Source organism: Nerophis ophidion, linkage group LG07, assembly GCF_033978795.1.
Source record: "Nerophis ophidion isolate RoL-2023_Sa linkage group LG07, RoL_Noph_v1.0, whole genome shotgun sequence".
Taxonomy (NCBI): domain Eukaryota; kingdom Metazoa; phylum Chordata; class Actinopteri; order Syngnathiformes; family Syngnathidae; genus Nerophis; species Nerophis ophidion.
The window spans coordinates 7,633,133-7,777,311 of record NC_084617.1 but is presented as its reverse complement, the minus strand read 5'-3'; the positions used below and the strand labels follow the sequence as shown (position 1 = coordinate 7,777,311).

The 144,179-nt window shown below is 41.6% G+C and overlaps 3 protein-coding genes across 3 annotated transcripts in view; 1 reads left to right on the top strand and 2 right to left on the bottom strand.

Annotated features, from left to right (window-relative positions):
• Window positions 1-9,377: 9,377 nt before the first annotated feature.
• On the bottom strand, window positions 9,378-26,351 carry si:dkey-43p13.5 (visual system homeobox 2). Its single transcript, XM_061904981.1, has 4 exons — window positions 26,211-26,351; window positions 20,930-21,383; window positions 12,965-13,122; window positions 9,378-9,896 (listed from the first exon to the last, which is right to left on the bottom strand). The coding sequence occupies exons 2-4, from the start codon at window positions 21,129-21,131 to the stop codon at window positions 9,558-9,560; spliced, it is 699 nt and encodes a 232-aa protein (XP_061760965.1). The 5' UTR covers window positions 21,132-21,383; window positions 26,211-26,351; the 3' UTR covers window positions 9,378-9,557.
• A 30,715-nt stretch (window positions 26,352-57,066) lies between these two features.
• On the bottom strand, window positions 57,067-133,126 carry ints1 (integrator complex subunit 1). The gene is made up of 48 exons (XM_061905278.1): window positions 132,974-133,126; window positions 130,768-130,874; window positions 125,782-126,072; window positions 119,569-119,765; window positions 119,352-119,489; window positions 119,118-119,277; window positions 115,017-115,122; window positions 114,752-114,938; window positions 114,533-114,678; window positions 111,578-111,719; window positions 111,325-111,501; window positions 111,138-111,246; window positions 109,200-109,320; window positions 109,052-109,129; window positions 108,833-108,990; window positions 108,644-108,740; window positions 108,467-108,558; window positions 102,062-102,122; window positions 101,798-101,995; window positions 101,605-101,734; window positions 101,360-101,539; window positions 101,139-101,288; window positions 100,896-101,075; window positions 100,701-100,805; window positions 97,962-98,129; window positions 97,774-97,885; window positions 97,545-97,703; window positions 97,324-97,470; window positions 94,477-94,575; window positions 94,272-94,396; window positions 92,310-92,564; window positions 87,531-87,690; window positions 87,325-87,456; window positions 85,947-86,112; window positions 84,349-84,472; window positions 84,168-84,283; window positions 79,911-79,998; window positions 79,585-79,835; window positions 71,056-71,185; window positions 68,029-68,162; window positions 67,755-67,947; window positions 67,556-67,680; window positions 62,197-62,306; window positions 62,008-62,121; window positions 61,858-61,928; window positions 59,903-59,994; window positions 57,521-57,630; window positions 57,067-57,395 (listed from the first exon to the last, which is right to left on the bottom strand). Exons 2-48 carry the CDS (start codon window positions 130,820-130,822, stop codon window positions 57,283-57,285), a joined length of 6,552 nt encoding a protein of 2,183 aa, XP_061761262.1. The 5' UTR covers window positions 130,823-130,874; window positions 132,974-133,126; the 3' UTR covers window positions 57,067-57,282.
• Window positions 133,127-140,204: 7,078 nt separating this feature from the next.
• The window catches only part of mafk (v-maf avian musculoaponeurotic fibrosarcoma oncogene homolog K), a 46,445-nt gene continuing 42,470 nt past the window's right edge, over window positions 140,205-144,179 (top strand). The window contains exon 1 of the mRNA XM_061905277.1: window positions 140,205-140,459. The gene's annotated coding sequence lies outside the window, so the exon portion shown is untranslated. The remainder of the gene's footprint in view (window positions 140,460-144,179) is intronic.

Sequence of the window (144,179 nt, the reverse complement as noted above, 5' to 3'; positions counted from 1 at the left end):
ACTCACATTCACACACTAGATTAAGGTTAATTTTAGAATTTTGATGACATGTTTTAAATAGGTTAAAATCCAATCTGCATGTTGTTAAAATATATAACAAATTGGACCAAGCTATATTTCTAACAAAGACAAATCATTATTTCTTCTAGATTTTCCAGAATTTTTTTTTTTAAAGAAATTCTAAATAATTGGAAATAAGATTTAAATTTGATTCTAAAGATTTTCTAGATTTGCCAGAATAATTTTTGGGGAATTTTAATCATACTAAGTTTGAAGAAATATTTCGCAAATATTTTTCGTTGAAAAAACAGAAGCTAAAATGAAGAATTAAATTAAAATGTATTTATTATTCTTTACAATAAAAATATAAATTTACTTGAACATTGATTTAAATTGTCAGGAAAGAAGAGGAAGGAATTTAAAAGGTAAAAAGGTATATGTGTTTAAAAATCCTAAAATCATTTTCAAGGTTGTATTTTTTGTCTAAAATTGCTTCTTATAACTTTCAGAAAGACAAAGTAAAAAATTAAATAAATGTATTTAAACAAGTGAAGACCAAGTCTTTAAAATATTTTCCTGGATTTTCAAATTCTATTTGAGTTTTGTCTCTCTTAGAATTAAAAAAATGTCCAGCAAAGCGAGACCAGCTTGATAGTAAATAAATAAAATGTAAAAAATAGAGGCAGCTCACTGGTAAGTGCTGCTATTTGAGCTATTTTTAGAACAGGCCAGCGGGCGACTGATCTGGTCCTTACGGGCTACCTGGTGCCCGCGGGCCCCGAGTTGGTGACCCCTGGTTTTAAGAATAACAAAACATAAAAAAGTTATGATTTTTTTTTTTATATATAATTTAATGATTTTGACTAGCCTCAGTACACCATTACATACCACTTCCTGGTATGTCGAAATATATCTAAATACAGCACTTAACATAACCGGAAATTATGATCATAACTAAAGATAAAAGTCATTTTTTTAAATGTACTTTCCCTAAATATCTAGAAGTATTCATATTGTCTTCATGTCCTAATATGCTCCTTCCAGTGTTTTTAGCTTGTAGAGTTTTTATCCAATCAGAATTCAGCTAGCTTAGACTGACCATATATGGTCAGTATATACGTCCTCTTTTGCAGGACTGTCCGGGCTGTCCGGGTGGAGTTTCTTAAATGCCTCAAATGTCTGGCGTTTTGTGTCATTTTCAATGTTTGTAGAGGGTTGAGAAGGGTTAAAAACAAAAACTGTGAAGGAGGGGCAGTGACAGAGAGAGCGAGAGAGGGAGTTCGGGAATTGATTGTCAATCAGGGCGTACTTGGTCAACAGCCATACAGGTCACACTGAGGGTGGGCCGTTTAAACAACTTTAACACTGTTACAAATATGCGCCACACTGTGAACCCACACCAAACAAGAATGACAAACACATTTCAGGAGAATATCTGCACCATAACACAACATAAACACAATAGAACAAATACCCAGAAGCCCTTTCAGCACTAACTCTTACAGGGTTGGGGGTGCGGGGTTTGATGGTAGCGGGGGTGTATATTGTAGCCCGGAGTTGTTAGTGCTGCAAGGGGTTCTGGGTATTTATTCCATTGTGTTACGTTGCGGATGTTCTCCCGAAAATGTGTTTGTCGTTCTTTTTTGGTGTGGGAGAAACTCGGGAGAATGGTTGCCCCGGGAGATTTTCGGGAGGTGCACTGAATTTCTAGAGACTCCACGGGAAAATCGGGAGGGTTGGCAAGTATGCCAATCAACCCCCTCCCTCACGAATGCTGCTGCGTGTGCACACCTTCACAATTTGTTTTGTTTTTAACCCCTTCTCTACCCTGGACGTGCATTGACTCAAAATGCCGGACATTTGAGGCATTTAAGAAACCCCGCCCGGACAGCCCTGCAAAGGAGGACATATCGGGGGGAAAAGATGACGTACTCTTTTTTTATGAAGCCTCGCTGTTGTAACACGTGGCTTGGCATTGTGTTGCTGAAATAAGCAGGGGCGTCCATGATAACGTTGCTTGGATGACAACATATGTTGCTCCAAAACCTGTATGGACCTTTCAGCATTAATGGTGCCTTCACAGATGTGTAAGTTACCCATGCCTTGGGCACTAATGCACCCCCATACCATCACAGATGCTGGCTTTTCAACTTTCCGCCTATAACAATCCGGAAGGTTCTTTTCCTCTTTGTTCCGGAGGACAACACGTCCACAGTTTCCAAACATAATTTGAAATGTGGACCAGTCAGACCACAGAACACCATTCCACTTTGCATCAGTCCATCATAGATAGATAGATAGTACTTTATTTATTCCTTCAGGAGACTTCCTTCAGGAAAATTAACATTTTCAGCACAACCCCATTCAAGATCAGACAAACATTACAGGGAGACAGAACAGGATCGCTGACGGGTCTGCCGACTTCCGGCGCCCCTTAAAAAAAAAGGTGAGATACAGGTAAACAAGGGGGGCAATGGGAGAAAAAAATAAAATAATAAAATAAAATGATGAGCTCGGGCCCAGCGAAGACGGCGGCGTTTCTGGGTGTTGTTGATAAATGGGTTTTGCTTTGCGTAGTAGAGTTTTAACTTGCACTTACAGATGTAGCGACCAACTGTAGTTACTGACAGTGGTTTTATGAAGTGTTCCTGAGCCCATGTGGTGATATCCTTTAGAGATTGATGTTGGTTTTTGATGCTACCGCCTGAGGGATCAAAGGTCCGTAATATCATCGCTTACGTGCAGCGATTTCTCCAGATTCTCTGAACCTTTTGATGATTTTACAGACCGTAGATGGTAAAATCCCTAAATTCCTTGCAATAGCTCGTTGAGAAATGTTGTTCTAAAACCGTTCGACAATTTGTTTACAAATTGGTGACCCTCGCCCACATCCTTGTTTGTGAATGACTTAGCATTTCATGGAAGCTGTTTTTATACCCAATCATGGTACCCACCTGTTCCCGATTAGCCTGCACACCTGTGGGATGTTCCACATAAGTGTTTGATGAGCATTCCTCAACTTTATCAGTCTTTATTGCCACCTTTCCCAACTTCTTTGTCAGTTATTGCTGGCATCAATTTGTAAAGTTAATGATTATTTGCAACATCAAATACGTTGTCTTTGTAGCATATTCAACTGAATATGGGTTGAAAAGGATTTGCAAATCATTGTATTCTGTTTATATTTACATCGAACACAATTTCCCAACTCATATGGAAACGGGGTTTGTAAAAAAAATAGTCCTGAGTATGTCAACCTCCAGTGTGCACACAAACATGGCGACCCCTTCTTTATCTCCTCGTGCACACAAGTTGTGATGGGCGTGTGTGCACACCTTCTTATCTGCTCTGGACAAACGTGAATTATCTTGTGCAGGAAAGATCATTTAAAATATGAAATAACATGACGAGTTGAGTTTATACCAAAAAGTTCTATTTAGGTTTCATCTGACCACATGACATCCTCCCAATCCTCTGCTGTATCATCCATGTATCCATTTTGCTATAAACTCAACTCCTCGTGTTTGGAGGAAGAAGAATACTGAGTTGCATCCCAAGAACACCATACCTACTGTGAAGCATGGGGGTGGAAACATCATGCTTTGGGGCTGTTTTTCTGCTAAGGGGACAGGACGATTGATCCGTGTTAAAGGGGAACATTATCACTGATCTATGTAAGCGTCAATATATACCTTGATGGTGCAGAAAAAATACCTTTTTTTTTTTTTACCGATTTCCGAACTCTAAATGGGTGAATTTTGGCGAATTAAACGCCTTTCTGTTTATCGCGCTGGAGGCGATGACGTCAGAATGTGACGTCGCCGAAGTAACACACCCGCCATTTTCATTTTCAACACATTACAAACACCGGGTCTCAGCTCTGTTATTTTCCGTTTTTTTGACTATTTTTTGGAACCTTGGAGACATCATGCCTCGACGGTGTGTTGTCGGAGGGTGTAACAACACTAACAGGGAGGGATTCAAGTTGCACCACTGGCAAGAAGTCTGCCGCCAGACCCCCATTGAATGTGCCAGAGTGTCTCCACATTTGACCGGCGGTGCTAAAGCAGACATGGCACAGAGATGTATGGATAACCTGCAGATGCATTTGCAACGATTAAGTCAACGAAATCACAAAGGTGAGTTTTGTTGCTGTTGACTGCCAGCTAATCGATGCTAACATGCTACGCTAATAGACGCTAACATGCTATTTACCGGCGGTGCTAAGGCAGACATGGCACAGAGATGTATGGATAACCTGTAGAAGCATTTGCAACTATATTACGTTACCTTTCACCCACATTTAATGCAAAACAAACACTTACCAATCGACGGATTTAAGTTGCTCCAGTGTCAAAAGATGCGAAAGTCCCAATCGTTTGGTCCGCACATTTTACCGCCGATGCTAACGCAGCTATTCGGCCATGCTATGGCTATGAATAGCGTCAATTCGCTCAATAGCTTCAGTTTCTTCTTCAATATTTTCATACTCCAACCATCTGTTTCAATACATGCGTAATCCGTTGAATCGCTTAAGTCGCTGAAATCCGAGTTTGAATCCGAGCTAATGTCGCTATATCTTGCTGTGGTATTCCCATTGTTTGTTTACATTGGCAGCACTGTGTGACGTCACAGGGAAATAGATAGTGGTTTCGAAGATAGCGAAAATAAGGCACTTTAAAGCTTTATTTAGGGATATTCCGAGACCGGTAAAATTTTGATAAAAACTTTTAAAAAATACAACAAGCCACTGGGAACTGATTTTTATTGTTTTTAACCCTTTTGAAATTGTGATAATGTTCCCCTTTAAGGAAAGAATGAATGGGGCCATGTATCGTGAGATTTGGAGCCAAAACCTCCTTCCATCAGTGAGAGCTTTGAATGGTTGACCAAATACTTATTTTCCACCAAATAAATTCTTTAAAATTCCTACAAAGTGAATTCCTGGATTTTTTTTCACATTCTGTCTCCCACAGTTGAAGTGTACCTATGATGAATATTACAGACCTCTGTCATCATTTTAAGTGGGAGAACTTGCACAATCGGTGGCTGACTAAATACTTTTTTGCCCCACTGTAAGTTGGGAAGGGGTGATATGTCCAGCTTCCATACTCCTTTCCTAAGACTTTTATTTTGTTAGGGCAGGCAGGATGAAGCAGGGCTTATTTTTGTGAAGAAAGGAAGTGTGCGGCGCGAGATTCTGTCGGAATGAAAAGTGTTTTTCTCGCCTTGCTGTCAGGCATTTTTTCTTAATCATGATCTGTCAGCATCTCACAAGATCTTCGGGCGCCATGAATGTCAGTCAAGTGACGTCTTGGAGAAAATTGATGATCGCTCATTTTTAGGGCTATTTTTTTTAATCGACTGACACACCCTCCGCCATCCACGTAATGGCCATCCCTGATTTAGACCTACTACGCTACTGTATTTTAATGTGGGCCACGGATGAAGTGCTGGCTGTCCAGAGTCCGGACCCGAGGTGGACCGCTCGCCTGTGCATCGGTTGGGGACACCTCTGTGCTGCTGACCCATCCCCGCTCGGGATGGTCTTCTGCTGGCACCACTATGGACTGGACTCTCACTATTATGTTAGATCCACTATGGACTGGACTCTCACTATTATGTTAGATCCACTATGGACTAGACTCTCACTATTATGTTAGATCCACTATGGACTAGACTCTCACCATTATGTTAGATCCACTATGGACTGGACTCTCACTATTATGTTAGATTCACTATGGACTGGACTCTCACTATTATGTTAAATCCACTATGGACTGGACTCTATTATGTTGGATCCACTATGCACTAGACTCTCACTATTATATTAGATCCACTATGGACTGGACTCTCACTATTATGTTAGATCCACTATGGACTGGACTCTCACTATTATGTTAGATCCACTATGGACTGGACTCTCACACCATTATGTCAGATCCACTATGGACTGGACTCTCACACTTTTATGTTAGATCCACTATGGATTGGACTCTCACACTATTATGTCAGATCCACTATGGACTGGACTCTCACACTTTTATGTTAGATCCACTATGAACTGGACTCTCACTATTATGTCAGATCCACTATGGACTGGACTCTCACACTTTTATGTTAGACTTACTATATGGACTCTATTATGTTAGATCCACTATGGACTGGACTCTATTATGTCGGATCCACTATGGACTGGACTATCAGTATTAAGTTAGATCCACTATGGACTGGACTCTCACTATTGTGTTGGATCCACTATAGACTGGACTCTCACTTTTATGTTAAATACACAATGGACTGGACTCTATTATGTTCGAGTCCAGTCCATAGTGGATCCAACAAAATAGAGTCCATATAGTAAGTCTAACATAAAAGTGTGAGAGTCCAGTCCATAGTGGATCTGACATAATAGTGTGAGAGTCCAGTCCATAGTGGATCTAGCATAATAGAGTCCAGTCCATAGTGGATTTAACATAAAAGTGAGAGTCCAGTCCATAGTGGATCTAGCATAATAGAGTCCAGTCCATAGTGGATTTAACATAATAATGAGAGTTCAGTCTATAGTGGATCTAACATAATAGTGAGAGTCCAGTCCATAGTGGATCCAACATAATAGAGTCCAGTCCATAGTGGATCCAACAAAATAGAGTCCATATAGTGCGTCTAACATAAAAGTGTGAGAGTCCAGTCCATAGTGGATCTGACATAATAGTGAGAGTCCAGTTCATAGTGGATCTAACATAAAAGTGTGAGAGTCCAGTCAATAGTGGATCTGACATAATAGTGTGAGAGTCCAATCCATAGTGGATCTAACATAAAAGTGTGAGAGTCCAGTCCATAGTGGATCTGACATAATGGTGTGAGAGTCCAGTCCATAGTGGATCTAACATAATACCGTCCAGTCCATAGTGGATCCAACAAAATAGAGTCCAGTCCATAGTGGATCTAACATAGTAGTGAGAGTCCAGTCCATAGTGGATCTAACATAATAGTGAGAGTCCAGTCCATAGTGGATCTAACATAATAGTGAGAGTCCAGTCCAAAGTGGATCTAACATAATAGTGAGAGTCCAGTCCAAAGTGGATCTAACATAATAGTGAGAGTCCAGTCCATAGTGGATCTAACATAATAGTGAGAGTCCAGTCCAAAGTGGATCTAACATAATAGTGAGAGTCCAGTCCATAGTGGATCTAACATAGTAGTGAGAGTCCAGTCCATAGTGGATCCAACATAATAGAGTCCAGTCCATAGTGGATCCAACAAAATAGAGTCCATATAGCGCGTCTAACATAAAAGTGTGAGAGTCCAGTCCATAGTGGATCTGACATAATAGTGAGAGTCCAGTCCATAGTGGATCTGACATAATAGTGAGAGTCCAGTCCATAGTGGATCTAACATAATAGTGAGAGTCCAGTCCGTAGTGGATCTAACATAATAGTGAGAGTCCAGTCCAAAGTGGATCTAACATAATAGTGAGAGTCCAGTCCATAGTGGATCTAACATAATAGTGAGAGTCCAGCCCATAGTGGATCCAACATAATAGAGTCCAGTCCATAGTGGATCCATTATGTTGGATCCACTATGGACTGGACTCTCACTATTATGTTAGATCCACTATGGACTGGACTCTCACTATTATGTTAAATACACTATGGACTGGACTCTCACAGTATTATGTATTTTCTGAGTAGTTTGAGAAGCAGTGTGTTGAATAAAGCAGTATAATCCTGGCCAGTAGAGGGCAGTGTCACACTGCCAACTCCTGAGTGGCAGTATTAGTATTACTATTATTATTATTATTAATTGTAGTACTTTAGCTTGCATTCTGACATGATGTAGTCTCACATTACAGTATAATGGTTCATCATGAAACAAGTACAGACTATGTTGAAGGCATAAATATACTCCATGTAGTTGCCATCATGTGACCTGTGCACACTCACTCAGCACGACTTCCTTTGTTTATTCTCATCCTGCCCGAAGGAAGCCGGCGGGTCAAGATGGCGGCCACGTGAACGCCACCGCCTCGCTCGTCACGTCAGCCTGCGGTCGGAACAAAAGTGAATTAAAGGCCTACTGAAACCCACACAGTCTGATAGTTTATATATCAATGATGAAATATTAACATTGCAACACATGCCAATACGGCCTTTTTAGTTTACTAAATTGCAATTTTAAATTTTTGTTTTGTTCCAGCCCGATCACAGCTATAAGTCGTCTACTTTAATCGCATAATTACACAGTATTCTGGACATCTGTGTTGCTGAAACTTTTGCAATTTTTTCAAATAATAATGGAGACGTCAAAGAAGAAAGATGTAGGTGAGAAGCAGTGTATTGCGGCCGCCTTTAGCAACACAAACACAGCCGGTGTCTCCTTGTTTACATTCCCGAAGGTGAAGCTTTACTATGGAACAGAGCGGTCAAGCGAACATGGTTCTCTACCACATGGTAGTTTTCGGTGAGAAAATTGTGGTAATAAGTTGGCTCTTACCGTCGTTCCTCGTGCACCTGTCAAAGAGGCAGCTGCGGACTCTCTTGCCTCCTCCGACCGGACGCCCCCGAACGTGGGATACTTCCACCGTAGAGGAGGGGGAAAAAAAGCTCAGCCCGGCCCTAACGACTGCTTTCGCTTCGCCTCGTCGAGAAACGTGAAGTGAAGTGAAGTGAGTTATATTTATATAGCGCTTTTCTCAAGTGACTCAAAGCGCTTCACATAGTGAAACCCAATATCTAAGTTACATTTAAACCAGTGTGGGTGGAACTGGGAGCAGGTGGGTAACGTGTCTTGCCCAAGGACACAACGGCAGTAACCAGGATGGCACAAGCGGGAATCGAACCTGCAACCCTCAAGTTGCTGACACGGCCACTCTACCAACCGAGCTAAGCCGCCCGTGGCTTCCTTCAGAGACACTGGCGGTCACTGACTTTCAGGTACGACTATATAATCTCACTAAAACACTACTACACAATAAGCAGATAAGGGATTTTCCGGAATTATCCTAGTAAATGTGTCTAATAACATCTGAATCGCGCCTATTGTACAGTCTTTTTTTTCTAGTCCTTCACTCTCACTTTCCTCATCCACGAATCTTTCACCCTCGCTCAAATTAATGGGGAAATCGTCGCTTTCTCGGTCCGAATCGCTCTCGCTGCTGGTGGCCATGATTATAAACAATTTCAGATGTGAGGAGCTCCACAACCCGTGACGTCACGCGCACATCGTCTGCTACTTCCGGTACAGGCAAGGCTTTTTTATTAGCAACCAAAAGTTGCAAACTTTATCGTGGATGTTCTCTACTAAATCCTTTCAGCAAAAATATGGCAATATGGCGAAAAGATCAAGTATGACACATAGAATGGATAAAGAATGAATAAAGATGGAATTCAACATTTAAAACATTTTCCTGCCACCGTTTAAAGCGCTTGTACAAAAATAATAATGGGCTATTTAGAGCGAGGTGTACCTAATGTAGTGTCCGGGGGAGTTTATACAAAGGCGTTTAAGAGTCTTGATGGCGTCGCCGTGTGCGTAAACAGGAAGCGGGAAACGCATCAATCGTCCGCGTTGGCGGCGCCGTGGATCTCGGCCTCGTGCGCCCTGGCTTTGGCCCTCAGCTTGGCGATGCTGCACGAGCGCAGCTGCTCCGAGCTGGGCCCCTCCCACTTCTCCCACCTCTGACCGGCGGCTTTTGTCCACGGGTAGTCGTCGTCGTCGTCGTCCTCTTCCTGTCCTGCGGTCCAGCGCTCGCTGTCGGAAGCCGCGTGATGTTTTGAACCCCCGGCGTTTTTTTCCGGCGTGTCGGCGTCTTCTCCCTTGGGGTGAAGATCCACACACTGACCTCGGAGCTTCAGCTGGCGCCTCATCTTGGCGCGGCGGTTCTGGAACCAAACCTGGAATCACATTTAGGGTATGCTCCATTTAAAAAAGGCACAAGTGGTAGAAAATGGATGGATGGAACTGCAGTCTCCAAGTCTATAAAAAAAAAAACACGGAAAAAAACAGCTATTGTTTCTATTAGAGTAACAAGTGTGGCTGTAGGCAACCCCCCTGATGACGTTTTCCCCAGAAGATGGCAGTAATATCATCCATCTCTGCGTGCGCTTTAAAATGTCGCCGCTTGGTTTTAAGCTCATTCCTGCGACCTGCTCGGTGGCCTCGTGGTTAGAGTGGCCGCCCTGACGTCGGTAGGTCGTGAGTTCAAACCCCCGGTCGAGTCATACCAAAGACTATTAAAAAAAAAAAATGGAACCCATTATCTCCCTGCTTGGCACTCAAGGGTTGGAATTGGGGGTTAAAACACCGAAAAATGATTCTAAGGGCGCGGCCACCGCTGCTGCTCACTGCTCCCCTCGCCTGATGATGGGTCAAATGCAGAAAATAATTTTGCCACACTTAGTGTGTGTTTGACAATCTTTAACTTAACATGTCTGCTGGGCTGACTCAGCATTTTGCTGCAGTATTGCGCACCAAAGTGATGCAAAATTGGCAAAAAACATAGCCAAACGCCAGAGGTCAGAGCATTACATGAACGTGCGGTAAATGAGTGTCTCCATGGTGATGCAAAATGGCAAAAAACATAGCGAAACGCCAGAGGTCAGAGCATTACATGAACGTGCGGTAAATGAGTGTCTCCATGGTGATGCAAAATGGCAAAAAAACATAGCGAAACGCCAGAGGTCAGAGCATTACATGAACGTGCGGTAAATGAGTGTCTCCATGGTGATGCAAAATGGCAAAAAAAACATAGTGAAACGCCAGATGTCAGAGCATTACATGAACGTGCGGTAAATGAGTGTCTCCATGGTGATGCAAAATGGCAAAAAACATAGCGAAACGCCAGAGGTCAGAGCATGACATGAACGTGCGGTAAATGAGTGTCTCCATGGTGATGCAAAATGGCAAAAAACATAGCCAAACGCCAGAGGTCAGAGCATGACATGAACGTGCGGTAAATGAGTGTCTCCATGGTGATGCAAAATGGCAAAAAACATAGCCAAACGCCAGAGGTCAGAGCATTACATGAACGTGCGGTAAATGAGTGTCTCCATGGTGATGCAAAATGGCAAAAAACATAGCCAAACGCCAGAGGTCAGAGCATTACATGAACGTGCGGTAAATGAGTGTCTCTATGGTGATGCAAAATGGCAAAAAACATAGCCAAACGCCAGAGGTCAGAGCATTACATGAACGTGCGGTAAATGAGTGTCTCCATGGTGATGCAAAATGGCAAAAAAACATAGCGAAACGCCAGAGGTCAGAGCATTACATGAACGTGCGGTAAATGAGTGTCTCCATGGTGATGCAAAATGGCAAAAAAACATAGCGAAACGCCAGAGGTCAGAGCATGACATGAACGTGCGGTAAATGAGCGTCTCCATGGTGATGCAAAATGGCAAAAAACATATGCAAACGGCAGAAGTCAGAGCATTACATGAACGTGCGGTAAATGAGTGTCTCCATGGTGATGCAAAATGGCAAAAAAACATAGCCAAACGCCAGAGGTCAGAGCATTACATGAACGTGTGGTAAATGAGTGTCTCCATGGTGATGCAAAATGGCAAAAAACACCAAAACGCCATAAGGTCAGAGCATTACATGAAAGTGCGGTAAATGAGTGTCTCCATGGTGATGCAAAATGGTAAAAAACAGCGAAACGCCAAAAGGTCAGAGCATTACATGAACGTGCGGTAAATGAGTGTCTCCATGGTGATGCAAAATGGCAAAAAAACATAGCGAAACGCCAGAGGTCAGAGCATTACATGAACGTGCGGTAAATGAGTGTCTCCATGGTGATGCAAAATGGCAAAAAAACATAGCGAAACGCCAGAGGTCAGAGCATTACATGAACGTGCGGTAAATGAGTGTCTCCATGGTGCTGCAAAATGGCAAAAAAACATAGCGAAACGCCAGAGGTCAGAGCATGACATGAACGTGCGGTAAATGAGTGTCTCCATGGTGGTACAAAATGGCAAAAAAAAGCGAAACGCCAAAAGGTCAGAGCATTACATGAACGTGCGGTAAATGAGTGTCTCCATGGTGATGCAAAATGGCAAAAAACATAGCCAAACGCCAGAGGTCAGAGCATTACATGAACATGCGGTAAATGAGCGTCTCCATGGCGATACAAAATGGCAAAAAACATAGCCAAACGCCAGAGGTCAGAGCATTACATGAACGTGCGGTAAATGAGTGTCTCCATGGTGACGCAAAATGGCAAAAAAACATAGCCAAATGCCAGAGGTCAGAGCATTACATGAACGTGCGGTAAATGAGTGTCTCCATGGTGATGCAAAATGGCAAAAAACATAGCAAAACACCAAAAGGTCAGAGCATGACATGAACGTGCGGTAAATGAGTGTCTCCATGGTGATGAAAAATGGCAAAAAACATAGCCAAACGCCAGAGGTCAGAGCATTACATGAACGTGCGGTAAATGAGCGTCTCCATGGCGATACAAAATGGCAAAAAACATAGCCAAACGCCAGAGGTTAGAGCATGACATGAACGTGCGGTAAATGAGTGTCTCCATGGTGATGCAAAATGGCAAAAAACACCAAAACGCCAAAAGGTCAGAGCATTACATGAACGTGCGGTAAATGAGTGTTTCCATGGTGATGCAAAATGGCAAAAAGGCAACACTTTTCAACTGTTAGTAATGTTAAAGTTCCAAAGATTGTCACACACACACTAGGTGTGGCGAGATTATTCTCTGGATTTGACCCATCCCCTTTCTCACCGCCTGGGAGGTGAGGGGAGCAGTGAGCAGCAGCGGCGGCCACGCCCAGGAATATATTTTTAGTGATTTAACCCCCAATTCCAACCCTTGATGCTGAGTGCCAAGCAGGGAGGTAATGGGTCCCATTTTCATAGTCTTTGGTATGACTCGGCCGGGGATTGAACTCGCGACCTCCCGCTCTCAGGGTATAGATTGCAGACTGTGGTGTGTTTGTGTGGTCACCTGCACTCTGGCCTCGATGAGGTCTAGTCTGAGGGCCAGGGCCTCCCTCATGAAGACGTCCGGGTAGTGCGAGGTCTCGAAGGCCTTCTCCAGCTCCTCCAGCTGCCAGCTGCTGTAGTTGGCGCGGGCGCGACGCTGCTTCACCGGCCGCTGCTCGTCTGGGAGGAGGAGGAAGAGGAGGAGGAGGAAGAGTGGGACAAACAAACAAAAAAGCGCAGAGGACCAATTTAGAGCAATCGCCGACGGGTGACAAGGAAGCTAATGGCTCTAGATTGGCTAATTAGCGCGGCGATCATTAGCGGCGCTCGAGCACGGCTTCGTAATTGATTGTTAGTTACGAGCCGTTAGCCTTTTGTAAACATTTACACTGCCTGACTTGTTATTGACGTCCCGGCATAACTTCGAATTAAAAGACTAGGAACCCTTTTCATCCATTATGAGCATCAAGCTGGGTTACGTTGTGGAATTGCTCCAACACACAGGCATCAAACTCAAGGCCCGGGGGCTGGATCTGCATACTTGCTAACCTTGAGACCTCCGATTTCGGGAGATGGGGGGGGGGGTGGTTAAGAGGGGAGGAGTATATTTACAGCTACAATTCACCAAGTCAAATATTTCATATCTATATATAAATAAAAGAAATACTTGAATTTCAGTGTTCAATGTCACAACATTGACTGCTGTTGTTGTGTGTTGTTTTACCCCGCTAATGAAACTGCCTAACAATAAACCCACAATTCACCAAGTCAAATATTTCATATATATATATAAATAAAAGAAATACTTGAATTTCAGTGTTGATTTATTTACACATATACACACTCATTTTTGAGTTAAGGGTTGAATCGTCCATCCTTGTTCTATTCTCTGTCACTGTTTTTCTAACCATATGCATGTACAGTAGATGGCAGTATTGTCCTGTTTAAGAGTGTCACAACATTGACTGCTGTTGTTGTGTGTTGTTTTACCCCGTTAATGAAACTGCCTAACATTAAACCCACATAGGAAACCAAGAACTCGCCCTCGATCATTCTACAATTATAACCTCATTGGGCAGACACAATTCATCAAGTCAAATATTTCATATATATATAAATAAAAGAAATACTTGAATTTCAGTGTTCATTTATTTACACATATACACACTCATTTTTGAGTTAAGGGTTGAATTGTCCATCCTTGTTCTATTCTCTGTCACTGTTTTTCTAAGCATATGCATGTACAGTAGATGGCAGTATTGTCCTGTTTAAGAGTGTCACAACATTGACTGCTGTTGTTGTGTGTTGTTTTACCCCGTTAATGAAACTGCCTAACAATAAACCCACATAGGAAACCAAGAACTCGCCCTCGATCATTCTACAATTATAACCTCATTGGGCAGACACAATTCACCAAGTCAAATATTTCATATATATATAAATAAAAGAAATACTTGAATTTCAGTGTTCATTTATTTACACATATACACACTCATTTTTGAGTTAAGGGTTGAATTTTCCATCCTTGTTCTATTCTCTGTCACTGTTTTTCTAACCATATGCATGTACAGTAGATGGCAGTGTTGTCCTGTTTAAGAGTGTAACAACATTGACTGCTGTTGTTGTGTGTTGTTTTACCCCATTAATGAAACTGCCTAACAATAAACCCACATAGGAAACCAAGAACTCGCCCTCGATCATTCTACAATTATAACCTCATTGGGCAGACACAATTCACCAAGTCAAATATTTCATATATATATATATATATATATATATATATATAAAAGAAATACTTGAATTTCAGTGTTCATTTATTTACACATATACACACTCATTTTTGAGTTAAGGGTTGAATTGTCCATCCTTGTTTTATTCTCTGTCACTGTTTTTCCAACCATATGCATGTACAGTAGATGGCAGTATTGTCCTGTTTAAGAGTGTCACGACATTGACTGCTGTTGTTGTGTGTTGTTTTACCCCGTTAATGAAACTGCCTAACAATAAACCCACATAGGAAACCAAGAACTCGCCCTCGATCATTCTACAATTATAACCTCATTGGGCAGACACAATTCACCAAGTCAAATATTTCATATATATATAAATAAAAGAAATACTTGAATTTCAGTGTTCATTTATTTACACATATACACACTCATTTTTGAGTTAAGGGTTGAATTTTCCATCCTTGTTCTATTCTCTGTCACTGTTTTTCTAACCATATGCATGTACAGTAGATGGCAGTGTTGTCCTGTTTAAGAGTGTCACAACATTGACTGCTGTTGTTGTGTGTTGTTTTACCCCATTAATGAAACTGCCTAACAATAAACCCACATAGGAAACCAAGAACTCGCCCTCGATCATTCTACAATTATAACCTCATTGGGCAGACACAATTCACCAAGTCAAATATTTCATATATATATATATATATATATATATAAAAGAAATACTTGAATTTTAGTGTTCATTTATTTACACATATACACACTCATTTTTGAGTTAAGGGTTGAATTGTCCATCCTTGTTTTATTCTCTGTCACTGTTTTTCCAACCATATGCATGTACAGTAGATGGCAGTATTGTCCTGTTTAAGAGTGTCACGACATTGACTGCTGTTGTTGTGTGTTGTTTTACCCCGTTAATGAAACTGCCTAACAATAAACCCACATAGGAAACCAAGAACTCGCCCTCGATCATTCTACAATTATAACCTCATTGGGCAGACACAATTCACCAAGTCAAATATTTCATATATATATATAAATAAAAGAAATACTTGAATTTCAGTGTTCATTTATTTACACAAATACACACTCATTTTTGAGTTAAGGGTTGAATCGTTCATCCTTGTTCTATTCTCTGTCACTGTTTTTCTAACCATATGCATGTACAGTAGATGGCAGTATTGTCCTGTTTAAGAGTGTCACGACATTGACTGCTGTTGTTGTGTGTTGTTTTACCCCGTTAATGAAACTGCCTAACAATAAACCCACATAGGAAACCAAGAACTCGCCCTCGATCATTCTACAGCAGTGGTGTGAAACTCAAAATTTAAAACTGAACAAATTAACCCTTTAATAGGGACCCAAACAAGTTTTTGCATTGAATATTGACCAAGCAAGGCTTATATAACTTGATAGTGACATGCAAAATCCAGTTTCAAATAATAATAATTAAAAAATATCAATGGCATATCAAAATAAAATAAAAACACAAATTTAATGCCTTTTTTCGGCGGCGGCTTTGAGTTGGGTTGGGTTTTGGTGGTAGCCGGGGGTGTATATTGTAGCATCCCGGAAAGTTAGTGATGCAAAGGGTTCTGGGTATTCGTCCGGTTGTGTTTATGTTGTGTTACGGTGTGGATGTTCTCCCGAAATGGATGAATACACCCGTGGAACTAACACATTATTATGCCTAATTTTGTTGTGATGCCCCGCCGGATGCATTAAACAAAGTAACAAGGTTTTCCAAAATCGATTCAAGTTATGGAAAAAAAAAGCCAATATTTATTATTGAAGTCACAAAGAAGAAAAAGAGTTAGTGCTGCAAGGAATTCTGTGTATTTGTCCTGTTGTGTTTATGTTGTGTTACAGTGCGGATGTTCTCCCGATATTACGATGTGGTCCAACTTTTAATTACCGATTCTGATATCAACCGATACGAGTATTTACAGTCGTGGAATGAACGCATTATTATGCCTAATTTTGTTGTGATGCCCCGCTGGATGCATTAAACAATGAACAAGGTTTTCCCAAAATAAATCAATTCAAGTTATGGAAAAAAAACTGTTGAAGTCACAAAAAAGAAAAATAGTTAGTGCTGCAAGGGGGTCCGGGTGTATTTGTTCTGTTGTGTTACGGTGCGGAAGTTCTCCCGAAAATGTGTTTGTCATTCTTGTTTGCTGTGGGTGCACTAACATCTCCGGGCTACAATATACACCCGCGCTACCACCAAACCCCGCACCCCCAACCCTGTAAGAGTTAGTGCTGAAAGGGCTTCTGGGTATTTGTTCTATGTGTTTATGTTGTGTTATGGTGCGGATGTTCTCCCGAAAATGTGTTTGTCATTCTTGTTTGCTGTGGGTTCACAGTATGGCGCACATTTGTAACAGTGTTAACCTTGTTTATACGGCCACCCTCAGTGTGACCTGTATGGCTGTTGACCAAGTATGCCTTGCATTCACTTGTGTGTGTGTGTATGAGCCGCATATATTATGTGAGTGGGCCGGCACGCTGTTTTTATGGAAGAAAAGCGGACGTGTCGACATGTAGAGAACGCCAGAGGCAGTGCTTTTACGGCCCTCCCCCAATATTATTGTCCGGGTGGAAATCGGCAGAAATTCGGGGTGGTCACTGAACTTTGGGAGTCTCCCGGGAAAATCGGGAGGGTTGACGAGTATGAGTATTAGCGGTGAATGTGGTGGCCAGCTCTAATGTTCATTTGATATTGCCTCAAGGGCCAGAGTTTGACACCCATGTTCTACAGTTATAACGTCATTGGGCAGACTCGTGGAGGGGGCGTGGCCTCCAGCTCCGCCCGAATTTCGGGAGATTTTCCGGAGAAAATTTGTCACCTGGGTTTTTGGGAGAGGCGCTGAATTTCGGGAGCGTTGGCAAGTATGCGGATCCGGCCCGCAAAAACCTGGCAATGATATGTGTCAGTAAAGTACTTTATATTTTCTCACCAAATGTTGATTTTTAATATATATGTACTGCTTGAAATTGCATGCCTTTTACACTTTAAGAGTACCCATTACACTGGGTAACAATATGGCACAACTCGGTGGATTAGTGGTTAGAGCAGGGGTCACCAACCTTTTTTGAAAGCAAGAGCTACTTCTTGGGTACTGATTAATGCGAAGGGCTACCAGTTTGATACACACTTAAATAAATTGCCAGAAATAGCCAATTTGCTCAATTTACCTTTAATAAATAAATCTATATATATCTATAAAAAAATGGGTATTTCTGTCTGTCATTCCGTCGTACATTTTTTTCCTTTTACGGAAGGTTTTTCGTAGAGAATAAATGATGAAAAAAACACTTAATTGAACGGTTAAAAAGAGGAGAAAACAGGAAAAAAAAGAAAATTAAATTTTGAAACAATTTCGACTCTTTAAAATTCAAAATTCAACCGAAAAAAGAAGAAGAGAAAAACTAGGTAATTCCAATCTTTTTGAAAAAAAAAAAAAAAAAAATTTATGGAACATCATTAGTAATTTTTCCTGTTTAATATTAATTTTAGAATTTTGATGACATGTTTTAAATAGGTTCAAATCCAATCTGCACTTTGTTAAAATATATAAAAAATTGGACCAAGCTATATTTTTAACAAAGACAAATCATTATTTCTCCTAAATTTGCCAGAACAAAAATGTTAAAATAAATTCAAAAGACTTAAATTTGATTCTACAGATTTTCTAGATTTGACAGAATATTTTTTTTTAATTTTAATGAAGAAACATTTCACAAATATTCTTCGTCGAAAAAACAGAAGCTAAAATGAAGAATTAAATTAAAATGTATTTATTATTCTTTACAATAAAAACAAAAACAAAATACTTGAACATTGATTTAAATTGTCAGGAAAGAAGAGGAAGGAATTTAAAAGGTAAAAAGGTATATGTGTTTAAAAATCCTAAAATAATTTTTAAGGTTGTATTTTTTCTCTAAAATTGTCTTTCTCAAAGTTATAAGAAGCAAAGTAAAAAAAAATTTAAAAAAAAGAATTTATTTAAACAAGTGAAGACCAAGTCTTTAAAATATTTTCTTGGATTTTCAAATTCTATTTGAGTTTTGTCTCTCTTAGAATTAAAAATGTCCAGCAAAGCGAGACCAGCTTGCTAGTAAATAAATACAATTTAAAGAATAGAAGCAGCTCACTGGTAAGTGCTGCTATTTGAGCTATTTTTAGAACAGGCCAGCGGGCGACTCATCTGGTCCTTACGGGTGACCGCGGGCACCGCGTTGGTGACCCCTGGCTTGGAGTGTCCGCCCTGAGATGGGTAAGTTGTGAGTTCAAATCCCTGGCCGAGTCATACCAAAGACTATAAAAAAATGGGACCCATTGCCACCCTGAGGGTTGGAATTGGGGGTTAAATCATCGAAATAATTATTCCCGGGCGTGGCCACAGCAGCTGCTCACTGCTCCCCTCACCTCCCAGGGGGTGGAACAAGGGGATGGGTCAAATGCAAAGGATCATTTCACCACACTTAGTGTGTGTGTGACAATCATTGGTACTTTAACTTAACAAAGCTTAACCTATTGTTACTATAACAATCTACAAGGTTAATGCAGTTCGCTTCTCCTTCTTCCCCTCCATTCATTTGCTTACTTTTGTATTTCAAGTTATTATTATATATATTTATTCTTGCACAGGTTGATTGGAAACACTAAATTGGCCCTAGTGTGTGATTGTTGTCTGTCTATCTGTATTGGCCCTGCGATGAGGTGGCGACTTGTCCAGGATGTACGCCGCCTTCCGCCCGAATGCAGCTGAGATAGGCTCCAGCAACACCCCGCAACCCCGAAAGGGACAAGCGGTAGGAAATGGATGGATACATACATACATATATAAACACATACATATATATATATATATATATATATATATATATATATATATATATATATATATATACTTACATACATATATATACATATATACATACATGCATACATAAATATACATATATCCAAATACATACATATAGATGTGTATATATACATCTATATGTATATATACATATATAAATGTGTATATATATATTTATATACATTTATACATATACATATATATGCATATATATATATATATATACATACACACATATATAAATACATACATATATGTATACGTACATATATACACACATATATATACACATACATACATATATATACATATAGATGTATATATACATATATATATATACATACATACAAACATATATAAATACATACATATATGTATACGTACATATATAGGGACATATTTAGGGACGGCGTGGCGCAGTGGGAGAGTGGCCGTGCGCAACCCGAGGGTCCCTGGTTCAAATCCCTGATGGGTGCTGGTTGGCGCCTTGCATGGCAGCTCCCTCCATCAGTGTGTGAATGTGTGTGTGAATGGGTAAATGTGGAAGTAGTGTCAAAGCGCTTTGAGTACCTTGAAGGTAGAAAAGCGCTATACAAGTACAACGCATTTATATACATATATACATACATATATATACATATATATACATACATACATACATATATATACATATATATATATACATACATACATACATACATACATATACATATACATACATACATACATACATACATACATATATATATATATATATATATATATATATACATACATATATATATATATATATATATATACATACACATACATATACACACATATACATACATAAATACATACATATACACATATATATATATACATATATGTATGTGTGGGAAAAATCACAAGACTACTTCATCTCTACAGAACTATTTCATGAGGGGTTCCCTCAATCTCCTGACGATTGAGGGAACCCCTCATGAAACAGTTCTGTAGAGATGAAGTAGTCTTGTGATTTTCCCCACACATACATATTGCGCTCTATCACGGTATCGAGCACTATTCTCTGGATAATCTAATTAAGACATACATATATACATACACACATACACACATATATATGCATATATATACATAAATATATATATATATATATATATATACATACATATATATACATATATAAAATAAAAATAAAAAAAAACACTATATTTTACTGTAACATGGACAGTCTACTTAAAACAATTTATATAATTAATAATGAAATCCAGAGGCAATTTCATACATTATTGGCTCTTACAAACGGCCCTCAGACGGCAGCCATAACTGCCATGTGGCCCTCAATGAAAACCAGTCTCACATCCCTGGTCCAAACCACATTTAGCCAAGTGTCGGACTCACCCATGCCCTCGGCCAGCCGACCCATGTTGACCATGGCCTGCGAGGCCAGGAGCAGCACCTCCTTGCAGGGCTCGGGCTGCAGGTAAGTCCTCAGGGTCTCATAGCTGACGAAGGGCCCCGGGATCAGGAAGGGCGGCCGGGGCGGGAAGGCGGGGAAAAACTGGGACGATCGGAAGACGGCGGGCAGGAGAGCGGAGAACATCTCCGAGCTGCTTCTAGTCCCGCGCTGAGGAGAGCATCACAATGTGTGAAAGGCTGCCGGCAGGTAAAGGTAAACACAGGCTCCGCCTCCCTCCTCCAGTCACATGACCTCCACTTCATCAGGATCCTCTCCTCTCTCTCTCCTCGCCGACAAGTCGCAACACCTTTTGCCTTCTGAGGTTTCAATCCGTCCCGAAGGAGCTGACACTCCATCGTGTGTTCAGACACGTACCAGCGATCGGCGGCGGGACACCTGTCCGAAAAAAAAAAAAAAAGGCAACGGCTTTCCAGAATAAACACGCACTAACTGACAAGTTGATGTGACACAAGAAGCCCTTTGGTAGCCCGTAAGGACCAGATGAGTCGCCCGCTGGCCTCTTCTAAAAATAGCTCAAACAGCAGGCCGACAGAGAGGCAGATGGCGGCGAGGAGGCGGGGATGGCGAGCGAGCGGCGAGGAGGCGAGGATGGCGAGCGAGCGGCGAGGAGGCGGGGATGGCGAGCGAGCGGCGAGGAGGCGGGGATGGCGAGCGAGTGGTGAGGAGGCGGGGATGGCGAGCGAGCGGCGAGGAGGCGGGGATGGCGAGCGAGCGGCGAGGCGGGGCTTGCCGGGAGCGACGCCACAAACAAGATCAGGTGTGTGGATCGCGCACCTGTACACGATTAACGTATCTCCTCTCGCTGTATAACAGGGGGAGAAGGAGGAGAGAACGGGACTGGTGATGGTGCGGAGCGAGAAAAACCCTTAGAACGACGGAGACGGAGACAAGAAGTGAAGTGAATTATATTTATATAGCGCTTTTTCTCTAGTGACTCAAAGCGCTTTACATAGTGAAACCCAATATCTAAGTTACATTTATACCAGTGTGGGTGGCACTGGGAGCAGGTGGGTAAAGTGTCTTGCCCAAGGACACAACGGCAATGAATAGGCTGGCGGAAGCGGGAATCGAACCTGCAACTCTCAAGTTGCTGGCACGGCCGCTCTACCAACCGAGCTAAACCGCCCCAAGAAGAGGCGGACTGAAGTACGTGCTGCTGAAAAGCAGATGGCGGAGCAAGTGGCCTACTCAGTGGCCTAGTGGTTGGAGTGTCCGCCCTGAGATCGGTAGGTTGAGAGTTCAAATCCCGGCCGAGTCATACCAAAGACTATAAAAATGGGACTCATTCCTTTCCTGCTTGGCACTCAGCATCAAGGGTTGGAATTGGGGGTTAAATCACCAAAAAATGATTCCCGGGCGCGGCACCGCTGCTGCCCATTGCTCCCCTCACCTCCCAGGGGGTGATCAAGGGTGATGGGTCAAATGCAGAGAATAATTTCACCACACCAAGAGTGTGTGTGACAATCATTGGTACTTTTACGCAGCAGAGGGGAGACGGAAGACGCAGCGGAAAATAAAGCTCGTGTGGGAAAATAAAGCTTGTCCTTCCTTGGTGGTCCATGGAACCCGCAAGACGACAGCTTGAGACCGTCATATATGTGTTATGACTTTCTGACATGATACAATGCATGATATCAATGAAAATATGAAATATGAATGTGACAGCATAGTGAATTGTGAAGTGAATTATATTTATATAGCGCTTTTCTCCAGTGACTCAAAGCGCTTTACATAGTGAAACCCCAATATCTAAGTTACATTTATACCAGTGTGGGTGGCACTGGGAGCAGGTGGGTAAAGTGTCTTGCCCAAGGACACAACGGCAGCGACTAGGATGGCGGAAGCGGGAATCGAACCTGCAACCCTCAAGTTGCTGGCACGGCCGCTCTACCAACCGAGCTAGGCTGATTTCCATCTGCACTAATTCAGCATTATAGCAAGTTTTTTTTTTGTTTTTTTTTTTAGCGGTATTTATCTGACACAAGTGGAAAGCCGGTCCATAAAAATAATACCGGCATTAAAAACGGTCCAAAAAAAAAAGGTTGGGGACCACTGGTTTGGGTGACAGGAGCCAGCTTACTTTCTGTATTCATGAAAATGATTGAAAAATATTTGCAGCTTTTATGGCGACCCCCCAGGCAGGGAGTGTGAGATAGAATTTCAGTGGGTGTGAAAACTTCATCACAGAGGGTGACTTTACACTTCCACTTGTTTTGAAGACTTGTGTGAAAATGACGGCTTTTTCACAAAAAAAGGCAAATTTGGCTGGGGGGCCAACTACTTTGGGCAATATAGTGAACAAACCCTGTTTCCATATGAGTTGGGAAATTGTGTTAGATGTGAATATAAACAGAATACAATGATTTGCAAATAATTTTCAACCCATATTCAGTTGAATATGCTAAAAAGACAACATATTTGATGTTCAAACTCATACACTACATAAAATAATAATTAACTTAGAGTTTCATGGCTGCAACACGTGCCAAAGTAGTTGGGAAAGGGCATGTTCACCACTGTGTTACATCACCTTTTCTTTTAACAACACTCAATAAACGTTTGGGAACTGAGGAAACTAATTGTTGAAGCTTTGAAAGTGGAATTCTTTCCCATTCTTGTTTTATGTAGAGCTTCAGTCGTTCAACAGTCCGGGGTCTCCGCTGTCGTATTTTACGCTTCATAATGCGCCACACATTTTCAATGGGAGACAGGTCTGGACTGTTTTACTAAGCCACGCTGTTGTAACACGTGCTGAATGTGGCTTGGTACTTGCTGAAATAAGCAAGGGCGTCCATGAAAAAGACGGCGCTTAGATGGCAGCACATGTTCCAAAACCTGTATGTACCTTTCAGCATTAATGGTGCCTTCACAGATGTGTAAGTTACCCATGCCTTGGGCACTAATGCACCCCCATACCATCACAGATGCTGGCTTTTGAACTTTGCGTCGATAACCGTCTGGATGCTTCGCTTCCCCTTTGGTCCGAGTGACACGATGTCGAATATTTCCAAAAACTCGTCAGACCACAGAACAATTTTCCACTTTGCATCAGTCCATCTTAGATGATCTCGGGCCCAGAGAAGCCGACGGCGTTTCTGGATGTTGTTGATAAATGGCTTTCGCTTTGCATAGTAGAGCTTTAACTTACACTTACAGATGTAGCGACAAACTGAATGTAGTGACAGTGGTTTTCTGAAGTGTTCCTGAGCCCATGTGGTGATATCCTTTAGAGATTGATGTCGGTTTTTGATACAGTGCTGTCTGGGGGATCGAAGGTCACTGTCTTTCAACGTTGGTTTCCGGCCATGCTGCTTACATGGAGAGATTTCTTCAGATTCTCTGAACCTTTTGATGATATTATGGACCGTAGATGTTGAAATCCCTAAATTTCTTGCAATTGCACTTTGAGAAACGTTGTTCTTAAACTGTTTGACTATTTGCTCACGCAGTTGTGGACAAAGGGGTGTACCTCGCCCCATCCTTTCTTGTGAAAGACAGCATTTTTTTGGGAAGCTGTTTTTATACCCAATCATGGCACCCACCTGTTCCCAATTAGCCTGCACACCTGTGGGATGTTCCAAATGAGTGTTTGATGAGCATTCCTCAACTTTATCAGTATGTATTGCCACCTTTCCCAACTTCTTTGTCACGTGTTGCTGGAATCAAATTCTAAAGTTAATGAGTATTTGCAACAACAATTTTTTTTATCAGTTTGAACATCAAGTATGTTGTCTTTGTAGCATATTCAACTGAATATGGGTTGAAAATTATTTGCAAATCATTGTATTCTGTTTATATTTACATCTAACACAATTTCCCAACTCATATGGAAACGGGGTTTGTATTTACGAATTACACAACGTGCCAAATTCACTGGTTCTGGGTTTTGTAGATCCCTTCAACCTGGTCATTTGAAAAGTAGCTCGCCTGCAGAAAAAGTGTGGGCACACCTGTGTTACATGATTGAAAGGCCTACTGAAATGAGATTTTCTTAATCAAACGGGGATAGCAGGTCCATTCTATGTGTCATACTTGATCATTTCGGGATATTGCCATATTTTTGCTGAAAAGATTTAGTAGAGAACATCGACGATAAAGTTCGCAACTTTGGTCACTGATAAAAAAGCCATTCCTGTACCGGAAGTAGCAGACGATGTGCGCATGACGTCACGGGTTGTGGAGCTCCTCACATCCTCACATTGTTTACAATCATGGCCACCGGCAGCTAGAGCGATTCGGACCGAGAAAACGACGATTTCCCCATTAATTTGAGCGAGGATGAAAGATTTGTGGATGAGGAAAGTTAGAGTGAAGCACTAGAGAGAAAACAAAAAAAGGCGAGGGCAGTGAGAGCGATTCAGATGTTATTAGGGGTTATTGGGGCGGTTTAGCTCGGTTGGTAGAATGACCATGCCAGCAACTTGAGGGTTGCAGGTTCGATTCCCACTTCCGCCATCCTAGTCAGTGCCGTTGTGTCGATGGTCAAGACACTTCACCCACCTGCTTCCAGTGCCACCCACACTGGTTTAAATGTAACTTAGATATTGGGTTTCACTTCGTAATGCGCTTTGAGTCACTTGAGAAAAAAGCCCTATATAAATATCAATCAATCAATCAATGTTTACTTATATAGCCCTAAATCACTAGTGTCTCAAAGGGCTGCACAAACCACTACGACATCCTCGTTAGGCCCACGTAAGGGCAAGGAAAACTAACATCCAGTGGGACGTCGGTGACAATGATGACTATGAGAACCTTGGAGAGGAGGAAAGCAATGGATGTCGAGCGGGTCTAACATGATACTGTGAAAGTTCAATCCATAATGGATCCAACACAGTCGCGAGAGTCCAGTCCAAAGCGGATCCAACACAGTCGCGAGAGTCCCGTTCACAGCGGAGCCAGCAGGAAACCATCCCAAGCGGAGGCGGATCAGCAGCGCAGAGATGTCCCCAGCCGATACACAGGCAAGCAGTACATGGCCACCGGATCGGACCGGACCCCCTCCACAAGGGAGAGTGGGACATAGAAGAAAAAGAAAAGAAACGGCAGATCAACTGGTCTAAAAAGGGAGTCTATTTAAAGGCTAGACAAATATGATTCACTTCACTTCACTAAATTAGACACATTTACTAGGATAATTCTGGAAAACCCCTTATCTGATTATTGTGTTACTAGTGTTTTAGTGAGATTGTAAAGTCATACCTGAAAGTCGGAGGGGTGTGGTGACCGCCAGTGTCTCTGACGGAAGCCATGGAGGAGCCAAGGAAGTCGCAGCTGCCTTTTTGAGGACGCAAGCTCCGCATGTGTCCGGTAAGAGCCGACTTATCACCACAATTTTCTCACCAAAACCTGCCGGTCGACATGTGGTCAGTAACCATGTTCGCTTGACCGCTCTGTTCCATTGTAAAGCTTCACAACAAACGTGTGTTTTGGTTGCTAAAGGCAGCTGCAACCCAACGGCATTCTTCTTTGACGTCTCCATTATTAATTGAACAAATTGCAAAAGATTCAGCGACACAGATGTCCAAAATACCGTGTAATTACGCGATTTAAGCAGACTACTTTTAGCCGTGAGTGGAGCTGGGATAAAATGTCCGCTCCAATCACAAACACGCCTCATTATTTCCGCGACGTTTTCAACAGGAAACTCGGCGGTAAATTTAAAATTGTACTTTAGTAAACTAAAAAGGCCGTATTGGCATGTGTTGCAATGCTAATATTTCATCATTGATATATAAACTATCAGACTGTGTGGTCGGTAAGGCCTTTAACTTTCAGTTTTATCTGGAATTTAAAAAAATCTGCAAAAAAGGTTAGAAAAAATCAGCTCTTGCTTCTTCGTCTCATTTACTAGGATAATTCTGGAAAATCCCTTATCTGATTATTGTGTTACTAGTGTTTTAGTGAGATTATAAAGTCATACCTGAAAGTCGGAGGGGTGTGGTGACCGCCAGTGTCTCTGACGGAAGCCATGGAGGAGCCAAGAAAGTCGCAGCTGCCTTTTTGAGGACGCAAGCTCCGCACGTGTCCGGTAAGAGCCGACTTATTACCACCATTTTCTCACCGAAACCTGCCGGGTGACATTTGGTCGGTAACCATGTTCGCTTGACCGCTCTGTTCCATTGTAAAGCTTCACAACAAACGTGTGTTTTGGTTGCTAAAGGCAGCTGCAACCCAACGGCATTCTTCTTTGACGTCTCCATTATTAATTGAACAAATTGCAAAAGATTCAGCAACACAGATGTCCAAAATACTGTGTAATTACGCGGTTAAAGCAGACTACTTTTAGCCGTGAGCGGAGCTGGGATAAAATGTCCGCTCCAATCACAAACACGCCTCATCATTTCCGCGACGTTTTCAACAGGAAACTCTGCGGTAAATTTAAAATTGTACTTTAGTAAACTAAAAAGGCCGTATTGGCATGTGTTGCAATGTTAATATTTCATCATTGATATATAAACTATCAGACTGCGTGGTCGGTAGGCCTTTAATTTGAAAAAATCTGCAAAAAAGGTTAGAAAAAATCAGCTCTTGCTTCTTCGTCTCATTTACTAGAATAATTCTGGAAAAACCCTTATCTGATTATTGTGTTACTAGTGTTTTAGTGAGATTATAAAGTCATACCTGAAAGTCGGAGGAGGTGTGGTGGCCGCCAGTGTCTCTGACGGAAGCCATGGAGGAGCCAAGAAAGTCGCAGCTGCCTTTTTGAGGACGCAAGTTCCGCACGTGTCCGGTAAGAGCCGACTTATTACCACCATTTTCTCACCGAAACCTGCCGGGTGACATTTGGTCAGTAACCATGTTCGCTTGACCGCTCTGTTCCATTGTAAAGCTTCACAACAAACGTGTGTTTTGGTTGCTAAAGGCAGCTGCAACCCAACGGCATTCTTCTTTGACGTCTCCATTATTAATTGAACAAATTGCAAAAGATTCAGCAACACAGATGTCCAAAATACTGTGTAATTACGCGGTTAAAGCAGACTACTTTTAGCCGTGAGCGGAGCTGGGATAAAATGTCCGCTCCAATCACAAACACGCCTCATCATTTCCGCGACGTTTTCAACAGGAAACTCTGCGGTAAATTTAAAATTGTACTTTAGTAAACTAAAAAGGCCGTATTGGCATGTGTTGCAATGCTAATATTTCATCATTGATATATAAACTATCAGACTGTGTGGTCGGTAGGGCCTTTAACTTTCAGTTTTATCTGGAATTTAAAAAAATCTGCAAAAAAGGTTAGAAAAAATCAGCTCTTGCTTCTTCGTCTCATTTACTAGGATCATTCTGGAAAATCCCTTATCTGATTATTGTGTTACTAGTGTTTTAGTGGGATTATAAAGTCATACCTGAAAGTCGGAGGGGTGTGGTGACCGCCAGTGTCTCTGATGGAAGCCATGGAGGAGCCAAGAAAGTCGCAGCTGCCTTTTTGAGGACGCAAGCTCCGCACGTGTCCGGTAAGAGCCGACTTATTACCACCATTTTCTCACCGAAACCTGCCGGTTGACATGTGGTCGGGAAACAAGTTCGCTTGACCGCTCTGTTCCATTGTAAAGCTTCACAACAAACGTGTGTTTTGGTTGCTAAAGGCAGCTGCAACCCAACGGCATTCTTCTTTGACGTCTCCATTATTAATTGAACAAATTGCAAAAGATTCAGCAACACAGATGTCCAAAATACCGTGTAATTACGCGGTTAAAGCAGACTACTTTTAGCCGTGAGTGGAGCTGGGATAAAATGTCCGCTCCAATCACAAACACGCCTCATCATTTCCGCGACGTTTTCAACAGGAAACTCTGCGGTAAATTTAAAATTGCAATTTAGTAAACTAAAAAGGCCGTATTGGCATGTGTTGCAATGCTAATATTTCATCATTGATATATAAACTATCAGACTGTGTGGTCGGTAAGGCCTTTAACTATCAGTTTTATCTGGAATTTTAAAAAATCTGCAAAAAAGGGTAGAAAAAATCAGCTCTTGCTTCTTCGTCTCATTTACTAGGATAATACTGGAAAACCCCTTATCTGATTATTGTGTTACTAGTGTTTTAGTGAGATTATAAAGTCATACCTGAAAGTCGGAGGGGTGTGGTGACCGCCAGTGTCTCTGACAGAAGCCACGGAGGAGCCAAGAAAGTCGCAGCTGCCTTTTTGAGGACGCAAGCTCCGCACGTGTCCGGTAAGAGCCGACTTATTACCACCATTTTCTCACCGAAACCTGCCGGGTGACATTTGGTCAGTAACCATGTTCGCTTGACCGCTCTGTTCCATTGTAAAGCTTCACAACAAACGTGTGTTTTGGTTGCTAAAGGCAGCTGCAAACCAACGGCATTCTTCTTTGACGTCTCCATTATTAATAAAACTAATTGCAAAAGATTCAGCGACACAGATGTCCAAAATACCGTGTAATTATGCGGTTAAAGCACACTACTTTTAGCCGTGAGTGGAGCTGGGATAAAATGTCCGCTCCAATCACAAACACGCCTCATCATTCCTCGACGTTTTCAACAGGAAACTCGGCGGTAAATTTACAATTGTACTTTAGTAAACTAAAAAGGCCGTATTGGCATGTGTTGCAATGTCAATATTTCATCATTGATATATAAACTATCAGACTGTGTGGTCGGTAGGCCTTTAATTTAAAAAAATCTGCAAAAAAGGTTAGAAAAAATCAGCTCTTGCTTCTTAGTCACTGATAAAGATAGCGAACAATGGCGTTGATGCAAAAAGGCGATGAGAGCATAATTCGGGGTCCTCGGTCTTGCGGAATATAAATAGTTTGGCGTTGCTTGGACGAGAGGAGGATGTTTATTGTTGGAATCCTCTCCACCCGCACACCTGAAGACACCTCGTCGTCATCTAAAGACCGTAAACATCTTCCGATTAAAGCCCATCAACACGTTAAAGAGCGCTCCAGCTGTATCGCCGGCGTTGACGGATGGCTGACGGGGCCCCGTCGCCGCGTGAATTAAACACAGGTGTGCGTCGATTAATCCCCGACATCAGCTAATGTTGCGTGTTGTAAAAACATCGGCCTGTCAGCGCCGCGCTTTGATCCCCCGCGCGTTAAGTCGGCGTCCAGTGAGTCACGTGGTGGTCATTCCTGCGCCCTCACCTGTGGCCCTTTTCATCCACACCTGTTCAAACAGTGATGTAGTGCATGGGTGCAGAGGGTGGGGTTGGGGGGGGGGGGGGGGGATTAAGTCTGGCCTGATTAGGACTGAGTGTCAAACTCATTTTCTTTGAGGGCTGCTTTCAGAGGGCCGATTTTTAAAAATGAATTTACATTATGCATGCGATGAGGTGGCGACTTGTCCAGGGTGTACGCCGCCTTCCGCCCGATTGTAGCTGAGATAGGCACCATCGCCCCCCGCGATCACAAAGGGAATAAGGGGTAGAAAATGGATGGATGGATGGATTTTGAAGTGGGTAAAAACTTGTGATTAATCAGGATTAATCCAAATGCATGCTTTGATTATTAGATATTTTTTATGTATAACTTGCATTAAAATCATAAATAAAAGGTGACAAACAGATCTTTAAATATTTGTTTTTATCTCATAAAAATAGTTTTGCAGTACAGTATATACCATATTTTTCGGCCGATAGGGCGCACGTTATGTGACTTCGGCGTACATATCTGACTGCCATCATATTGCAGTCCACACATATCTCTTCTGTGTGACTGCCATCATATTGCAGTCTACACATATCTCTTCTGTGTGACTGCCATCATATTGCAGTCCACACATATCTCTTCTGTGTGACTGCCATCATATTGCAGTCTACACATATCTCTTATGTGTGACTGCCATCATATTGCAGTCTACACGTATCTCTTATGTGTGACTGCCATCATATTGCAGTCTACATGTGTCTCTTATGTGTGACTGCCATCATATTGCAGTCTACACATGTCTCTTATGTGTGACTGCCATCATATTGCAGTCTACATGTGTCTCTTATGTGTGACTGCCATCATATTGCAGTCTACACGTGTCTCTTATGTGTGACTGCTATCATATTGCAGCCTACACACGTCTCTTATGTATGACTGCTATCATATTGCAGTCTACACGTGTTTGTTATGTGTGACTGCCATCATATTGCAGTCTACACGTGTCTTATGTGTGACTGCCATCATATTGCAGTCTACACGTCTCTTATGTGTGACTGCCATCATATTGCAGTCTACATGTGTCTCTTATGTGTGACTGCCATCATATTGCAGTCCACACATATCTCTTATGTGTGACTGCCATCATATTGCAGTCCACATATATCTCTTATGTGTGACTGCCATCATATGAATGATACATGTGGAGTTATGTACAAAAAAGGTGAAATAACTGTCTGTTATAGTTTCTTCAAAGTAGCCGCCCTTTGCACACTCTTTGCATTCTCTCAATTTTACAGATTTTGTAGATTTGACAGAATATTTTTATTTTATTTTATTAATAATAAGTTTGAAGAAATATTTCACAAATATTCTTTGTGGAAAAAACAGAAGCTAAAATGAAAAATTACATTTAAATGTATTTATTATTCTTTACAATAAAAAAAAAATTACTTGAACATTGATTTAAATTGTCAGAAAAGAAGAGGAAGGAATTTAAAAGGTAAAAAGTGTGTTTAAAAATCCTAAAATCATTTTTAAGGTTGTATTTTTTCTCTAAAATTGTCTTTCTGAAAGTTATAAGAACCAAAGTAAAAAAAATAAATGAATATATTCAAACAAGTGAAGAATATTTTCTTGGATTTTCAAATTCTATTTGAGTTTTGTCTCTCTTAGAATTAAAAATGTCCAGCAAAGCGAGACCAGCTTGCTAGTAAATAAAAAAAATAAAAAAAATAGAGGCAGCTCACTGGTAAGTGCTGCTATTTGAGCTATTTTTAGAACATCTGGTCCTTACGGGCGACCTGGTGCCCACGGGTTGGTTACCCCTGATCTACAAAGTAAATAGTCATGAAAATAAATAAAAAATACATTGAAACAAGAAAGTGTATCCAAACATTAGGTCTGTACTATACATCCCCACATTGTTTTAATTAATTAAAATTACTATTTAATTTTAAAGCAGTAGTTTATAAAGAAAAAACCCTAAAACTCAAAGTTCGATCATTTTTAATCGGACGGCGGCAATATCGTGCAGAGTCGGGACCCAGGATGGACCGCTCGCCTGTGTATCGGTTGGGGACATCTCTACGCTGCTGATCCGCCTCCGCTTGAGATGGTTTCCTGTGGACGGGACTCTCGCTGCTGTCTTGGATCCGCTTTGAACTGAACTCTCGCGGCTGTGTTGGAGCCACTATGGATTGAACTTTCACAGTATCATGTTAGACCCGCTCGACATCCATTGCTTTCGGTCCCCTAGAGGGGGGTGGTTGCCCACATCTGAGGTCCTCTCCAAGGTTTCTCATAGTCAGCATTGTCACTGGCGTCCCACTGGATGTGAATTCTCCCTTCCCCCTGGGTGTGAGTTTTCCTTGCCCTTTTGTGGGTTCTTCCGAGGATGTTGTAGTCGTAATGATTTGTGCAGTCCTTTGAGACATTTGTGATTTGGGGCTATATAAATAAACATTGATTGATTGATTGAAAAGTGGGTTGTGCAGCCCTTTGAGACACTTGTGATTTGGGGCTATATAAAAAAAATGTATTGATTGATTGAGTTTACAACCCCCTGGGATTGTTTTGTACTGTTTTTATTATATTATTTCTTTCACAGTATCATGTTAGACCCGCCTAGCGGGGGGGTGGGGGGGGGGGGGGGGGTTGCCCACATCTGAAGTCCTCTCCAAGGTTTCTCATAGTCAGCATTGTCACTGGCGTCCCACTGGATGTGAATTCTCCCTGCCCACTGGGTGTGAGTTTTCCTTGCCCTTTTGTGGGTTCTTCCCAGGATGTTGTAGTCATAATGATTTGTGCAGCCCTTTGAGACACTTGTGATTTGGGGCTATATAAAAAAAATTGATTGATTGATTGAGTTCACAACCCCCTGGGATTGTTTTGTACTGTTTTTATTATATTATTTCTTTCACAGTATCATGTTAGACCCGCTCGAGTTCCATTGCTTTCGGTCCCCTGGGGGGGGGGGTTGCCCACATCTGAGGTCCTCTCCAAGGTTTCTCATAATCAGCATTGTCACTGGATGTGAATTCTCCCTGCCCACTGGGTGTGAGTTTTCTTTGCCCTTTTGTGGGTTCTTCCCAGGATGTCGTAGTCGTAATGATTTGTGCGGTCCTTTGAGACATTTGTGATTTGGGGCTATATAAATAAACATTGATTGATTGATAATAAACGTATCATTAAATGAATATTAACACCATTTCTTTTTACGTCCGCGGTACAGCAGTTCAGACACATTCCGACTGTCTCATTAGGATTAAAAGTTGTGCAGAGAGCATGTGTGCACTACGCGCTGTTTGCACACTGCTAAAGTGAACATTTGTCTAATGAATTACAGCCAAATGAAGCTAAGACGGACTTTGATGAGTATGAAAATGTGACATGTCATTAACAGCCCCGCGCCTCACTTAGGCTCTCATTAAACCTTGATCTTATCTCTCCTCCGTCGCTCTATCCATCCCGCAAATTACATCACACTGATGACGATAATAATTGATGATTACCATCCGTCAGCGTCTGGCATTTAGCAGAACTCTGCCTTTATGGGCTTAAATTGCCATGGAGACTGAATAGTGGCGGTGGCGAAAAGAGCGATATGTCAGATGCTATCTTGTCACGCTGACTGTCATGACATCGTTAATCTTTCCGGTAAAAACTTTCACAGTATCATGTTAGACCCGCTCGATATCCATTGCTTTCGGTCCCCTAGAGGGGGGGGGGTTGCCCACATCTGAGGTCCTCTCCAAGGTTTCTCATAGTCAGCATTGTCACTGGCGTCCCACTGGATGTGAATTCTCCCTGCCCACTGGGTGTGAGTTTTCCTTGCCCTTTTGTGGGTTCTTCCGAGGATGTTGTAGTCAATCAATCAATCAATGTTTATTTATATAGCCCCAAATCACAAATGTCTCAAAGGACTGCACAAATCATTACGACTACAACATCCTCGGAAGAACCCACAAAAGGGCAAGGAAAACTCACACCCAGTGGGCAGGGAGAATTCACATCCAGTGGGACGCCAGTGACAATGCTGACTATGAGAAACCTTGGAGAGGACCTCAGATGTGGGCAACCCCCCCCCCTCTAGGGGACCGAAAGCAATGGATGTCGAGCGGGTCTAACATGATACTGTGAAAGTTCAATCCATAGTGGCTCCAACACAGCCGCCAGAGTTCAGTTCAAGGCGGATCCAAGACAGCAGCGAGAGTCCCGTCCACAGGAAACCATCTCAAGCGGATCAGCAGCGTAGAGATGTCCCCAACCGATACAGGCGAGCGGTCCATCCTGGGTCCCGACTCAGGACAGCCATGACAGTATGTTCTTTACAATCAATCAATCAATCAATGTTTATTTATATAGCCCCAAATCACAAATGTCTCAAAGGACTGCACAAATCATTACGACTACAATATCCTCGGAAGAACCCACAAAAGGACAAGGAAAACTCACACCCAGTGGGCAGGGAGAATTCACATCCAGTGGGACGCCAGTGACAATGCTGACTATGAGAAACCTTGGAGAGGACCTCAGATGTGGGCAACCCCCCCCCTCTAGGGGACCGAAAGCAATGGATGTGGAGCGGGTCTAACATGATACTGTGAAAGTTCAATCCATAGTGGCTCCAACACAGCCGCGAGAGTTCAGTTCAAAGCGGATCCAAGACAGCAGCGAGAGTCCCGTCCACAGGAAACCATCTCAAGCGGAGGCGGATCAGCAGCGTAGAGATGTCCCCAACCGATACACAGGCGAGCGGTCCATCCTGGGTCCCGACTCAGGACAGCCATGACAGTATGTTCTTTACAATCAATCAATCAATCAATGTTTATTTATATAGCCCCAAATCACAAATGTCTCAAAGGACTGCACAAATCATTACGACTACAACATCCTCGGAAGAACCCACAAAAGGGCAAGGAAAACTCACACCCAGTGGGCAGGGAGAATTCACATCCAGTGGGACGCCAGTGACAATGCTGACTATGAGAAACCTTGGAGAGGACCTCAGATGTGGGCAACCCCCCCCCCCCCCTCTAGGGGACCGAAAGCAATGGAAGTCGAGCGGGTCTAACATGATACTGTGAAAGTTCAATCCATAGTGGCTCCAACACAGCCGCGAGAGTTCAGTTCAAAGCGGATCCAAGACAGCAGCGAGAGTCCCGTCCACAGGAAACCATCTCAAGCGGATCAGCAGCGTAGAGATGTCCCCAACCGATACAGGCGAGCGGTCCATCCTGGGTCTCGACTCTGGACAGCCAGTACTTCATCCATGGTCATTGGACCGGACCCCCTCCACAAGGGAGGGGGGGACATAGGTCGTAATGGTTTGTGCAGTCCTTTGAGACATTTGTGATTTGGGGCTATATAAATAAACATTGATTGATTGATTGATTGAAAAACGCTGTCATTAGGACGTTAACTGTGTTGTTGTTTTATGGCGGGATATCAGCATCACGAAGCTGAATCTGACTAATAAATTATTTGTTTCCAGACAAATAGCTGATGACTTAAAGGCCTACTGAAAGCCACTACTACCCACCACGCAGTCTGATAGTTTATATATCAATGATGAAATATTAACATTGCAACACATGCCAATACGGCCTTTTTAGTTTACTAAATTGCAATTTTGAATTCCCCGCGGAGTTTCTTGTTGAAAACGTCGCAGAATGATGACATACTAGCCCAGCGCCACTTACGGCTCAAAGTAGTCTCTTTTCATCGCATAATTACACATCTGCGTCGCTGAATCTTTTGCAATTTGTTCAATTAATAATGGAGACGTCAAAGAAGAATGCTGTTGGTGGAAAGCGGTGGATTGCACCTGTCTTCAGAATCAAAACACAGCCTGTGTTTCTTTATTTGTTGTGAAGCTTTAACACAGAGCGGTCAAGCGAACATGTTTCTCTACGTCAACCAGCAATTTTTTTGGATGGGAAAATTGTGATATTAAGTCGGCTCTTATCGGAGACTTCAGTGGATTATGGGACTCAAAAAGGTGCCTGTGGTCTTGGCTTCTCTGAGAGACACTGGCGTTCACCGCAGCCATCTGACTTTCAGGTATGACTTTACAATCTCACTAAAACACTATTAAAACAATAAGCAGATAAGGGATCTTCAAGAATTATCCTAGTAAATGTGTCTAATTACATCTGAAACACTCACACTGCCTTTGCCTTTTCTTTTTTTTTGTTTTGTTTGTACTTCACTTTAACTTTCCTCGGGTTGTAGCAGACATACTAGCCCAGCGCCACTTACGGCTAAAAGTAGTCTCTTTTTATCGCATAATTACACATCTGCGTCGCTGAATCTTTTGCAATTTGTTCAATTAATAATGGAGACGTCAAAGAAGAATGCTGTTGGTGGAAAGCGGTGTATTGCAGCTGCCTTTGGCAACCGAGACTCAGCCGTTTGTTGAGAAGCTTTAACACAGAGCGGTCAAGCGAACACGTTTCTCTACGTCAACCAGCAAGTTTTTGGATGGGAAAATTGTGATATTAAGTCGGCTCTTATCGGAGACTTCAGTGGATTATGGGACTCAAAAAGGCAGCTGTGATCTTGGCTTCTCTGAGAGACACTGGCGTTCACCGCAGCCATCCGACTTTCAGGTATGACTTTACAATCTCACTAAAACACTATTAAAACAATAAGCAGGTAAGGGATCTTCCAGAATTATCCTAGTAAGTGTGTCTGATTACATCTGAAACGCTCACACTGCCGTTGCTTTTCTTTTTTTTTTTTTTGTTTGTACTTCACTTTAACTTTCCTCGGGTTGTAGCAGACATACTAGCCCAGCGCCACTTACGGCTAAAAGTAGTCTCTTTTTATCGCATAATTACACATCTGCGTCGCTGAATCTTTTGCAATTTGTTCAATTAATAATGGAGACGTCAAAGAAGAATGCTGTTGGTGGAAAGCGGTGGATTGCAGCTGCTTTTGGCAACCGAGACACAGCCGTTTGTTGAGAAGCTTTAACACAGAGCGGTCAAGCGAACATGTTTCTCTACGTCAACCAGCAAGTTTTTGGATGGGAAAATTGTGATATTAAGTCGGCTCTTATCGGAGACTTCGGTGGATTATGCGACTCAAAAAGGTGCCTGTGATCTTGGCTTCTCTGAGAGACACTGGCGTTCACCGTAGCCATCCGACTTTCAGGTATGTCTTTACAATCTCACTAAAACACTATTAAAACAATAAGCAGGTAAGGGATCTTCCAGGATTATCCTAGTAAATGTGTCTAATTACATCTGAAACGCTCACACTGCCGTTGCCTTTTCTTTTTTTTTGTTTTGTTTGTACTTCACTTTAATTTTCCTCGGGTTGTAGCGGACATACTAGCCCAGCGCCACTTACGGCTAGAAGTAGTCTCTTTTCATCTCATAATTACACATCTGTGTCGCTGAATCTTTTGCAATTTGTTCAATTAATAATGGAGACGTCAAAGAAGAATGCTGTTGGTGGAAAGCGGTGGATTGCAGCTGCCTTTAGCAACCGAGACACAGCCGTTTGTTGAGAAGCTTTAACACAGAGCGGTCAAGCGAACATGTTTCTCTACGTCAACCAGCAAGTTTTTGGATTGGAAAATTGTGATATTAGGTCGGCTCTTATCGGAGACTTCAGTGGATTATGGGACTCAAAAAGGTGCCAGTGATTTTGGCTTATCTGAGAGACACTGGCGTTCACCGCAGCCATCCGACTTTCAGGTATGACTTTACAATCTCACTAAAACACTATTAAAACAATAAGCAGATAAGGGATCTTCCAGAATTATCCTAGTAAATGTGTCTAATTACATCTGAAACGCTCACACTGCCGTTGCCTTTTCTTTTCTTTTTTTGTCTGTATTTCACTTTAACTTTCCTCATCCACAAATCTTTCATCCTCGCTCAAATTAATGGGGAAATTGTCTCTTTCTCGGTCCGAATCGCTGTTGCTGCTGGTGGCCATGTTTATAAACAATGTGAGGATGTGATGAGCCCTACAACAAGTGACGTCACGCGCACATCGTCTGCTACATCCGGTACAGCCAAGGTTTTTTTTATTAGCAACCAAAAGTTGCGAACTTTATCGTCGATGTTCTCTACTAAATCCTTTCAGCAAAATAATGGCAATATCGCAAAATGATCAAGTATGACACATAGAATGGACCTGCTATCCCCGTTTAAATAAGGGGCGGCATAGCTCCGTTGGTAGAGCGGCCGTGCCAGCAACTTGAGGGTTGCAGGTTCGATTCCCGCTTCCACCAATCTAGTCATTGCCGTTGTGTCCTTGGGCAAGACACTTTACCCACCTGCTCCCAGTGCCACCCACACTGGTTTAAATGTAACTTAGATATTGGGTTTCACTATGTAAAAGCGCTTTGAGTCACTAGAGAAAATGCGCTATATAAATATCATTCAATTCAAAATCTCATTTCAGTAGACCTTTAACATAAAAAAACAAAAAAATGTTGACTTTTTAATATTTCTAACTATATTAATACATTTAATTAATTTTTGTAAACACGCTAAAAAACATATATTTTCTAATAATATATCATAATTGTTTCATTCTTCCATGTTATTTTTTTACATATATACATGTTAGAATAATAATGTATATATTATCACACAACTCTTACGCTTAAGGGCCGTTGCTATAGTTATCATCAATTGTGCTGAAGTGGATTGCAAGCCAGTCTCGTATCAGTCTTTGTTTCCAGAATCGGCTTGCTGACTGCCAAGGCCGAACATCGAGTACTGTGACGCAGACAGAGCAGAGACAAGGCGATATCACGACTGTAAGCACATTTGTATAATCATATGTTGTGTCTAACTGGAGCTGTCGAGATTATCCCCTTAACGCAGTGACAGCTTCAGGGATGTAAACAGGGGACCTTCAAAATAAAGGACTTCAGAAGTGGGCAACCCCCGGGGTTTACCCACATCAAAATCCATCCATCCATCCATGTTCTACCCCTTATTCCCTTTGGGGTCGCTGGTGCCTATCTCAGTGGACAAGTCGCCACCCCTCATCGCATGCATAACTCTCTCGCGGCTGTGTTGGAGCCACTATGGAATGAACTTTCACAGTATCATGTTAGACCCGCTCGACATCCATTGCTTTCCTAGAAGGGGGGGGGGGTTCCCACATCTGAGGTCCTCTCCAAGGTTTCTCATAGTCAGCATTGTCACTGGCGTCCCACTGGATGTGAATTCTCCCTGCCCGCTGGGTGTGAGTTTTCCTTGCCCTTTTGTGGGTTCTTCCCAGGATGTCGTAGTCGTAATGATTTGTGCAGTCCTTTGAGACATTTGTGATTTAGGGTTATATAAATAAACATTGATTGATTGATTGAAATAGAGGAAGCATGTGGGCTGGACTTTTAGAGGATAGTTTGGATCTGTAACTAGAGTACAGCCCAAATAAAGTCTCTCCTCAATTGGGCAAAATTGAACTCTGTCTCTGCATGATTCCTTGCTTCTTGTCTGTTTAATAAATGTCATCAGTGTGTGAACCTGACACCTACATACATAACTACATACATACATACATACTTCCCCCGAAAGGATTTGACATGTGTTTAATTGTATTTCTGGACTGTATATGTCACAAATCCAATAAACATACATAAATATCTAAAATGTAAAACAAATTTGGACATACACGATTTCACTTATTCCAACCCTCGATGCTGAGTGCCAAGCAGGGAGGTAATGGGTCTCATTTTTATAGTCTTTGGTATGACTTGGTCGGGGTTTGAACTCAGGACCTCCTAGTGTGTGTGTGACAGTCATGGGTACTTGAACTTTTTTAACTTCAAACATTCATTCACTTTCTTTTTTCCTTCATGGATCTTAACTTTACCGCTGCCGGTAGTTTTTTTTCTACATTTTTATTGCAATATTTCCTGAATGTGTCAGTTCTATTTCTGGCCAAAGTACAAGAATAAAAACCATCTTAAGTTGTCTTTATTTAGTTTAGTTTTAATGCCATGATTTTAACAGTTTTTCCTCCATGCGGCCCTGAGCTAAAATGGGTTTGACACCTTGGGTCGCTGGGGCCAAACTTGACAAATCTTTATATGGTTTTGAAATTGAAAACTATCAAATATTCAAAAAGTTTGGACACACCTGGATGAAGTGCTGGCTGTCCAGAGTCGGGATCCGGGGTGGACCACTCGCCTGTGCATCGGTTGGGGACATCTCTGCGCTGCTGACACGTCTCCACTCGGGATGGTTTCCTGCTGGTACCACTATGGACTGGACTCTCACTATTATGTTAGATCCGCTATGGACTGGACTCTCACTATTATGTTAGATCCACTATGGACTGGACTCTCACTATTATGTTAGATCCACTATGGACTGGACTCTCACTATTATGTTAGATCCACTATGGACTGGACTCTCACTATTAAATTAGATCCACTCTGGACTGGACTGTCATTATTATGTTAGATCCACTATGGACTGTACTGTCACTTTTATGTTAGATCCACTATGGACTGGACTCTCACTATTTTGTTGGATCCACTATGGACTGGACGTCAGTATTATGTTAGATTCACTATGGACTGGACTCTCGTTATCATGTTAGATCCACTATGGACTGGACTCTCACTATTAAATTAGATCCACTATGGACTGGACTGTCATTATTATGTTAGATCCACTATGGACTGTACTGTCACTTTTATGTTAGATCCACTATGGACTGGACTTTCACTATTATGTTAGATTCACTATGGACTGGACTCTCACTATTATGTTAGATCCGCTATGGACTGGACTCTCACTATTAAATTAGATCCACTATGAACTGGACTCTCACTATTATGTTAGATCCACTATGGACTGGACTCTCACTATTTTGTTGGATCCACTATGGACTGGACGTCAGTATTATGTTAGATTCACTATGGACTGGACTCTCGTTATTATGTTAGATCCACTATGGACTGGACTCTCACTATTAAATTAGATCCACTATGGACTGGACTGTCATTATTATGTTAGATCCACTATGGACTGTACTGTCACTTTTATGTTAGATCCACTATGGACTGGACTTTCACTATTATGTTAGATTCACTATGGACTGGACTCTCACTATTATGTTAGATCCGCTATGGACTGGACTCTCACTATTAAATTAGATCCACTATGAACTGGACTCTCACTATTATGTTAGATCCACTATGGACTGGACTCTCACTATTTTGTTGGATCCACTATGGACTGGACGTCAGTATTATGTTAGATTCACTATGGACTGGACTCTCGTTATTATGTTAGATCCACTATGGACTGGACTCTCACTATTAAATTAGATCCACTATGGACTGGACTGTCATTATTATGTTAGATCCACTATGGACTGTACTGTCACTTTTATGTTAGATCCACTATGGACTGGACTTTCACTATTATGTTAGATTCACTATGGACTGGACTCTCACTATTATGTTAGATCCGCTATGGACTGGACTCTCACTATTAAATTAGATCCACTATGAACTGGACTCTCACTATTATGTTAGATCCACTATGGACTGGACTCTCACTATTTTGTTGGATCCACTATGGACTGGACGGTCAGTATTATGTTAGATTCACTATGGACTGGACTCTCGTTATTATGTTAGTTCCACTATGGACTGGACTTTCACTATTATGTTAGATCCACTATGGACTGGACTCTCACTATTATGTTAGATCCACAATGGACTGGACTCTCACTATTATGTTAGATCCACTATGGACTGGACTCTCACTATTATGTTAGATCCACTATGGACTGGACTCTCACTATTATGTTAGATCCACTATGGACTGGACTTTCACTATTATGTTAGATCCACTATGGACTGGACTCTCACTATTATGTTAGATCCACTATGGACTGGACTCTCACTATTATGTTAGATCCACAATGGACTGGACTCTCACTATTATGTTAGATCCACTATGGACTGGACTCTCACTATTATGTTAGATCCACTATGGACTGGACTCTCACTATTATGTTAGATCCACTATGGACTGGACTCTCACTATTATGTTAGTTCCACTATGGACTGGACTTTCACTATTATGTTAGATCCACTATGGACTGGACTCTCACTATTATGTTAGATCCACTATGGACTGGACTCTCACTATTATGTTAGATCCACAATGGACTGGACTCTCACTATTATGTTAGATCCACTATGGACTGGACTCTCACTATTATGTTAGATCCACTATGGACTGGACTCTCACTATTATGTTAGATCCACTATGGACTGGACTCTCACTATTATGTTAGATCCACTATGGACTCAACTCACGTTATTATGTTCGATCCACTATGGACTGGACTCTCACTATTATGTTCGATCCACTATGGACTGGACAACATTATGCTAGATCCACTCGACATCCTTTGCATCTGGTCTCCCCTAGAAAGGGAGGGGGTCACCCACATCTGCTTGTCCTCTCCAAGGTTTCTCATTGTCATTCACATTGACATCCCACTGGGTTGTGAGTTTTTCCTTGCCCTGATGTGGGATCTGAACCGAGGATGTCGTCGTGGCTTGTGCAGCCCTTTGAGACACTTATGATTTAGGCCTATATAAATAAACATTCATTGATAAACCATTTTCTATTAACAGTCCAAAGTCCAGATCTGAGTCACGTTGCCTGGGTTTTTCCTGATCTCTACCTATAAATGAACGCAGGCAGAAACAAGTCAATCTCAAGTTGAAGGCACCCTGAAGGACAGCTCCCCTAAACCCACTGACAACACCCGTCCTAACAACCCCGTGATGTCTCCATGGTTACGCTGTGATCCAGGTGAGCCGGAACCCACCCGAGAGACCCGCCAAAGCCCCGACGTGAGCCGTCACCATTGTGGTCTTAAGGCCTCCTTCAATTATCCACCAGCAGCATCTGTCACCACAATTCTGGTCCCTGATTATCTGGATCAATTGGCATTAAAGGACGGAGCAGAGGAGTTTGACGGGGGGTCTGCTTGCAGACGAGGCCCCCCAAGCCCAAATCCTGCTTAACTACCTGTGTGCCTGGGACAAACGCCGCTGCCTATTGAGGCGTCGGAGGCGCCACACACCGTGTTTGTTTAGCCGCGGCTCACAGCAGACACTTTTAATCTATTGGGCTTTTTCCTCGCAATTTCAACAACGCGGGAAATATTTGGGGCTTTTTTCACTTTAAAAGGAAGAAAGAAAAAAAAAAGTTGGTGCTAAAAGTTATGCCAGGGCTTGGAAGCGCAACGAGCGTCTTATTGTCTCCGTCATGGACACGCAGGTCTTGAGTAGGTTTGTTCTGTGAGAAAAGTCATGCACGGTGATTAGTGATTCCCAAAGCCCCCCCAAAAAAAGTCTGCGGGCTATAGAGCGTTTTCCGTTCGGGCTCCAGTACTCTGGAATGCCCTCCCGGTAACAGTTCGAGATGCCACCTCAGTAGAAGCATTTAAGTCTCACCTTAAAACTCATTTGTATACTCTAGCCTTTAAATAGACTCCCTTTTTAGACCAGTTGATCTGCCGTTTCTTTTCTTTTTCCTCCTATGTCCCACTCTCCCTTGTGGAGGGGGTCCGGTCCGATCCGGTGGCCATGTACTGCTTGCCTGTGTATCGGCTGGAACATCTCTGCGCTGCTGATCCGCCTCCGCTTGGGATGGTTTCCTGCTGGCTCCGCTGTGAACGGGACTCTCGCTGCTGTGTTGGATCCGCTTTGGACTGGACTCTCGCGACTGTGTTGGATCCATTGTGGATTGAACTTTCACAGTATCATGTTAGACCCGCTCGACATCCATTGCTTTCCTCCTCTCCAAGGTTCTCATAGTCATCATTGTCACCGACGTCCCACTGGGTGTGAGTTTTTCCTTGCCCTTATGTGGGCCTACCGAGGATGTCGTAGTGGTTTGTGCAGCCCTTTGAGACACTAGTGATTTAGGGCTATATAAGTAAACATTGATTGATTGATTAGTACACAATTCATGCATCAGAGGCTACATTAGTCACAATAGCCTTCATTTGTCAGGATTAATAACAAAGTAGCCTTTGGATTGCAGTTTTTAAGCAGGATTACATCATACTTGCCAACCTTGAGACCTCCGAATTTGGGAGATGGGAGCGGGGGGCCGGGGGGTGTTAAGGTGGGTAGCGGGGGGATGTATATATTTTCAAGTATTTCTTATATATATATATGTATATATATATACACACAAACAGTGGGCCAAAAAAGTGTTTAGTCAGCCACCGATTGTGCAAGTTCTCCCACTTAAAATGATGACAGAGGTCTGTAATTTTCATCATAATTACACTTCAACTGTGAGAGACTTAATGTGAAAACATAATCCAGGAATTCACATTGTAGGAATGTTAAAGAATTTATTTGTAAATTATGGTGGAAAATACGGATCAATCGTCATGTCCCCTTAGCAGAAAAACAGCCCCAAAGCATGATGTATCCACCCCCATGCTTCACAGTAGGTATGGTGTTCTTGGGATGCAACTCAGTATTCTTCTTCATTAATTTGCCCACCCCTAGTATATATATATATATATATACATACAGTGGGGCAAAAAAGTATTTAGTAACTCACCGATTGTGCAAGTTCTCCCACTTAAAATGATGACAGAGGTCTGTAATTTTCATCATAGGTACACTTCAACTGTGAGAGACTTAATGTGGGAAAAAATCCAGGAATTCACATTGTAGGAATTTTAAAGAATTAATTTGTGAATTATGGTGGAAAATAAGTATTTGGTCAAGCATTCAAAGCTCTCACTGATGGAAGGAGGTTTTGGCTCCAAATCTCACGATACATGGCCCCATTCATTCTTTCCTTAAAGGGGAACATTATCACAATTTCAAAAGGGTTAAAAACAATAAAAATCAGTTCCCAGTGGCTTGTTGTATTTTTTGACGTTTTTTTCAAAATTTTACCGGTCCCGGAATATCCCTAAATAAAGCTTCAAAGTGCCTTATTTTCGCTATCTTCGAAACCACTATCCATTTCCCTGTGACGTCATACAGTGCTGACAATACAAACAACATGGCGGTTACCACAGCAAGATATAGCGACATTAGCTCGGATTCAGACTCGGATTTCAGCGGCTTAAGCGATTAAAAAAAATTACACATGTATTGAAACAGATGGTCGGAGTATGGAGGCAGATAGCGAAAACGAAACTGAAGAAGAAATTGAAGCTATTGAGCGAATAGCTATTGACGCTATTCGGCCATAGCATGGGTGTACCTAATGAAGTGGCCCATAGCATGGCTGCCTTATTAGCATCGCCGCTAAAATGTGCGGACCAAACGATCAGGACTTTCGCATCTTGTGACACTGGAGCAACTTAAATCCGTCGATTGGTAAGTGTTTGTTTCGCATTAAATGTGGGTATCTAGTTTCAAATGTACATACAGCTAGCGTACATAGCATGTTAGCATCGATTAGCATAGCATGTTAGCATCGATTAGCTGGCAGTCACGCCGCGACCAAATATGTCTGATTAGCACATAAGTCAACAACATCAACAAAACTCACCTTTGTGATTTCGTTGACTTAATCGTTGCAAATGCATCTGCAGGTTATCCATACATCTCTGTGCCATGTCTGCCTTAGCATCGCCGGTCAAATGTGCAGACACTCTGGCACATTCAATGGGGGTCTGGCGGCAGATTTCTTGCCAGTGGTGCAACTTGAATCCCTCCCTGTTAGTGTTGTTACACCCTCCGACAACACACCGACGAGGCATGATGTCTCCAAGGTTCCAAAAAACAGTAGAAAAAACGGAAAATAACAGAGCTGAGACCCGGTGTTTGTAATGTGAAAATGAAAATGGCGGGTGTGTTACCTCGGTGACGTCACGTTCTGACGTCATCGCTAAAAGACCGATAAACAGAAAGGCGTTTAATTTGCCAAAAATCACCCATTTAGAGTTCGGAAATCGGTTAAAAAAATATATGGTCTTTTTTCTGCAACATCAAGGTATATATTGACGCTTGCATAGGTTTGGTGATAATGTTCCCCTTTAACACAAATCAATCGTCCTGTCCCCTTATCAGAAAAACAGCCCCAAAGCATGATGTTTCCACCCCCATGCTTCACAGTAGGTATGGTGTTCTTGGGATGCAACTCAGTATTCTTCTTCTTCGACAAGTTGTCACCCGCACGCGTCATCATACCGCAGGATAATTCGTCGCGAAATTTTAAATTGCAATTTAGTAAACTAAAGCGGCCGTATTGGCATGTGTTGCAATGTTAATATTTCATCATTGATATATAAACTGTGTGGTTTGTAGTCGTGGGTTTCAGTAGGCCTTTAAGACTCTTGTATTTGCAGTCTATTTATATGAATATAGGTTGAAAAGGATTTGCTTATTTTATTTTGTTTTTAATGACCATTTAAACAACATGCCAACTTCACTGGTTTAGAGGTTTGTAAATACACACCATTGAGCATTTAAAGGGGAACATTATCAGCAGACCTATGCAAGCGTCAATATTTACTTTGATGGTGCAGAAAAAAAGACCATATATTTTTTTAACCGATTTCCGAACTCAAAATGGGTGAATTTTGGCGAATTAAACGCCTTTCTGTTTATCGCTCTGGAGGCGATGACGTCAGAATGTGACGTCGCCGAGGTAACACACCCGCCATTTTCATTTTCAACCCATTGTAAACATTGGGTCACAGCTCTGTTATTTTTCGTTTTTTCTCATGTTTGTTCTTTTCCAGTATGCTTAGTTTTTAGCAAGAGTTCATCAGTCAACTTCTGCCTCTTTTTTTTGGTCAGAGTGCACGCCGCTGATTGCATCTGCCGCTCGCCACACTGAGGTCAGGCTTCAGCAATTCAACCGTAACTGCTTTTCTACTTCTAAACGCTTTCATGTCCGTCCCACAAAAAGCCCGACGAGGAATGTGGATCGGCATAATTCAATCAGCACACATTAAAAGCAGGTCTTTTTGTAAGTTAGGGGGAAAAGTGGATGTCATGCCTGAAGAGACTCCCTCTTGCCTGGTAATCGCATCCCCGGCAGAGCGCGGGGTGCATTGTTTTAGTCGCGGGTCGGTGGCCGGGAGAGGGGAACCTGAGCTTTTTAAGTCATCAAGGTGAAAGCGGCCCGCCATCCAACAGCAAATCACACTTGAGACATCAAAGCGGCGGCGTAAAAGAGACATTTTTTTTTTTTTCCCCCACGCCAGCCGAGCGCAAGTGAAGCGTGGCCGAGGAGGAGATGATCTAAGGCCGGGAGTGCCACTGAGAGGAAGAGCGGACAGATGTGCGAGGGGCAGGTAGCGGCACATCTCAGGGGCCTCTTGTACCTACAGCTGAAGCACTCTGGAGCAGGGGGTCACCAACACGGTGCCCGCGGGCACCAGGTAGCCCGTAAGGACCAGGTGAGTCGCCCGCTGGCCTGTTCTAAAAATATCAATCATCAATCAATGTTTACTTATATAGCCCTAAATCACTAGTGTCTCAAAGGGCTGCACAAACCACCACGACATCCTCGGTAGGCCCACATAAGGGCAAGGAAAACTCACACCCAGTGGGACATCGGTGACAATAATGACCCAGTGGGACGTCGGTGACAATGATGACTATGAGAACCTTGGAGAGGAGGAAAGCAATGAATGTCGAGCGGGTCTAACATGATACTGTGAAAGTTCAATCCACAATGGATCCAACACAGTCGCGAGAGTCCAGTCCAAAGCGGATTCAACACAGCAGCGAGAGTCCCGTTCACAGCGGAGCCAGCAGGAAACCATCCCAAGCGGAGGCGGATCAGCTAAATATAGCTCAAAAATAGCTCAAATAGCAGCACTTACTAGTGAGCTGCCTCTATTTTTTAAATGTTATATATTTACTAGCAAGCTGGTCTCGCTTTGCTGGACAATTTTAATTCTAAAAGAGACGAAACTCAAATAGAATTTGAAAATCCAAGAAAATATTTTAAAGACTTGGTCTTCACTTGTTTAAATAAATTCATTTATTTTTTTACTTTGCTTCTTATAACTTTCAGAAAGACAATTTTAGAGAAAAAAATACAACCTTATAAATGATTTTCGGATTTTTAAACACATATACCTTTTTACCTTTTAAATTCCTTCCTCTTCTTTCCTGACATTTTAAATCAATGTTCAAGTAAATTCATTTTTTTTTTTGTAAAGAAATTTTAATTTAATTCTTCATTTTAGCTTCTGTTTTTTCGACGAAAAATATTTGTGAAATTTTTCTTCAAACTTATGATTAAAATTGAAAAAAAAAAATATTCTGGCAAATCCAGAAAATTCAAAACTTATTTCGAAGTCTTTTGAATTTCTTTTAACTTTAACTTTCAGAAAGACAATTTTAAAGAAATGATTTTAGGATTTTTAAACAAATATACCTTTTTACCTTTTAAATTCCTTCCTCTTCTTTCCTGACATTTTAAATCAATGTTCAAGTAAATTCATTTTTTTTTTGTAAAGAAATTTTAATTCAATTCTTCATTTTAGTTTCTGTTTTTTCGACGAAGAATATTTGTGAAATTTTTCTTCAAACTTATGATTAAAATTGAAAAAAAAAAATATTCTGGCAAATCCAGAAAATTCTAATCTTATTTCGAAGTCTTTTGAATTTCTTTTAACTTTAACTTTCTTATAACTTTCAGAAAGACAATTTTAGAGAAATGGTTTTAGGATTTTTAAACAAATATACCTTTTTACCTTTTAAATTCCTTCCTCTTCTTTCCTGACAATTTAAATCAAGGGTCAAGTAAATTTATTTTTTTTATTGTAAGTTCCATCCATTTTCTACCGCTTATTCCCTTTTGGGGTCGCGGGGGGCGCTGGCGCCTATCTCAGCTACAATCGGGCGGAAGGCGGGGTACACCCTGGACAAGTCGCCACCTCATCGCAGGGCCAACACAGATAGACAGACAACATTCACACACTAAAGAATAATAAATACATTTTTATTTAATTCTTCATTTTAGCTTTTGTTTATTTGACGAAGAATATTTGTGAAATATTGCTTCAAATTCATTATGATTAAAATTCAAAAACATTATTCTGGTAAATCTAGCAAATCTTTAGAATCAAATTGAAATCTTATTTCAAAGCCCTGAATGGCTTTGTTATTAAATACAAACCCCGTTTCCATATGAGTTGGGAAATTGTGTTAGATGCAAATAAAAACAGAATACAACAATTTGCAAATAATTTTCAACCCATATTCAGTTGAATATGCTACAAAGACAACATATTTGATGTTCAAACTGATAAACTTTTTTTTTGTGTGCAAATAATCATTAACTTTACAATTTGATGCCAGCAACACGTGACAAAGAAGTTGGGAAACGTGGCAATAAATACCGATAAAGTTGAGGAATGCTCATCAAACACTTATTTGGAACATCCTACAGGTGAGCAGGCTAATTGGGAACAGGTGGGTGCCATGATTGGGTATAAAAACAGCTTCCCAAAAAAATCCTCAGTCTTTCACAAGAAAGGATGGGGTGAGGTACACCCCTTTGTCCACAACTGCACACAAGTGAATTGATTAACGTGGACCCCGACTTAAAAAAGTTGAAAAACTTATTCGGGTGTTACCATTTAGTGGTCAATTGTACGGAATATGTACTGAACTCTGCAATCTACTAATAAAAGTATCAATCAATCAATCAATCAATCAGGCATACTTGGTCAACAGCCATACAGGTCACACTGAGGGTGGCCGTATAAACAACTTTAGCACTGTTACAAATATGCGCCACACTTTGAACCCACACCAAACAAGAATGACAAACTTATTTCAGGAGAAAATCTGCACCGTAACACAACAGAACAAATACTCAGAACCCCTTGCAGCACTAACTCTTCCGGGACGCTACAATATACATCCCCCCCAGCCCCGCCCTAATCGTTGTTATTTTATTTTCTGATTTATTAGCCTGTGGAAAAAGTTAATGTAGATATTTACCTCAGAAGGCTGCAAATGGAAAAGAGGCATTCAATTTTTTATTTAAATTTTATTTACTATGCCATTGATGTTTTTTCGTTTGTTTTTTGAAAGTTGATTTTCCACTATTCTGTTCATAACTTTTATGGACAGAATTTCTAGGCGCAGTCAAGGCGTTGAGGGGTTCCGGTTTGGTGACCGCAGGATTAGGTCTCTGCTTTTTGCAGATGATGTGGTCCTGATGGCTTCATCTGGACCAGGATCTCCAGCTCTCGCTGGATCGGTTCGCAGCCGAGTGTGAAGCGGCCGGAATGAGAATCAGCACCTCCAAGTCCGAGTCCATGGTTCTCGCCCGGAAAAGGGTGGAGTGCCATATCCGGGTTGGGGAGGAGACCCTGCCCCAAGTGGAGGAGTTCAAGTACCTAGGAGTCTTGTTCACGAGTGGGGGAAGAGTGGATCGTGAGATCGACAGGCGGATCGGTGCGGCGTCTTCAGTAATGTGGACGTTGTACCGATCCGTTGTGGTGAAGAAGGAGCTGAGCCGGAAGGCAAAGCTCTCAATTTACCGGTCGATCTACGTTCCCATCCTCACCTATGGTCATGAGCTTTGGGTCATGACCGAAAGGATAAGATCACGGGTACAAGCGGCCGAAATGAGTTTGGGTCTCTCCCTTAGAGATAGGGTGAGAAGCTCTGCCATCCGGGAGGAACTCAAAGTAAAGCGGCTGCTCCTTCACATCGAGAGGAGCCAGATGAGGTGGTTCGGGCATCTGGTCAGGATGCCACCGGAACGCCTCCCTAGGGAGGTGTTTAGGGCACGTCCAACCGGTAGGAGGCCACGGGGAAGACCCAGGACACGTTGGGAAGACTATGTCTCCCGGCTGGCCTGGGAACGCCTCGGGATCCGCCGGGAAGAGCTAGACCAAGTGGCTGGGGAGAGGGAAGTCTGGGTTTCCCTGCTTAGGCTGTTGCCCCCGCGACCCGACCTCGGATAAGCGGAAGATGATGGATGGATGGATTTTGCACTGTTATGTCAAATAAGCGTTGCTTTTTCCATATTCAGTGTCAAAGCAAATCAGTGTAGCAAACCAAGCAATAATTAATATTTTATTCATGCATTTTCACTTGCTACTTCAAGGCTTGAATGTTTGATTCATTCATTGTTATTTTATTTTCAAAATTTATTTTGACATTTACCTCAGAAGGCTACAAATAGAAAAGAGGCATTACATTTGTATTTAAATTGTATTTCATATGCCATTGATATTTTTTAATTATGATTATTATTTATTATTTGAAACCCGATTTTGCAGGTCACTATAAAGTTATATAAGCCTTGCTTGTTCAATATTCAATGCAAAACTTGTTTGAGTCCCTATTAAAAGGTTCATTTGTTCAACCTCGACCCGCGGCTTTGTTCAGTTTTCCATTTTGTCCCACTCTGTATTTGAGTTTGACACCCCTGATCTAAGCCTTGCACGCAGAAATGATGGCAGAAGTTTTCAACTTCGAAGCCGACGCCGCTGCCGGCCCTTCATCCCGCCGCGCTTTTCCGCCGTCACTCATCCCCGTTCCGCCTGGCTGCCGCCCAGCCAATAGGATGCTGGCGCCGGACCAAGAGCAGTCAGGACTTGTGCGGCAGGTTGATGGATAACTGTAAACACAGCTTTTGGCTAGTTACAGGACACCATGCAGGTGCAATTAACAGCAGGAGGACATCTTCTCTTCCATATCGTGTAAATAAAGTCTTTAAAGGGGATTTTTTTAAAGCAAGATTGTGGTTATACACCACATTTTCCGGACCATAGGACGCATTAAAGGGGTCGTGTTATTATTAATTTTTTCCTAAATGTAAAATACTTCCTTGTGGCCTACATAACATGTAATGTTAAATAAATAAATGATAAATGGGTTGTACTTGTGTAGCGCTTTTCTACCTTCAAGGTACTCAAAGCGCTTTGACACTACTTCCACATTTACCCATTCACACACACATTCACACACTGATGGAGGGAGCTGCCATGCAAGGCGCCAACCAGCACCCATCAGGAGCAAGGGTGAAGTGTCTTGCTCAGGACACAACGGACGTGACGAGGTTGGTACTAGGTGGGATTTGAACCAGGGACCCTCGGGTTGCGCACGGCCACTCTTCCACTGCGCCACGCCGTCCCACGTCCACGTTCTTTTGTCAAAATGTTGCATAGATGATGTTTTGCACATCATCTTCAAGCCGTTTTCTGACAGTCGCTTGTGGGCGGTCTTATTTACTCTGGCTCTGCGATGAGGTAAGGACTTGTCCAGGGTGTACCTCGCCTTCCGCCCGAATGCAGCTGAGATAGGCTCCAGCACCCCTCGCAACCCCGTAAGTGACAAGCGGTAGAAAATGAATGGATGGATGGACCTTTGGCAGCGTCTATTCCCCGTCTTCTTTTGTTGTAGCGGTGTAGCGTGCAAGGACGGGAGTGGAAGAAGTGTCAAAAGATGGCGCTAACTGTTCTAATGACATTCAGACTGTACTTCAATCAATAACGGAGCAACATTTCCCTATCCGTGGCTCACTAGTGCAACAACAACGCCGGAAATGTGTCCCGTGAAAAACCGTCCGACCGGAACTCTCTAATTTCTCTGAGTTTCTCTTAAAACTAATTTGTATACTTTACATAAACCTCCTTTTTAGACCAGTTGATCTGCCGCTTCTTTTCTTTTTCTCATATGTCCCCCCCGTCCACAGGATGGTTTCCTGTGGACGGGACTCTCGCTGCTGTCTTGGATCCGCTTTGAACTGAACTCTCGCGGCTGTGTTGGAGCCACTATGGTCTCACCTTAAAACTCATTTGTATACTCTAGCCTTTAAATAGACATCCTTTTTAGACTTTAGACCAGTTGATCTGCCGCTTATTTTCTTTTTCTCCTCTGTCCCCCCCTCCCTTGTGGAGGGGGTCCGGTCCGATGACCATGGATGAAGTACTGGCTGTCCAGAGTCGAGACCCAGGATGGACCGCTCGCATGTGTATCGGTTGGGGACATCTCTATGCTGCTGATCCGCCTCCGCTTGGGATGGTTTCCTGTGGACGGGACTCTCGCTGCTGTCTTGGATCCGCTTTGAACTGAACTCTCGCGGCTGTGTTGGAGCCACTATGGTCTCACCTTAAAACTCATTTGTATACTCTAGCCTTTAAATAGACTTCCTTTTTAGACTTTAGACCAGTTGATCTGCCGCTTCTTTTCTTTTTCTCCTCTGTCCCCCCCTCCCTTGTGGAGGGGGTCCGGTCCGATGACCATGGATGAAGTACTGGCTGTCCAGAGTCGAGACCCAGGATGGACCGCTCGTCGGGACCCAGGATGGACCGCTCACCTGTGTATTGGTTGGGGACATCTCTACGCTGCTGATCCGCCTCTGCTTGGGATGGTTTCCTGTGGACGGAACTCTCGCTGCTGTCTTGGATCCGCTTTGAACTGGACTCTCGCGGCTGTGTTGGAGCCACTATGGATTGAACTTTCACAGTATCATGTTAGACCCGCTCGACATCTATTGCTTTCAGTCCCCTAGAGGAGGGGGGTGGGGGGGTTCGGTCCGATGACCATGGATGAAGTACTGGCTGTCCAGAGTCGAGACCCAGGATGGACCGCTCGTCGGGACCCAGGATGGACCGCTCACCTGTGTATCGGTTGGGGACATCTCTACGCTGCTGATCCGCCTACGCTTGGGATGGTTTCCTGTGGACGGTACTCTCGCTGCTGTCTTGGATCCGCTTGAACTGAACTCTCGCGGCTGTGTTGGAGCCACTATGGTTTGAACTTTCACAGTATCATGTTAGACCCGCTCGACATCCATTGCTTTCGGTCCCCTAGAGGGTGGGGGTTTGCCCACATTTGAGGTCCTCTCCAAGGTTTCTCATATTCAGCATTGTCACTGGCGTCCCACTGGGTGTGAGTTTTCCTTGCCCTTTTGTGGGTTCTTCCGAGGACGTCGTAGTCGTAACGGTTTGTACAGTCCTTTGAGACATTTGTGATTTAGGGCTATATAAATAAACATTGATTGATTGATTGGTAATAACTAAAGTTCCACGCGTGAATAATGTAAACTCACTACACCAGTATGTTTTAGCGCTTTCATGGCGAGCTTAGTGACAGATATAAGAACTTTACACTACTCTATATTAGAAATGGCAACAGCGGAGGATGAATCTCCCATTACAACAAGATAGAGAAAAAGAAGAAGCTTATCGACAATGGTGTCCGCATGGACTACAAACACCGGGTCTCAGCTGTTACTTTCCGTTTTTTCGACTATTTTTTGGAACCTTGGAGACATCATGCCTCGTCGGTGTGTTGTTGGAGGTTGTAACAACACTAACAGGGAGGGATTCAAGTTGCACCACTGGTCCGAAGATGCGAAAGTGTCTGCCGCCAGACCCCCATTGAATGTACCAGAGTGTCTCCACATTTTACCGGCGATGACAGACATGGCACAGAGATGTATGGATAACCTGCAGATGCATTTGCAACGATAGTCAACAAAATCACAAAGGTGAGTTTTGTTGATGTTGACTGCCAGCTAATCGATGCTAACATGCTATTTACCGGCGGTGCTAAAGCAGACATGGCACAGAGATGTATGGATAACCTGTAGATGCATTTGCAACTATATTACGTTTCCTCCCACCCACATTTAATGCGAAGAAAACACTTACCAATTGACGGATTTAAGTTGCTCCCGTGTCAAGAGATGCAAAAGTCCCGATCGTTTGGTCCGCACATTTTCCCGGCGATGCTAACGCAGCTATTCGGCCATGCTATGGCTATGAATAGCGTCAATAGCTATTCGCTCAATAGCTTCAGTTTCTTCTTCAATACTTTCATACTCCAACCATCCGTTTCAATACATGCATAATCTGTTGAATCGCTTTAGCCGCTGAAATCCGAGTCTGAATCCGAGCTAATGTCGCTATATCTTGCTGTGGTATTCCCATTGTTTGTTTACATTGGCAGCACTGTGTGACGTCACAGGGAAATGGATAGTGGCATCGCAAATAGCGAAAATCAAGCACTTTAAAGGGGAACATTATCAACATTTCAAAAGCGTTAATAACAATAAAAATCAGTTCCCAGTGGCTTGTTGTATTTTTTGAAGTTTTTTTCCAAATTTTACCGGTCTCGGAATATCCCTAAATAAAGCTTTAAAGTGCCTTATTTTCGCTCTCTGAGAAGACACTGGCCATTTCCCTGTGACGTCACACAGTGCTGCCAATGTAAACAAACAATGGGAATACCACAGCAAGATATAGTGACATTAGCTCGGATTCAAACTCGGATTTCAGCGACTTAAGCGATTCAACAGATTACGCATGTATTGAAACAGATGGTTGGAGAATGAAAATATTGAAAAAGAAACTGAAGCTATTGAGCGAACAGCTATTGACGCTATTCATAGCCACAGCATGGCCGAATAGCTGCGTTAGCATCGCCGGTAAAATGTGCGGACCAAACGATCGGGACTTTCGCATCTTTTGACACTGGAGCAACTTAAATCCGTCGATTGGTAAGTGTTTGTTTCGCATTAAATGTGGGTGGAAGGAAACGTAATATAGTTGCAAATGCATCTACAGGTTACCCATACATCTCTGTGCCATGTCTGCTTTAGCACCGCCGGTGAAAAGCATGTTAGCATCGATTAGCGTAGCATGTTAGCATCGATTAGCTGGCAGTCAACATCAACAAAACTCACCTTTGTGATTTCGTTAACTATCGTTGCAAATGCATCTGCAGGTTATCCATACATCTCTGTGCCATGTCTGCATTAGCATCGCCGGTCAAATGTGGAGACACTCTGGCACATTCAATGGGGGTCTGGCGGCAGACACTTTGGCATCTTCGGGCCGGTGGTGCAACTTGAATCCCTCCCTGTTAGTGTTGTTACACCCTCCGACAACACACCGTCGAGGCATGATGTCTCCAAGGTTCCAAAAAATAGTCGAAAAAAAAACGACAAAATAACAGAGCTGAGACCCGGTGTTTGTAATGTGTTGAAAATGAAAATGGTGGCTGTGTTACCTCGGCGATGTCACATTCTGACGTCATCGCCTCCAGCGCGATGAACAGAAAGGCGTTTAATTCGGCAAAATTCACCCATTTAGAGTTCGGAAATCGGTTAAAAAAAATAGATGGTCTTTTTTCTGCACCATCAAGGTACAAATTGACGCTTGCATAGGTCTGGTGATAATATTCCCCTTTAATGCTTTTTTTTAGGGGTATTGTGGGACCGGTAAAAGCCACTGGGAACTGATTTTTATTGTTTTTAACCCTTTTGAAACTGTAATAATGTTCCCCTTTAAGAGTGATGAGAGTTTATTTAGGTAGGGTAAAGACAGCTTTGTTCCTATGTTCCACAAAGAGCTGCAAAGTGTGTACGTGTGCTATTGGACTTTTTAATGTTTGAGTGACGGCTTCCACTGAGTGACAAGTGCGGGCTTGCCTTAGCCTCACTGAGGATCCCCGACCTCTTCCTTACGTTCCACGTAACACAACACCCAGTGGCAGCCTGAAAAAAAACGGACCTTTGCTTTGCAAATGATTGAACAATTACCGACACGGTCAATTTGTCCCCAATGGGGAGGTGCACTTTCTTCCTTTCGGCCCCGCATGCCGGCATTGTCGGGAGTTGGCTCTTGACGCTCCATCAGGAGGCTTTCAGACGAAGTCGGCGGCGCGGCGCTAAACGAGACACACTTTCATGGCAAAATGGTTTCCATCGCGGCATGTTCATCGCGCCTTTTAATCTGTCTGCCACACGCCCGGCGAGGAGCGGGCCGCCACGCAGCGTGACAGCTGCTCGCCGCTTTTGTCTGCGACGAATTGAAAGGCGCCCGCTTAGCATCGTTTTTATCTTCTTACATGGAGTTAGTAATTGGGTTTGGTAGCCGCTAGGATGTTTTATTTACAATTTCAACTCATTTTCGCTCAATGAGCGGCTGCATAAAATTTGTTTCACTACTCACTCAAAGGCAGATTTTGCCCCTTCTTTTATTCAGCAGGCTGTGAGTCATAGATGGTTTTTCAGTGACAGGAAAACATTGCGGCTTACAGACAAAGGAATGAGTGGCCTTGAAGTCTCCAATTAAAATGTTTTTTGATTGAATTCCATAAAATGCATGCCATGGCCAAGGACTAATTTCGTATTTGGTAAAGTAAAAATGCAATGTGGTTAGACTACAAAAGAATCTAAATTGCTTCCATGTGAAGGACCTTCATGGACTCTGAGATCATAGAACTGGTGTCGATTTGTCCGTAGACGCCCACTAAAAACGCCTTGTGGAGTAAGATGTCTGCGTGTTCTGGGGAAGGAAGGAGAACAAAAAAAAAAAAGAAAACAACTCACACGGGTGAACGTTTGGAAGCGTATGAGGTCATCCCGTGGAGAAAGACGCAAATCGTGGCAGCGTGGGACACGTCCTCTTACCTTGACATAGCAGCACGTATTCTGGAAGATTCCTCAAGGCCGTCTGCACCACGTCAAAGTCCCCGCTGCCCATGCAGTACATGAACGTTGGCAGGAAGTCGTTGGCCAGGCTGCGGAGCAGAAACGTTTCACTTTTGTTGACACTTTTATGACTGTCAGAAAACTGTCTACAGCAGGGGTCAGCAACCTTTTTGAAAGCAAGACCTGCTTTTGTTGCTAGCGGGGTGTATAAAATAGTCAGGAAGTATTACGGATACAAAGGATTCTGGTTATTTGTTGCGTTGCGTTTATGTTGTGTTACTGTGGGGATGTTCTCCCGAAATGTGTTTGTCAATCTTGTTTGGTGTGGCTTCACAGTGTGGTGCATATTACTAAGAGTGTTAAAATTGTTTATATCACAACCAGTAGTGTACTCTGTGTCACCCAGTATGCCTTGCAGTCGTGTGCGTGTCGCTACGGAAGCCACACAACATGATGCTGGACTGACAAACAAATCGTACATGTTGTAGAAGGCGACAGAGCCAACGGCTTCATAGCACGCCCTAATACTTGTTATCTGGGTGACTGCCCGGCAGTCATTCTAGAGAATATTAGCGTCTCCTATTGTTTTCTTCGCTTTGTGACCCGGGTCTTAAATGGCTCTTTGAACGGCAAAGGATACCGATCCCAGAACCATGTATATCAAATATTTCCGGATGGTTCAACCGCCACCCGCCCGAATCTAATTCAAATCTATTTTTTCGTCATGTCAACCGCCCGACTCCGCGCATCTCTAATATGCATACAAATCTGTTTTCTTTTGTATCATTTTGTTTAATGAATGAAGTAACGTTTATGACAACCTTCTTCCAAAACACAATATAAAATGTGAGGTATAACAGGATAACGCATACATGTATCATTTGTTTTCGAAATGGTTACAAAAAAGTGAGACCCCAAACATTTACTGTGGGATCCCATTTTTATAACTTTTGAAAATTCCTAGCGCCAACACTGATGGATTACACATATATATAGCAAGATGTGTATTTATTTATTTTTTTACCAATGTTTCACTTAAGTGATGTAAGCTAAATTAATGAATGAGAGGTTACCTTGTCACTGTAGGGTGTGTGTGTGTGTGTGTGTGTGTGTATGCGGTGTGAATATGAGTAGCCATTGTACGTGTTTGCGCGTATGTGGGTCTTTTTGTGCTCACAGCAAGACTGGATGTGGAATTTTAATTCCATTGGTGATGGGTATTCTTAATTGTATTACTTTTACACATTTTGGGAGAGCACCTCATTTTGTGTTTATTGTCCAATGACCATAAAGATTCATCCATCTATCCATTTTCTACCGCTTATTCCCTATGGGGTCGCGGGGGGCGCTGGCGCCTATCTTAGCTACAATCCGGCGGAAGGCAGTGTACACCCTGGACAAGTCGCCACCTCATTGCATAGCTCAAACAAAACAGAGGTCTTTACATAGTCTGAACAACGGAATAGTGTGCTTCCACTTCCATGCGTCATGAGTCAGACAAAACATCCATCTATTTTCTACCGCTTATTCCCTTTAGAGTGGCGGGGGGCGCTGGCGCCTATCTCAGCTACAATCCGGCGGAAAGCAGCGTACACCCTGGACAAGTCGCCACCTCATCGCAGAGCTCAAACAAAACAGAGGTCTTTACATAGTCTGAACAACAGAATAGTGTGCTTCCACTTCCATGCGTCATGAGTCAGACAAACCATCCATCCATTTCTACCGCTTATTCCCTCTGGGGTCGCGGGGTGCGCTGGCGCCTATCTCAGCTACAATCCGGCGGAAAGCAGCGTACACCCTGGACAAGTCGCCACCTCATCGGAGAGCTCAAACGAAACAGAGGTCTTTACATAGTCTGAACAACAGAATAGTGTGCTTCCACTTCCATGCGTCATGAGTCAGACAAACCATCCATCCATTTCTACCGCTTATTCCCTCTGGGGTCGCGGGGTGCGCTGGCGCCTATCTCAGCTACAATCGGGCGGAAGGCAGAGTACACCCTGGACAAGTCGCCACCTCATCACAGAGCTCAAACAAAACAGAGGTCTTTACATAGTCTGAACAACAGAATAGTGTGCTTCCACTTCCATGCGTCATGAGTCAGACAAACCATCCATCCATTTCTACCGCTTATTCCCTCTGGGGTCGCGGGGTGCGCTGGCGCCTATCTCAGCTACAATCGGGCGGAAGGCAGAGTACACCCTGGACAAGTCGCCACCTCATCGCAGGGCCAACACAGATAGACGGACAACATTCACACACTAGGGCCAATTTAGTTTTGCCAATCAACCTATCAATCAAGATTTTTTACGGCATTTCCCCCACTCTCGGTATACAAAATTTGGTGGAAGCATACATTACCAGGGATTATTCTGGATGCAGCGCAGCGCCAGGTTGAAAGCGATATTCCGACAGAGTTCCTCTGAGGACGTCATGAGTCTCTGCAGGTCGTTCTGTTAAAAAAAACCAAAAAAAAAACATGAAACTGCACACAGAGAATTTAAAATATATATTTTTTTTATTCCTGGCCAATTAAACAATAAAAATCATATTTATTCTCAATCTGATTATGTGTTTACTACAGTTTCTTCAAAAAATACGATTCCTACCCAAATCGCGATTGTAAATCAATTTATTATTATTGAGAACTGATTTAAAAAAACAACCTTTTTTATTCTTTTTTAAATGTTTCTTTTTCATTTCAACAATCAGTTTTTGAAATAAAAAAAAACAAAACTATTATTATAACTCTTCCGGGACGCTACAATATACACCCCCGCTACCCACCCCCCCTCCTAACCCCGCCCACCTCAACTTTTTCATGCTCTCTCAGAGAGAGCATGTCCCAAATTCCAAGCTGCTGTTTTGAGGCATGTTAAAAAAATATAATGCACTTTGTGACTTCAATAATAAATATGGCAGTGCCATGTTGGCATCTTTTTTTCCATAACTTGAGTTGATTTATTTTGGAAAACCTTGTTACACTGTTTAATGCATCCAGCGGGGCATCACAACATAATTAAGCATAATAATAATTAGGGACGCACCGATTAATCGGTAACCGAATATGGCAAAAAAAGCCACATTCGGCCTTCGGTGGAATGAGTTAAGAACAAGGCCGAATAGTGGCGTGTGACGCAATTTTTTGAGGGGTGACGCAATCAACCAACGTGCAGTATTAAATTTAAATTGTTTTATACATAGTTAGTTTCCTTTTTTTCATTCTGAAGCTGAAGTACTGTTATTGACAAATCTGTTCTGGCCTGGGATATGTTGTGTACCTGTATAAGTGTATGAGGTTACAAGCACACACTTATTGAGATTTAGTGGGGCCTCTGTTTACATTATTAGCCTGTTGTGTAGGCTACCTGTATAAGTGTATGAGGTTACAAGCACACACTTAATCGAGATTTACTTGAGCCTTCTGTTTACATTATTAGCATATCTACTGTGGCTAAGCAGACTTTTGCCAAAAGGACAATAATTCATTTGTTGTGGGTTTACCCACTTAAATGCACTTTATTTTTTTTTGGAATGCATGTTTTGGTTGAAGGCCTAATAGAAATGAAAAACTTTGTGCTTTTTTGGAAAAGCAAAGACTACTTGAATATTAAAAAAATGTCAATATTCAATAAAAAATTACTTTATTTGGAAAACATGTCTAAATATTTATTCTAGGCTATTTATGCAATATAAAAAAGTTGTGAAAAACTGCATTTATTATTCGGTATTTGGTATCCGGCCTTCGGCCAAGAGCTCAAATTTTATTCGGTTTCGGCTTCGGCCACAAATGTTCATTTCGGTGCATCCCTAATAATAGTAAAGTGTTAATTCCACGACTGTCTATATCGGTATCGGGTGATATCAGCAAAAAAGCCATTATCGGACATCCATCCATCCATTTTCTATTGCTTGTTCCCTTTTGTGGTCGCGGGGGGCGCTGGCGCCTATCTCAGCTACAATCGGGCGGAAGGCGGGGTACACCCTGGACAAGTCGCCACCTCATCGCAGGGCCAACACAGATAGACAGACAACATTCACACACTAGGGCCAATTTAGTGTTGCCAATCAACCTATCCCCAGGTGCATGTCTTTGGAAGTGGGAGGAAGCCGGAGTACCCGGAGGGAACCCACGCATTCACGGGGAGAACATGCAAACTCCACACAGAAAGATCCCGAGCCTGGGATTGAACCCAGGACTGCAGGACCTTCGTATTGTGAGGCGGACGCACTAACCCCTCTTCCACCGTGAAGCCTATTATCCGACATCTCTACTTTATTCCCCTCTCTTCTGTTCTATTTGCTTAGTGACTCACGATGAAGTACTGGATGATCTCCGGGCTCCTCCTCGACTTCTCATCCACCTCTGTCAACACTTCCAACACGTCTGCGGAGGAAGAAAAAGCAAGACGCCGCATGAGTCAGTCCGTCGTTCCGCTGCCAAAAACTGGCCGATTCAGCCTCACCCTCCACCGCCTCCCCCCTCGACATCTTCTTCAGATATTTTGTCATGTCAGCACCGCTGAGAGGAACCGACGCGGAGATGTTGACCAGAGGGAGGGAACCGGCCGCCATCTCATCTGGGGGACGATGAATAATGAAAATTGTAATCTGGGAATTGCTGTGGAAATGGACGTTGGGATGTGGACGCTGACCGTCTCTGTCGTCTGCAGTGAGCTCTGAGGAGGAACTCCGTACAGGGAGAGTGAGTCCAGCCAGGAGAGACTTCAGCTGTACCAAGTCTGGATTCTCAGCGCTCATGGTCCTGCAACAGGAAGTTACACAAGAAACACATTGAAATCCATCCATCCATTTTTTGGGGTCGCGGGGGGAGTTGCACTGCAAAAACTGGAATCTAAGTAAGATTAAATATCTCAAATAAGGGTGATACTGGCTTATTTTCTGTCTGATAAGATAATTCTTCTCAGTAAACAGATTTTATGTTAGTGTTTTACTTGCTTTAAAGGCCTACTGAAAGCCACTACTACCGACCACGCAGTCTGATAGTTTATATATCAAAAATGAAATATTAACATTGCAACACATGCCAATACGGCCTTTTTAGTTTACTAAATTGCAATTTTAAATTTTGCGCGAAGTATCCTGATGACGCGTGACGTCACGAATTGTAGCGGACATAATTACACAGTATTCTGGACATCTGTGTCGCTGAATCTTTTGCAATTTGTTCAATTAATAATGGAGACGTCAAACAAGAAAGATGTAAGTGGGAAGCGGTGTATTGCGGCCGCCTTTAGCAACACAAACACAGCTGGTGTTTCCTTGTTTACATTCCCTAAAGATGACAGTGAAGCTTTACTATGGAACAGAGCGGTGATTAAATATTTCAAATAAGGGTGATACTGGCTTATTTTCTGTCTGATAAGATAATTCTTCTCAGTAAACAGATTTTATGTTAGTGTTTTACTTGCTTTAAAGACCTACTGAAAGCCACTACTAGCGACCACGCAGTCTGATAGTTTATATATCAATGATGAAATATTAACATTGCAACACATGAAAATACGGCCTTTTAAGTTTACTAAATTGCAATTTTTAATTTAGCGCGAAGTATCCTGATGACACGTGACGTCACGGATTGTAGCGGACATGTTGTTCCAGCCCAGATCCGAGCTATTAGTCGTCTGCTTTAATCGCATAATTACACAGTATTCTGGACATCTGTGTCGCTGAATCTTTTGCAATTTGTTCAATGAATAATGGAGACGTCAAAGAAGAAAGATGTAGGTGGGAAGCGGTGTATTGCAGCTGCCTTTAGCAACACAAACACAGCCGGTGTTTCCTTGTTCACATTCCCGAAAAATGACGGTGAAGCTTTACTATGGAACAGAGCGGTCAAGCGAACATGGTTCCCCTACCACATGTCAACCGGCAGGTTTCGGTGATAAAATTGTGGTAATACGTCGGCTCTTACAGTAGACATGAGCGGATAGCTTGCGTCGTTCCTCGTGCACCTGTCAAAGAGGCAGCTCCGGACTCTCTTGCCTTCTCCGACCGGCAGCCCCCGAACGTGGGATGCTTCCACCGTGGAGGAGGGGGAAAAAAAGCTCAGCCCGGCCCAAACGGCTGCCTTCACTTCGCCTCGTCGAGAAACGTGGCTTCCCTCAGAGACACTGGCGGTCACCACACCCGTGGCCACACCCCCTCCGACTTTCAGGTACCATATAATCTCATTAAAACACTAGTAACACAATAAACCGATAAGGGATTTTCCAGAATTATCCAAGTAAATGTGTCTAATAACATCTGAATCGCTCCCACTGCAGTCTTTCCCCCCCCTTTTTTTCTAGTCACTCACTCTAACTTTCCTCATCCACGAATCTTTCATCCTCGCTCAAATTAATGGGGAAATCGTATCTTTCTCGGTCCGAATCTCTCTCGCTGCTGGTGGCCATGATTGTAAACAATGTGAGGAGCTCCACAACCCGTGACGTCACGCGCACATCGTCTGCTACTTCCTGTACAGGCAAGGCTTTTTCAGTAGCAACATTTATCGTCGATGTTCTCTACTAAATCCTTTCAGCAAAAATATGGCAATATCGCGAAATTATCAAGTATGACACATAGAATGGACCTGCTATCCCCGTTTAAATAAGAAAATGTCATTTCATAGGCCTTTAAGGGTTTTGGTCCTAAATGATCTCAGTAAGATATTACAGCTTGTTTCTGACATTTTATGAACTATATTGAGTAAAAACATGCTTGAAACTATTTTTGTCCAAGTGTCCAAAACACACCCAGTAATGGTGCACAGGAAGGCGGGGAAGAAGAGGGGAAAAGGTGGCCAAAATAGTCAAAAGTCCCAATTGTGTCCAAAATAACTCCCGGGTTCCAGTCCCACGAGGCTAGTCGCCGGCCGCATAAGTCCCGGGATGCGAAAAATGTCCAAAACGCATCCACGGGAAGTGGGGGAGAAAAGTGAGGAAAGTCGGCAAAAGTCCCCAAAAATTTTCAAAATACCTACCCAGGTTCGAGTCCCACCCAAGTTCAAGTTTGAGTTCGAGTGCCACAAGTCTTAAGACTTGTGGGACTCGAACCTGGGTAGGTATTTTGAACATTTTTGGGACTTTTGCTGACTTTTCCAACTTTCATCCCCCCCTCCCTATGGGACTCGGCTGGGTGTGTTATGGACATTTCGGGCATCCCGGGACTTGCACGGCCATACATAGGATTTTATGTTAGAGTGTTTTACTTGTTTTAAGGGTTTTGGTCCTAAGTGATTTCAGTAAAATATTACAGCTTGTTGCTGAGATTTTATGACCTATATTGAGTAAAAACATGCTTGAAACATTTTTTGTCCAAGTGTCCAAAACACACCCAGCAATGGTGCACAGGAAGGCGGGGAAGAAGAGGGGAAAAGGCGGCCAAAATGGTCAAAAGCTCCAATTGTGTCCAAAATACCTCCCCAAGTTCCAGTCCCACGAGTCTAGCCGCCGGCCGCATAAGTCCCGGGTTGCGAAAAATGTCCAAAACGCACCCACGGGAAGTGGGGGAGAAAAGTGAGGAAAGTCGGCAAAAGTCCCCAAAAATGTTCAAAATACCTACCCAGGTTCGAGTCCCACCCAAGTTCAAGTTTGAGTGCCACAAGTCTTAAGACTTGTGGGACTCGAACCTGGGTAGGTATTTTGAACATTTTTGGGACTTTTGCTGACTTTTCCAACCTTCACCCCCCCTGTGGGACTCGGCTGGGTGTGTTATGGACATTTCGGGCATCCCGGGATTTGCACGGCCATACATAGGATTTTATGTTAGAGTGTTTTACTTGTTTTAAGGGTTTTGGTCCTAAAGGATTTCAGTAAGACATTACAGCTTGTTGCTGCGATTTTAAGACCTATATTGAGTAAAAACATGCCTGAAACTATTTTTGTCCAAGTGTCCAAACCACACCCAGCAATGGTGCACAGGAAGGCGGGGAAGAAGAGGGGAAAAGGCGGCCAAAATGGTCAAAAGTCCCAATTGTGTCCAAAATACCTCCCCGGGTTCCAGTCCCACGATTCTAGCCGCCGGCAGCATAAGTCCCGGGATGCGAAAAATGTCCAAAACGCACCCACGGGAAATGGGGGAGAAAGGTCGGCAAAAGTCCCCAAAAATGGTTCGAGTCCCACCTAGGTTCGAGTCCCACCCAAGTTCAAGTTTGAGTTTGAGTGCCACAAACTCAAACTTGGGTCTTAAGACTTGTGGCACTCGAACCCGGGTGTGATTTTGGAACATTTTACCGACTTTTCTCACTTGGCTTCCCGTGGGACTTTGCTGGGTGCGTTTTGGACACCTTGAGCATCCCGGCCGGGCGGCGGAACTTGTGGGACTCGAACCTGGGTAGGTATTTTGAAAATTTTTGGGACTTTTGCTGACTTTTCCAACTTTCATCCCCCTCTCCCTATGGGACTCGGCTGGGTGTGTTATGGACATTTCGGGCATCCCGGGACTTGCACGACCATACATAGGATTTTATATTAGAGTGTTTTACTTGTTTTAAGGGTTTTGGTCCTAAATGATTTCAGTAAGACATTACAGCTTGTCGCTGCGATTTTATGACCTATATTGAATAAAAGATGCTTGGAACTAGAATATCAAGTGTTGCAAAAGTGTGTCATTAACACTCGCAAGTTTAAAACTACTTTTTTAAAGTAATCATTTCTTATTTCAAGCATGCAAAAAAAAAAATCATGAATTTGACACAATTGTGTCTCATAATTAAAACAGATGACAGCCAAATGGACTTTGCTGTTTTATTTTCAATTAAATAATAGAAAATACATACTCGTATAGTAGTACACTTGTTATTAGTGAGAATATACTTATTTTAAGGTATTTTGGGGTCCATTGAGGTTAGCTAATTTTACTTGTTTTGGAAAGTCTATACAAACCAAATTTTCTTGTTCTATTGGCAGATAATTTTGCAAATTTTCGTACTTTTTTTTCTTGTTTTTGAACACTAACTTTTTGCAGTGTGGAGCCTATCTCAGCAGCATTCGGGCGGAAGGCGGCGTACACCCTGGACAAGTCGCCACCTCATCACAGGGCCAACACAGATAGACAGACAACATTCACACACTAGGGCAGGGGTCGGGAACCTTTTTGGCTGAGAGAGCCAAAAAGCCAAATATTTTGAAATATATTTCCGTAAGAGCCATAAATTATTTTTTTTAACACTGAACACAACTAAACACGTGCATTTTTAAGTAAGACCAACATTTCTAGAGTATAATAGGTCTCTTATTCTTTGTAATAACATTGTTATTCTGAAGCTAACTGTGGAGGGGGCCGTGGCCTGCGGGCCTGCAGCGACAGGTGCACAGATGGCCCACTTGGGCCTTGTTATCGAATCACCTGTCACTCTGTTATAAGCAGCAGCCAGGAGGAGAGACTGGGTTGGGGCTGGAAATACAATTGCTGGAAAACAACTGAGAGATTTATTGAAAAATAAAACAATATTGTAACCCTGAAACAGGCTCTCATGTCGGTGCTTGGGGGTCTGAAGAACCCCCAGGAGGGCAAGCCCCACACTAACCAATAATAAATAAATAACTTCTTACCATTGACGCAACTTCTTGAACCGGTGCGGTAGAAAACGGATGGACGGATTAAAAATGCATGAGAATAATTGATATTTTGAACATTATTTTTAACACTGTGATTACAAGTGGAATTATTCATTACTTATCGTGTTAAGCAACGTCAGCTCAGATTTATCCGAGAGCCAGATGCAGTCATCAAAAGAGCCACAGGTTCCCTACCCCTGCACTAGGTCCAATTTGGTGTTGCCAATCAACCTATCCCCAGGTGCATGTTTTTGGAGGTGGGAGGAAGCCGTAGGGAACCCACGCAGTCACGGGGAGAACATGCAAACTCCACACAGAAAGATCCCGAGCCCGGGATTGAACTCAGGGCTCCTCAGGGCCTCCGTATTGTGAGGCACATGCACTAACCCCTGTCCCACCGTGCTGCCTCACACTGATATCATTGCATCATTTCTATCATGAGGTGACTTACTGCAGTATGTCCGAGTGAGTCTGCAGATACGGGATGGCGGCTGCTGCATCATGGGTAATGTACTTTTGCGTAAACTGGAGGAATTTATTGATGATGATTAAGGGGGAACGACTCCTTTGAAAGTACTGTAATCAGAAAGAAGACTATTAAAAAAAAATAAAAAAATAAATCAGCCCTTGTTTTTTGCCTGCCACCTTACCTTGAGGACCTTCATGAAGGACAAGAGGCAGTCTTGAAGCGCCCTCTGGTGGTCGGCGTGGAACACCAGGGGCTGCAGCAGCTCCAGGATGGCGAGGACGTTGCTGAAGAACGTCATGTGGTTGTGCTGCCGGAACTCGCGCAGGTTGAGGTGAATCCGACCGTGAAGGAGGCCTGCGATCATGGGCAGGTGCCTGGAAACAGGGCGAGGAAAGCAGAGTCAGCGGGAATTGGACACGGATGAGTAAATGAAGAACGCAGGTGGGTCTTGTCACCTGAGCAAGAGGACGGGATGCGATACGGCCAGCTTCCGACATGCAAGGTTGGCGTCGGAAACGCGGTCCTCTGCTGACTTTGAGTCTCCGACATCAGCGAGTAGCGTGACTAGTCGGTGCACCAGGACGTCAAGCTGGTGAAATACAAAAACACCATTTCAGAATAAAACATGAATGTACTCCTTATAAAAAGCATGTTAGATATTTCTCAAAACAAACTTACATTTTTGTCTTCTTTAAATACTAAATGTGATATTACTAGAGATGTCCGATATTGTCCAACTCTTAATTACCGATTCCGATATCAACCGAGACCGATATATACAGACGTGGAATTAACACATAATTAAAATATAAAAGATGTTTTCTGTTATTTCACCTTTTTTTGTTAAGTAAATACCTCCACATGTGTTCATTCATAGTTTTGATGCTTTCAGTGACAATCTACAATGTAAATGGTCATGAAAATTAAATTGGGACGGCGTGGCGCAGTGGCCGTGCGCAACCCGAGGGTCCCTGGTTCAATCCCCACCTAGTACCAGCCTCGTCACGTTCGTTGTCCATCCATCCATTTTCTACCGCTTATTCCCTTTTGGGGTCGCGGGGGGCGCTGGCGCCTATCTCAGCTACAATTGGGCGGAAGTCAGGGTAAACCCTGGACAAGTCGCCACCTCATCGCAGGGACAACATTCACACTCACATTCACACACTAGGGCCAATTTAGTGTTGCCAATCAACCTATCCCCAGGTGCATGTCTTTGGAAGTGGGAGGAAGCCGGAGTACCCGGAGGGAACCCACGCATTCACGGGGGAGAACATGCAAACTCCACACAGAAAGATCCCGAGCCTGGATTTGAACCCAGGACTGCAGGAACTTTGTATTGTGAGGCAGACGCAGTAACCCCTCTGCCACCGTGAAGCCCCACGTCCGTTGTGTCCTGAGCAAGACACTTCACCCTTGCTCCTGATGGGTGCTGGTTAGCGCCTTGCATGGCAGCTCCCTCCATCAGTGTGTGAATGGTTAAATGTGGAAGTAGTGTCAAAGCGCTTCGAGTACCTTGAAGGTAGAAAAGCGCTATACAAGTACAACCCATTTATCGTTTATTTATGTAAATTATACAATTTGATATCAAGAAGGTTACGGTCTTGAAAAGTAGGCAAATATTGGTAAAAAAATAAATAAAATAACTGTGCATCCCTAATTTCATGGTGAAGTTTAATTACAGTTAGGCCTACTCAGTGGCCTAGTGGTTAGAGTGTCCACCCTGAGATTGGTAGGCTGTGAAATGATAAGAAATGGGACCCATTACCTCCCAGCTTGGCACTCAACATCAAGGGTTGGAATTGGGGGCCGCCGCTGCTGCCCACTGCTCCCCTCATAGCAGTGAACAAGGGGACCGGTCAAATGCAGAGGATAAATTTCACCACACCGAGTGTGTGTGTGACAATCAATGGTACTTAACTGGTACTTTTTTGGGAGCGGGGACACATGTTTCCAGGGTTCAAGGGAGTTAAAGTTACTGAAATATTTTACATTTTATTAGGGACAGAATGTCCCTTTGGGACAAAGGACCCTATTGAATTTCTAGCAATTTATTTTTTCTTTATTATTTTTCCGCAGCTTTGAGCTGTAATTTGACCCCCTTAACATGCTTCAGAAATCACCAATTTTGACAGAAACACATCAGGACTGGCGAACATTGCGATTTAATCAAAAAAACCTAACCCCAAAACTAAAAATTCCGCTCTAGCGCCCCCTAAGAAGAAAACACAGACAAAACTTCCTGTAACTTCCAGTAGGAATGTCGTAGAGACATGAAACAAAAACCTCTATGTAGGTCTCACTTAGACCTAGATTTCGTACACTGACATCCTTCAGCAAAAATCAACATGAAGTTTGCAATTCTCCCTTCAAAACAAAAGTTTTGTAAAAACACTCACCTTTGCCTCTTTGAGCTGTAATTTGATCCCCTTAACATGCTTCAAAACTCACCAAACTGGACACACACATCAGGACTGGCGAAAATTGCGATCTAATCATAAAAACCTAACGCCAAAACTCAAAATTGCGCTCTAGCGCCCCCTAGGAATAAAATACAGACCAAACTGCTCCTTGGAAGAAAACACATACAAAACTGAGTGTAACTTCCTGTAGGAATGTCGTAGAGACATGAAAAACCTCTATGTAGGTCTCACTTAGACCTACATTTCATATATTGACAACCCCTAACAAAAATCAACAGGAAGTTTGCAATTCCCCCTTCAAAACAAAAGTTTTGTAAAAACCGGATACCTTTTTTCAAACATTATCTCCTTTAAGCGCGTCTGTCGTGTCGGCTTCAAACTACCACAGAAAACAGATTGAACCCTTCTGATTAAAAGTTAATGAAATAATTTTTATTACTGCTATGGTTTTGATTTTATCAGCGTTCAAAGAACCGCTGCGGTGAAAACCATTTCGAAGATAGCCGCCGTGCGCAGACACAACGTTATTTTTTTCGTTTTTTTCCTGTACCGCCTGCTGTTGGTGCGCACGCACCAACATTCGTGAGAGAGGGGCTGTGATCGTCTATACCAAGATGGCTGCCAGGTGCCGTAGCTAAGCAGGTATGTTTTAAAGTTGTCGTTTGCCTGCATATCGTAAAAACAACCGTCCAACAATTTACAACTAATTGGTGCTGACCATCAGGACCAAGTTGCGACGAGAGAGTGTGTCGATGTGAAGATATTACGCCGAGTTGGTAAGTCTGTTTGCTAATAGTAGCTACTAGCCGTACCCATGTATTTTCAATGGGCGATTAGCATCTGGTTATAATCCTGTTTCCTCCTATGTTTCTGCTCCGATTGATATACTCGGTCCCGTCCATCGCTGCTTGCAGCTTTAATTTACTAATGAATTTGCAATCCAATTAAAATGCGGTACACTTCAATTTTATTGTGCATTTACGCATTCTATTTCCTTGCGAAAAACATGGCAAGGATTAGATAGAATGGTCCGTATGAGACACTATAAGGCAAAGGTATTACCTTGCAGGTGCTGCCGTCTGCTGTCCCCCCGCTGCTTAACGTGCCATCGGGCAAGGCGACGTGCTGGATGACCTCCGGGAAGTGGAGATAGATCTGCAGTAGCAAGTTCTGGCAGCGCTTACTCATTGTGCTGAAAGGTTGAAAAGGAACAAGCACAGTTAGTTTAGTGTATTATTCCTTCAGTGGTCAACAAAATAAACAGTTTTACATTCATAAAATGATAATTTTACAGACCACGGGTCTCAAACACGCGGCCCGCACCTTGATGTAAAAATGTAATGTCGGTGCGGCCCGCGAGTTATATATGAATGGCGCCTTGCAGCGTCATATTTGTGTACACTCGATTTTTCCGGGAAAACTCCCAATTTTCAGTGCCCCCCCAGGGGTAATCATTCTCCCGAATTTCACCCCAACAATATTAAGGGGGCACCGTCTTAAGCGTCCTCTACAACCTGAACAAACAGCGTGCCAGCCCAGCCACATTTTGAATATGGTCGGGAACCTTTTTGGCTGAGAGAGCCATGAAAGCCAAATATTTCACAATGTATTTCCGTGAGAGCCCTATAACATTTTTCAACACTGAATACAACTAAATTTGTGCATTTTTAAGTATGACCAACATTTGTAGAGTATAATAAGTCTCCTATTCTTTTTAACAACATTGCTATTATAAAAGTTAACCAATAATACATGTAATACTTCTTACCATTAATGCGACATCTTGAACAGGTGCGGTAGAAAACAGATGGTTGGGATTAAATTGCATGAGAATGTTTTATAATTTGAACGTTATTTTTGAAACTGTGATTACCAGCGGCAAAACGTGTCAAGCAATGTCAGCTAAGATTTATCTGAGCGCCATGTGCAGTCATCTGGCTCTAGAGCCATAGGTTCCCTATTAGACACCTTTTTACCTGCACTCTGCCTCCCGCTGTTTCCCACATCTACAAAGCAATTAGCCACCGACTGCCACCTACTGATATGGAAGAGTATTACACTGTTACTCGGCATAGCTGGGTTGGTAGAGTGGCCGTGCTAGCAACCTGAGAGGTTCCAGGTTCGATTCCCGCTTCCGCCATCCTAGTCACTGCCGTTGTGTCCTTGGGCAAGACACTTTACACACCTGCCCCCGGGTTTAAATGTAACTTAGATATTGGGTGTCACTTTGTAAAGCGCTTTGAGTCACTAGAGAAAAGCGCTATATAAATATAATTATCTGAGAGCCATATGTAGTCATCAAAGAGCCACAGGTTCCCTACCCCTGCTCTAAGGTCATATCCAATCTACTCCACTTTATTTGTATGGCACATTTAAACAACAAAAATGTTTCCAAATTCCTGCACAGCAATATTAAAAACAATATTCAAATATTATCCTTAGCCCCGCCAATGACTGAATAAAAACAAAAAATAAAAAAACATAAAACCATTGGGACTCTGCCTGGTTTTTGAACCTCTCTTGGAGACCACATCTGCATGCGGTTATGAGATTTATACGTCACAACAGCCCTGTTGAGGTCAACAAGATCGTGCAGTTTTAGTGTTTCTAATTTAATAAAAATAGTATCGTGTGATCATAAAAACCCGCATAATTTACAATTCTAATGGCTTTCTTTTGAAGTAAGAACATAGAATTGTTTGATTTACAATTATTACCCCAGATTTCAAAACAATAACTGAGATATGGGAGTACAAAAGAGTAATACAACATGTTGAAAGCATTTTGATTTAGTTTTCAATTTTATATAACATAGCATTTTTAGTCATCTTTGAGTATATTTATGTGCAGTTTCCAATTTATTTGGTCATCTATATAGATTTTTTTTAAAATAGTTGAAAACACCCTTCTTATCTCCAGTATCCACATGCTAAATGTCAGAATAATTGTATTTAAGTTACCACAAAACTTTGTGTTCATGAGTTCCCGGTGAGAGGACAAAAGCTGTCTTTGATCGTACCAAGAAGAAGGCTAGTAAAACTCCACTGTGTAGGATGGGAAGCAACATGAAGGTGTTCTGTTACTTTCATGTACTGTAATCAACAGAGAGATTTTGTCTTGACTTGAGAACTACAAAAGGGAAGAGAAAGCAGGACCGGCCCAAGTTCCAGGCGCCTCTTCTGTGAACTGTTTTAAGACCTATGTGTTGAAGAGGTTCATTTAGCCTACTGACGTGTATTTATAGATGGTTGATAACATATAGGCTAGTAAGGTAGAGCTGTACCTGACAAGCTTCGGCTACCTTGCTTCTGCAGCCTTCATCAGAGGTGTCACGTGATGTCTGTGACGTGTTTTATGAAGCAAGGTAGACGAAAATTGTCAGGTACAACACTTCACCTTACTAGCCTATATAAATCAACCATTTATAAATAAAAAAATGTTTTAAGACCTCTTCTTTAAACAGTTTTACCACATTTTCTTTGAACCGTATGTAATGAAAGGCACTGGCTGTTTACGACCCCCCCTCCCTTAGAAAAAGCTGTTGCCATGTAACCGGGGAAAGTCCAAATGAAAGAGGAGCCGTACAATCTTTCGTCAGAGCTGATACAGTGTCTGGAAATTTGTCCTCAATTGAGCCAAATTTAATTCTGTCTCTGTTTTACAACCTCTTCTTTAAACTCTTTTACAACCTTTTCTTTGAACTGTTTGTAATCAAAGGCGATGGCTGTTTACGACCCCCCCTCCCTTAGAAACAGCTGTTGCCATGTAATCAGGGAAAGTCCAAATAAAGGACAGAGCGTGGATACAGTGTCTTGACATTTCTCCTCAATTGAGCCAAATCTAATTCTGTCTCTGTTTTGCAACCTCTTCTTTGAACTCTTTTACAACCTTTTCTTTAAACTGTTTGTAATCAAAGGCGATGGCTGTTTACGACCCCCCTCCCTTAGAAACGGCTGTTGCCATGTAATCAGGGAAAGTCCAAATAAAGGAGGAGGCGTACAATCTTTCGTCAGAGTGTGATACAGTGTCTGGACTTTTCTCCTCAATTGAGCCAAATTTAATTCTGTCTCTGTTTGACAACCTCTTCTCTGAACTCTTTTACAACCTTTTCTTTGAACTGTTTGTAATCCAAGGCGATGGCTGTTTATGACCCCCCTCTCTTAGAAACAGCTGTTGCCATGTAATCAGGGAAAGTCCAAATAAAGGACCGAGCGTGATACAGTGTCTTGACGTTTCTCCTCAATTGAGCCAAATCTAATTCTGTCTCTGTTTTGCAACCTCTTCTTTGAACTCTTTTACAACCTTTTCTTTGAACTGTTTGTAATCAAAGGTGATGGCTATTTACGACCCCCCTCCCTTAGAAACAGCTGTTGCCATGTAATCAGGGAAAGTCCAAATAAAGGACAGAGCGTGGATACAGTGTCTTGACGTTTCTCCTCAATTGAGCCAAATCTAATTCTGTCTCTGTTTTGCAACCTCTTCTTTGAACTCTTTTACAACCTTTTCTTTAAACTGTTTGTAATCAAAGGCGATGGCTGTTTACGACTCCCCTCCCTTAGAAACAGCTGTTGCCATGTAATCAGGGAAAGTCCAAATAAAGGAGGAGGCGTACAATCTTTCGTCAGAGCGTGATACAGTGTCTGGACTTTTCTCCTCAATTGAGCCAAATTGAATTCTGTCTCTGTTTGACAACCTCTTCTTTGAACTATTTTACAACCTTTTCTTTGAACTGTTTGTAATCAAAGGCAATGGCTGTTTATGACCCCCCTCCCTTAGAAACAGCTGTTGCCATGTAATCAGGGAAAGTCCAAATAAAGGACAGAGCGTGATACAGTGTCTTGACGTTTCTCCTCAATTGAGCCAAATCTAATTCTGTCTCTGTTTGACAACATCTTCTTTGAACTCTTTTACAACCTTTTCTTTGAACTGTTTGTAATCAAAGGTGATGGCTATTTACGACCCCCCTCCCTTAGAAACAGCTGTTGCCATGTAATCAGGGAAAGTCCAAATAAAGGACAGAGCGTGGATACAGTGTCTTGACGTTTCTCCTCAATTGAGCCAAATCTAATTCTGTCTCTGTTTGACAACCTCTTCTTTGAACTCTTTTACAACCTTTTCTTTGAACTGTTTGTAATCAAAGGCGATGGCTGTTTACGACCCCCTCCCTTAGAAACGGCTGTTGCCATGTAATCAGGGAAAGTCCAAATAAAGGAGGAGGCGTACAATCTTTCGTCAGAGCGTGATGCAGTGTCTTGACGTTTCTCCTCAATTGAGCCAAATCTAATTCTGTCTCTGTTTTGCAACCTCTTCTTTGAACTCTTTTACAACCTTTTCTTTAAACTGTTTGTAATCAAAGGCGATGGCTGTTTACGACCCCCTTCCCTTAGAAACAGCTGTTGCCATGTAATCAGGGAAAGTCCAAATAAAGGAGGAGGCGTACAATCTTTCGTCAGAGCGTGGATACAGTGTCGAGACGTTTCTCCTCATCCATCCATCCATTCGCTACCGCTTGTCCCGTTCGGGGTCGCGGGGAGTGCAGGAGCCTATCTCAGCTCCTCGCCACCTCATTACAGGGCCAACACAGATTGAGAGACAACATTCACACTCACATTCATACACTAGGGCGAATTTAGTGTTGCCAATCAACCTATCCCCAGGTGCATGTCTTTGGCGGTGGGTGGAAGCCGGAGTACCCGGAGGGAACCCACGCAGTCACGGGGACAACTTGCAAACTCCACACAGAAAGATCCTCAATTGAGCCAAATTTAATTCTGTCTCTGTTTAATCCCTTGCTTCTAGTCTTGTTTAATACATGTCATCAGTGTTTGAACCTGACACTAACAGCATGCAAAATGACCTACATTAACACAACTCGCTCCAATCCCTGAAACTAGTGCCACCATACATTGGTATTAACGTCATGAAAGTGACACTTTTCCAAGCCTCTTGATACCGGATCACAGTCAGCTTTTGTGTCCTTTCACAAACGACAACGGTTCACAAGCAGTAAAAACAAACTGAGCTCATGAAAAGCAACAACATATTTATTTGCCTTCATGTATTTTACAGTTTCATGAAAATCCTCTAAAGGGAGAGAGCCCAACTCGGCTAACGAGACAGTTTACATCAGCCGGAGCGACCTTGAGTAAAGAGAGGCTTGTTGTTGCTGTGTAATTGGAATCAACAGCAGCTTATCTGGCTGTGAAGACTGAGCACAACATCCACAACACAAGGCTGAGAAATCTTTACTTTGTATTTATGGGGCCGTGTTTTAACCGCTTCTGCTCAGACGTCTTAGCTGCACTTAAAAAAAAATACTGTAATATGAGAGCTAATTTTGTTTGACCTTGGCCCAAGTTTCCTCATTAAAGTGCTTTTAATAAGCACAGACATGTTGGTTGGGAAAAAAAAAAAAAAAAAAAGTCGGGTTGGTCTCCACAAAGAGTTGCACCCTGATCTCTGACAGGGGCTCACAACACAGGCGAGTTTTAGCCCTCCAGCCTTAATCCTCTCGGCTTCATTATAACGCACTGAGCTTTTAAAGAGATCACGGTGCGGACGACTTCTGCCGGTTTTAATTTCACACCAATAGACCTAATTATCGGGTTTTTCCCTGGTCTGCACGCAGCATTGTGGCTGACAGAGGCGGACGTTGTGGAGTTCATCAGCGCCGTTAAAAGAACACGGCGGGATTTGGACCCGAGTTGATCAGGGGCTAAATAAAATCACTCACCGGTTGGGCTAATTGGGAAGAACACAGTACCTCCTTATATTTGAAGTATTCGTTAACACCTGCAAGAGTTGTATCAAAACTCTACAAAAGATAATGACTAGGGGTGTCACGATCCGCTATTGATATTGGACTGATATCAGCAAAAAAAACCAACAAGTATCGGCTTGCATCTAAAATCACTAAAAAAAGTAAACGTCTAATTGTCCTCCAATAAGCAAGCACGGCGGGTCTTTCATTGTTTTATAGTCAAGTCATTAACCAAAGGTAAACGTGGTATATGCAGTGTTGGCGCTAGGAATCTTCAAAATGGGGTCCCAGTGACCCCATCAAGACATACAAATGGGGTACACAGTACATTTTTGGGGTCCCACTTTTTTGTAAGCGTTTTGAAAACAAATGATACATATTCTATATTGTGTTTTGGAAAAGGTTGTCATTAGAGATTTCCGATAATGGCTTTTTTGCCGATATTCCGATTTGTCCAACTCCTAATTACCGATTCCGATATCAACCGATACAGATGAAGTGAAGTATATTTATATAGCGCTTTTCTCAAAGTGACTCAAAGCGCTTTTTACATAGTGAAACCCGATATGTAATTTTCTTTACATTCAAACCAGTGTGGGTGCCACTGGGAGCAGGTGGGTAAAGTGTCTTGCCCAAGGACACAACGGCAGTGACTAGGATGATAGAAGCGGGGATCGAACCTGCAACCCTAAAGTTGCTGGCACGGCCGCTCTACCAACCGAGCTATACCGCCCAATACATACAGTCGTGGAATTAACACATTATTATGCCTAATTTGTGTAATGTAAGAGGGTTTTCCAAAATAAATCAACTCCAGTTATGGAAAAAATGCCAACATGGCGCTGCCTTATTTATTATTGAAGTCACAAAGTGCATTATTTTTTTTTGTAACATGCCTCAAAACAGCAGCTTGGAATTTGGGACATGCTCTCCCTGCGAGAGCATGAGGTTGAGGTGGGCGGGGTTGGGGTGGGCAGGGTTTCAGGGGGTAGCGGGGGTGTATATTGTAGTGTACCGGAAGAGTTAGTGCTGCAAGGGATTCTGGGTATTTGTTCTGTTGTATTTATGTTGTGTAACCGTGCGGATGTTCTCCTGAAATGTTTGTCATTCTTGTTTGGTGTGGGTTCAGTGTGGTGCGTATTTGTAACAGTGTTAAAGTTGTTTATACGGCCACCCTCAGTGTGACCTGTATGGCTGTTGACCAAGTATGCCTGCATTCACTTGTGTGTGTGTGAAAAGCCGTAGATATGTGATTGGGCCGGCACGCAAAGGCATTGCCTTTAAGGTTTTTTGGCGCTTTGTACTTCTCCCTTTGATTGATTGAAACTTTTATTAGTAGATTGCACAGTTCAGTACATATTCCGTACAATTGACCACTAAATGGTAACACCCGAATAAGTTTTTCAACTTGTTTAAGTCGGGGTCCACGTTAATCAATTCATGTTACAAATATATACTATCAGCATAATACAGTCATCACACAAGTTAATCATCATAGTATATACATTGAATTATTTACAATATATGTCCGTGTAACACTCCGTACAGCGACGTTTTAAAAAGTTAGTTCCGATACCACATTTTAAAGCATTTATCGTCCGATATTATCGGACATCTCTAGTTGTCATAAACGTGAATAATGTAAACTCACTACGCCGGTATGTTTTAGTGCTTTCATGGCGAGTTTAATGACAGACATAAGTAAGAACTTTACACTACTTTATATTAGAAATTGCACAAAAATATTTTCTAAAACATTTGGATGGATTTTTGAGCGCCGTGTGTAATGTTCTATATTTTCAATGGGACATTCAAAATATTGGTGTTGTTTACTTGACTTATCTCTTATGTTTGAGTGCCATCTACTGGTCACACTTATAATACCACCCTGTAGCAAATAAAATAGTGTAGCGTCTCGGAAGATTTGGTACTGCAGGGAATTCGGGATATTTGTTCTGTTGTGTTTATGTTGTGTCGGCCCTAAGCTCTGGAACACTCTGCCCCTCCATGTTCAAACTGCTTCCACAGTGGAGTGTTTTAAGTCTCGTCTTAAGACCCACTTTTATTCTTTGGCTTTTAACACTACGTGAGTTGTGTGGTCCTCTGTTGTCCTCTGTGTTTTTTATACACTTTGATTTCTATTTTACTGTTTTAATTGATTTTACCCTTTAAAATAGTTTTTAATCATATTTGTTTTTATATTGTTTTTATTGGTTATATATTTATTTATTTTTTGTTTTTATTCAGTCATTGGCGGAGCATAATATTGTTTTTTTTTTGTTTTCTTTTAATATTTTTTTTAACATGGCTGTGCAGCACTTTGGAAACGTTATTGTTGTTTACATGTGCTATATAAATAAAGTGGATTGGATTGGATTGTTGCAGTGCAAATATTCTACCGAAATGTGTTTGTCTTTGTTGTTTAGTGTGGTTTCGCAATACAGCACATGTTAATGACAGTGTTGGCGTTGTTTATACGGCCACCCTGAGTGTGACATGTATGGCTGTTGAGTAAGAATGCCCTTTATTTGTACATAATATATCCTGAATCAAAATGTTTATTAAAATTGATGGTGAACATATAGAATGATAGCGTTCCCTGTCATCTTCAGTTTAAGGCCACTCTCACCCCTACCAAAAGCATTGAAGCGGGTAAGCTCAACTTTAAATATTATTAAATATCGTGAAAATAAGTTGAATACAAATCATTGTATTCTGATTTTATTTACGAATTACACAACATGCCAACTTCACTGGTTAAGGGTTTGGTAAAAGTAAGCATGACTGTTTTTGGACTTTTGGAAACCATCTTAATAAGCGGCACCACCAACCTGTCCTCCCACTTTTTGGTACAGCTGATGAGGTACTCGGACACTTTCTTGATGTTCTCTAAGCGGCCGTTGCAGTACGAGCGGAGTAGAGGCACCCGGGCCTGAATGAGAGAGCAGCAAGCTTCCTCCGCCACGCTCTTTTCGTCGTGCGGGGAGTTGCGGACGTTGAGTTTCGACTCGGCCAGAATCAGGTCCACCAGGCTGATGAGCTCCTCGGAGTTGAGCCGCAACACAAACTTTTCATTTTTTTTCTGTAGGGGGATGGGGGGGAAATAGGTGAGATCATGGCGGTGCTGAAGGGAGACGACAACTGGAGTGGAACCAACTTGAGGGATCTTCTGGTCGCGTCCTTGCCAGATGCGTGGGATGTGGCTGCATGCCCACAGGAAATCCAGAGCAGAAGTCGGGTCCAATCTGAAAGATGTTTGGTATCAAATTAAACATAAGAATTTTAACACAAAATGCATACTTTTAGGGATGCAAAAATTATTGATTTTATACACTCAATTATAGTCTGAGGAATAATCACTGCTTCACCAATATCATGCTTTGATTAATTTCCCAACAAAAAAAATAACAAATCGATGATGCTCCTTAAAGATTTTGATGTGTTATTACTGTTGGAAATAACAGCGATAAAATAATCTTATAATAACAGTACAAAATAATAAATATAAACGAAAAGTAATATTAATTCATAGGCTATTCAATAATTGTATTAAAATCATTAAACTAAGGTTATCTCTATTAAGATTAAGATGAGTTTATTTCAAAGGGGACAATGCTATTCCATAAATCACATGACTACACATGGTTAAAAAAACAAAACCAGAATTAGCCAGACGGCTAGTTTTCATCTGTCGTCCCTGTTAGAATATTTATGTGTAAGTTATCACACAACTTTTATGCTTAAAGGCCGTTGCTATAGTTATTATCAATTGTGCTGAAGTTGTACTTCTCTATCCGTGCAAAAAGACAACTTGCAATCCAAGATTGCGAGTCGTCTCGTATCAGTGTTTGTGTCCAGACCCGGCCTGCTGACTGCCAAGGGCGAACATCGAGTGCCTTGACGCAGACCAAGCAGAAACAGGGCGATATCACGAGTGTCAGCACATTTGCATTTCTGAATAATCATATATTGTGTCTAACAGGCGCTGCTGAAATTACCCCCTTCCTTCAGAAGCAACTTCAGTGATGTAACCAGGGACCTCCCAAATAAATATAGAATAGAATAGAAAGTACTTTATTGATCCCTGGGGGAAAATCAGCACCACAGTTTGCTCACAATAAACAATAGTAATAATAAATAACATATGACATATATTATATATATAATATATGAATAATATAAATATATTCTACATTTAAGTGCAGTCAAGAAGGAACATATGCATTATACAGTCTGATGGCTGTCGGTATGAAGGACCTCCTGTGTCGTCGTTCCGTGTTACAATGCGTGTTAGTCAAGCTAGCTCTGTTCTCAATGGGTACGAGGCGCGATTTAGCCTTCCTTGAAAAAAAAATGCCCTATGCTTGTGTAGTTTCTGGATGTACGAATTGTTCAAATTGCAAAAAAAGATAAATGTCTCTTCAGAATTCCCCGAGGGGTGACTAAAGCAAGATTTTACAAAACGACAACGAGAAAAAGCAGCTCACACTCCAGTCCAAGGGAGCAGAGTCGAAGAATGCATGAGTTTGCAGTGATCACTTTGTTTGATATACAGTACGGGCCAAAAGTTTGGACACACCTTCTCATTCCACCTTCTTATTCAATGTGTTTTCTTTATTTTCATGACTATTTACATTGTAGATTGTCACTGAAGGCATCAAAACTATAAATGAACACATGTGGAGTTAAGTACTTAACAAAAAAAGGTGAAATAACTAAAAACATGTTTTATATTGTAGTTTCTTCAAAATAGCCACCCTATGCTCTGAGTCCTGCTCTGCACACTCTTGGAATTCTCTCGATGAGCTTCAAGAGGTAGTCACCTGATATGTTTTTTACTTCACCAAGTGTGCTTTATCAAGGTTGATTAGTGGAATTTCTTGCTTTATCGATCGATTGATTGATTGAAACTTTTATTAGTAGATTGCACAGTACAGTACATATTCCGTGCAATTGACCATTAAATGGTAACACCCAAATAAGTTTTTCAACTTGTTTAAGTCGGGGTCCACGTTAATCAATTCATGGTAAGGGGGTAACGGGCTTGGGACCATCAGTTGTGTTGTCAATGAGAAGGTGTGTCCAAAATGTTTGGCCTGTACTGTACATTTAACGGTTATTAATTCCCATTGAAGTTTTATTTTGATATGGTTTGTATTTCTTAAACACACGTTTGCTACGAGTGTTTCATAAAGCACCAACTTGGCGAGTCTAAAAAGAAAGCAAATGTGAATTAAGCTCTTACCAAATGCAAAAATCATAAATTAATCTTTAAGCACATACACAATGTTGACATCTATAGTTATATTTTGAATAAAGATAGATAGATAGATAGATAGATAGATAGATAGATAGATAGATAGATAGATAGATAGATAGATAGATAGATAGATAGATAGATAGATAGATAGATAGATAGATAGATAGATAGATGGATAGATAGATAGATAGAACTTTATTGATTCCTTCAGGAGAGTTCCTTCAGGAAAATTTAAATTCCAGCAGCAGTGTACAGAGTTGAGATCAATTTAAATTAAAGTAAAAAGTAAATAATGGGGGTTTAAATGGAAACAAAATAGAGAAATATTACAGTAAGAATGAAAAATAAAAAGCAACAATGGGAATAAAAATATAACAGTAAAATAAGAATATAACAAGACAAAGTAGGCAGTAGTGACCATGTTATGAAAACATATTGCACTGTTATTGTTTTGCATCCCCTGTCATCCTAGTACCCCCCGCCCCCCGCCCCAGAGAGGAGTTGTACAGTCTAATGGCGTGTGGGACAAAGGAGTTTTTGAGTCTAGTAGTCCTGCACTTGGGATGAAGCAGTCTAGAACTGAATAGGCTCCTCTGGCTACTGATAACGCTATGCAGAGGGTGACTGGCATCATCCAGGACGCTCACTAGTTTGACGGGGAGAAAAACACTACTCGTAAAGGCCACGTGCAACAGCAACAAATATCAATAGACGCAAAGTTAAATCGTGAAATGCTAATTTACCCGAGCAAAAACTATGCATATTTATCCGGGAGGGTCTTGATACCAATTTCTTTGACCCAGCCACATAGAGAGAAGTTGTAGACCTCCATGCTTCTCCAAATGTCATCGGTTTTGTCGTGTAGAATGATGTCTGGAGCACAATAGTTCAATGTGTCTGTGAAGGCGACTGACGTATATTCCTTGAAATCACTCGACAAATCATTTTTTTGATGAAGTATAGAGATCTATTCTATTGTATAGTTAGATTTTTTTTGCTCATATCTGCTTTTTGCAGGAAGATTTAAGCTTATTTTGTTCTTATCTTAGCTTGGTCGACCACCACTGATTTTCAGCAAGTAAGGACGACTGTAACATTTTCAATCATGCTTGACCTTCGTCCCGTGTGAGTTTTTAGTTTTTAAAAGCATAAAAGAACCACATAAATGTACTTTTTTTGCATCAAGGCTGTTTGACCTTGTCAGGAACGTCTATTTCAACAACAGAAAAAAACTTTTTTTTTATTCCACGAAATTATGAAATGCTCTGGTTGAAATTATGACCTTGGTGTTGTTAGGGTCGGTTTTGACCCAGTTATAAAGATAAGATTATCAAGCAATAATTAGAGCCAAAACTGAACTCCCAACTAACTCTCCCAATCATGTGAGTTTTAGGGGATTCTCATTTTACCTTGTTATCCAATACAAAAACAAACAAAGACTGGCATGTGAGGTCAATTCAGTATGAATTTATTAGAATGAAAAAATAAATAAAACAAATGTATTTAGCAGATGTGTTCTAATACCCCTCAGTAATAGTCAGGTAACACAACAACCTTTTATTTATTATCATGTTAGATCCGCTCGACATCCATTGCTTTCGGTCCCCTAGAGGGGGGGGGGGGGGTTGCCCACATCTGAGGTCCTCTCCAAGGTTTCTCATAGTCAGCATTGTCACTGGCGTCCCACTGGATGTGAATTCTCCCTGCCCACTGGGTGTGAGTTTTCCTTGCCCTTTTGTGGGTTCTTCCGAGGATGTTGTAGTCGTAATGATTTGTGCAGTCCTTTGGGACATTTGTGATTTGGGGCTATATAAATAAACATTGATTGATTGATTGATTGATACGATTCTTCTGAGGTTCTTTTTACCATTTTTTAAATTGAAATCGAGGGGGTATACTGACCAGAAAAAGGGCCAATGGCCCACACCAAAAATATTAAAACCAATATTTTCATGGATAACGAAGGCAACCAAGAGATGAGAAACAAATTGGATGATAGATAATTGTTTTAAGTGTATTTTACAGCTGATTTAAGACATAGGTCAAAACTGACCCGTTAACATAAGAGATGGCAACAGAAATCTAACACAAGAGGAAGGTTAATAGTAAAACCAGTTAATTGTTGCATCCCTAAATAGTTTGCAGGTACCGTACTTGTATTCTTTTCTCTTGCTGAGCAGGGCGCTGATACACTGCAGCAGCGTGGCCCAGTTGGACTGATGCGTGAGCAGGGCCAGAAGGTAAGGCCTGTAGGCTGGAGTGCCTCGCGCCTGAGACGGAAACACGGTAAGATGCATCAAGGAAGAAGTGCGATGCAAGATGAAGAGTTTCTCACCTTGCTCAGGGCAAACAGGAGTTTCTGCTGAAGATCAGAACAGACCGACGTAACCTCGGGGTCCAGATACTCCATCCAGTCCACCAAAAGCCCCGAGTTTAACCCGGATTTTGTCACCTCAGAGCTACAGACGAAAACGACAGTTTGAAAAGAAGTATAGGCACATGGTACTCAAGAGGTTTTTGTTTGTATTAGTGCACGAAGCATGGGTAACTTACACATCTGTGAAGGCACCATTAATGCTGAAAGGTACATACAGGTTTTGGAGCAACATATGCTGCCATCCAAGCAACGTTATCATGGACGCCCCTGCTTATTTCAGCAAGACAATGCCAAGCCACGTGTTACAACTGCTTGGCTATTAAAAGAGTGTGGGTACTACACTGGCCTGCCTGTAGTCCAGACCTGTCTCCCATCGAAATATGTGTTTACTGAATGTTGTAAAAAGAAAACGTAACAGTGGTAAAAATGCCCCGTGCCAATGTGTTGCTGCCGTTAAATTCTAAGTTAATGATTATTTGCAAAAAAACAAAAAAAAATGTTTCTCAGTTCGAACATTAAATATCTTGTCTTTGCAGTTTATTCAATTGAATATAAGTTGAAAAGGACTTGCAAATCATTGTATTCTGTTTGGGCTTCACGGTGGAAGAGGGGTTAGTGCGTCTGCCTCACAATACGAAGGTCCTTAGTAGTCTGGGGTTCAATCCCGGGCTTGGGATCTTTCTGTGTGGAGTTTGCATGTTCTCCCCGTGACTGCGTGGGTTCCCTCCGGGTACTCCGGCTTCCTCCCACCTCCAAAGACATGCACTTGGGGATAGGTTGATTGGCAACACTAAATTGGCCCTAGTGTGTGAATGAAGTGAAGTGAATTATATTTATATAGCGCTTTTCTCTAGTGACTCAAAGCGCTTCACACTGTGAAACCCAATATCTAAGTTACATTCAAACCAGCGTGGGTGGCACTGGGAGCATGTGGGTAAAGTGTCTTGCCCAAGGACACAACGGCAGGGACTAGGATGGCGGAAGTGGGAATCGAACCTGCGACCCTCAAGTTGCTGGCACGGCCACTCTACCAACCGAGCTATGCCGCCCCACAATGTGAGTGTGAATGTTGTCTGTCTACTATGTTGGCCCTGCAATGAGGTGGCGACTTGTCCGGGGTGTACCCCGCCTTCCGCCGGATTCTAGCTGATATAGGCACCAGCGCCCGCCGCTACCCCTAAGGGAATTAGTGGTAGAAAATGGATGGATGGATGTATTCTGTTTTTTTTTACAAATTACACAACGTTCCAACTTCACTGGTTTGGGGTTTTGTATTACCAGCAATGTCAGGCCGTAATGTCCAGGAAAAAAAGAAATGTACCGGTATTTTTCAGAGGCAGTATAGTACCGTTTTTAATTAATAAGTACTGTGGTATTTCATTAGTGCCGGTATACCGTACAAGCCTACATTACACATATACTTAGAGCGTGTATACAAAACGCTGATTGATACGAGTTAGAATGCATAAAAAAAGACAAAGTTATGTGTTCTTGTTCTTCTTTACATTTACACCCGCAGCCACGTTGACAATGTAACGACAATCAATGTCGCTCACCTGTTTGCAGCCGCGTCCTTCACGGCACGCTCCTCACTCTCCTGCAGGAGCAATGATATCACCATGGCAACGGGGCCGGCCGTCCCATTCTGTGTACCGACCGTCATCAAGAGAGACAACAGCTCCTCCAAATACGGAGACTTGGCTTCCATCAGCCCTTGTAGCACTGAAATATGAACAGGATATACTCAGAATCCATCCTCGGTACTCATGAACATTCATTATGCCGATTGTATTGTACCATATGTCCCGGCAAGAAATCTGCGTTCAAAAGACTCCGGCTTATTAGTGATTCCTAGAGCCCAAAAAAAAGTCTGCGGGCTATAGAGCGTTTTCCGTTCGGGCTCCAGTACTCTGGAATGCCCTCCCGGTAACAGTTCGAGATGCCACCTCAGTAGAAGCATTTAAGTCTCACCTTAAAACTCATCTGTATACTCTAGCCTTTAAATAGACCTCCTTTTTAGACCAGTTGATCTGCCGCTTCTTTTCTTTCTCCTATGTCCCCCCCTCCCTTGTGGAGGGGGTCCGGTCCGATGACCATGGATGAAGTACTGACTGTCCAGAGTCGAGACCCAGGATGGACCGCTCGCCTGTATCGGTTGGGGACATCTCTACGCTGCTGATCCGCCTCCACTTGAGATGGTCTCCTGTGGACGGGACTCTCGCTGCTGTCTTGAATCCGCTTGAACTGAACTCTCGCGGCTGTGTTGGAGCCACTATGGATTGAACTTTCACAGTATCATGTTAGACCCGCTCGACATCCATTGCTTTCGGTCCCCTAGAGGGGGGGGCTGATTGGGAACAGGTGGGTACCATGATTGGGTATAAAAGCAGCTTCCATGAAATGCTCAGTTATTCACAAACGAGGACGGGTCGAAGGGACATCACTTTGTGAACAAATGTGTGAGCAAATTAAGAACATTTCTCAATTAATTATTGAAAGGAATTTAGGGATTTAGGGCCTGTAATATTATCGAAATGTTCAGGGAATCTGGAGAAATCAATGCACGTAACATTGAATGCCCGTGACCTTCGATCCCTCAGGCGGTACTGCACCAAAACTGACATCGGTGTGTAAAGGATATCACCACAGGGCTCAGGAACACTTCAGAAAACCACTGTCAGTAACTACAGTTGGTGGCTACATCTGCAAGTGCAAGTTAAAACTCTACTACTAGAGGGGGGGGGGTTTCTCATAGTCAGCATTGTCACTGGTGTCCCACTGGATGTGAATTCTCCCTGCCCACTGGGTGAGTTTTCCTTGCCCTTTTGTGGGTTCTTCCGAGGATGTCGTAGTCGTAATGATTTGTGCAGTCCTTTGAGACATTTGTGATTTGGGGCTATATAAATAAACATTGATTGATTGATTGATTATTACCTTTTCCAATGAGCTCCGCCTCAGCGTTACACCTCGCTCCTGCTTTCAGCATCGCAATGATCGCCCTGAGCGGCACCTCTGTATCGCCGCGATATGCCAGCGTCTCATCCAGGTGGAGGAAGCCCGAGCGTACTGCAAAAAAAACAAAAAAAAAGATGAAAAAGGGTCATTTCTATGCATGTTAAACGTGTGAGAAAGGTGCTCACCGTCAGTGTATCTGTGCGTGTGAGAGTTCTGGCCGATGAAGGACTTGAGCAGGGTCTTCAGAGGCCCCGCCTCCACAGACGGACTGTCCAGCCAGATGAGCATCTCGACGCTGATTTTGAGGAACAGCGAGGAGAAGGAAACGTCCTGCGGCACGAGGCGCTGGCGACATGAAAGAGGGTGAAATTGAAAGAAGAGGTCTTGCATGAAAAGCGAGGGGTCAAAGGATACAGACGCACGGAAGCACAGGAGTGATACTTTGTCGCGCCGTGTGTGTCACTTGACGAAAAAAAACATGTAACTGATTCAACTGCTGTGTCATTTGATTGTGTTTATCAGTCTGAAGAAAAGTCCAGTACTCTGGAATGCCCTCCTGGTAACAGTTCGAGATGCTACCTCAGTAGAAGCATTTAAGTTTCACCTTAAAACTCATTTGTATACTTTAAATAGACCTCCTTTTTAGACCAGTTGATCTGCCGCTTCTTTTCTTTTTTCTCCTATGTCCCCCCCTCCCTTGTGGTCCGATGACCATGGATGAAGTACTGGCTGTCCAGAGTCGAGACCCAGGATGGACCGCTCGTCGGGACCCAGGATGGACCGCTCGCCTGTGTATCGGTTGGGGACATCTCTACGCTGCTGATCCGCCTCCGCTTGGGATGGTTTCCTGCGGACGGGACTCTCGCTGATGTCTTGGATCCGCTTTGAACTGAACTCTCGCGGCTGTGTTGGAGCCACTATGGATTGAACTTTCACAGTATCATGTTAGACCCGCTCGACATCCATTGCTTTCGGTCCCGTAGAGCGGGGGGGGGGGGGGGGGGGGGGTGTTGCCCACATTTGAGGTCCTCTCCAAGGTTTCTCATAGTCATTATTGTCACTGGCGTCCCACTGGGTGTGAGTTTTCCTTGTCCTTATGTGGGTTCTTTCGAGGATGTCGTAGTTGTAATGGTTTGTACAGTCCTTTGAGACATTTGTGATTTAGGGCTATATAAATAAACATTGATTGATTGATTGATTGAGTGGAATGGCGCATTTACCTTGCTTATTGATGCCATCATCCATCTAAATAAAACTAGGAAAATGGCAAAACTTCCAAAGAGTCTTATAGCATAAACTGGAAATAAGGTAAACGTTCCTCTTTCCTTGTTTACTATTTGGTTCATTGACCAGATTTGCTTGTTTCATGTTCCTGTCAAGATAAATATTTGCCAACTCTTAAACAAGAACCCTATGTTTTTCCTATTTTTATGCATGTTAATATGTAAAATACAGTAATTAAGAGGTGGATATGAATGCAGCTGATAGGAGTACACTATTCCACCCATAAAGCCCTCTAAAAACATATCCAAAAACTGCCAACAATACTCCATTAACATGGCGTGACATAAATATTAACCAAGTTTTAGCAATATTGTTATTGTGAGTGCTAATGCAGACAAACTATTTTGAACAGCGCCATGATCACAAAGAGCTAAGTAGCTTACACAGCAACAATTTTGGTATATGGAGCTGCAGCTGCATAGAGTTGGTGAAAGTTCATTCTAGATTATAAATCATGCCTCTCACTTGTACTGAAGAAGGTTATAGCCATACACCGAGAAGTTGGACAACTGTCACATTTAACTTAGACCCGGAGATGGCAAGAAAAACATGAAAAGACGCTATTTTGCGGCACCTAATCTGCATGAGGATTTTGATTACTTTTCATGTAAGGGAAGATATAAACATCTCATCAGCTGGCATCTTAGTGAAAGCAGACATTGTACAGTAAGTGGCTGTTTTATTATGTTTGTAGTGTATATATATATATATATTTATTTTTTTTTTTTTCAGTTTATTTCCAGTCTAACAAAAACATATTCAAACATGGATCACGATTAAAAAATGAATAACATGACTGAAACAGGCAGAAGCAAAAAAGCTTATATGCCCAACATAAAAATGTTTACATTCAATTAATTTACCTTTTCTAATAATTTTGTAATACAAAAATAAATATAATCATTCAGCATTTACATTTAAGTTGCCCTTTAACAAATAATACAAAAATATGTACTTACACACATGCACTTTTTTGTAAATAGATAAACATACATACCTTCTAAATACAACATTTAACCAAACAAACATACATTTCTAGTTCACATAACTTTTTAAAATACATTGTGACATGTTTTTTTTTTAATTGAATACCGAGTCACTCATTTTTATTTCTTTACCAACAGAATTCCACAAATTAACACCGAGAACAGATAAACATCTACAATTAACAACTAATCTTGCTTTTGGTAAAATAAACTTAGATTCATCTCTTAGATTGTATTTGCTGGTCTGTAGAGAGAAATATTTTTGAATTCCTTCTGGAAGAGTATTCATTTTTGCTTTAAACGTTATCTGTGTTATTTTATAATAAACAATATCTTGAAATTTCATAAGTTTTGATTTAACAAATAATGGATGGGTATGGTCATAATATCCTGCTTTGTTTATTAGCCGTACAGCTTTTTTTTTTGCAGCAAAACAATATCATTAATTAGTGAAGTGAATTATATTTATATAGCACTTTTCTCAAAGCGCTTTACATAGTGAAACCCAATATCTAAGTTACATTTTAAGCAGTGTGGGTGGCACTGGGAGCACGTGGGTAAAGTGTCTTGCCCAAGGACACAACGGCAGTGACTAGGATGGCGGAAGCGGGAATCGAACCTGCAACCCTCAAGTTGCTGGCACGGCCACTCTACCAACCGAGCTATACCGCCCCACAATTATGGTTTTAAAAGTGGTTCCCCAGAGTTCTACACAGTATGTCATGTATGGAAGTGTCAAAGTATAATAAATTGTTAACAAAGAATTATAATTCAGTAATTCTTTAGTTTTATACAAAACACCAAGTGTTTTGAATATTTTTGTTTTTATATAATTTACATGTTGTCTCCATGATAATTTATAGTCAATTATAACTCCCAAAAACTTAGTATCAAAGACACGCTCAATTTTATCTCCATTTATTTTAATATTTCCTTCATTAGATACCTCAGTTTTGGTACCAAATATCATAAATTTAGTTTTAGCAATATATATTGCTTAGCACTTTGTTACATCCATCCATCATCTTCCGCTTATCCGAGGTCGGGTCGCGGGGGCAACAGCCTAAGCAGGGAAACCCAGACTTCCCTCTCCCCAGCCACTTCGTCTAGCTCTTCCCGGGGGATCCCGAGGCGTTCCCAGGCCAGCCGGGAGACATAGTCTTCCCAACGTGTCCTGGGTCTTCCCCGTGGCCTCCAACCGGTTGGACGTGCCCTAAAAACCTCCCTAGGGAGGCGTTCAGGTGGCATCCTGACCAGATGCCCGAACCACCTCATCTGGCTCCTCTCGATGTGAAGGAGCAGCGGCTTTACTTTGAGTTCCTCCCGGATGGCAGAGCTTCTCACCCTATCTCTAAGGGAGAGCCCCAAACTCATTTTGGCCGCTTGTACCCGTGATCTTATCCTTTCGGTCATGACCCAAAGCTCATGACCATAGGTGAGGATGGGAACGTAGATTGACCGGTAAATTGAGAGCTTTGCCTTCCGGCTCAGCTCCTTATTCACCACAACGGATCGGTACAACGTCCGCATTACTGAAGACGCCGCAAAGATCCGCCTGTCGATCTCACGATCCACTCTTCCCCCACTCGTGAACAAGACTCCTGGGTACTTGAACTCCTCCACTTGGGGCAGGCAGTGTCTCCTCCCCAACCCGGAGATGGCATTCCACCCTTTTCCGGGCGAGAACCATGGACTCGGACTTGGAGGTGCTGATTCTCATTCCGGTCGCTTCACACTCGGCTGCGAACCGATCCAGCGAGAGTTGAAGATCCCGGTCAGATGAAGCCATCAGGACCACATCATCTGCAAAAAGCAGAGACCTAATCCTGCGGTCACCAAACCTGAACCCCTCAACGCCTTGACTGCGCCTAGAAATTCTGTCCATAAAAGTTATGAACAGAATCGGTGACAAAGGACAGCCTTGGCGGAGTCCAACCCTCACTGGAAATGTGTTCGACTTACTGCCGGCAATGCGGACCAAGCTCTGGCACTGATCGTACAGGAAGCGGACCGCCACAATAAGACAGTCCGATACCCCATACTCTCTGAGCACTCCCCACAGGACTTCCCGAGGGACACGGTTGAATGTGTTTGTTACAATGCATAAAAAAAGAAAACGTGTTCTAGTCTTACATCAGGATTGTGGATCTTATACAGAATTCTAAAAAAAACAAAAGGGCAACTCTGCTTCTTCCTACTACTTTTGAACATGTGGAAAAGAGAATCTAGAAATGTGTGTCATCCATCCATCCATCCATTTTCTACCGCTTATTCCCTTTCGGGGTCGCGGGGGGCGCTGGCGCCTATCTCAGCTACAATCGGGCGGAAGGCGGGCTACACCCTGGACAAGTCGCCACCTCATCGCAGGGCCAACACAGATAGACAGACAACATTCACACTCACATTCACACACTAGGGCCAATTTAGTGTTGCCAATCAACCTATCCCCAGGTGCATGTCTTTGGAAGTGGGAGGAAGCCGGAGTACCCGGAGGGAACCCACGCATTCACGGGGAGAACATGCAAACTCCACACAGAAAGATCCCGAGCCTGGATTTGAACCCAGGACTGCAGGACCTTCGTATTGTGAGGCAGACGCACTAACCCCTCTGCCACCGTGAAGCCCAATGTGTGTCATGCATGTTCCAAATAAACTCAAATTCAAACCCCTTTAACAGAGGTGAGCCAGGTTTACCTGGTAGAGGTGAAGCTGCCGCATGAGTGGGCAGGACAGAGCTTGGCTGCGGTGCATGGCGAGGACGATCGGTCCTGGGTGATTTGAGTTGAGCAGGGCTGAGAGGGCCCGCAGGAGACGGAACGGCAGCCCTCCCTGTTGGACGTGACCCTGCTTGGCACGCATGATCTCCTTGGCCAGCGCCTGCTGCAAGGCCAGGGAAAGCTGGTTGGGAGGTGGGCCCTGCCAGCGTGCGTCCGCCTTCATCGGGAATATCTGCAGCAGAAGTCAACAGGAGTGGCGCCGCGCTTTTAGATAAGAGGGCGACTTCTTGTGCAAAACCCAAAACCAGAGAAGTTGGCACGTTGTGTAATTCGTAAATAAAAACAGAATACAATGACTTGCAAATCCTTTTCAACTTATATTCAATTGAATAGACTTCAAATACAAGATATCTAATGTTCGAACTGAGAAACTTTTTTTTTTTGCAAATAATCATTAACTTAGAATTTATTGGCAGCAACACGGGGTTTTTTACCACTGTGTTACATGGCCTTTCCTTTTAACAACACTCAGTAAACGTTTTAAGGCTTTTCAGGTGGAATTCTTTCCCAATCTTTTTTAATGTACAGCTTAAGTCATACTTGCCAACCCTCCCGATTTTCCCGGGAGACTACCGAATTTCAGTGCACCTCCCGAAAATCTGCCGGGGTGAACATTATCCCGAAATTTCTTCCAATTTCCACCCGGACAATTATATTGGGGGCGTGGCTTAAAGGCACTGCCTTTAGCGTCCTCTACAACTCGCCGTCACCTCCGCTTTTCCTCCGTACAAACATCATGCCGGCCCAGTCACATAATATATGTGACACACACGAGTGAATGCAAAACATACTTGGTCAACAGTCATACAGGTCACACTGAGGGTGGCCGTATAAACAACTTTAACACTGTTACAAATATGCGCCACACTGTGAACCCACACCAAACAAGAATAACAAACACATTTCGGGAGAACATCCACACTGTAAGACAACATAAACACAACGGAACAAATACATATGTGACACACACGAGTGAATGCAAGGCATACTTGGTCAACAGCCATACAGGTCACACTGAGGGTGGCCGTATAAACAACTTTAACACTGTTACAAATATGCGCCAAACTGTGAACCCACACCAAACAAGAATAACAAACACATTTCGGGAGAACATCCACACTGTAACACAACATAAACACAACGGAACAAATACATAATATATATGACACACACGAGTGAATGCAAGCCATACTTGGTCAACAGTCATACAGGTCACACTGAGGGTGGCCGTATAAACAACTTTAACACTGTTACAAATATGCGCCAAACTGTGAACCCACACCAAACTAGAATTACAAACACATTTCGGGAGAACATCCACACCGTAACACAACATAAACACAACGGAACAAATACCCAGAACCCCTTGCAGCACTAACGCTTCCGGGATGCTACAATATACACCCCCCCACTACCACCAAACCCGCCCCGCTCAACCCCGCCACCCCCCCAACTCTAAATAACAAAGTTTTCTATTTTAAACGTTAAGTATCTTGTCTTTGCAGTCTATTCAATTGAATATAGGTTGAAAAGGATTTGCAAATCATTATATTTTGTTTTTATTTATCATTTATCATTTAGGTTGGGGACGGCGTGGCGAAGTTGGTTCAATCCCCACCTTCTACCATCTCAGTCACGTCTGTTGTGTCCTTGAGCAAGACACTTCACTCTTGCTCCTGATGGGTGCTGGTTAGCGCCTTGCATGGCAGCTCCAGCCATCAAGTGTGTGAATGTGTGTGTGAATGGGTGAATGTAGAAATAGTGTCAAAGTGCTTGGAGTTCCTTTAAAAAGGCAGAAAAGCGCTATACAAGTATAACCCATTTACCATTTACACAACGTGACAACTTGACTGGTTTTGCAAAATACTATTGCAAGTACCCGAATCAGCAAGCTCGCCAGGTCATCATCAGGCCCGACTCCAGGAAGCTGAGTGGCTGCCCTCATCTTAACGGAGCCGTGCGGCGTTTCCACCGGAACTTTGGCTTTACTCGTTTCAGCAGCATCTGTGTAAAGCAATGACATTTCATTTTCATTCATTTCCCAGTTGGAATTGGCCCTGCAGAAGCGGTTGGAGGCACCTTACCTCTATGCGGAGGAAGTGAGGAGCTCAGCAACCCGTGGAAAGTGTGCCCCCCGATGGCACCGCGCTCGTGTTGCACCTCCACAAGGTGGGCCATGTAGTCTGTTAAATGAGGAAAAAAACGAGGTAAATCCATCCATCCGGGGTCGCGGGGGAGTGCTGGAGCCTATCTCAGCTACAATCGGGCGGAAGGCGGCGTACACCCTGGACAAGTCGCCACCTCATCGCAGGGCCAACACATATAGACAGACAACCTTCACGCTCACATTCACACAATAGGGCCAATTTGTAAATCCAAATACCGTATTTTCCGCACTATAAGGCGCACCTAAAAACCTGAAATTTTCTCTAAAGCAGACAGTCTGCCTTATAATTCAATGTGCCTTATATATGGACCAATATTGAGCCACAATAAGCGGTAGGAAATGGATGGATGGATGGATGGAGGTCTTGCAACTACGGTAAGCAGCCGCCAGCTTCCTTTTCCCTCGTAGAAGAAGCGCGCGGTGCATGCTGGGATATATGACAGCGGGAGGCGTGCCGTTTCTGTGTGTTTATGTAAAGACCCCAAAATGTCTCCTATTTAGAGAGACGCTTACGACACAGAGTTTAAACTCAAGGCGATCAGTCACTAAGTAGAACACGGGAATAGAGGAGCAGCGAAAGAATTTAACATTAACAGCAGCGACACTGACTCTTTTAATGACGACTTCGACGAGACGGAGCCGGGCATGTTGGATGTCGTATTCGCCCAACTGTTTGATTCGAACACTGAATAAGAAGAATTTGAGGGATTTGTGGATGAGAAATAACTTAATAAAGTGAGCTTTACATGTTTATTTTGTGTGTTGTGTTGTGTGACATTATCGTTTGAGCAACGTTGAGTTATTGATATATTATTGCTTTGCACTATTTCGAGTGTTACTATATTGGGATTGCACTAACGTTTGATTTACCGTAACAGTATCAGACTGTTTTTTACGTGTTTATTGAATCGGGGAAAATAATAAAACAGCTGTTTATTCATTTTGGGAGTAAATGGAGTTGTCAGAAGCAGGGGTCACAAACCTTTTTGAAAGCAAGAGCTACTTCTTGGGTACTGATTAATGCGAAGGGCTACCAGTTTGATACACACTTAAATAATTTGAAAAAAATAGCCAATTTGCTCAATTTACATTTAATAAATAAATCTATATATATATAAAAAATGGGCGTTTCTGTCTGTCATTCCTTCGTACATTTTTTTTCCTTTTACGGAAGGTTTTTTGTACAGAATAAATGATGAAAAAAACACTTAATTGAACGGTTTAAAAAAGGAGAAAACACAAAAAAAATTAAAATTAAATTTTGAAACATAGTTTATCTTGAATTTCGACTCTTTACAATTCAAAATTCAACGGAAAAAAATGAAGAGAAAAACTAGCTAATTCGAATCTTTTTGAAAAAAAAAAATTAAAAAAAAAAAATATATATATATATATATATATATATATATATGTGGGAAAAATCACAAGACTACTTCATCTCTACAGAACTGTTTCATGAGGGGTTCCCTCAATCATCAGGAGATTTTAATGGAAGCATTCACATACAATGGTTTATATAGGGCATAGAGTGGGTGGGTACAGGCAGGCGTAGGGTGTGGTGATTGGCTCATGTGTTACCCTACGCCTGCCTGTACCCCCCAACTCTGTGCCCTATATAAACCATTGTATGTGAATGCTTCCATTAAAATCTCCTGATGATTGAGGGAACCCCTCATGAAACAGTTCTCTAGAGATGAAGTAGTCTTGTGATTTTTTCCCACACCTACATATTGCGCTCTACCACGGTATCGAGCACTATTCTCTGGATTATCCAATCAAGATATATATATATATATATATATATATATATATATTGAACATCATTAGTAATTGTTCCTGATTAAGATTAATTTTAGAATTTTGATGACATGTTTTAAATAGGTTCAAATCCAAGCTGCACTTTGTTTGAATATATAACAAATTGGACCAAGCTATATTTCTAACAAAGACAAATTATTATTTCTTTTAGATCTTCCAGAACAAAATTTTTTTAAGAAATTCAAAAGACTTTGAAATAAGATTTAAATTTGATTCTACAGATGTTCTAGATTTGACAGAATAATTTTTGGGAATTTTAATCATAATAAGTTTGAAGAAATATTTCACAAATATTCTCCGTCGACAAAACAGAAGCTAAAATGAAGAATTAAATTAAAAAGTATTTATTATTCTTTACAATAAAAAAATAAATTTGATTGAACATTGATTTAAATTGTCAGGAAAGAAGAGGAAGGAATTTAAAAGGTAAAAAGGTATATGTGTTTAAAAATCCGAAAATCATTTTTAGGGTTGTATTTTTCTCTTAAATTGTCTTTCTGAACGTTAGAAGAGGCATACTAAAAAAATAAATGCATTTATTTAAACAAGTGAAGACCAAGTCTTTAAAAAATTTTCTTGGTTTTTCAAATTCTATTTGAGTTTTGTCTCTCTTAGAATTAAAAATGTGGAGCAAAGCGATACCAGCTTGCGAGTAAAAAAAAATTTAAATAAAAAAAATAGAGGTAGCTTACTGGTAAGTGCTGCGATTTGAGCTATTTTTAGAACAGGCCAGCGGGCGACTCATCTGGTCCTTACGGGCTACCTGGTGCACTGCGTTGGTGACCCCTGATCTAAAGGATGCATGACGTAACCCCAGCCTCTCCTGTAGCATCTATTCTATGCGCCTTATATATGAACAAAGTTTTAAAATAGGCCATTCATTGAAGGTGCGCCTTATAGTGCGGGAAAATACAGTATATATATTTTTATTGCAGCTGACTCTTACGCTTGTCCATGATGTTCTCCTCCAGTGACTGTGGATCATGAGAGACTGCCTGGTCCAAGTACTGCAGGAGTTTGCTCATGCTCGAGACCGGAATGCCAAACGACTGAACAAAGAGAAGCAACTGCTGAGGCTCCAGGTCTTGCAAAGCTGAGGGAGGAAACCAGGACAGTTGAAATGAGTCAGACCAATGAGAGAAGACACATTTTGCTCTAAAAGCGTACCTGCATCCACTAATCGGGAAACCTCAGATCGGATCATTCGTAGTTTCAACCAATCGGGCAGCAGCAGGGCCTCCTCTGACGTGTCCACCAAGAAGGCGGTGGGCAAAGGTTTCTTGTCAGGGAACCAAATGTCCAGAAGGTTGTAGAAGTCACTCTCCCCTGTAGCCATGTCACAAGCAGGCATCATGTTAAATCTAAACTAAGCATGTTTAGATTTGAACAAAAATACCTTTAGGAGGGCCCAGAGTAAGAAGGATGACCATCGCATGGACAACAAGGATGTGCATTGTGGCCGTTTCTCCCGTAGTCCACCGCAGAAACACCTGATCTTGAGATTCTGACTAAAAAAAACAAAAACAAACAAATCAATTTCAAAAGTGAGTTTGTCAAACGTGATCTTCAGGTGGAGGATTGTACCCAGCTGTACAGGTCCTCCCCTTCTTTGGTCTTCCTCATCCTCCTGATGTACGCCGAGAAGATGGAGAGGAAAGCGCTGAGAACGGCCTCCGACTCCGGTCTGCAAGAGTGCTTGGAGAACAGGCTGTTCATGATGGTGGAGCGCTCCACGATGAGCCGGGCCACGTCCTGCAAAGGAGACAGCGTTAAAACTACACGGACATAAGTATTGGAACACGACAGGGAGAGAAAATCCAAAAAAATATGGACTTTGTCCTTGACTTTTTACCTTGTCTCTTTACCTTAGTTTAATTTAATCAAAAGTGTCCAGATGAGCATCTGTGATATCAGAGGTCAGTCACTCAAACACATTATTTCCTTCTCCAAAGTGCTCCCAAATTGTTGACTGTCATTTTTGTTGTCACTCCATTACACACTATTTACCTAAGGGGTTTTTTCAAAGTAAATTAAAATATTTCAAGGTCTAATTCGTTTCACAAACAGGACATAAAATCCTTCATTTTTCATAGGGAATATAAAAACGTTTTTGACTTTTTTTTTTTACTCAGTTAACTTATGCTCTAAACCAGGGGTCTCAAACTCAATTTACCTGGGGGCCACTGGATGCAGAGTCTGGGTGAAGCTGGGCCGCGAGAAAATATTTATTAAAAAAAAAAATCTTTTTAAAGGGGAACATTATCACCAAACCTATGCAAGCGTCAATATATACCTTGATGTTGCAGAAAAAAGACCATGTATTTTTTTAACCGATTTCCGAACTCTAAATGGGTGAATTTTGGCAAATTAAACGCCTTTCTGTTTATCGGTCTTTTAGCGATGACGTCAGAACGTGACGTTACCGAGGTAACACACCCGCCATTTTCATTTTCAACACATTACAAACACCGGGTCTCAGCTCTGTTATTTTCCATTTTTTCGACTATTTTTTGGAACCTTGGAGACATCATGCCTCGTCGGTGAGTTGTCGGAGGGTGTAACAACACTAACAGGGAGGGATTCAAGTTGCACCACCGGCCCGAAGATGCCAAAGTGTCTTCCGCCAGACCCCCATTGAATGTGCCAGAGTGTCTCCACATTTTACCGGCGATGCTAAGGCAGACATGGCACAGAGATGTATGGATAACCTGCAGATGCATTTGCAACGATTAAGTCAACGAAATCACAAAGGTGAGTTTTGTTGATGTTGTTGACTTATGTGCTAATCAGACATATTTGGTCGCAGCATGACTGCCAGCTAATCGATGCTAACATGCTACGCTAATCGATGTTAACATGCTATTTACGCTAGCTGTATGTACATTTGAAACTAGATACTCACATTTAATGCGAAACAAACACTTACCAATCGACGGATTTAAGTTGCTCCAGTGTCACATGATGCGAAAGTCCTGATCGTTTGGTCTGCACATTTTACCGGCGATGCTAATAAGGCAGCCATGCTATGGGCCACTTCATTAGGTACACCCATGCTATGGCCGAATAGCGTCAATAGCTATTCGCTCAATAGCTTCAGTTTCTTCTTCAATTTCGTTTTCGCTATCTGCCTCCATACTCCGACCATCTGTTTCAATACATGCGTAATCTGTTGAATCGCTTAAGCCGCTGAAATCCGAGTCTGAATCCGAGCTAATGTCGCTACATCTGTCTGTGGTAACCGCCATGTTGTCTGTATTGGCAGCACTGTATGACGTCACAGGGAAATGGACAGTCGCATCGCAAATAGCGAAAATCAAAAACTTTAAAGCTTTTTTTAGGGATATTCCGGGAGGTGTAAAATTTTGAAAAAAAACTTCGAAAAATAAAACAAGCCACTGGGAACTGATTTTTATTGTTTTAACCCTTTTGAAATTGTGATAATGTTCCCCTTTAAAAAGGTCTTTATTTTGATTTTCAACATAAAATAAAATCCAAATATAAATGAACAAAATGAGAATTAAGGAATGTGAGGCAATGCAAATTAAACAATAAAAAAAAAAAAAAAAGTGTTTGAATTGGTCTAGGTTATCGGGGACTTTTATTACTGACGGACAAGTGTGGCGGTGTGACTGCAGCCAGGCACGTAAGAAAACCATCTCCATGGCAACGTTTCTGTCATTTCACTCATTTGCAGCTTTTCCACTAACGCAGGGGTAGGCAACCCAGAACGTTGAAAGAGCCATTTTGGACCCAAATAACCCAAATACAGTTACGGTAGCACAATTAGCCCCGAACTGGCTAACATCACGACTAACGTGTTACATGTCCGATTCGCCCAGTGGTCTCTCTGTCGGAGTATCAGCGCTGTGGTCCAGTGCACCACAGTTTTGTATTGTCGCTCGGTCCTTCGGCGGAGTGCTTCGGAAGCTACCGAACCGCTCGTCGGGCGTCAATGTTCGGCCCTCGAGAGCCACATACCACACCGTGATTGGTAGATTCCTTCAGCTCCGCACACAACACTGTCAAGCGCCATTCATATAAAATGTGCGGGCCGCACTAACGTTAAACCTTCATATTAAGGTGGGGGCCGCAAAATAACGTCTCACAGGCCGCAATTGGCCCGCGTGTCTGAGACCCCTGCTCTAAACAAACATACTAAATAGGGCGTGTTTTTATTTTAAATACAATTTTTTTTAAATCTCTCCAAGCGTTTAAAGCCATAAAAACACTCAAAATGAAAATGTGAAGATCAAGGATTAGGACTAAATGTCACAAACTGACGCGTTTCAATACTTAATGGTCATATCATCATGTAGTCATTACCAAAGCCAGGTCATTGTGAGAAGCCTGCTCCTCCACTGGTGCATGCTGGGAGAGGTAGATGAGATAAGCACTAATGGTCTGAGGATCCGTCTCCATATGAATGGCCTTGCGGGGAGAAAGCACAGAGACAAGTTAAAAAGAAATCAAACTCTCCCACATATCCTATTAAAATGTTTAATTTCCAGGAATTCAGACCTGCTGCAGGGCTGTGGACGTCATGCCTCGGACGCTGTCAAACATTGGGAGTTTCGGGAGGTCCTGCAGAAGCCACTGGTACCCTGGAAGAAGCTCTGCATCACCGGAGTCCTCCTCCATGGGCTGGTCGCGTTCCTCTCCGTCTTTGAGGCCTCCTTCAGTCAGAACCAGCGCCAAACCCTGCAGTCAGGTTCAAATGGTGTGACAATTGTGTTTTTATAGCTCAAGTAATAACAGGATTACCTTCATAGCCAGGACTCTTGACGCCACTTGAGAGGAGCTGAGACGTCGCAGGAAGTAATCCAGCACTTCGCATGTCGTCTGCTCGTCAGCTTTTGGACCTAACAGAAGATCCTGGAGCCGTCCAAGGAGTTGCCTTTGTTTTTGTTGTCGCTGGTAGGCAAGGACAATTTACAATGAATGGACAGAAATGCATGAAAAGTGCGAATTCACGATGAGAATACCTGTCTCTTCTTGGCCTTCTGCTCTTTGCTCCCCCCCTCGTCGTCGTCGTCCATTAGCAGGCTGTCGTCCGCGGCGTCGTGCAGGAGAAACTCACACAGGCACTGCACGGGAAGCACGTCTAAAGACCCCTCGCTAGACTGCACCAGATCCGCCAGCCATGGCATGGACTGAGAGGAGGCCTATATTAAAAAGTCAAAGTTAGACACTTTGGGGGCGTCATGCCACTCTTCTTTTGCGAGTTGACCTGTCTCTGTATGATGTTGAGCAGGAAGTCCGGGTTGCGGCTGCGACAAAGAAGGTGGCCGAGGCGCAGGGACTGGTTGAGGGTCTTCACCTGCTCCTGTACCTGAGGAGGAGGTCGACGAGGAGGACCCCTGAACACAAAAAAAAACATGTACAACCAGGGTACGCATTCGGCTTGGGTCATGTGATCTTACTGCGGGTCCAGACTAGTAAGTTGTGAGAGCAGCAGGCTGTTGCTCTCAGTGATGGTCTGCTTGGTGGAGGCGGCCGCAAGGTGACTCTCAAAGGCCAGGATCTCTTGCTTCTCCCGCTGGGAGGTCTGCAGCTCGCGGCTGATCATGTCCGTTTTCGTGTCGTCATCCGCCACGGTGCACGGCGGGTACGTGTAGTTGCTGTGGAGGCAGCGACGTTTAGCTCTTGTCTCATTAAGAGGATGCAACTCGGACCAGGGCACCTACTTTGTCATAACCATCTCCATGAGCATCTTTAGGGTGGGGTAACCATCCCAGGCAGCCAAGCCTGCAGAAGAAAATGGCTTTGATTGATTGAAACTTGTATTAATAGATTGCACAGTTCAGTACATATTCTGTACAATTCAATCAATCAATCAATCAATGTTTACTTATATAGCCCTAAATCACTAGTGTCTCAAAGGGCTGCACAAACCACCACGACGTCCTCGGTAGGCCCACATAAGGGCAAGGAAAACTCACACCCAGTGGGACGTCGGTGACAATGATGACTATGAGAACCTTGGAGAGGAGGAAAGCAATGGATGTCGAGCGGGTCTAACATGATAATGGTAACACCCGAATAAGTTTTTCAACTCGTTTAAGTCGGACTTAAACAAGATCTCGCTGGATCGGTTCGCAGCCGAGTGTGAAGCGACCGGAATGAGAATCAGCACCTCCAAGTCCGAGTCCATGGTTCTCGCTCGGAAGAGGGTGGAGTGCCATCTCCGGGTTGGGGAGGAGACCCTGCCCCAAGTGGAGGAGTTCAAGTACCTAGGAGTCTTGTTCACGAGTGAGGGAAGAGTGGATCGTGAGATCGACAGGCGGATCGGTGCGGCGTCTTCAGTAACGCGGACGTTGTATCGATCCGTTGTGGGGAAGAAGGAGCTGAGCCGGAAGGCAAAGCTCTCAATTTACCGATCGATCCACGTTCCCATCCTCACCTATGGTCATGAGCTTTGGGTTATGACCGAAAGGATAAGATCACGGGTACAAGCAGCCGAAATGAGTTTCCTCCGCCGTGTGGCAGAGCTCTCCCTTAGAGATAGGGTGAGAAGCTCTGCCATCCGGGAGGAACTCAAAAGTAAAGCCGCTGCTCCTCCACATGGAGAGGAGCCAGATGAGGTGGCTCGGGCATCTGGTCAGGATGCCACCCGAACGCCTCCCTAGGGAGGTGTTTAGGGCACGTCTAGCCGGTAGGAGGCCACGGGGAAGACCCAGGACACGTCGGGAAGACTATGTCTCCCGGCTGGCCTGGGAACGCCTCGGGATCCCCCGGGAAGAGCTAGACGAAGTGGCTGGTGAGAGGGAAGTCTGGGCTTCCCTGCTTAGGCTGCTGCCCCCGCGACCTGACTTCGGATAAGCGGAAGATGATGGATGGATGGAACTTGTTTAAGTCAAGGTCCACGTTAATCAATTCATGGTATAATGACATGGCAGATGGTAAACGTGGCCTAACACAGCAATTCCTAACCTCAAGATTTCTAAAGATAATTGTTTTGCTTTTCATGTTTTTTTTGCTCAGTTTGTCACTTCCAAGACCTCCATAAAAATTATGTAGTGGAAAATTTCTGTCCTTGGGTTACCTCCAAACTAAATGCATTGGGAGGGGACACAACATAAGAGGTCAAGTCACCCTGAACATTGGACAGTTACATAAGTTGTTAAATTACAAATCCGGCCATCATGGAGCGTATAAATAAGAAGGGAAGACCAAGCCTGATGTGCGCTCTTTCTGAATTCCTTCACGAGGGTTCACCATCTTTCGTCTTCGAAGACATTGTCTGTGTGAACATATTGGTTCAATCAATATGTTCACACAGACAATGTCAGACTGGTAGTACATCCACATTTGTAAAAAACTCCTGTGGATGTACTACCAGTCTGTGGTTGCCAGTGTTCTTTTCTACATGGTAGTGTGCTGGGGGGGCAGTACATCTAAGAAGGACAGCTCCAGACTTGAGAAACTGATCAGGCGGGCCGGTTCTACAATGGGAATCAAACTGGACTCACTGGTGACGGTGGCAGAGAAGAGGACTGTTGACAAACTAGTGAGCATCCTGGATGATGCCAGTCACCCTCTGCATAGTGTTATCAGTAGCCAGAGGAGCCTGTTCAGTTCTAGACTGCTTCATCCCAAGTGCAGGACTAATAGACTCAAGAACTCCTTTGTCCCACACGCCATTAGACTGTACAACTCCTCTCTGGGGCGGGGGGCAGGGGGTACAAGGATGACAGGGGATGCAAAACAATAACAGTCCATTACGTTTTTATAACATGGTCACTACTGCCTACTTTGTCTTGTTATATTCTTATTTTACTGTTATTTTTTTATTCCCATTGTTGCTTTTTATTTTTCATTCCTACTTTAATATTTCTCTATTTTGTTTCCATTTAAACCCCCATTATTTACTTTTTACTTTAATTTAAATTGATCTCAACTATGTACACTGCTGCTGGAATTTCAATTTTCCTTAAGGAACTCTTCTGAAGGAATCAATAAAGTACTATCCATCTATCTATCTATCTATCTAAACTTTGTGTTATCTGATTGGGAGTAGTTAAAACTGTTGTAACAAACTCTCTATTGTTCCTGTTTTAGAGTCTAACTTTTCGACCACATAAAATTGGCGTCCCCGTACAGGCCACCACATAAAATTGGCGTCACGAACAGGATGAGGCCCCGGGTTAAATCCCCGACATTTTGACTACAATGACATACAATTGTAAATTATACAAATTATATAATGTAACATATAGGGGTGTCCTAATCCAATATTGATATTAACAAAACAAATAAATATACAGTATAAGCGCAGTGATAAAGCAGTCTCGCAGAGTGTTTGCTTGTGCAAAGCTGGACAGCCAGTTAACATCTAAATATCCTCCAACAAGCACACAAGGTTGGTCTTCTATTCTTTTTCAGAAAAAACATTTACAAAAGGTAAACATGGTAGATGATAGGCTATTAGGAGCTAGCAACTACACAACAGCTAAGCACACAACCTAGACATACGTAGTAAATGTCCTTAATTGAACTATTTTGGAGTGTTAAAACACAACTTTTGTCAATATACACACACAATTATAATTACATATTACTTATGCATACAAAGCCTCTAAGGCAGATATGTATCCAGTAACAAATGTGTCCACATCATTCGACTGACTGCGTCCTTAGCTTAAATTATTATTGTGGCCACCAAGTTCTGTTGAATAAACAATTACCGCATTTTTCGGATTATAAATCGCCCCAGAGTATAAGTCGCACCGGCCGAAAATGCATAATAAAGAAGGAAAAAAACATATACGTCGCACTGGAGTATAAATCACATTTTTGGGGGAAATTTATTTGATAAAATCCAACACCAAGAATAGACATTTGAAAGGCAATCTAAAATAAATAAAGAATAGTGAACAACAGGCTGAATAAGTGTACGTTATATGAGGCATAAATAACCAACTGAGAGGGTGCCTGCTATGTTAACATAACATATTATGGTAAGAGTCATTCAAATAACAATAACATATAGAACATGCTATACCTTTACCAAACAATCTGTCACGCCTAATCTATAAATGCGATGAAATCTTCTTCCTCGATATCGCCTCTAAACTACTCTGCCAACTCCAAAGGTATGCGCCGCTTCCTCTTGTCGTTTTCTGCTGCATATTTCACTACGTCCAGCTTGTAATCTGCAGTACATGATTTCCTTTTTATTGCCATTTTTGTTCAGCCCTTCTCAGTTTTTGAGTTACCGCCAACGTTGAAATGATCCATTTCAATAGCTACGTCAGTAGCATATAGCAGTTAGCATCCCATTACCCACAATGCACTTCTGCCATGACCCTCCCCCGCCGAATTCTTATTGGTTGACGTGTGTGTGGCGATTGCTGACATTTTCTTCGTCTCTTCCGCAAATGAGATAAATAATATTATATAATATTTTACGGTAATGTGTTAATAATTCAACACATAAATTGCTCCGGAGTATATGTCGCACCCCCGGCCGAACTATGAAAAAAAAACTGCGACTTATAATCCCCAAAATACGGTACATTCCTATTAAATTGAAAGACAACAAAGGTCCATTCCAGATGGTTAATAATAAATAAGTTGGCGTTTGTCATACACACTATTGTTCTCTCATGAATTTCACTTGATCAAGCCTTTTCAAACATGTGACACTACTAAATATAAACAACAAAAGTATGTATGATTCCTGCTGATATTGTATATTGGGTCAATATTGGCATTGGCCAATACTCAAGGCTCCAACAACCGTATTAAATCAAAAGTGAAAAAAACGATTATTCTCGCCATAACCCCACAAATAGATTGCAGTCCTGTTGCTATATATGGACATCATTTTTGTTTAGTTGTGTGTCCTAAAGGTTGGGAAACACTAGCCTAACATTAAAAAGTACAATAGTATTGAGACATCCTGCCTAATTCACAACTAATCATTTAAGATTGTGCTAAAGCCCTCAAAATATTAGTTCTTCCAGTTAGGGGTGGGCGATATATCGATATAAACGATATATCGCAGGTTTGTCTCTGCGCGATATAGAAAATGACTATATCGTAATATTCCATTATATGTTCTCACACAGTTGATTTTAGCTGGGGGCATTACATTACTGCCGTTTCTCATTCCTTCTCACAGAGACGGAAAACAAGCCCGCCTTCTTACATACGTCACATACTGTCGAGCGTCTGGCATCATACCCTCTTGCCGAGCAGAGAGGTAGCAGCATGGCTAACGTTAGCTGAGGCAGGTCGTACAAGCAGAGCGGAGCAGAGCAGAGCTTGTGATATTACAAGAGAGAGAAGGTGCGAAACTGATCACAAATGGAGGAAGAACAATAAATGCCCAAAATAAAGAGCAGGGGATCCATAATCTGGTGGTTTGGCTTCAAGTGGGAAGATATTCAGCAGACAACAGCAATATGCAAAGTATGCAGCAGAAGTGTTACTACAAAGAGGTAGCAACATTTAAAAAGTCACCCGTGAGAGAATGAAGAGTATTTAAGGGGGGATATTATCACCAGACCTATGTAAGCGTCAATATATACCTTGATGGTGCAGAAAAAAGACCATCTATATTTTTAACCGATTTCCGAACTCTAAATGGGTGAATTTTGGCGAATTAAACGCCTTTCTTTTAATCGCGCTGGAGGCGATGACGTGAGAATGTGACGTCGCCGAGGTAACACACCCACCATTTTCATTTTCAACACATTACAGACACCGGGTCTCAGCTCTGTTATTTTCCGTTTTTTTGATTATTTTTTGGAACCTTGGAGACATCATGCCTCGTCGGTGTGTTGTCGGAGGGTGTAACAACACTAACAGGGAGGGATTCAAGTTGCACCACCGGCCCGAAGATGCGAAAGTGTCTGCCGCCAGACCCCCATTGAATGTGCCAGAGTGTCTCCACATTTGACCGGCGATGCTAAGGCAGACATGGCACAGAGATGTATGGATAACCTGCAGATGCATTTGCAACGATAGTCAACGAAATCACAAAGGTGAGTTTTGTTGATTTTGACTGCCAGCTAATCGATGCTAACATGCTACGCTAGTCGATGCTAACATGCTATTTACCGGCGGTGCTAAAGCAGACATGGCACGGAGATGTATGGATAACCTGTAGATGCATTTGCAACTATATTACGTTTCCTTCCACCCACATTTAATGCGAAACAAACACTTATCAATCGACGGATTTAAGTTGCTCCAGTGTTAAAAGATGCGAAAGTCCTGATCGTTCGGTCCGCACATTTTACCGGCGATGCTAACGCAGCTATTCGGCCATGCTATGGCTATGAATAGCGTCAATAGCTATTCGCTCAATAGCTTCGGTTTCTTCTTCAATATTTTCATACTCCAACCATATGTTTCAATACATGCGTAATCTGTTGAATCGCTTAAGTCGCTGAAATCCGAGTTTGAATCCGAGCTAATGTCGCTATATCTTGCTGTGGTATTCCCATTGTTTGTTTACATTGGCAGCACTGTGTGACGTCACAGGGAAATGGCCAGTGTCTTCGCAGAGAGACGAAAATAAGGCACTTTAAAGCTTTATTTAGAGATATTTCGAGACCGGTAAAATTTTGAAAAAAACTTCAAAAAATACAACAAGCCACTGCGAACTGATTTTTATTGTTTTTAACCCTTTTGAAATTGTGATAATGTTCCCCTTTAAGAAATACAGTTTTGGTCAATTGACTTAGTTGTGATTTCCCTCTCTGCATGAAAGTTTAAAAGTAGCATATATTAATGCAGTATGAAGAAGAACGTTTTAATGTAGACACATAGAATCATCATACTGCTGTGATTATATGCATCGAGTGTTCATTCAAGGCCAAGGCAAAATATCGTAATATATATCGTATATCGCAATATTGCATAAAGATATCGCTATATAAGTAAAAGCCAATATCGCCCAGCCCTACTTCCAGTACAAAAAGCCATATCTACAGTGATTTAAAGATGTGTTCATCTTGGAAGAAAGCCCAGAAAAGAGTGGGAAAAAGTTTCCTAACACATTTATACTTCCTGTTTGTATAATTTCCAGGTGCCCTAACACTTTTGTCAATAGCCAGATAATAAACAATGTAGCCCATTACCTATTTTATGTGGATTGAAGGCAGCAACCACCAGCAGCAGCAGCCAAGCCTTCCAATAAAGGGTGCATATTGCCAAATTTGGCGGCTGGTACCTGTAAACATTTAGAGTCATTTGTTATACGTTTAGTGTAAACCTGTGTGACAGTTTGAGTGCATCGGACACTAAAAGCGGAGTACCCTGCAGGCAGCTGGATGTTTTCTGGGTGGTGGTATGTACACAGGTTGAGCACAGCGTCGATAAGCTGGATCCGCTCCACGACGAGGACCTCCAGATCTGTTTGACAGGAGGTGAAATAATCTCAATGTTTTGATTTTTAAACTCAAACCTGATTTTCCTAAAAGGGTTTGACGGTATTATTCACGCACCGTCCGACTGAACGCCAGCCGCCCTCTTGACCAGGTGGTCGGCGAGCTCCATGGCATCCGCCGGACCCAGCGGTAGATCGCGGGATAGCCCGATGACCAGAATGCGCATCAGCGTGTCCTCCAGCAAGGGCACCTCGGAGCAGAGGCGCAGGAAGAAACTGAGGATCAGAAAGACGAGTTCAGTCCAGTCAACAAATCCTTGGGCAAAAAGATACTCACTTTCGGTCGCTTTCCGGCGGCCAGTTGTCCCACTTGTAGTAGGTCTCTGGCTGCTCTGTAAAAAGCACTTTGTGAAGACTGCGGAAACAAGAGGGATGGATTAAAGAGGGTAACGCTTAAAAACTAACTTGGACACAAGAATACCAACCAGTGGACATAGTCCTTGGCGCCCACTTTGCTAATGGTAGGAACCACAGAGTGCAGCCACCACACGGCGTCCCTTTGAATGGAGGCGATCTGATTCTGGAAGGACCTCAGGACCTCTAAATCTGCACCAAAACAGAGGCTGGTTTAGGGAAAGGTTGCATCTAAAAAAAAGACTAAGTACCGTATTTTCCGGACCATTGGGCGCACCACCGATGAGCCGGACTAATCAGGTCTATTTTCCTACAAAAGCCACATCAGATTATAGGGCGCATTAAAGGGGTCATATTATTATTTTTTCTAAATATAAAACACTTCCTTGTGGTCTACATAACATGTAACGGTGGTTCTTTGGTCAAAATGTTGCATAGATTAGGTTTTACAGATCATCTTCAAGCTGCTTTCTGACAGTCGCTTCAGAACGCGCTGTTCTTTTTACGTTGCTCACCTTCGACAGCGTCTTCTCGCCGTCATCTTTGTTGTATTGGTGTAGCGTGCAAGGACGGGAGTGGAAGAAGTGTCAAAAGATGGAGCTAACTCTTTTAATGACATTTAGATATTACTTCAATCAATAACAGAGCAGCATCTCCTCATCCGGAAACAACAACAACGCCGGAAATGTGTCCCGTGAAAAACCGTCCGACCGGAACTCTCTAATAACTAAAGTTCCTTGGGTGAATAATGTAAACTCACTACACCAGTATGTTTTAGTGCTTTTAAGGCGAGTTTACTGACGGATATAAGTAAGAACTTTACACTCCTTTATATCAGAAATGTCAACAGCAGATGGTGAATGTCCTATAACAAGAAGATAGAGAAAAATAAAGAAGCTTGTCGACTGCGGCAGTGGTCCCCAACCTTTTTGTGTCCGCGGACCGGTCAACGCTTAATAATTTAACCCGCGGCCCGGGGGTGGGTTGTTTTTTTTTTATTTTTTTATTTTTTGTCTTGAAAAAGGGACATTTTTGTCATGAAAAAGGGAGGTTTTTGCGGTTGGTGCACTAATTGTAAGTGTTTGTTGTATTTTTTTATGTTGATTTAATAATCAAAAAAATAAAAATAAAAAATGTTTAAAATTTATTTTATTTTTTTTTTTAATAAAAAATTCTTCTGCGCCCCGGTACGGGGCCGTGGCCCGATTGGTAGCCCCGGCCGCGGCCCGGTGGTTGGGGACCACTGGACTACAGTGTCGCCGCGGACTACAAAGACGGACGCGCACAAATTTTCAGGACTTACTTATGCAGATCCTAAATACAAATCAGCAGGTACCAGAAGGAAAGAAAATTTGCTTTTGCATAATATTGCGAAACAAAATGCCGGATACGTCTTACCTTATACACACACCAAAATAATACTCCTATGTTGAAGCACAGTACAATCCATCAAGCGGTGCGGCTTCATAGCTCACCAAAGTCATACTAAAACATTTTGACAGATTTGTGAATTATATTTATATAACGCTTTTCTCTAGTGACTCAAAGCGCTTTACATAGTGAAACCCAATATCTAAGTTACACTTAAACCAGTGTGGGTGGCACTGGGAGCAGGTGGGTAAAGTGCCTTGCCCAAGGACACAACAGCAGTGAATAGAATGGCGGAAGCGGGAATCGAACCTGCAACCCTCAATTTGCTGGCACGGCCACTCTACCAGCTATGCCGTGTGTAATTTTCTATAGTTTCAATGGAACATATACAATTTTGGTGTTGTTTACTTGAGTCATATTGCAGTCTACACGTATCTCTTATGTGTGACTGCCATCTACTGGTCACACTTATCATTTCACCATATACCAAATAAAATAGCTTTGAGGTCGGTAAGCACAGCCAAAATAATTCCGTACATTTGGCGCACCGGGTTAGAAGGCGCACTGTCGAGTTTTGAGAAAATGAAAAGATTTTAAGCGTGCCTTATAGTCCGAAAAATACGGTAATCATGACTCACTCTTCTTCTCTCCTTTGTCCCAAGCAATGCCGGCTTCTTTGACCTGAGCTGTGATGCCCAACATCATGGAGACGGTCAGTAAATCTGTCACCTGGATTACAAAGCGCTCCTGCAGGAGAGTCGAGCAAAGTCAGACTTAACTGCAGAAGCGAACAAGCCTGACTTGAAGCGAAGTTGAAACGTTTACTTTAAACTCCATGTCCACGTAGCTGGCCTCCTTTCTCTCCTGCATCAAACCGAAGCAGAAGGACTGGAAATTGATTTCGTGTTTAGTTTGCTTGATGATCTCCCTCAGCAGGGCTCGTGAGGCGCGGAGGTAGTCGTCCTTGTTGGTGAGAAGGTCCTGGAACACCATGGCCAAGAACTGCACCACACGAGACAAGATCAATAGCATCCTTACGAGCTGTCTCCGAAAAGGGGAGGAAAGAAAATAAACATACCTTTGGTGCCTGCTCCGGGCTGTGCTGCAGCACTGTGTGGAGAACCTGCATGTTGTTGGGGTTCCTGGCGTTGGACAGCTCGTTGAAGATGACCAACTTCACCATAGTGGCCAGGTTGTCCCTGTGCGCGTTCAGTAGCTCCCTGGAAGTTCAAGGCCACAACAACAGTAAGCTTAAAGGCCTACTGAAACCCACTACTACCCACCACGCAGTCTGTTAGTTTATATATCAATGATGAAATATTAACATTGCAACACATGCCAATACGGCCGGTTTAGTTTACTAAATTGCAATTTTAAATTTCCCGCGAGGTATCCTGTTTGAAAACGTCTGCGTGTGACGTCTCGGGTTGTAGCGGACATTTTTTTCCAGCCCGATCCAAGCTATAAGTAGTCTGCTTTAATCGCATAATTACACAGTGTTTTGGACATCTGTGTCGCTGAATCTTTTGCAATTTGTTCAATTAATAATGGAGAAGTCAAAGTAGAAAAATGGAGGTGGGAAGCGGTGCACTGCAGCTGCCTTTAGCATCACAAACACAGCCGGTGTTTCCTTGTTTAAAATTCCCGAAGGTGAAGCTTTACTATGGAACAAAGCGGTCAAGCTAACATGGATCCCGACCACATGTCAACCGGCAGGTTTTGGTGGGAAAATTGTGGTAATAAGTCAGCTCTTACCGTAGTTATGAGCGGAGCTTGCGTCCTCCTGCAGCTGCGGACTATTACTTCCTCCTACCAGAGATACTGGCGGTCACCACACCCCTCTGACTTTCAGGTACAATATAATCCCACTAAAACACTAGTAACACAATAAGCAGATAAAGGATTTTCCAGAATTATCCGAGTAAATGTGTCTGATAACATCTGAATCGCTCTAACTGGCTTCGCCATTTTTTTTTTTTTTCTAGTCCTTCACTCTCACTATCTTCATCCACGAATCTTTCATCCTCGCTCAAATTAATGGGGAAATTGTCGCTTTCTCGGTCCGAATCGTTCTAGCTGCTGGTGGCCATGATTATAAACAATGTTCAGATGTGAGGAGCTCCACAACCTGTGACGTCACGCGCACATCGTCTGTTACTTCCGGTACAGGCAAGGCTTTTTTATTAGCCACCAAAAGTTGTGAACTTTATCGTCTATGTTCTTTACTAAACCCTTTCAGCAAAAATATGGCAATATCGCAAAATGATCAAGTTTGACACATAGAATGGACCTGCTATCCCCGTTTAAATAAGAAAATCTCATTTCAGTAGGCCTTTAAAGCTTCTTTTCAGCAACGTGGTTTAGTTCTGTGCAACTGTAACATTAGTTTGGGTAAGAACTGTCAAAATGTCAATTTCAAGTACTTTTTATCCACCTGCATGATGAATTTTTCAGAGTTAAAATGAATTTGACACCCCTGCATAAGCTGCATTGTTAGCCACCTCGTACTGAACCTGTTTTACAACTTAGAATGCATATAAAAAGAAGTTTGGATTGGATTGTGAATGAAAATACATAAGTTCAATTCCCTTTCAAATGGTAAAATTGCCCACGATCTCGTTCACTTAATTGTTGCAGTCAAAATCATCATTAAAATTGTATTGAATGTGCAGGCCTAATTCTACATAAACATGTGTTTTGTGTTCATATTTGTGGGTGTCTGGAATGGTTTCATTGGGTATACATGATTTCTTATGGCAAAAGTGTCTTCAGTTATAATTAGGGATGCACCGAAATGGAAATTTGTGGCCGAAGCCGAAGCCGAAAAAAATTTAAACGCTTGGCCAAAGGCCGAATACCGAATAATGAATGCAGTTTTTTACAGTTTTTTTTATATTGCATACATTTTAGACATGTTTTTCAAGTAAAGTATTTTTTTATTGAATATTGACATTTTTTTTATATTCCAGTAGCCTTTGCCTTTCAAAAAAAGCACAAAGTTTTTCATTTCTATTAGGCCTTCAAACAAACCATGCATTCCCAAAAAAATAAAGTGCATTAAAGTGGATAAACCCACAACAAATGAATTATTGTCCTTTTGGCAAAAGTCTGCTTAGCCACAGTAGATATGCTAATAATGTAAACAGAAGGCTCAAGTAATCCTCAATTAAGTGCGTGCTTGTAACCTCATACACTTATACAGGTAGCCTACACAACAGGCTAATAATGTAAACAGAGGCCCCACTAAATCTCAATAAGTGTGTGCTTGTAACCTCATACACTTATACAGGTAGCCTACACAACAGGCTAATAATGTAAACAGAAGAAATACCGTCTGCTCGGTATCGTGTAACGCGGTTCAATGTGCTCCATGAGTCTTCGAAAGCCAATTTCCTCCACAACACTAAACGGTTGATCATCCAAAGCCATAAACTCCATTACCTTCTTTGTAATTCCGTTTAATTCCACTGTCAGTCGCAAACTTTTTTCGTCCTCTCAAAGACGTCGGCCACGGATGGGGTGGGCGTTCAAGTGCTGTGACCAGCTCTCCTTTCAGCTCTCTCGTACTCGGCATGCTTTTCTGGGTGTTTAGCTTTTAAATGATAAATTAAAGCAGTAGTGCTGAAGGTCTTTGCTGAGGCACCTCCTCGAGACGGTTTGGCTGAACATTCGTTGCAAACTGCAATTCTTTTGTCACTTTCCGACACTTTAAAACATCTCCACACTGCTGACATTTTTCCAAAGGCGCCGGGTTACGTCGTCACTGCACGTTGGTTGATTGCGTCACCGCGTCAAAAAATTGCGTCATTGCGTCACACGCCACTATTCGGCCTTGCTTTTAAATCATTCCACCGAAGGCCGAATGTGGCTTTTTTTGCCTTATTCGGCCGAATATATTCGGTGACCGATTATTCGGTGCATCCCTAGTTATAAAGCAATTGGCTTTTAACGAAAACTGAAGTATCCCCGTGTAATAATTGACCAGGTTGTAACAGCAGTGGGGGAAGAAACAGAAACTGCAGAGTGGTCATACCTGACACACAGCATGTAGTGGTTGAGGAGCACTTTGGGCTTGAGTCTGATCTTGATCAGGTTGGAGATCACTTCCATGTCGTCCGCGCCGTGCGTGTTGCAGTTCATGCACAGCGACATGAGGAGGTCCTGAGCCGGTCGGGTCAACTGCGCGCCAGGAGAAAACTGCACGTCAAGAGCGCTGCGATTCGCAACCGGGCTGCGGTGAACGTCCAAGTACCTTTGGGTTCTGGAGCCACATCTCCAGCCGCTGCACGGCCATGAGTCGGGCCTCTTTGTATCCGCACGCCGCCGTCAGCAGGCGCAACAGGTTGCGGGACACGTTGTCCATGGGCTGCCGGCGGTTCATCTGGTCTCGGAGGACGTCCAGCACGTAGTCCTCCACGCTCTCCGCTAGTTCCTCATACCTGCGTTGAGTCGGATAAGGACTCCTTAAAATGAGCCATCGTAAACGTGTACGTTGATTTGTATTGTTGGCATTATACCTTGGCATAACCTGCCCTTCATCCTCAGGGCTGAGTTTCTCTTCAGCTATCAGTAACTCAACCTGGCTGTCGTCCTCATCAGGAGTTGATGGATGAGGACTGCTCCCTACAAGAAGATCATGGTATTTAAAGCATGTAAAAAATAAAAATACGCAGATTTTCGTGAAAAAGTATGCGTTCGCCATTGCCGATTAATGCATTGTATTGCCGATCACAAACGCTGATCCCCTCTGGCTGAACCTAGATTTATTTTTAGTGCCCCGGCTGACAATCAGCTAGAAGCCAATTATGTGTCTCATACACAGCAGAAAACCGCCCCTCCAAACAAATTAGAATCACCACAATTACGGAAAATAAACTGCATTTCCATCCATCCATCCATTTTCTACCGCTTATTCCCTTTTAGGGGTCGCGGGGGGCGCTGGCGCCTATCTCAGCTACAATCGGGCGGAAGGCGGTGTACACCCTGGACAAGTCGCCACCTCATCGCAGGGCCAACACAGATAGACAGACAACATTCACACACTAGGGCCAATTTAGTGTTGCCAATCAACCTATCCCCAGGTGCATGTCTTTGGAAGTGGGAGGAAGCCGGAGTACCCGGAGGGAACCCACGCATTCACGGGGAGAACATGCAAACTCCACACAGAAAGATCCCGAGCCTGGATTTGAACCCAGGACTGCAGGAACTTCGGATTGTGAGGCAGACGCACTAACCCCTCTGCCACCATGAAGCAAAAAAAAACTGCATTTCTTTGTATCTTAAATCCTCTAAAGCAGACCTGGGCAATTATTTTGACTGGGGCGCCAAATTTAGAGAGGGCCGGTATATCTATTTTTAGGAACACTAATACAAAACCTCACAATAATGTCTGATTGAATGCTAAAAACGTTTTGACAAACCGTCTTAAAAAACAGAATGGAATTTTACGTTTTTCTATGAACGATAAAACACTGAATTTTGACAACATATGAACGTCACACCCGCTTTCGATCGACATATTTTACAATTAAATGGGTTGTACTTGTATAGCGCTTTTCTACCTTCAAGGTACTCAAAGCGCTTTGACACTACTTCCACATTTACCCATTCACACACACATTCACACACTGATGGAGGGAGCTGCCATGCAAGGCGCCAACCAGCACCCATCAGGAGCAAGGGTGAAGTGTCTTGCTCAGGACACAACGGACGTGACGAGGTTGGTACTAGGTGGGATTTGAACCAGGGGCCCTCGGGTTGCGCACGGCCACTCTGCCACTGCGCCACGCCGTCCCAATTCAGCAAAACGCGACAAAAATGTGACAAACAGCGAAATATGAATGCAAAGGGTAAAAGTACAATATACAATCTGATATATAACTAAGCTTTGGAACTTTGTTGTGAAAATCTCCTTCCACGTCTGTCCCTGACACCCACATTTCAGGCTGACACTCTGTGGAAACGCTCCCCACCCACACTAACTAATTAATTACCATAGTAACTATATATAAAAGCACAGATTCCAACCATTGAAATACTTTGTATAGTTCAAGACTTACGGTCATTTGAAAATATCACTGCACATCATAATGTCAGCTACAGTTTCCATCTTAAAGATCTAAAACAACTATTTGGGAATGTCTGGCGGGCCAGTTTGAAATACTTAACGGTCCGCATGTCACCTTTTAGCTCTTATTTACAAAATTGTGTACACTACTGAATTGAGGTCTTATGGCCACTTATGTGGACACTTATACTGCAATCTGGTGGTGTCAAAAGAGTATAACATACAATGGAATTTGAAAGAAAAAAGGTGTGAAAATAAGAATTAGCATGTCACTTAACATGAAGTACACGTTTGTGTACTTATGGACGAAGTACATCATATAAAAAGATGATTTTTAGTTTTTATTCTAATTAGGGTCCAATAAGCCCAAATAGCAAAGAGAAATTTAAAAAAAGCAGCGTGGGCCTTGAGAGGTTAAGTACCAATATCAATTGTCATTATCATGTACACTGGAGGATGAAGCTGAACATATTACACACAGAAGAAGAGAATAAAGAAGTAGCTTAAATATAGTGTTCATATTTTTCATTACAGATCGACCGGGCCGATTATTTACGCCAATATTTGGCATTTTGACGTACACTTTTTAAAAAAAAATTTTAATGGTTTTATTTTTTATTCAGTCATTGGTGGAGCGAAGGATATTTAAATATTATTTTAATTTAGATTTTTTAATATTGTTGTGCAGCACTTTGGAAACATTTATGTTGTTTAAATGTGCTACACAAATAAAGTGGATTGGATTGGATCATGGGTGTCAAACTCTGGCCCGCGGGCCAAGTTTGGCCCGCCGTGTAATTTGACTTGGCCCTTGAGGCAATATCAAATTAACATTAGAGCTGGCCCGCCGCTGTAACACCGCATTCACCACTAACACTATTACTTGCCAACCCTCTCGATTTTCCCGGGAGACTCCCAAAGTTCAGTGCCCCTCCCGAATTTCATCCCGGACAACAATATTTGGGGTGGGCTTTAAAGGCACTGCCTTTGCCGTTCTCTATAACCTGTCTCCATGTCCGCTTTTCCTCTATACAAACAGTCACATAATATATGCGGCTTATACACACAGACAAGTGAATGCAAGGCATACTTGGTCAACAGCCATACAGGTCACACTGAGGGTGGCCGTATAAATAACTTTAACACTGTTACAAATATGCGCCACACTGTGAACCCACATCAAACAAGAATGACACATTTCGGGAGACCATCCGCACCGTAACACAACAGAACAAATACCCAGAACGCCTTGCAGCACTAACTCTTCCGGGACGCTACAACATACACCCCCCGCTATCACCAAACCCCGTCCACCTCAACCCCACCGCCGAAAAGAGGCATTCAATTTTTATTTAAATTTTATTTGATATACCATTGATATTTTTTAATTATTATTAGAAACTCGATTTTGCATGTCACTATAAAGTTATATAAGCCTTGCTTGTTCAATTGTTTTAAAATCGTGTTTTTATCACCTTCGTCTTTTAGTAAACGTTAAACCGTTTTTATCTTTTAACCTTTTTGAACAAGTCGTGCATGCTTTTATTTCAAGTCGCCTGGACTACTGCAATGCACTTTATGCTGGCATTAGCCAAAAAGCTCTCTCCCGGTTGCAGTTAGTCCAGAACGCGGCAGCAGGACTTTTAACAGGGGCCAGGAAACGCCAGCATATAACCCCAATTCTTCAGAGTCTGCACTGGCTCCCTGTTCATTTTAGAATTGATTTTAAAACATTGCTGTTTGTTTTGAAATCTTTACATGGACTGGCACCTCAATATATCTCGGACGTCATCCAAATTTACATCCCTGCGCGCGCTCTGAGGTCCGAAAGCCAGCTCCAGCTCGTGGTGCCCAAGACCAGACTTAAGACCAGGGGAGACAGGGGCCTTCTCTGTGATCGGCCCTAAGCTCTGGAACACTCTGCCGCTCCATGTTCAAACTGCTTCCACAGTGGAGTGTTTTAAGTCTCGTCTTAAGACCCACTTTTATTCTTTGGCTTTTAACACTACGTGAGTTGTGTGGTCCTCTGTTGTCCTCTGTGTTTTTTTATACACTTTTATTTTTATTTTACTGTTTTAATTGATTTTACCCTTTAAAATAGTTTTTAATCATATTTGTTTTTATATTGTTTTTATTGGTTTTATTTTTATTCATTTTTTGTTTTATTCAGTCATTGGTGGAGCATAATATATATATATATACTTTTTTTAAAATTTTATTTTATTTATTTATTTATTTTTTTACAATTGTTTTTAACATGGCTGTGCAGCACTTTGGAAACGTTATTGTTGTTTAAATGTGCTATATAAATAAAGTGCATTGGATTGGATTGAATATTCAATGCAAAACTTATTAAACCTATTAAAAGGTTAATTTGTTCAACCTCGGCCCGCGGCTTTGTTCGGTTTTAAATTTTGGCCCACTCTGTATTTGAGTTTGACACCCCTGGATTGGATTGTTAATGTATAGAATGTGTATGTTTGTTCTGTGAATGTATATGTGCAGTACACATATTATAGTATACAAATTATTCAGCATGTTAAGTCAGTACCTGCACTAAACTCCCCACTGGCTCGTCCTGTTTCGGCCTGCAGCAGCATGCTCTTAGGGGGCATCTTGGTGCCGAAAGCCGTCTGGATGTTGTCTACAAAGTTCTTGCATTGAGAGCTGTCCACCCAGATTCTTTCCCCCAGGGAATCCTCGATATATACCTGGAAAAACATCAAAACCTCTGCATAAGCGGGACAAGAAAAACGGCACATGTGATGAGAAGAGGTGGTCTCACCTTGACAAAAATCTCAGGCCAGTTCTCGTCCTCTTCGTAGGCGGCCATCAGTAGATTGCAGGCCAGCACGGACACCAGGCTGTTTCCTTTCGCTTTAAAGTTGATGGAAGCGTCTCGCCGCAGCAGGCTGCACAAGGCCTGATGACAAGAACACGTTTCAAAGCAAAAGCACAATCGTACATTTATTTGTCCAATATCAGGCAAAGGAATCCGTTACCTCTATGATTCCTTCTGTGGCAAAGACGTTGGGTTTAATTTTGGCGAGGAACATGAGGCTGAGGTACAGCGTGACGTCCGGCTTGGCTCGGTTCATCTTGAGTTGCTTCACCGCTCCACACAGCAGGCCCTCGATGCGCTCGTCGTTGCCCTCAGACTCTGCCGCCTCGATCTCGTCCAGCAGCAGCGCCGGTGACACTAACAAACATTTTTTAATAATTTAGAATACCGTATTTTTCGGACTATAAGTCACAGTTATACTCAGGAGCAATTTTCCCTCCAATTTTTCATATGTGTGAGCAAACTCCTAAACTCCTTGAGCATTCAGTGGCGCACATGTGAGCGACGGCAGACGTGCACACTGTTATGCGCTTATCTTTTTTATTTGATTTTGTGCGCAGCCGAAATTTGCTGTGTGAAGAGGATGCGTGAGCAATGTGCAATTGCACAGGTGCGTACTTTAGAGGGAACGTTGCTCAGGAGCGACTTATGTGTGAAATTATTAACACATTACCGTAAAATATCAAATAATATTATTTAGCTCATTCACGAAAGAGACTAGACGTATAAGATTTCATGGGATTTATCGATTAGGAGTGACAGATTGTTTGGTAAAGGTATAGCATGTTCGATATGTTATAGTTATTTGAATGACTCTTACCATAATATGTTAGGTTAACATAGCAGGCACCTTCTCAGTTGGTTATTTATGCCTCATATAACGTACACTTTTTCAGCCTGTTGTTCACTATTCTTTATTTATTTTAAATTGCCTTTCAAATTTCTATTCTCGGTGTTGGGTTTTATCAAATAAAAGTCCCCAAAAAATGCGACTTATACTCCAGTGCGACTTATATATTTTTTCCCCCTTTTTTATTACGCATTTTCGGCAGGTGCGACTTATACTCCGGAGCGAATTATACTCCGAAAAATACGGTAAATGGAAATTAGGGTTGTCAAAAGTCACGCAAAAAGTACATTGATAACGGTATTTTCCAGTAGGATTGGACGATTCCAGAACCTTTATTTAACCAGATAAGAAACCCATTGAGATCAAGATCTCTTTCACAAGGGTGACCTGGCCAAGAGGTCAACAGCACATGTCACAGAGCAGTTTCAAAAAAGTAATACATTAAGGCATACATTTTAAAAATACATAAAAGAGAACTGTAAAACAATAAAGATTTACACCTTTTAAAAACACAGGCACTGAGCAAAAGACTCTTGCTCAGCTGGAGGCGTGTCTTAATGAAATTAAACAATGGATGTCCGCTAACTTTTTGCAACTCAACGCCAAAAAAATGGAAATGCTGATTATCGGTCCTGCTAGACACCGAACTCTATTTAATAATACAACTCTAACATTTGACAACCAAACAATTAAACAAGGCGACACGGTAAAGAATCTGGGTATTATCTTCGACCCAACTCTCTCCTTTGAGGCACACATTAAAAGCGTTACTAAAACGGCCTTCTTTCATCTCCGTAATATCGCTAAAATTCGCTCCATTCTGTCCACTAAAGACGCCGAGATCATTATCCATGCGTTTGTTACGTCTCGCCTCGACTACTGTAACGTATTATTTTCGGGTCTCTCCATGTCTAGCATTAAAAGATTACAGTTGGTACAAAATGCGGCTGCTAGACTTTTGACAAGAACAAGAAAGTTTGATCACATTACGCCTGTACTGGCTCACCTGCACTGGCTTCCTGTGCACTTAAGATGTGACTTTAAGGTTTTACTACTTACGTATAAAATACTACACGGTCTAGCTCCATCCTATCTTGCCGATTGTATTGCACCATATGTCCCAGCAAGAAATCTGCGTTCAAAGGACTCCGGCTTGTTAGTGATTCCCAAAGCCCAAAAAAAGTCTGCGGGCTATAGAGCGTTTTCCGTTCGGGCTCCAGTACTCTGGAATGCCCTCCCGGTAACAGTTCGATATGCCACCTCAGTAGAAGCATTTAAGTCTCACCTTAAAACTCATTTGTATACTCTAGCCTTTAAATAGACTCCCTTTTTAGACCAGTTGATCTGCCGTTTCTTTTCTTTTTCTTCCATGTCCCACTCTCCCTTGTGGAGGGGGTCAGGTCCGATCCGGTGGCCATGTACTGCTTGCCTGTGTATCGGCTGGGGACATCGCTGCGCTGCTGATCCGCCTCCGCTTGGGATGGTTTCCTGCTGGCTCCGCTGTGAACGGGACTCTCGCTGCTGTGTTGGATCCGCTTTGGACTGGACTCTCGCGACTGTGTTGGATCCATTGTGGATTGAACTTTCACAGTATCATGTTAGACCCGCTCGACATCCATTGCTTTCCTCCTCTCTAAGGTTCTCATAGTCATTATTGTCACCGATGTCCCACTGGGTGTGAGTTTTCCTTGCCCTTATGTGGGCCTACCGAGGATGTCGTGGTGGTTTGTGCAGCCCTTTGAGACACTAGTGATTTAGGGCTATATAAGTAAACATTGATTGATTGATTGATGCTCTCTGTCCCTCAGGACAGAACGGAAGGCTCCAAATGGAATTAGTTCAGTGAGTTTCAGTTTCGTCTGCAATGCATTCCATGCCATAGGGGCAGCAATACCAAAAACTCTTTTGCTAAATTCAGTTTGTACATGGGGAACAGTTAAAACATACAAATTGTTAAAACGTAACGCATAAGAGCTGTTTTTTTCTTTGTAACAAAGTACACAAGTATGGAGGTATTAAACCTAAAAGAGCTTTATAAATGATGGTCAGCCAATGTGTGTATCTGCGTGCACTCAATGAAGATAAGTCTGACTTCATATACAGTTGACAGTGGTGGGTGAGACTACGACAGCCAGTAACAAATCTTAGTGCTGAGTGAAAAACAGTGTCCAAGGACTGGAGGCATTTAGATGAAGCACTAAAATAAAGCACGTCTCCATAATCAATTACGGGCAAAATAGTCGCTGTCACCAATTTCTTTCTGACTTTAAGAGAGAAGCAGTTTTTATTTCTAAAAAGGAAACCAAGCTTTACCCTAAGCTTAGAGACCAAGGTGTTAATATGGGCTTTAAATGAAAGCTCTTGATCAAGAGTAAAACTCAAGTACTTGTAATTTAAGACCTGCTCTATCGGGTTTCCATTTGATGTTACAATATTTGGAATATTTTCCAGTAGCACCCTTGAAAGAGAGAAAACCATTACCTTGCTTTTATCTGTATTTAAAACCAATTTAAGATCAAATAAGCGAGCCTGGATGACATCAAAAGCAGCTTGTAAAAACTCAAAAGCCTGAGTGATGGAGGTTGAACAGCAATAAAAATGGTACATTGCATTTGACAGATTATTGCAAAGATTATTTAAGTAGATAGAAAATAAAATGGGCCCCAGCACTGAGCCTTGAATACAATTTATCGAATTGTATTTAAGATTCCGATGTTGACTTCTTCATGATCATAAAAATATTACGATTGAAAAAAATCGATTAATTGGCTACGCAACGTAGGGCTGGGCGACATATCGAATATACTCGATTTATCGTGGGTTTGTCTCTGCGCGATGTAGAAAATTACTATATTGTGAGTATTCCAATATATGTTCACGTATACGCTTAAACTGCACTTTATTTGCTTTAAAATATTGTAGTTTTCTGTACAAAAAGTGCACTTTAATTTAGTGTTGTTTTAACATGTCATCTTAGTGACATCATGCACAAAAGTGCACTCACAGCTTGTTTTAAAACGCCTAACATTCTTGCACTTTCTATTTTAAAATGACATGAATGCTTGTGCCGCCTTAGCTTAAATCTTGACAAGTTGCTCGGTTTTGTTCTGCTTCTGTCTCTGTCAGTACTCTCTGCAGCACCCAGCATTGTCCCACCCACACAACCATCTGATTGCTTACACGCAGAGCGGTAACAGCCAATCAGCAGTGTGTATTCAGAGCGCATGCAGTCAGTGCTCCAGCGTCGTGATGATGAGCAGATAAGTGTTTAGCAAATAAGCGTTAGGCAGCGGACTCTCCCCAAATAATAAAAAACACCTCCCAGTCAGCTACTAGTCACATCACTATGAGCCAGGTGGAGTCACACCGATCCTTACACCCACCCCCTCCCCCTGGAGAGGGTAGGGGGTAGCGGGGGGTGTATATTGTAGCGTCCCGGAAGAGTTAGTGCTGCAAGGATTTCCGGGTATTTGTTCTGTTGTGTTACGGTGCGGATGTTCTCCCAAAATGTGTTTGTCATTCTTGTTTGGTGTGGGTTCACATTGTGGCGCATATTTGTAACAGTGTTACAGTTGTTTATACGGCCACCCTCAGTGTGACCTGTATGGCTGTTGACCAAGTTTGTCTTGCATTCACTTGTGTGTGTGAAAAGCCATAGATATTACGTGACTGGGCCGGCACCCAAAGGCAGTACCTTTAAGGTTTATTGGCGCTCTGTACTTTTCCCTACGTCCATGTACCACTCCCTACTGCGGCGTTTTAAAAAGTCATACATTTTGGAGAGGGTGGGGGGTAGCGGGGGGTGTATATTGTAGCTTCCCGGAAGAGTTAGTGCTGCAAGGGATTATGGGTATTTGTTCTGTTGTGTTACGGTGCGAATGTTCTCCCGAAATGTGTTTGTCATTCTCGTTTGGTGTGGGTTCACATTGTGGCGCATATTTGTAACAGTGTTAAAGTTGTTTATACGGCCACCCTCAGTGTGACCTGTATGGCTGTTGACCAAGTTTGTCTTGCATTCAACTTGTGCGTGTGAAAAGCCATAGATATTACGTGACTGGGCCGGCACCCAAAGGCAGTACCTTTAAGGTTTATTGGCGCTCTGTACTTTTCCCTACGTCCATGTACCACTCCCTACTGCGGCGTTTTAAAAAGTCATACATTTTGGAGAGGGTAGGGGGTAGCGGGGGGGTGTATATTGTAGCGTCCCGGAAGAGTTAGTGCTGCAAAGGGTTCTGGGTATTTGTTCTGTTGTGTTACGGTGCGGATGTTCTCCCGAAATGTGTTTGTCATTCTTGTTTGGTGTGGTTTCACATTGTGGCGCATATTTGTAACAGTGTTAAAGTTGTTTATACGGCCACCCTCAGTGTGACCTGTATGGATGTTGACCAAGTTTGTCTTGCATTCACTTGTGTGTGTGAAAAGCCATAGATATTACGTGACTGGGCCGGCACCCAAAGGCAGTACCTTTAAGGTTTATTGGCGCTTTGTACTTTTCCCTACGTCCATGTACCACTCCCTACTGCGGCGTTTTAAAAAGTCATGCATTTTGGAGAGGGTAGGGGGTAGCGGGGGGTGTATACTGCAGCGTCCCGGAAGAGTTAGTGCTGCAGGGGCTTCTGGGTATTTGTTCTGTTGTGTTACGGTGCGGATGTTCTCCCGAAATGTGTTTGTCATTCTTGTTTGGTGTGGGTTCACATTGTGGCGCATATTTGTAACAGTGTTAAAGTTGTTTATACGGCCACCCTCAGTGTGACCTGTATGGCTGCTGACCAAGTATGTCTTGCATTCACTTGTGCGTGTGAAAAGCCATAGATATTACGTGTCTGGGCCGGCACCCAAAGGCAGTACCTTCAAGGTTTATTGGCGCTCTGTACTTTTCCCTACGTCCGTGTACCACTCCGTACTGCGGCGTTTTAAAAAGTCATACATTTTGGAAAGGGTAGGGGGTAGCAGGGGGGTGTATATTGTAGCGTCCCGGAAGAGTAAGTGCTGCAAGGGGTTCCGGGTATTTGTTCTGTTGTGTTACGGTGCGGATGTTCTCCCGGAATGGGTTTGTCATTCTCGTTTGGTGTGGGTTCACATTGTGGCGCATATTTTTAACAGTGTTAAAGTTGTTTATACGGCCACCCTCAGTGTGACCTGTATGGCTGCTGACCAAGTATGTCTTGCATTCACTTGTGTGTGTGAAAAGCCATAGATATCACGTGACTGGGCCGGCACCCAAAGGCAGTACTTTTAAGGTTTATTGGCGCTCTGTACTTCTCCCTATGTCCGTGTACCACTCCGTACTGTTTTAAAAAGTCATACATTTTACTTTTTGAAACCGATGCCGATAGTTTCCGATATTACATTTTAAAGCATTTATCGGCCAATAATATCTGCAGTCCGATATTATCGGACATCTCTAATTATCCTGTAATATCTCACATTCTATATTGTTTTGAAATTTACAGGCATGACTATCGGGGACTGAAATTCTGGTTTTTTTTGACAACCCTTACGGAAAGTGTGTCTGGGAGTTACCTTCAATAGGTACCACCGATGGCTCCTTAATAGAGGGGGATATTGCCCTCTTGTCTGCGGCGACAACATCAGCAAGGCGTCCCAGGGCGCTTATTGGCGGTGTGGTGGAGAGCTTGGGCCGCTTGGCCAGGCTCGACAGACCCGACGAGGACGGTAGGGCGGAGGAGGTCTCTCTCTTTCGGTCCGCCGGCAAAACTGCGGCGGCCGGCTTCAGCAGGACGGCGGGCGCTTTGGATTCGCCGCCTTGGTTCTTGGAGCCCAGCGCGATAAAATCTCCGGGTGGAGGATGACCTAAGGGAGGGAAAAAGAGTGATTCTCATTACATAACACAACTAAACTAACTGATAACACTGCTTTGAGTTGGCTGAAGTCATATTTGACAAACAGAACCGTCTCTGTAAATGTTGCTGCTTCTGAATCCTCTGTTGCTCCCTTGACACATGGGGTCCAACAGGGCTCAGTTTTAGGACCACTACTGTTTTCTATTTATTTACTTCCCCTGGGCTAAAACCTCAGAAAGCATGATATTTCTTTTCATTGTTATGCTGATAGTAAGAGATGCTACCTCAGTAGAAGCATTCAAGTCCCATCTTAAAACTCATTTGTATACTCTAGCACAGGGGTCGGGAACCTTTTTGGCTGAGAGAGTCAAAAAGCCAAATATTTTAAAATATATTTCCTTAAGAGCCATATAATATTTTTTTTTAACACTGAACACAACTAAACACGTGCATTTTTAAGTAAGACCAACCTTTTTTTAGAGTATAATAGGTATCTTATTCTTTGTAAAAACATTGTTATTCTGAAGCTAACTGTGGAGGGGGCGTGGCCTGCGGGCCTGCAGCGACAGGTGCGTAGACGGCCCACCTGGGCCTTGTTATCTAATCACCTGTCGCTCTGTTATAAGCAGCAGTCAGGAGGAGAGACTGGGTTGGGGCTGGAAATACAATTGCTGGAAAACAACTGAGAGATTTATTGAAAAATAAAACAATATTGTAACCCTGAAACAGGCTCTCATGTCGGTGCTTGGGGGTCTGAAGAACCCACAGGAGGGCAAGCCCCACACTAACCAATAATAAATAAATAACTTCTTACCATTGACGCAACTTCTTGAACCGGTGCGGTAGAAAACGGATGGATGGATTAAAAATGCATGAGAATGTTTTATATTTTGAACATCATTTTTAACACTGTGATTACAAGTGGAATTATTCATTACTTATCGTGTTAAGCAACGTCAGCTCAGATTTATCAGAGAGCCAGAAGCAGTCATCAAAAGAGCCACAGGTTCCCTACCCCTGCTCTAGCATTTAAATAGACTCCCGTTTTAGACCAGTTGATCTGCCGTTTCTTTTTTTTCTCCTCTGCCACCCTCTCCCTAGTGGAGGTGGGGACACGGGTCCGGTGGCCCAGGATGAAGTGCTGGCTGTACAGAGTCGGGACCCGGGGTGGACCGCTCCCCTGTGCATCGGTTGGGGACATCTCTGCGCTGCTGACCTGTCTCGGCTCGGGATGGTCTCCTGCTGGTCCCACTATGGACTGGACTCTCACACTATTATGTTAGATCCACTATGGACTGGACTTTCACAATAATATGTCAGGCCCACTCGATGTCCATTCCATCTGGTCTCCCCTAGAGGGAGGGGGTTACCCACATTTGCGGTCCTCTCCAAGGTTTCTCATAGTCATTCACATTGACGTCCCACTGGGTTGTGAGTTTTTCCTTGCCCTTATGTGTGCGCTGAACCACGGATGTTGTTGTGGCTTGTGCAACCCTTTGAGACACTTGTGATTTAGGGCTATATAAAGAAACATTGATTGATGGATTGATTGATGACACACAAATGTATTTTCCTTAAAAGGGAACATTATCACAATTTCAAAAGGGTTAAAAACAATAAAAATCAGTTCCCAGTGGCTTGTTTTATTTTTCGAAGTTTTTTTCAAAATTTTACCCCTCCCGGAATATCCCTAAAAAAGTTTTAAAGTTCTAGATTTTCGCTTTTTGCGATGCGACTGTCCATTTCCCTGTGACGTCATACAGGGCTGCCAATATAAACAACATGGCGGTTATCACAGCAAGATATAGCGACATTAGCTCGGATTCAGACTCGGATTTCAGCGGCTTAAGCGATTCAACAGATTACGCATGTATTGAAACAGATGGTCGGAGTATGGAGGCAGATAGCGAAAACGAAATTGAATTAGAAATTGAAGCTATTGAGCAAATAGCTATTGACGCTATTTGGCCATAGCGTGGGTGTACCTAATGAAGTGGCCCATAGCATGGCTGCCTTATTAGCATCGCCGGTAAAATGTGCGGACCAAACGATCAGGACTTTCGCATCTTGTGACACTGGAGCAACTTAAATCCGTCGATTGGTAAGTGTTTGTTTCGCATTAAATGTGGGTATCTAGTTTCAAATGTAAATACAGCTAGCGTAAATAGCATGTTAGCATCGATTAGCGTAGCATGTTAGCATCGATTAGCTGGCAGTCATGCCGTGACCAAATATGTCTGATTAGCACATAAGTCAACAACATCAACAAAACTCACCTTTGTGATTTCGTTGACTTAATTGTTGCAAATGCATCTGCAGGTTATCCATACATCTCTGTGCCATGTCTGTCTTAGCATCGCCGGTCAAATGTGGAGACACTCTGGCACATTCAATGGGGGTCTGGCGGCAGATTTCTTGCCAGTGGTGCAACTTGAATCCCTCCCTGTTAGTGTTGTTACACCCTCCGACAACACACCGACGAGGCATGATGTCTCCAAGGTTCCAAAAAATAGTCGAAAAAACGGAATATAACAGAGCTGAGACCCGGTGTTTGTAATGTGAAAATGAATATGGCGGGTGTGTTACCTCGGTGACGTCACGTTCTGACGTCATCGCTAAAAGACCGATAAACAGAAAGGCGTTTAATTTGCCAAAATTCACCCATTTAGAGTTCGGAAATCGGTTAAAAACTACATGGTCTTTTTTCTGCAACATCAAGGTATATATTGACGCTTACATAGGTTTGGTGATAATGTTCCCCTTTAAAGATAAATCATGCCTCTTCAATGCAGCCACTACTTGCTTGTCTTGATGATATCAAAGCCTGGATGGCTCTAAATTTCTTAAATTTCAATGAAAAGAAGACCGAAGTAACTGTGTTTGCACCTAGTGGTACCTGTGAGCTCCCCCCTGTTGACTTTGGCCCCTTGGCTTTGCACGTTAAGCCCATGGTCACCAACCTGGGCTTTTGTAATGATAGTGGTTTTAAAGGGGAACATCATCACCAGACCTATGTAAGCGTCAATATATACCTTGATGGTGCAGAAAAAAGACCATCTATTTTTTTAACCGATTTCCGAACTCTAAATGGGTGAATTTTGGCGAATTAAACGCCTTTCTGATTATCGCGCTGGAGGACATGACGTCAGAATGTGTCGTCGCCGAGGTAACACACCCGCCATTTTCATTTTCAACACATTACAAACACCGGGTCTCAGCTCTGTTATTTTCCGTTTTTTTGACTATTTTTTTGGAACCTTGGAGACATCATGCCTCGACGGTGTGTTGTCGGAGGTTGTAACAACACTAACAGGGAGGGATTCAAGTTGCACCACCGGCCCGAAGATGCCAAAGTGTCTGCCGCCAGACCCCCATTGAATGTACCAGAGTGTCTGCACATTTGACCGGCGATGCTAAGACAGACATGGCACAGAGATGTATGGATAACCTGCAAATGCATTTGCAACAATAGTCAACTAAATCACAAAGGTGAGTTTTGTTGCTGTTGACTGCCAGCTAATTGATGCTATCATGCTACGCTAATCGATGCTAACATGCTATTTACCGGCGGTGCTAAAGCAGACATGGTACAGAGATGTATGGATAACCTGTAGATGCATTTGCAATTATTTTACGTTTCCTTTCACCCACATTTAATGCGAAACAAACACTTACCAATCGACGGATATAAGTTGCTCCAGTGTCAAAAGATGCGAAAGTCCTGATCGTTTGGTCCGCACATTTTCCCGGCGATGCGAACGCAGCTATTCGGCCATGCAATGGCTATGAATTCGCTCAATAGCTTCAGTTTCTTCTTCAATACTTTCATACTCCAACCATCTGTTTCAATACATGCGTAATCTGTTGAATCGCTTAAGTCGCTGAAATCCGAGTTTGAATCCGAGCTAATGTCGCTATATCTTGCTGTGGTATTCCCATTGTTTGTTTACATTGGCAGCACTGTGTGACGTCACAGGGACATGGCCAGTGTCTTCGCAGAGAGCCGAAAATAAGGCACTTTAAAGCTTTATTTAGGGATATTCCGAGACCGGTAAAATTTTGAAAAAAACTTCAAAAAAATACAATAAGCCACTGGGAACTGATTTTTATTGTTTTTAACCCTTTTGAAATTGTGATAATGTTCCCCTTTAAATTGCACCGTCAGATTGGCACAGTGGTGACAGCCAGCTTTTTTTTATTTACGTCAGCTGGCTAAGGTTATCAATCAATGTCAATCAACACGCACTAATAGCTTGTTTGAAAATGTCTCTGACAATATTCCACTTTCTGTTTTGAAATGACATGAATGTTTGTGCCACTGCTTAATAACTGTTTAATAAATACACTTTTGGTCAATTGACTTAGTTGTGATTTCCCTCTCTGCATGAAAGTTTAAATTGAGCATATATTAATGCAGTATGAAGAAGAATATTTTGCTGTAATGTAGACACATAGAATCATCATACTGCTGTGATTATATGCATCAAGTGTTCTTTCAAGGCTAAGGTAAAATAATATCTATGGTGTATTGTGACATGGCCTAAAAATATCGAGATATGATATAACACCCCGAGTCCAGGGTGTACCCCGCCTACCACCCGAATGCAGTTAAGGTATGCTCCGGTGACCCCCCCCGCGACCCCGAAAGGGACAAGCGGTAGGAAATGGATGGATGGGATGGTAAAGCCTTGCAATCATGTCTTACCGGATGATTTTGCAGCGCTGGGGCGGCGCAGTGCTGTTGGTTTTGGACGATTCATGTTGACCAAGTGTCCCAGATGAACAAAGCAACAGGTGCATGAGGTTAGGATGCTGCAAGGGGGACAAAAAACACACTTTTAAAGAAAAGTCACCAGTTTACACGCTGGATAGCGTTTTTAGCTTGATAGCAGGGTCTAGAACAGGGGTCACCAACGCGGTGCCCGCGGGCACCAGGTAGCCCGTAAGGACCAGATGAGTCACCAGAAGGCCTGTTCTAAAAATATCTCAAATAGCAGCTGTGGAGAGGCGGAGCCGACGGTCCGACAGAGAGGCAGGGCACGCTGGGCGGGGATGGCGAGCGAGCGGCGAGGCGGGGCGTGCCGAGAGCGACGCCACAAACAAGATCAGGTGTGTGGATCGCGCACCTATACACGATTAACGTATCTCTTCTTGCTGTATAAAAGGGGAGAAGGAGAAGAGAATGGGGCTGGTGATGGTGCTAAGTGAGAAAAACACGTACAACGACGGAGACAAGAAAAGGCGGAGCGAGCAGCAGAGGGAGACAAGAGACGCAGCGGAAGAGCGACCCGCTCGCAGACAAGCTTGTGTGGGAATATAAAGCCAGTCAAACCTGATCGAAGTCATGTCCTTCCTTGGTGGTCCATAGAACCCGCAAGACGACGGAGTGAGTTCGTCACAGCAGCACTTATCAGTGAGCTGCCTCTATTTTTTTTAAATTTTATTTATTTACTAGCAAGCTGGTCTCGCTTCGCTCGACATTTTTAATTCTAAGAGAAACAAATCTCAAATAGAATTTGAAAATCCAAGAAAATATTTTAAAGACTTGGTCTTCACTTCTTTAAATAAATTCATTTATGTTTTACTTTGCTTCTTATAACTTTCAGAAAGACAATTTTAGAGAAAAAATACAACTTTAAAATGATTTTAGGATTTTTAAACAATTATACCTTTTTTTCCCTTTTAAGTTCCTTCTTCTTCTTTCCTGACAATTTAAATCAATGTTCAAGCATTTTTTTTTTTTTATTGTAAAAAATAATAAATACATTTAAATTTAATTCTTCATTTTAGCTTCTGGTTTTTCGACAAAGAATATTTGTGAAATATTTATTCAAACTTAATATGATTAAGATAAATAAAAAAAATATTCTGGCAAATTTAGAAAATCTGTCGAATCAAATTTAAATCTTATTTCAAAGTCTTTTGAATTTCTTTTAAAATTTTTGTTCTGGAAAATCTCGAATAAATAATTATTTGTCTTTGTTAGAAATATAGCTTGGTCCAATTTGTTATACATTCTAACAAAGTGAAGATTGGATTTTAACCTATTTAAAATATGTCATCAAAATTCTAAAATTAATCTTAATCTGGAAAAAATTACTAATGATGTTCCATGAATTCTTTTTTAAATTTTTATAGAAAAGATTTGAATTAGCTAGTGTTTCTCTTCTTTTTTTCGGTTGAATCTGAATTTTAAAGAGTCCAAATTGAAGATAAACTATGTCTCAAAATTTAATTTTCATTTTTTTCCTGTTTTCTCCTCTTTTAAACCATTCAATTAAGTGTTTTTTTCATCATTTATTCTCTGCAAAAAAACCTTCCGTAAAAGAAAAAGAAAATGTATGACAGAATGACAGACAGAAATACCCATTTATATATATATATAGATATATATATATATATTTATATTTATTAAAGGCAAATTGAGCAAATTGGCTATTTCTGGCAATTTATTTAAGTGTGTATCAAACTGGTAGCCCTTCGCATTAATCAATGCCCAAGAAGTAGCTCTTGGTTTCAAAAAGGTTGCTGACCCCTGCTCTAGAATGTTGTCCTGCTGTAAAAAAAACAAAAACAAAAGGTACATAAGATTAAAGTCCCTGCCAGGTTATAATATATATTTTGACATGTTGTGGATTGTTATTGGTGGAAATGATGCTGGCCCTGTGATGAGGGCGACTTGTCCAGGGTGTACCCCGCCTTCCGCCCGATTGTAGCTGAGATAGACTCCAGCACCCCCCGCAACCCCGAAGAGAATAAGCGGTAGTAAATGGATGGATGGATGGAAATGATGCTAAGCTAATGACAACAAGCACGGCTAATTCAATGACTTCCGGGCTAACCAAACACAGTCGCTCGCTTGCAGCAAACTTTTCTCTAGAAAACAGATAAAATGGTTTAAAAAGACTCACGCATATAGTGGTGATTATTTGTCACCGTGTGGATAAAAAGTCTGGGAGAGAGACAAAGATGAAGATGAAGAGCAAACAGGAGCGGAACGTTGTTGCTGCGGCGAGGTCTTCTTCACTAATATAAACAGCGACGACACCGAGCATGGCAATAACGTGCTGCCACCTGGCGTCCGTAAATGTAACTGACGGTAACATGTTTCAACAAAACAACTATTAAACTATGATTTTACTTTTTTTTTTTTTTTAGCTAAACAAAAATGATAATACTTTACTATGGGGAACATATACATATATATACACACACACACACATACATATATATTATATATATACATATTATATATATATTACATACATATATACAGTGTAGGCTTCACGGTGGCAGAGGGGTTAGTGCGTCTGCCTCACAATACAAAGTTCCTGCAGTCCTGGGTTCAAATCCAGGCTCGGGATCTTTCTGTGTGGAGTTTGCATGTTCTCCCCGTGAATGCGTGGGTTCCCTCCGGGTACTCCGGCTTCCTCCCACTTCCAAAAACATGCACCTGGGGATAAGTTGATTGGCAACACTAAATTGGCCCTAGTGTGTGAATGTGAGTGTGAATGTTGTCTGTCTATCTGTGTTGGCCCTTCGATGAGGTGGCGACTTGTCCAGGGTGTACCCTGCCTTCCGCCCGATTGTAGCTGAGATAGATGCCAGCGCCCCCCGCGACCCCAAAAGGGAATAAGCGGTAGAAAATGGATGGATGGATGGATATACAGTGTATATACACACACACATATGTATATATACATTACATACATATATATATATACACATACATACACACACATGTATACATACATATATACACACATATATACATGTGTGTATGTATACACACATATATATATGTACTTACATACATACATACACACAAATATATACATATATATATATATATATATATATATATATATATATATACACACACACACACACATGTATACATACATATATACACACATATATGCATACATATATACACAGCCCGAGGGTCCCTGGTTCAATCCCCACCTAGTACCAACCTCGTCACGTGGGCAAGACACTTCACCCTTGCTCCTGATGGGTGCTGGTTAGCGCCTTGCATGGCAGCTCCCTCCATCAGTGTGTGAATGTGTGCATGAATGGGTAAATGTGGAAGTAGTGTCAAAGCGCTTTGAGTACTTGAACGTAGAAAAGCGCTATTCAAGTACAACCCATTTATCATTTATTTATATACATCTGTGTATATATACACACACATATATATGTATGTATATATATATATATATTTACATACATACATACATACATATGTATACACACATATATATGTATGTATATATATATATATATATTTACATACATACATATGTATACACACATATACATATGTATATATACACAATTATATTCACATACATACATATATACACACATATTTATATAAATACATATTTATATAAATACATATATATATATATATATATATATATATATATATATATATACGTATGTACATGTCATATTTTAGGTTCATTTAATAGTTTAAACACATTTAAACTATGTATACACACACGCACGCACACACATACATATATATGTGTATATATATATATATATATATATATATATATATATATATATATATACACACACACACATATATATATATATATACACACACATATACACATATGTATATATACGCATACATATTTACATACATACATATATTTACACACACACACATTTATATATATATATATATATATATATATATATATATACACACACACATATATATGTACACACTTATATACATACATATATACACACACATATACACATATGTATATATACGCATACATATTTACATACATACATATATTTACACACACACACATTTATATATATATATATATATATATATATATATATATATATATATACACACACACATACATACATACATTCATATAAAATACACACACACATACGTACATACATACATATAAAATACACACACATATGTACATGTCATATTTTAGGTTCATTTAATAGTTAAAACACATTTAAATTATGGATCCCATTTTCCAATATTTGACTCTATTATCCAAACTGAGTTTTTTCTACTGACATCATCGCCATAGCAGGTTTTGATGACACTAATCCAACACTAGATGGCAGCAGTTAGTATTGCACTTTGATGAAGCAGCACTTTCTTCCATGACTCTGCTTCCTTTTTGGCAGTGACCTTTGTAGAATGCAGACCACCAAGTGTGCAAAGGACACTTGAGTGCCTTGATTGCTCTGTCTCTTAATTGGTGATGAAGTCACCCACGACGGGCTTTTAATTACGCAACATCGAAACGACTACACTTCAGTCCCACCCTGAGTCGGAGGTGTTTTGGTTCCTCAGACATTGCTCAACCTTCACCGGCTCTCCTTCAGATATGATCAACAAAGCTCTAAATACACTGAACATATCCCGCAGCTTGAAATACTTGGAATAGTCCGGCTGTACAGTAGAGCTGCTGCCGGCGGTAAACTTTCCATGCAGGCGATTATGCAAAGTGTTTTCATCTGGCCTTTTTTTTTTTTTTTGGCGGGGTGAAGTCAGCAGAATGTTTCAGTACAAATTCCAGCGGCGTATTTATGATATTATGTCTCTGGCTTAGCAACACATTCGAGACAATGCCAAAACATCTGGATGAGGGAGAAGAAGTGATTGAAGTGTGTTTTTTCATGAAGAGTCTATAAGGCCTGTTTTTGAAGCTGGGTAGGGAGGCCTTTTAGCGCCAGGTCATATTTCAGTGTGAGTCAGACAAAAAGTAAGATTAGTGACTCAATGTGACTTCCGGTAATCCAAAACTGGCCGCGAGTGCTGGGACCGCACAGCTCGGATGTCTCTTCCTGCGTAGCATTAAGTGAGGTGGGGATCCGTGGAAGAAAATGAGTAAAAGTTTTGTGATTGTAATTTTTTACATGTCAATTTTAGTGGAAGTGAAAGTTAGCTCCTCCAGTAGAGTTTTTTTTGTAGGGGTCAAGCATAAATTGTAATAACTAGTTAATGTTTCTTTCTGTCTTTGTTATAACTGTATTTCTCCCCTTCGTATCGTTTACTTTTTGTTTGTTTGTTTGTGAGTGAACGGGGTGTGATTTTTTCACTTGAAAAAATATTGATTAAAGTAAAAAAAAAATAAAAAATAAAATATTTTGAATACATGGAAAATGTTTAAGGTAAAGAATTGCTTTGTTAGTTTTATTTTATGCAATATAGTAAAATAACTAAATTAACATACCGGTACATGGCCATACCTTGTAATATGATGATAATTATTCATTTGAGAGAGACATATATATATAGCTATATATATATACATACATACATATATATGTATATACACTTATATATTGTTTATACCTGTTTACATATATGCATACACATAGACATATATACACATATAAACATATATACATGTGAACATATACATATAAACATACACACACAATTATATACATACATATATATACATACATATGTATATATACATATATACATACATACAGTATATATACATACACACATATATAAACATATATGTGTATTCATATATATATGTATATACATATATACACATACATATATATATATATGTTTATGTATATGTATATATATATATATGTGTGTGCATGTGTATGTATATATATATACTGTATATATATATATACACACACATATATATATATATGTATACACACATATATACATACATATATATATACACACACACATATATACATATATATGTATATAGTATATATATGTACATACATATATACACATATATATACACACATATATACATACATATATATATACACACACATATATACATATATATGTATATATGTACATAGATATATACATATATATACACACATACATATATAAATATATAAATGTTTATGTACATGTAGATATAAATATATGTGTGTGGTTATGTATATATATATATATATATATATGTATATATATATATATATATATATATATACACCTATTTAGATATATACACATATAAACATATATATATATATATATACACATGTATACATTATATATATATATATATATGTATGTGTGTGTATATATATATGTATATATATATGTGTGTGTGTGGATATATATATATATATATATATATATATACCTATTTACATATATACTTACACATATATATACATATAAACGGGACAAACTGTAGAAAATGAAGAGATGGATGAATAAAACACATTTTTACAAAAAAATAAAGTAATTAAACTATTCACAATTTCAATCAATTAATTTGAATTACATATACTTAACACTCAAATATAAGGAGAGGTAGCATTATGAGGTCATTAATAGTACTAATTATTATAATTGTATATGTATTGTGAATATTTGTTTTCAATTTTATTATTTTGATGTAGTGCATACAGTAATATATATTTTTTGCATTATTTAGAGTTTTTATGATTAACTTTAAACTCTTTTTAGGTACGTAATTTGTATTGAGTTATTTTCTATTTCATTTACTGCTATTATTACTACAATTATTCTTAATAAGGTGGCGATTTTTCCTCCGTCCTTTGTGCCATGCCACATGTTGTTATTGTCAATAGGGCTGTTTTTATTTTATTATTATTATTTTTTTTACTCGTGTTAAGTATTTTGTGTTGGTTGATATAAAAATAAAAAAGGCTGTGTTTCCTCAAGCATTCTTATAAGCCTGAGAGTGGAGAAAATACATTTCTGTAAATTGCAGTTTTATGTACATCTTGACAGAAAAATGTCATAAATCCTTCAAAATTGAGGTTGATGTAGAGCTCCAGAGTGCTGATACCAACACAGTAAAAATGCGGACATGTTGCAGATAAGAAGTGTGATTGCAACCAGAACACAATTAAAGCAGGTTACTCATCTGATGACGTTCACTGCAAAAATGAACTGCAGGCCAGATGAGAGGATTCCAGTCATCCGGCAGCTCCGGCACATATAAACAAAAGAGAAGAACATGGCTTCAATGTTGAGTCACTCACTATGAGGGCAAATGAAGTCTGATTCAGAAGTGACCTGGCAAGCAGGTGAAGCAGCAGGATGGAGTGTTTTATATGTGGTCCAAGTCAAACATCATGGAGCTGCATGGTAAAGTCTCACAATACAAGTCATAATAATGAAGGTGTTTTGTCCTACAAAGTTACATTTCAACACGTCTGGAAAAAGAGCAAAAAGCAATTAGCGACAGTTAGCTGACTTGACTCTTAATTCTGCCGTTACAAAGATAATCATGCTCTTTTTTTCCCTTGGTGGAAATGCCAAATTTGTAGGATGTGATGATAAAATATGTTTTATTATTAACCGTTAAAGTTGCACTGTGTCATACTAGCTTACCGGCTACAGCACAAGTGTCAACATCATTTTTAAAATGGTCCAACACTCTTATTTTATTTGGCCTGACATGTTATTTATATTGCCCACATACATTATATATATATATATATATATATATATATATATATATATATATATACACATACATACACACACATACATACATATAAATACATATATATGTATGTATATATACACATATATATGTATATTTATACATATATATATGTATATATACATACATATACATAAATTCATATATATATAAAAATTCATATATACAGTATATACAAATATATGTATATATACATAGATATGTGTATATATACATATATATGTATATATACACACATACATACATATTTAAATATACATATATACTCATATACATATACGTATATATGTATGTATATATACATACATATATACACATATATATATACATACATACATACATATATACATATATACAGTATATATATATGTGTATGTATATATATATATATATATATACATACATATATATATATATATATACATACACACACATATATACAGTATATATATACACACATACATATTTAAGTATACATATATACTCATATGCATATACGTATACATACATATATAATTATAGACATACATATCTATATATATACACATATTTATAATTATATACACACAAATATATACACATAGACATATAATACACGTGTATATATATACAAATATCTATGTATTTACACATAAATACATATATGTGTGTATATATGTATATACACATCTATATACATACATATTTAAATACATATATATATATATATATATATATATATATATATATATATATATATATATATATACACACACACACATATACATACACACACATCTATACATATACAAATACACACACACAAAAAAAAAAAATATATATATATATACATATAAATAAACATATACACACACATATATACATATATGTATAGCTCGGTTGGTAGAGCGGCCGTGCCAGCCACTTGAGGGTTGCAGGTTCGATCCCCGCTTCAGCCATCCTTGTCACTGCCGTTGTGTCCTTGGGCAAGACACTTTACCCACCTGCTCCTAGTGCCACCCACACTGTTTTAAATGTAAAAAATTAGATATTGGGTTTCACTGTGTAAAGCGCTTTGATTCACTAGAGAAAAAGTGCTCTATAAATATAATTCACATATATATATATAGTGTGGTCCTCTCCAAGGTTCTCATAGTCATCACTGTCACCGACGTCCCACTGGGTGTGAGTTTTCCTCACCCTTATGCGGGTTCTTCCAAGGATGTCGCGATATATATATATATATATATATATATATATATATATATATATATATATATATATATATATATTTGAACAGTCAGCATTTAATCAGCAACAGGCCAAAAATAACCTGCGAGCTCCAATGAGAGTAATCCTGTGACTGCAGTGCTCTACATATTTGTCTCAGGAATGGAATGCTTGCTGCTGACAAGAACCCCCCCAGCTCCCCACACCCCCTCCCTCCACCTTACACTTGTTTCAGCACATTTCGACAACTCTTCCTTCACGACATTACAAAACACACACAAGTTGACGTTGTTTCATATCCAATGTTTGTTGTTTTTACTTGATGTAGAGATTTCTATTTGCGGCGTCTCCCCTTCCCCCTGACTTTCCCGCGCTGACGTCAGCGCGAAGTTATTTTCATGAATGGAGGGGGCGGTCACGAGGACGCGGTGACGTCAGCGCTTGCGGAAGCCGGAGCGTGGAATGTTCGTAACATTTTGTTGTTGTTTTGGACTTCATTTAGTAGCTCGGCAGCTCGGCAGCTCGGTCACCCGTCCGTCGGACTACACCTAGCGGGCTTGAGACACCTCCCACCCGGCCTGCTTCCTCCGGGTTAGGGACCCACCTAACCGGACATATTTTATACCTTTGTTTTGTTTTTTTTCTTCTTATTTTGGTTTTTCCACACATTTCCAGCCACGGAGTTTTACGCAAGTCCAGAGAGGTAAGACATTCCATTTCATGTTTATTTTAGTTCAAATAGTCGAAAAATATCGGACTTTGACATTTTTTTGTGATAAAAACAAGTTTGCACGTGTTGGAGTAAAAACATGAAGACGGCCCAAAATAGTTATTCCCGTTATCTTGACTTCAGGCGCAAATGTTTTCGATAGCGGTTAAAATAAGGCTAAATTAATATAAGTGAAGTGAATTTGAGTCTTTTTTTTACATCCAATGAGAAGCAATATGGCATTTAAACAATGATATTTAGGTTTTTTGGCTATTTCTGTCACAAAAACTGGATTATGCAAGTCAATTCTATGACACAATGTACAGGTGTCAAAGCCAAGGCCCGGGGGCCAGATCTGGTCCGCCACTTTGTTCTAAACTATTGGAAATGTGTCAATAAAGTACTTAATATTTTCTCGCAAAATAATTTTTTTCATTTTGCCCCCCAAAAATTTGTACTGCTTGAAATTGCACGCCTTTTAAACTTTATAGTATCCAATATTGCAAAACACATTACAGTATATTTCCAAACGTGTTTTTGTCTAAATAAAAATAAAAAATATTAACTTTACAGCGAATTACCCATGAAATTAATAAACATGACAATATATTTCACCTTGTTCTTTACAGAATATTACTGTAAATTGCGAAAAAAAAAAAAAAATTTGCAGTAAAAATTTGTTGACTGAGCTGCTGTATTTTTACGGTAAAATTTGTGTTTTTTTTAAGTGTTTTTTAACGGTCGTTTTCACTGAGAGCCTCATCTAACAGTGAATACTATTGTTAAACATGACAATATATTTCACCTTGTTCTTTACAGCATATTACTGTAAATTGCGAAAAAAAAAATCAAATTTTTTTTGCAGTAAAAATTTGTTGACTGAGCTGCTGTATTTTTACGGTAAAATATATATATATTTTTTTAAGTTTTTAAAGTGTTTTTTAACGGCCGTTTTCACTGAGAGCCTCATCTAACAGTGAATACTATTGTTAAACATGACAATATATTTCACCTTGTTCTTTACAGCATATTACTGTAAATTGCGAAAAAAAAAATCAAAATTTTTTTGCAGTAAAAATTTGTTGGCTGAGCTGCTGTATTTTTACGGTAAAATTTGTGTTTTTTTAAAGTTTTTAAAGTGTTTTTTTACGGTCGTTTTCACTGTAAATTGAGAAAAAAAAAAAAATTTGCAGTAAAAATTTGTTGACTGAACTGCTGTATTTTTACGGTAAAATTTGTGTTTTTTTAAAGTTTTTAAAGTGTTTTTTAACGGTCGTTTTCACTGAGAGCCTCATCTAACAGTGAATACTATTGTTAAACATGACAATATATTTCACCTTGTTCTTTACAGAATATTACTGTAAATTGCGAAAAAAAAATCAAATTTTTTTGCATTAAAAATTTGTTGACTGAGCTGCTGTATTTTTACGGTAAAATTTGTGTTTTTTAAAAGTTTTTAAAGTGTTTTTTAGCGGTCGATTTCACTGTAAATTGAGAAAAAAATTAAAAAAAATTTGCAGTAAAAATTTGTTGACTGAGCTGCTGTATTTTTACGGTAAAATTTGTGTTTTTTTAAAAAGTTTTTAAAGTGTTTTTTAACGGTCGTTTTCACTGAGAGCCTCATCTAACAGTGAATACTATTGTTAAACATGACAATATATTTCACCTTGTTCTTTACAGCATATTATTGTAAATTGCGAAAAAAAATTTGTTGACTGAGCTGCTGTATTTTTACGGTAAAATTTGTGTTTTTTTAAAGTTTTTAAAGTGTTTTTTAACGGTCGTTTTCACTGAGAGCCTCATCTAACAGTCAATACTATTGTTAAACATGACAATATATTTCTTTCACCTTGTTCTTTACAGCATATTACTGTAAATTGCGAAAAAAAATCAAAATTTTTTTGCAGTAAAAATTTGTTGACTGAGCTGCTGTATTTTTACGGTAAAATTTGTTTTTTTTTTCAAAGTTTTTAAAGTGTTTTTTAACGGTCGTTTTCACTGTAAATTGAGAAAAAAATATAAAAAAATTTGCAGTAAAAATTTGTTGACTGAGCTGCTGTATTTTTACGGTAAAATTTGTGTTTTTTTAAAAGTTTTTAAAGTGTTTTTTAACGGTCGTTTTCACTGAGAGCCTCATCTAACAGTGAATACTATTGTTAAACATGACAATATATTTCACCTTGTTCTTTACAGCATATTACTGTAAATTGCAAAAAAAAAAATCAAATTTTTTTGCAGTAAAAATTTGTTGACTGAGCTGCTGTATTTTTACGGTAAAATTTGTGTGTTTTTTTTAAGTTTTTCAAGTGTTTTTTAACGGTCGTTTGCACTGAGAGCCTCATCTAACAGTCAATACTATTGTTACACTATTTTTTAAAGCATTTCATTAGCAGAAAAAAAAAAATATTTAATGCGGCCGGACACATTATTCTATATGCTCCAGCACATTATTTTACATGGCCCGACGTGTTATTTGATGTGCCCCGCCTCATTATTTTATGTGGCCCGACACATTATTTATGTGGCCCGACACATTATTTATGTGGCCCGACACATTATTTGTGTGGCCCAACATATTATTTAATGTGGCCCAACACGTTATTTGTGTGGCCCGACACATTATTTATGTGGCCCGACACATTATTTATGTGGCCCGACACATTATTTGTGTGGCCCAACATGTTATTTAATGTGGCCCAACATATTATTTAATGTGGCCCAACACGTTATTTGTGTGGCCCGACACATTATTTATGTGGCCCGACACATTATTTATGTGGCCCGCCATTTTATTTTATGTGGCCTGACACATTATTGACGTGGACAGACAAATTATTTTATCATGGCCCGCCATGTTATTTTATGTGGCCGGACACATTATTTTATATGCTCCAGCAGATTATTTTATATGGCCCGACGTGTTATTTGAAGTGCCCCGCCTCATTATTTTACGTGGCCCGACACATTATTTGTGTGGCTCAACATGTTATTTGATGTGCCATGTCACATTATTTATGTGGCCCGCCATATTATTGTATGTGGCCTGACACATTATTGACGTGGACAGACAAATTCATTTATCATGGCCCGCCATGTTATTTTATGTGGCTTGACACATTATTTTATGTGGCCTGACACATTATTGACGTGGACAGACAAATTATTTAATTTTGGCCCGCCATGTTATTTTATGTGGCCCGACACATTATTTGTGTGGCCCGACACATTATTTAATGTGGCCCAACACGTTATTTGATGTGCCATGTCACATTATTTATGTGGCACACCATATTATTTTATGTGGCACACCATATTATTTTATGTGGCCTGACACATTATTGACGTGGACAGACAAATTCTTTTATCATGGCCCGCCATGTTATTTTACGTGGCTTGACACATTATTTTATGTGGCCTGACACATTATTGACGTGGACAGACAAATTATTTTATCATGGCCCGCCATGTTATTTTATGTGGCCCGACACATTATTTGTGTGGCCCGACACATTATTTAATGTGGCCCAACACGTTATTTGATGTGCCATGTCACATTATTTATGTGGCACACCATATTATTTTACGTGGCCTGACACATTATTGACGTGGACAGACAAATTCTTTTATTATGGCCCGCCATGTTATTTTACGTGGCTTGACACATTATTTGTGTGGCCCGACACATTATTTAATGTGGCCCAACACGTTATTTGA

What these genes read in the sequence shown, in the direction of transcription:
- si:dkey-43p13.5 (XM_061904981.1), bottom strand. Translation starts at nt 21,131, where the DNA reads ATGTTCTCCGCTCTCCTGCCCGCCGTCTTCCGATCGTCCCAGTTTTTC. An exon ending in TCGGCTGGCCGAGGGCATGG is followed by an intron (nt 13,123 to 20,929) that starts GTGAGTCCGACA and finishes TCCTCCTCCCAG; the next exon opens with ACGAGCAGCGGCCGGTGAAG. An exon ending in TCATCGAGGCCAGAGTGCAG is followed by an intron (nt 9,897 to 12,964) that starts GTGACCACACAA and finishes ATGTGATTCCAG; the next exon opens with GTTTGGTTCCAGAACCGCCG.
- ints1 (XM_061905278.1), bottom strand. Translation starts at nt 130,822, where the DNA reads ATGAATCGTCCAAAACCAACAGCACTGCGCCGCCCCAGCGCTGCAAAA. An exon ending in TTCCCGATTAGTGGATGCAG is followed by an intron (nt 97,471 to 97,544) that starts GTACGCTTTTAG and finishes TTCCTCCCTCAG; the next exon opens with CTTTGCAAGACCTGGAGCCT. An exon ending in TGGCGAGCTTGCTGATTCGG is followed by an intron (nt 92,565 to 94,271) that starts GTACTTGCAATA and finishes CTTCTGCTGCAG; the next exon opens with ATATTCCCGATGAAGGCGGA.